The 144,179-nt window shown below is 36.3% G+C and overlaps 3 protein-coding genes and 1 long non-coding RNA gene across 9 annotated transcripts in view; 2 read left to right on the forward strand and 2 right to left on the reverse strand.

The window, feature by feature from the left end:
* Positions 1–5,428: 5,428 nt before the first annotated feature.
* Positions 5,429–7,282, reverse strand: LOC149780309 (uncharacterized). The gene is made up of 3 exons (XR_016415051.1): positions 7,205–7,282; positions 6,061–6,146; positions 5,429–5,815 (listed from the first exon to the last, which is right to left on the reverse strand). It is a non-coding gene; the product is annotated as an uncharacterized LOC149780309 (long non-coding RNA).
* LOC149780310 (5'-nucleotidase-like) lies at positions 7,056–90,705 on the forward strand. Of its 6 annotated transcripts, none has more exons than XM_089937148.1 (14): positions 7,071–7,126; positions 12,206–12,364; positions 12,859–13,084; positions 17,402–17,488; positions 29,990–30,255; positions 32,838–32,960; positions 47,228–47,396; positions 51,857–51,952; positions 53,030–53,197; positions 58,072–58,244; positions 59,539–59,616; positions 64,907–65,031; positions 76,725–76,872; positions 82,545–90,705. In XM_089937148.1, exons 3-14 carry the CDS (start codon positions 12,910–12,912, stop codon positions 82,689–82,691), a joined length of 1,755 nt encoding a protein of 584 aa, XP_089793274.1. In that variant the 5' UTR covers positions 7,071–7,126; positions 12,206–12,364; positions 12,859–12,909; the 3' UTR covers positions 82,692–90,705. The 6 variants fall into 6 exon arrangements, with proteins under 6 accessions (XP_089793273.1, XP_089793274.1, XP_089793277.1 ...); XM_089937151.1 differs by lacking the exons at positions 7,071–7,126; positions 82,545–90,705 and adding exons at positions 7,145–7,400; positions 75,458–75,538 and having other exon boundaries at positions 76,725–76,846; XM_089937146.1 differs by lacking the exon at positions 7,071–7,126 and adding an exon at positions 7,150–7,400.
* A 2,871-nt stretch (positions 90,706–93,576) lies between these two features.
* Positions 93,577–100,490, reverse strand: LOC149780311 (DNA-directed RNA polymerase III subunit RPC10-like). The gene is made up of 2 exons (XM_089937152.1): positions 100,280–100,490; positions 93,577–96,445 (listed from the first exon to the last, which is right to left on the reverse strand). Exons 1-2 carry the CDS (start codon positions 100,421–100,423, stop codon positions 96,263–96,265), a joined length of 327 nt encoding a protein of 108 aa, XP_089793278.1. The 5' UTR covers positions 100,424–100,490; the 3' UTR covers positions 93,577–96,262.
* Positions 100,491–102,417: 1,927 nt separating this feature from the next.
* Positions 102,418–144,179, forward strand: part of LOC149780312 (N-acetylglucosamine-1-phosphodiester alpha-N-acetylglucosaminidase-like) — a 42,657-nt gene continuing 895 nt past the window's right edge. Inside the window, exons 1-10 of the mRNA XM_089937154.1 lie at positions 102,418–102,551; positions 105,571–105,974; positions 111,086–111,179; positions 113,938–114,180; positions 117,529–117,657; positions 126,580–126,782; positions 130,812–130,988; positions 132,962–133,081; positions 136,039–136,108; positions 141,484–144,179. The exon at positions 141,484–144,179 is cut by the window's right edge and continues 895 nt beyond it. Coding sequence (XP_089793280.1) covers positions 102,493–102,551; positions 105,571–105,974; positions 111,086–111,179; positions 113,938–114,180; positions 117,529–117,657; positions 126,580–126,782; positions 130,812–130,988; positions 132,962–133,081; positions 136,039–136,108; positions 141,484–141,742 — 1,758 coding nt within the window. The 5' untranslated portion in view covers positions 102,418–102,492 and the 3' untranslated portion in view covers positions 141,743–144,179. The remainder of the gene's footprint in view (positions 102,552–105,570; positions 105,975–111,085; positions 111,180–113,937; positions 114,181–117,528; positions 117,658–126,579; positions 126,783–130,811; positions 130,989–132,961; positions 133,082–136,038; positions 136,109–141,483) is intronic.

The following is a 144,179-nucleotide window of genomic DNA, read 5'->3' on the forward strand; positions in this document are numbered from 1 at the left end:
AACAAACTGGTCAGTAGCAGCATGGATACTTACCCTTATCGTGCCTACCTGGAAAATCTCTTGACGTACGGAATAGATGCCAAGAACACTCATCTCAATGCCTGTGTGGTATGGGAAGCTGACGAACCTACCAAGTTTGAAATATTGGAAACTGATGAAAAGAAAGACAACAATGATGGATTTCTAGAACGAAGAAAGAGAATCACGGGAGCCGACACAAGTTTAGAACTGATGGATCGTTTGCATTTGGACATGTGGTTGCAAGAAAAGTATTTGCTGAACGGGGTGGATGTCCGCCTGAGACTGAATCGTAGCAGTGCCGCTTTCCATTTGATGGCTGATAGTGAGGGTTACAAAACCAAAATCTTAGAAGCCAGACTCTACGTACGCCGTGTGGAAGTGTTACCTAAAGTGGGAAACGACATCAGTCAGACGTTGAGCAGAACGACCGCCAAGTATCCCATACGACGCGTGGAAGTGAAAACCTTCACCATTCCCAAGGGACAGCGATCCATGATTGAAGATCATCTGTTCCAAGGACAGTTACCCAAACGTTTGATCGTTGGTATCGTCGAGAATACAGCCTTCAACGGAGCTGCCGAAAAAAATCCTTTCTACTTTCAACACTTTGGTGTGTCCAAAATCGAAGTCAGTCGCGATGGCAAGACCTTGTGTACCCGACCTTTCGAACCTGACTTTAAAAAGAAGAATTACTTGAGATCGTACTTGTCCTTGTACGAAGCCACCGGACAGTTAGGAACCAATACCAGTCACGGTATTACGTACGAGGATTATGCAGGAGGCTACGCTTTGTGGGCTTTCGATTTCACTCCAGACCAAGGCAGCGACGAGGGACATTTCCACCCTATAAAATCCGGCCAGATTCGTGTGGAAATTCAGTTTAAAGACCGAGACCCTGATGAAACGGTGAACGTCATCCTGTATGCAGAATTCGATAATACCATAGAAATCAACAGTTTGAGAGAAGTCATCCTAGATTACTAGAAACCATGGAAGACTGTTATCCCTCTTTACCTAGTGGAGAAACTTTTAGTGTTGCATTGTTGTTAAAAAATGTTAGAGTTGTTGTTGTTTAGTGTTAAGTGATTTTTGAATAAAAAATGTTGTGTTTTGAAAAAATTGTTTGATGTTATATTGTTGGATTATTGTTAAAAATGTTAGAGTTGTTGTTTAGTGTTAAGTGATTTTTGAATAAAAAATGTTGTGTTTTGAAAAAAATGCCTTTGTCTTTTGTTTAGCTATAAGAATGTTGGATTGATGCTCTTTCATTTCTTACTATCCCTCTCATGACACTCACTGAACGTTGCGACTCAAAAACCGTGTGGGGGATGTTTTCCTTCACGTCCGCGCTTTGACTTTAAGAACCGGGGCAGTTTCCAGTCTAACCATCAGACTCATCCTCCTAAGAAGATGTGCTCCAAACTAGCTAAACTCAACGAAGCCTACGTGAATTTGCATAGGGTCAGACACAGTCTGATACCGAAGCCAGAAGAAATAGAGAATGTGAGAATGTTAAAAATCACTGAAGACCTGATAGAAGAGCTCTTCAGAGAAGAAATGAACAGGGAAAAAGAAGAATGGACAGAGAAGTACAGACTTCAGAGACAGCAGCAACAACAACAACAAGAGCAGCAGCAGCAACCTGAAGCTGACAGAGGCTTTGTCGATTGTCGTATCGACACCAAAGAGTTCTTCTTCTCTTTCCGAAGAAGCAGACCTATCGCCAGAAAGTCTATCCTCAGAGGACATCGCATTCTTAGAAACTAAAAAGAATGCCATAGCAAACAAAAAAAACCCAGCCCTTTTCAGGGCTACCCAATACTCTAGAAAAGAAATAACAATCGATTTGCCAATGTGTGTAGGTAGAGTAGTGTGAAAATAAACACTAACTCTTTTTTAAAAAAATGTGAGGGTATGTGTTTGTGTGTTTGTGTTTGTAAGTGGTTAAGTAAGTTGGTATGGATAGTAGATTAAAATGATGTCTTTTTTTTTTGGTGTTTGAGGTGTAAATTTGGGGTTAGATTGGATTGCTTTGCATATGTGGATAGTCTATTGAAGTGATTTATAAAAAATTTTAAAATAGTGATGGGTAGCATAAAAAGTGAGTGAGTGTTTCTTTTAGGTCCGCGCGTTGTTTTATGGTCATGATGTAGGTAAGATCAATTTTATGTTTTTAGGGGATGTTTTCGTTCACGTCCGCGCTTTCACTATAAATTGAAACTCGTTCGGCAGTCTAGCTACCCTTGTTGATTGATCAACACCAAAAATGAACACGAGACTGGAGAAACTGTTGGAACTTCATGTGCATCTGGAATATGCCAGGCGCATATTAAATGAACTGGCCGCGGAAGCCATTGTGGAGGAGGGAAGGATAAGAAAGGAGGAGGAAAGAAGAAACAAAGAAGAGGAGGAGAGAAGATATAAAGAAGAGGAAAGAAGATACAAAGAGGAGGAGAGAAGATGCAAAGAAGAGGAGGAGGAGGAAAAGGAGAGAAGAAGAAGAAATTTCAGAATCCCAGAGAGCGAAAATTGGGATTCTGAAGCGACATATCCTGCCTCTGCTCTCTCCCTTCAAAAGGTAAAAAGTAATTGGGGGATAAGATGTGTATGCGGCGCCAGGCCTGGAAGGTGCCACCATTAACCAGGTGTCCATGAAGTTCCAAACAAAAAAAAACAGCCCTTTTCAGGGCTACCCAATACTCTAGAAAAGAAATAACGATCGATTTGCCAATGTGTGTAGGTAGAGTAGTGTGATTATAAACACTAACTCTTTTTTAAGATAGTGTGAGGGTATGTGTTTGTGTGTTGGTGCTTGTAAGAGCTCAGGTATGTTTGTGGGAATAGTAGATTATGGGTTTCTTTATTGTTTCTTAGCGTAGGTGAAGAGTATAGTTAGGGTTCTGTAAGCGCTCACGTACGATTGTGTGGATAGTAGATTATGGATTAGTTTATTGTTCTTAGCGTATGTGTTTGTGTGTTTGTGTTTGTGTGTTTGTGTTTGTGTTTGTACCCGCTCACGTACGATTGTGTGAATAGTAGATTATGGATTTGTTTATTGTTCTTAGCGTATGTGAAGAGTATAGTTTGGGTTTTGTAAGCGCTCACGTAAGATTGTGTGGATAGTAGATTATGGATTTTGTTTATTGTTTCTTAGCGTATGTGGAGAGTATAGTTTGGGTTTTTATTATATGAAATGAAAAAGTATAGTTTGGGTTTTATTATATGAAATGAAAAAGTAGGGGGATGTTTTCCTTCACGTTCGCGCGTTGTTTGGTCATGATCTAGGTAAGATCAATTTTACGTTTTAGGGGGATGTTTTCCTTCACGTACGCGCTTTAAGTATAAGAACCCATAGTATTCGTCGTTCAAACCATTCTGCAAAGAATAAAAAAAGAAGATGGCTTCTAACCAAATGGACAAAATACAAACATTACAAGACGTTTTAGACAACTTAGGAATGATGGAGCAGATGTTGATAAGACTGGTTGAAGACCATTATTCCTATAGTCCCCATCGTGTAAAGATGGAAATTAATAACTTAAAAAAGGTAAAGGACAAGATTAGTGGTGTCATGAAAGAGATAAAGGAGGAGAAGGAAGATGAAGAGGAAAGAATAAGAATAAGCAAATGGAACGAAAAGATTGAAAAAGAAGAAGAAAATGAGAAGAGGAAGAAAGAAGAGGAGGAAGAGAAGAAGAAGAAAGAAGAGCAGGAGAAAAAGAAAGAGAAGAAGAGAAAGAATGTTGGAGATAAAATAAGAACTTGGTGGAGAAAAAGAAGAAATTAGAAGCAGAAGAAGAAAACCCAAAGGCCCTTTTCAGGGCCAGCCATATTTCTCGAAAAGAGATAGCCTTTCCATTGCCTACCCCTTTTTTAAATTTAAATTTAAATTTAAATTTAAAAAAAAAAATCCCAAAAGCCCGAACTCTATTCCCCATGTTAATTTCCCCTTGTCGCTAGACAGACCCACACTATAGTTCCATGTTAAATTCCCCTTGTCGCTAGAGTGACCCACGATTTATTCCCATGTTAATTTCCCTTGTCGCTAATCTGACCCACGATTTTTCGCCATGTTAAATTTCCATTGTCGCTAATCTGACCCAGGGGTCTCTGTAATGCTAATTCCCATTGTCGCTAATCTATCCCCATTTACTACTTGCATCGGTTACCTGCTTCCTAATCCCTCCCTGAAATTCTCCTCGAACGGGAACAACGGGAACCTTGTGTCTAGTGTCAGTGCCAGTCACCACTCCAACAACAACCCCATTTTGGGCGGAGACACTCCTCTGACTTCCAGTAACACCTCGGACTGGCTAGGTCTGCATTTCTTGCTCCCGCTGCTGTTGCATATATTTCTTCCCTCCACACCGAGTTCTGGGCCTAATTCTTTTAATTTCGTTGTACCCGAACTTACATTATCCATATTATCACCAACAAATACAAAAAAAACCCTCACAGACCTAAAAGAAACACTCACTCACTTTTTACAGAACATTAGTAATTTTAAAATTTTGATAAGCGACGGAAACGAAGGACTTAGAGTCACACTTTCTAACCAAGATAAAGAAATCATGTACTTATAGACTCACTTCTGTATTTTTTCTTCTAACTGACTAACATATCATAGGCAATGGAATGTTATTTCTTTTCGAGAGTATGGGGTAGCCCTGAAATGTTTTCTTTTTGGAACTTGAAGCTATGGCGATCGCTTAGGTTATAAGATGGCGGCCTCCTCTGACGACAGGCTTTCTCACAGGATAAGGTCTGCTTCTTCGGAAAGAGAAGAAGACCTCTTTGGTGTCGATACAACTGTTGACAAAGCCTCTGTCAGGTTCATGCTGCTGCTGCTGTTGCTGCTCTCTCTGCTGTTTCTGAAGTCTGTACTTCTCCGTCCATTCTTCTTTCTCCTTCTTGAATTCCTCCTTGAAGAGCTCTTCCTTCAGGTCTTCAGTGACTTTCAACATTATGATATTGTCTATCTCTTCAGGTCTCGGTATCAGACTTGTCATGACCCTATGCAAATTCACATAGGCTTCATTCAACTTGGTTAATCTTCGTAGGAAGATGAGTCGACAATGGATGGGCAGACTGGAGACTGCCCCGTTTTTATGGTCAAAGCGCGGACGTGAAGGAAAACATTACTACACGGTTTTCAAGTCGAACCGTTCAAATAGTGTTATGGGAGGGATAGAGAGAAGTCAAAGAGCATGAATCAGGATACCTATAGTTAAACAAACCACAAAGGCATTTTTTCTTCAAAACACAACATTTTTTTATTCAAAATCACTTAACACTAACAAACAACTCTAAGATTTTTTAACAATAATCCAACAATATAACATCAAACATTTTGTTTCAAATGACAAACATTTTTTCAACCACCACATTATTTTGGACAGGGTTGACAACGTTGTGAATGAAATTGTGATTTCCACTGTTGGAAGACATTAGGCCATTGATGGACATTACGTTTCCTAGCTTGAGACAAAAGATAAGCATAATGGTCACAAAACCATTGATCTACTTTCACATCGTTTCTAGAAGAATGACGATCAAAATAAGTCACTAAATGTTCTAAAGAATAGCCCAGACTACGATTATCCCTAGCGTATCCCACTTCACTACTATCCTACTATTTTAACATTAAAGTCCCATTGTTGCTAGAGTATCCCACTATACTACTCCCATTCCTCGTATCGCCTTATGAAGTTTAAACACTTACACTGAACTCCAAAAAAGGCGGGTCTACTGGCTCGTCTTGGTCTTCATCTGATACAACCATGGTCACAGGAACCTGTTGTAAACGATTAAGGTATATTTATTAAATGCAAAATTTGCCTCGAATAGACGCTCATCTTGAACAAAGTAGTGTTACGACTTGTCAGCACCATTTCTAAATAACCGCCGTGAATGTTATGAGAAATTAATTTACTTGTTTAAATGCAGTAAAGTTGGGTTCACCGGCTCGTCTTTGTCTTCACCTCCATGGTCATACGTGGTAAAATAAATTTATTATACTTTAGTTGCTTTATATCATACCTGATTCAATTCTCTGCATGGCCTGCAGGTAAAATTGATTTCCCCTCTGTTATTTACAGCCTCCCTGTACGCCAGCAAGGATATTCCTAGAATAAATAATTTATTATATAATCTTCTTAGATATATGTTTTCGATTCATGCTCTGTTGGATGTACAATTAAAATATGCAAAGGCAAAAACATTCATACGAGATTTAATGGAACACACGAAGCTAAATGTCATCATTAGCAGAGAATTGTCTTAATTGTCTTAAATAAAGAGAATTTTCTTAAATAAAGAACTGTTTCCTTTTGTATGTCCTGTGTTGTAAAAGTCAACAATAGGCAAAAGTCTCGTTGATAATTTTATTTTCAGTGGCCTGCACCGCCATTGTTATATGTTTCATTGTAGTACTTGTGACTTCGAGAACATGTCTAGTACGTAAGAATAATAAATGTGTTTGCTCGTGCTCCCTGATTTCCAATTGAATGGTTATGCCAAATAGAAGTGAATAGGAAGCTTTTCACACATGTAACTTATATATATATATATATATATATATATATATATATATATATATATATATATATATATATATATATATATATATATATATATATATTGAGTTTGTGCATACGCGTGTGTTTTAAGCATTACGATTGTTTCAAATACTATGGCTGACTGTAACCAGTTCTAAGGGTAAAACGCATATATGTTATCAAATATGGTTGATGCTGGTGGCACTATTGTATATTACCTTCATAGCTTAAGCACAGTCTGATACATCCATCAATCATATACCAAAATAAAAGGAATTAAAAGTTCTCTTAACAATACCAAAAATAAACGGTGTCTTTTTTTAATTGCCAATACTACCAGTGAGGAAAACCATGGCAAGTTCTTGTTTTTTTACAAATCTAACCGTAAGTAAAATACGAAACTGTTTTGCGCCACCTTACCGATTCAGCAGTGAATCGTGGTGCTCCAGAGAGAAAGTGGAGATAATTTCTCCAAAACAACAACAGTAGCAGAAGATAATTTGTGCGGACTCAAATGGACGTTGCAAGAGCGACGAATTATTTACTGAGTAAGGTTTTCAGATGGAACAAAAGGCAGATTGTCACCGTACTACTTAATCTGATTTATTTTCATTGAATGTACTTACATTTCTTAAGGGCTATTGGTATAGCACAATTCAGCACATATGGGAGACGTTGCTCTGTGCGTGCGTTGGTGGTTTACGCCATTTTCAACACATAGCGACCAGGATATTTGGTGCAGAAAAAACACCAACCCACGGGAAGCTACTGGCAAGCTTTCTCCCATTGGTCGAACTGAGATTGGAACTGATGCAGATAGAGGTGAGATGTGTGAGTGATATGGTAGGCCTTCGTAGTCGTACCTAAATGCATCCTGGACTCGGGTTAGACTAGTCCGACATGTAAGACCTTGACGCTGATATTTATGTTGTGGGCGTCAAAGTCTTACAGCCTAACTAACGGCGCTGTGTAGCGTGTTTTGATGTCGACTAACATTGTTACGAAAGTCAAATTTTCAGGAATATTTCACACAACTGACAAGTAAAATAACGACGCTATTCTACAAAGTGAAGTCATAATGTTTTAGTCAGACGTTACTCACTCTGATGTTTTTTCTCTAATAAATTCAAATTCTCTCAAAAGAAATGAACTTGTTTTCAAGTTTTGAACTTTTAAAAGTTTTAATCAAAATAATGTGGGATGATACCCAAATATACCATCCAAAATATTGAAATATGTTTATATTGTGTTATTCGTGTATTTTAAAAAATTAGTTATAATTTGTGAATATTAATATTTATTAATAATCTGTTACTTGCAGTGTTTTACAAATAATGTGACAATGAGTATAGTTTTCAAATGAACTCAGGTTTAAGTTGAATATGTGTTGTAGTGTATGTCAGTGTACTCATTTAGACACTTTACATATTTTAAATATAAATTGTTGTTTGAAAATTTAATGCAAATATAGTTTATCAAAGTCTATTCAGTCCTGATTATTGAATGCTCTGCACCATAACTGTTCTCAAAATTCTCCAGACAGATCTTTGTTATCACTACAGAGCTCAAAAAAAAAAAATTGTTGGACACAGGCCTCAGGCTGGTGACTTAAATAAACTCAAAAGCCCAGACTGAAATTCCACAAGCCCAGACTCCAATTTCCACATACCCAAAAAATTTCCCTTTTTTTTTCTTGTTGTCACAGAGTGTTGATATAGCTACAATTCAAATATAAAGTAAATAGGGTTCAAAAGGGTTTGAAGGTAATGCAAGTATCATTAGTGTTCATCATTATGCTGGCTGCTTCACAAAGAGTTCTGAAATTTATTTTTGTTGGGCTTTGCTGATATCTAACTTAAATTGGCCTTAAAAATGAATTACAATTCGACACTGTTCTGACAACTGAAATGATAATGCTTTGCATTTTATATATGCTGTAAAATCCGACCTTAAAGAAACGTTGCCGCTGTTCACAAACTTGTCAAAAATATAATGTATATGGCTTAAACATTCTAATTAAGGGAAGTAATGTGTAGAAGCTTTCGATCTTGTACATGCCTTTAGCATCTCTTTGATTTACCTGTAATGGATTGTTCCACTTCCTGATCCTACCTATGCAACTTAGCACAATGGGCTCACCAACTGCAGCCTTCAAACACATGTCACTAGCTATTGTCAGTTAAGTAATATGTGAAATGGTAGTTTATACCTGACCACTTTGCCTTTAATTGCCACTGTATAAGATTCTCAAGGGATAGTTTTACATCAGCTCCAGTCATGACTGTTTACCATTTATACATGCTATATGTAATGGGCATATATTGAAAGTAGTGTTTGCTTTTTTTGTTTTTGGGGTATTATTTTAATTTTTTGAAGATTACTGAAAATTGCGTTTTCTCAAAAGATGACCGTGTTAATGGGTTTGGGAGTACAAAATCATAATTTTAGCATGTCATGCCCACAGGTACTTGATGTTGAAAAATTACCTCAGGTCTCTTTAATAGTATGGTAGACAGGGTCCTATGTCAGAAAAATCATCGGGGTAATCTGAGGTAATTCTGTCACTTTGATGATATTTTTCCTTCCAATTATTGCTATTTTCAACATCAAGCTTATTTTGAGCATCTGTGGACATGCCATGCTTCAGTTTGATTAAAATATGATCTCAATTTCACATAGGACAGTGGTGATCTGATTTAGATTGTGTCTTGTTATGGCAGGTATGTCAACATCTTGAAAATACATTTATATATTTCATCTGCGCGATCAAAGTTTCCTCAGGTAAATTAAAATTGCCTGACAGGCATCTCACTCAGAATACAGGACAGACCCAATCTAAAATTAGAGAGACCCAGGGCATCAGGCAATCAAATTTTTTTTTAGCACTGCACTATGGGCTTTTACAGTGGTGGTCAAGTACTAAACTGGGTCAAGAAATGATATTGTCAGGTCTAATCGTCATTTGAGGCAGACACTCTAACTGCTAGGCAACCCGAGTGGTGGGGATCCAAATAAAGCCAATAATTGCCATTTACAGGTATATGTAATCAAATTCTAAAAATCTACACCCATTACTGAAATATTACTGAACGTATACATAACCTGTATGACCTTTAATATAACTGATTTCACTACTGAGTATTTTTTATTTTATTTTTCTGCATGATAATAATGAATATATATATGTTTATCAATGTTAATTTAAGTACACATTGGCATTTTAGTATTTTTATTATGTGTATCTTTGTTCATCAACTACTTTTATAGCCATGCAGGGCTGAGCAAATCCCATAGCCCGACGTCCCTGACTAGTAATTTTTGAAGTCGGACAAGTAAAATTTTCAGAGTCGCTAGTCCAGGACAAGTGCTTTTTAAAAAAGTCAGGCTAGTCCTTATTTTCGTGCATTAATCACTATATCTGCCTTTATTTGGCCAATCATGCCCTCTGGGCGTACTGAATACTTGATTCTACCCCTCTTCGTGTATACATTTACATTCTTTTACCGTTTGACTGCATATTGGGCTAAGCAACCAAATTATCGGCAAATCAAAACACGTCAAACAAAAGAAAGCCAGTATGATCAATTTGCAGTGTTGTAAGCGGTTTTGTTGCAATGAGTTTACTCAATCTAGGTCATAATGAGCAGCTCACTGATTTTAATCCAGCGAGTCAGTGTAATTAAATTAAAGAAAGGTACTTTACCGACATCAGTGTTGGTGTCCTATATGAACTGATTAAATGACAGTAATGATTCTTTAATTAAAATTGATTATATAGATGATTAACTTCCACGTGCTATATTGTGTTTGAAGCGAAACAATTACGCTAATTAATGAGCTTTCAGTTCGTATTTAAAAGAGAAAACTGATGTTATGATCACTTTAAAAGTAGTTGTCAAGCAAGCTGATAGTTACTCTGTGGATAAAATGAGTTTGTTAAATTATTTTCGCAAGTAAGGTAATAATGGCGATTCGGCGAAGGTAAATTTGTTTGAAAATGGAGGGATTAAACGTAAGACGGATACTGAGTGTGCGGTAGCTATTTCTGAGTGTGAACGAGGATTTAGTTCAATCAGCTGTTGGCTTAGTACTGGTGCAGGTGGCAGACATATACATGGACATATTTTCAAATCCATCAGCTAAAACATATATACATGAACCTGAAGAAGCCAAATGTATAACAACCAATGTTTTTGAAAAATTAAATTCTTTTAAGAAATAATTATGTTGTATATCGTTTTGTTTGTTTTTTCTATGGATTAAGCACATACGTCTCATCAAATCTTGGCAAATGATTACCATTTTGGGACCAGTGAAAAATAAGGTGGGACTAGTGACGAGTAAGGTGGGACTAGTGAAGAGAAATGTGGGACTAGTGAATTTTCTGAAACCACTTGTCCTGGACTAGTGGTTAAAAAAAAAATTTGCTCAGCCCTGCCATGGTTTCTAAAGTGTATCAAGCTAATCTGGAGCTATAATTAAGTTTGTTTGTTGGCGCAGTTGAAATTAACAACAGCTATTTGATGGCTTGATGCCTACATTTTACCTTGAGCAAGGCCTTAAACATAACACACGAAATTATCAGCTAGGGCAGGGGAACATCTAAAAACATTAGTCATAAAAATGTACATCAAAAAAAATCACAGGGCGAAATTGTTTTCATTTTCCTAACAGAAGAGAGCAAAGTTTTTGTTTTTTAGGTAACTTAGTCACCATTTCGCCTTGTAGCGTGACCTATCGATGATTGGAGAATGTTGTCAAAGTCAAACTGAAAGCTTTGATTACTTTCATGATGTATATTCACATCACCTATTCAATATAAATACAGTTACAACAGAATTGGATATTATTATTTTTTTAACAATCACAGGTACTTACAGACATTGTTTCTTTGAAGTATGTCAGGGTACCATAAACTTCAGAGTTGCAGTCCTTGTCATAAGATAATTACAGTGGTAAGGATTAACTGTTAATTACTCATATTGGCTTTATGCCTGTTTACACAGGTCTAACTTTTAGCTGTTCTGCAGATTAGTTATGGCTGACCAAAATATGAACAGGGAAACATCCTGGGGAAAATGATGCACATCGTGGAGATGTGTTACAGGGAGAAACTGCACTTCCTTTGGGAATTTAATGCATATTTGACCCAGAAACTTAGGTCTCTGATATCCATGTTGTAATGGGTTCAAGGCAGAATGTATCAAATGTAAGAGTGGTCTGATAATTTCCAATTTCTTTTATAAAATAAAGTATATTTAAACCCATTGCCAAAAAAACAATGTATGCAATTAATGTGGTGTTATATTAACTGACACTTAAACATTTAAGGAAGAGAATAGAGACCTGGATTGTAAGGAGGTATGACATGTTTACAGTATACAGTAAGATGTTTCTGCTGTAGGTGCTTACAAGTTACTGTCAGACATTACAATTTTCTTTTAATGCTGCATTAGTATGTTTCAGGGTCTGCAATATTACTTTCATTAATTCCATCAGCCACGTTGTAAAAGTAGCTTTTATTGTTAATGAGGAGAGAGAGAGCGCAAAATATGCTTATGCTATTTGCTAATTTCTTTTTATCTTTTGTTCTATTTTATGTACTTTCCACGGTGACTTATATCAAGGAGGTGTCGCATAGCTACTGTAGTGTTTAAGAAATACATTAAACATACATAAGGAACAAGAGGCTTCATGATTGTTGATAACGAGCTGTCAGTTACTGTGAATATAGATTTCAATTTTCAATTCAACCCTGTGGGGACTTGCACCTTAAGCCACAATATGTAAGTACTTGAGGTGGCAGCTTAAAAAAGATGTATACAGATAGTGATCTTGACGGTATCAAGTTAAACATGTGACTAGCATTGACCCTTGCAGTTGCTTTGTATTCCAGCCCTTCCCCATATATGCAGAATGTAAATCTTGTTTGCTCTTAATTCAGTCACTAAATTCTGTCAAAGTACAGTGATCTGTTGAATGTAAAGTGCAATATCAAATTGCCTTTTTTAGGTTTTATACATATCTTTTCAAAAAACATTATTTGTGCACATTCCTGGGTTTTTTAAGTAAATAATCTTAACATTTTCCACTTATTATGTACTGTACACACTCACCCCTTTAAAGCATATGCACTTTACCACAAGCCCTTAATTACAGTTGTATATCCAGTTTCCCTTGATGTTTCATTATATTTTCAGGTCATTTAGGGATTGAAAATAAAAATAGTTATATTTTGATACAAGTATATGACATTTAATACCATTTTCTTTTCTTACAGGACTAAATTCTGAATGATGAATCTTTAATTTTCCATTACTGTTTGAGAGAGATGGGAGACAGTACTTTAACCATCATTCACTTCAATGATGTCTACAACATTGAACCACAGACAATTGAACCTGTGGGTGGAGCTGCCAGAATGGCGGGATACATCCAGTCCTGTCAAAATATCGGTCTTAATCCTCTTGTTCTCTTCAGTGGTGATGCCCTTAACCCTTCCATAAGTTAGTTGCTGACCTTTTTTATAGAGACATTAATCCATTTATTCAAATCAAATTCAAGAGAAGCCACACAACAATATTTTAAATAATTGAGAACTCCGAGACTGAAGATGCTTTTGCTGGGATCTAAATAGATGCAGCATTATCATTTATTTTCACTTGCAGGGGGGCATCTGTTCCTCAGAGTACAGGAGTAAATGTGTTTTTAAATCATTTAATTAAGTTTGATCATGACCAGGTTTTATCTGCTTATTTATATCCTGGGGTGTGGCTTTATAAACTGTGTATGCAACCTGCATGCTGGAGAAAGTTGTACATGCCTGATATAAGTTGACCACAATAACCAGGATATTTAACCTTTCAGGCATATATTCATTAAGACCTAGTCCACAAAAATTATTGTACATTCATTTGCTTTTGCGAGTAAACTTTCTCCCTCATGCAGAATGTGGTCCAAACACATAGACAACACTATAAGCTAGGGTGACTGTTACTGACGGACCAAAAAAAGAACGGGATGCCATCTTTGTGTGACATTGCCAAAAAATGGGGGAGGGTAATGATTCAGTTTAATGCCTAAATACTCGTTTTATAAATCGTATTGGGAATAGTTGTTGTCAGTAAAGAGCTTTTTTGTATAAATTACCTTTATTTCCAAGATCCCGAACTTCTGACAAATCATTAACAACATTCCAAGAGGTTTCAGCAATGAAAACATTGTGTATTACACCAATGCAATTTGCTGTTGTTGATTCACAATAAAACAAGATTCCTTTTTTCCAAACACTAGAGACATTTATCTCATGAAACTGCTGTCAACATTAAAAATCTATTTTTTTATTCTATTAGTAAAATATTTATGCAGTGGTTTTATTGTATGTTAAAGTGAAACTTCTTTACACCTTTGAGGAAATCTCAGGGAGTTTTAAGTTACTACAAACTCTGAAACTCGCTTCTCCATGATGAACCATATCAGTGAAATTAATTTATTTACTAAGGTCTCTTTGCTTGGTTGCCTTGCAATCTTTGATCACATTTATGAATGAGTAGGCTAATTTAAATTTATTAGTTATATTACTTACTAAATAATATAACAATGTTTGATTGATCATTTGAGATGTGTTGACCTGACAAATGCCTGTGACCACTAGTTCTTATACACCATTAGGATTTGCATGCCTTTTATCATTTTTAAAAAAATTGTACCCTCTTTATTTGGTTCGAGTCAAAAAACAAATTAACATGATAATACAAAGCAGGTCTGTTTTTAACTGAGTGTAACAATACCACAACAAATGTATGCAAATTGGAGATAAAACTCTAAGCCCTTAATTAGGTTTTCACAGATATAGCTGTGATGTTATAGTGCAATTTTTCACATTTGCATATTGCATTTTTGATGATTACATTGAAGGAGAATTAAAAGACACTTCTAAAACATGAATTTTATTTGACAAAACTCATTTAATTTGTATATATTGTTGCCACCAGTAGTCATTTATAATTTGTATTTTAATCGAAATTTTGTCATATTATTATTTACAATGTACTGAGAAAATGGTGTGGAAAGAAAAATTGAACAAAATACATGACTTAAAGTTTCAGAATTTCATGATCTTGATTTAAAATTCTTGGTACTAACATAATTTTTGAGGATAAAATGAGCAATATGTCAAGGTTTCATTCACGAATTTTGATCATGATTTTTTTCTTCCCCTACAAGAGATAGGGGTCAATTTTGGGGTTATATTTAAGTTTTTTTAATAAAAGGGATCTGTGCATGACCCTGATTATATGGAGGTTGTGAGTTATCTGGGTGCAAGTTATTGAAGGAGAGTTGTAAAAAAAAAAATAATATTTTGCTAAATATTACATTTTTCTTAATACTTAAATTTGTGAATTGGGCAACAGGTTGTGGCTACAGAAAGATGATATAAAGTTTGAGTCATCAAATTTGTGGCTTGCAGCTTCCATTTTAAGAAAAGATACCATGTGAAAAACAGCAAATTCCTTTTATGTTTCGCTCTGCTTGCATATAGCATGCATGGGTTTGAAAAGTTTTCTCAGGTCATGGGCACATAATGTGTGCCTACCACTATGCATGTTTATTGGATGGACTTTGTTCCACTTTTTGAAAAAAAAATGAAATTGCAAGGTTAATATGGTCAGGCTTACAAAAAAATAATACAGAGGGAATCCAGACCTCTTTCCAGGTAGTCAACATGGAAGTAGTTATTTAATTATTCATCTGTAAAAAAATATCCATTAAGCTTGTAGAGCACTGGAATATTATTTTGTAATTTTATATATATATATATATATATATATATATATATATATATATACACACAGTGTGACCCTGCTATAATACGGTAGTTGGGGTCCATAGAACCTGATGTGTTACTGACCGAACCATGTTATAAACAACCAGGTCAGTTAGCTGAAGAAAATGGTGCATGTTCCCCAAACAATTTGCATCGGGTTAGGTAATAAATGCGGGCAGTAAAATACATGCTTCATTGGCACATTTACCATTTTAAAGCGATACATATAAATGAGAAATACACCTGTAGTGAAAATAGGAAAATGTAAAAATCCATCAGATTCCATTACTTTTATTGAAGTTTGTAGTTGGCTTTCTTTGATGAAGGGTGCATGCGTTAATGACGTCAATGCTAAAGGACAGCTTTGGAGAACCAAACAAATGCCCATTTCTTAGTGTGGTGGCAACATCAAATAACTGTATTGCATGATTGAGACTGATTTGTTTCCATTTGCTGAGTATGTTTTCATAACAATCAGTGCTTCAGAGGTAATCTGTTTCCTTTGAAATTTCAGTGAACTATTTTATCAGGGTACATTTTTAGAAAAGAATTGGCCAACTTTTGGTCTATTCTACCTACTGTTCCTCCCTGCCTATTGAATAAACCAGTAAGATGTGGTTTTTTTAAATACATTTGTGGTAGAAGAATGATGCTGCCATCCACGCATGCATCAGAAATTTAACAAAGGGTTAACAGACATTAGAGAAGCAGGTGTTCTGGTCTGATGACAGGGATTATTACAGAAGATGTGAGTGTTCACATGCAATATATATTAATTACTAGCGAGAGGCCTAAAATCTGATGAAAGATAGATTAAGAGATAATCCCTCGTCCACTTGATCTCCGTTACCAGAAATGTCAACAACAAAAAAGTGGATGCGTGGAAGGCAGCATCTCGCTGCTACCACAACTGTTAAAAAAAATTACATCATACTTATTGGTTTATTCAATAGGCATGGAGGGACAGTAACTAGGATAGTCCAAACGATGGCCAATTCTTATTTAAAAATGTACCCAGACAAAATAGTTTGCTGAAATTTCAAAGGAAACAGATTACCTTTGAAGCACCAATTGTTATGAAAATTTACTCAGCAAATGGAAAGAAAAAAATCGGTGTCAGTCATGCAATACAATTATTTCATGTTGCCACCACAATAAGAAATGGGCATTTGTTTGGTTCTCCAAAGCTGTAATTTAGCAGTGACTTAAATAACACATGCACTCTTCATCAAAGGAAGTCACTACCAAATTTAAATGAAAGTGATGGAAGTTTCTTTTTGCAGGGAAAAAGTTTATGCTTACGAACGCTACCAATGGCGGCTTAAAACACAAACTATTACCGACTTGGGACATGAAAAGTAAATGTGCTTCATCATTCTTTACGTGATTGTGCTATATTTTTCCACTGAATTCAGACCAGTATGACCTGTGACAAAATTATTGAATATTTTAAAGCGTTGTGTGCATATTTTCGATGGAATCACTTGCATTGTTGATTCAATGTATATGATGAAGTTCGTGGGTCAGTACACGGTGTTGATACTATTCATGCTATACATTAGAAATGTATATATAAACAGTATTCACGTATATGTACCAATTTGTGGTTCTCTAAATAAAGTAAACTATTATATATGTCTTCTCTGTTTTCACTACAGGTGTATTTCTCATTTAATATGCATCAATTTAAGATGGTAACTGTGCCATTGAAGCACATATTTTACTGCCCGCATTTATTATCTACACCCCCTCCCCGCAATTTTGTTCGGGTACATGCATAATTTTCTTCAGCTAACTGACCTGGTTGCTTATAACACGGTTTGGTCTATAACACAGTTGGGTTTTATGGCTCCCAACTACCGTGTTATAGCAGGGTCACATTGTATGTGTATGTATATGTATGTATGTGTGTATATATATATATATATATATATACACACACACACACATTGTGGCCTCAGAATCCTTGATTACTTTCTAACTTGTTTTATTTCAGTGAGTATATTTCTAAAAGGAGAGCAGATGATTCCAATCTTAAACTTGCTTGGTGTGAGGTGTGCAGTACTGGGCAATCATGACTTTGGTGAGTCTAACACCTCCTGTTAATGCATTGATGATCCAACAGTTTTTGTTTGGTAATATTTATACTTTAAGTTTCATGCCTTTTTATTGAAATTATTTTTGTCCAGTACTAATTTTAATTTGTTTAAATTAGTCATGTTGGTTTGATAGGTAAATGTTACTCCTACCATATCGTTGCACCTTCACCCCATCCCAAAGCCATCTCATAATTTTGAGTAGTATGCATATTTTTAAAGAGAGTGATAATTTAATTATTGTATAATCAGATAATTAGTTCTACTGGTCATAGACCACAAGAGCTTATGGGAAGGTCTATTGACCATTGTCTGTATGTTAATACAGATTTGTTATTGCAACTCCTCCTTAACTACAGTGGGGATTGCCTTGAAACTTTACACTTGATCTTTAGTCCTAAATGGAAATGTTGCTGCTCGAATATACATTATGGTTGCTACAGTGAATATCTTGAAAATCTTGTTTTTGCTACTCCTCCAGAATGAATGATCTTAAATGAAAATGGTGCTGAGTTGGTGTCCAGTGACAGCCATCTTGAAAGTCTTGTTACTACTACTTCTAATTGGCTGGTCATCTCAACATAGCGTTTCACCTAAAGTCTTCTTATGGTGTCTAGTTGGTCCTAAATGAAAATGGTGTGATCTGAAGTTAAATAATAGCCACCACCACAGCCATCTTGAAAGTCTTTTGTTAAGCTGCTAGTAGCTATAGGTGATATCGTGGGACACATGAGGACATATAAGGAAAAACATGGTTGTACCATAGGGACAAGACTTTTCAGATCACCCTAGGAATGTATAGGGACAAGGGAATTTAACTTGGGGAATTTTAACATGGGTGGGACTATAGAGGGAAAAAGTATTGGGTCTGTACACTCAATAGGAATGGAACAGGTTGATGACATCACAGTACTTACTATTGGCAGCAGTGTATACGTGCTGTCTTAGGTAAACACATGTAAAACGCTATAAATAAATTTTAGGCATGAAAGCAAATCTTTTCGATTCAATGGAGTATCCCTGAAAAGGACCTTTAGTTTTTATGTTAACATCGTTCTGTTAACACAGAGTGCATTGCATAGATCTTCTCTTCCTCAGACTTCTTCTGACTCTGGACCGTAGATAAAGACTTGCTTCAGACAGCCTTGTCTCTCTACATAAATTATTCTTTTCCAAACGCTCTTATCGATGATCCGGATAATTGTCCATGATGGTTTCACATACATGGGTAAGTCTGTGCAGAACAGCGTCAACAATACAAAGGTAGATGATTCTACGTTAGTCCACATCTTGTGATGAGAACAGGTCAAGGGAATGAAATGAACTGCAGTTATTTATATTGGAAGAGCAAACTGAAATGGATTGAGTTTTCTCACCAATCCTAGCACGCATTACAAAATTCAGTCGCAGTGTGGAGTCTGTTTTCCAATCCAAAGAGAGCTACCTGTGACATCACATTCCCTATATAGGTGCACTAGCATCTATGCACAGTGAATCAATGTGACAAAGTTTTTAAATATGACGGAAACTAAGAAGACGATGAATTGGGGTGCACTGGCTGTGGAGATGAGAAGCGATGGCATAGCAGCGGCTACCAAAGTCAACACAGTCTTACTTCCAGAAGAGATCTATTTTAATTAAGATTGAGTGGGGTTTCTCTCTTCTTCGCAAGAATTTGTTCCAGTACCTTTGCCACCTTCTTCCTTACCACATGTTGAGGATTTTAAACAGAGACAGAAAGAACAATAAGAGAAATTTTTACAGCAGCAGAAAAAAGCAGAACAGGCTTTTCTCCTTGAAAAGCAACAGCGAAAAGAAGAAGAGGCAAGAAGAAGGAAATGACAGGAAGAAGAAGCAACAGAGAAGAAGCAAGGTCTAGGAGAGAAGGAGGACAGTGAAAGTCAACTGGTGATGGTACTCTTAGACATTTTGGCAGAATTAAGGAGTCTGAAACAAATGTATCAGACTTCTTTAATATGACCCAAGAGAAAATGACCTTCCCGAGCCAAACAGCCCAACCCTGTTACTATGCCTTAGATACCCACCCTTGTGATTTCTGCAAATCATCATCGACAGGAGCAAGTTCAGAAGTAGGCCTTGGCCATGGCAAAGGCTTAAGCCAGTTATAGCTGATTACATCCCGTTCCTGAGTAGTTTTTTAAAAAGAAAACAAACACCCATGGTCCTTTTCAGAGCCACTCACCTCTCTTTAAAAGAGATATAATTCATTTTGCCAAAATCAATTAAAACTCAAAATCCCGTTTTTGCTTATGATGTACGTGTGTGGATATGTGAGTGTAGGTCCTTATTCTAAAAAATCAAAAGCAAGAGACATTTTCTGTCTGTTCTATTCTGGTACAAATTTTACTGTCATATTCACAGCACAACACTTTAACAAGTTCATTGACTTCTTTGTCTTTTTGTTCACTGTCTATGTTTTGAATTTCTTCACTTTCACAGGTTTTTCAACCTCCTCTTCCTCACTTTCTCATCTTCTTTTCTCTTTTTTTTTTTTTTTACCAGAGACTTAAAAAATGGTACTAACAGCTGCCTCGCTTGGCGTTCAGCATTTAGAGGTTAGTGTTAGGACTGGTCGGCCTGGTGTCAGGTTAATGTGACTGGGTGGGACATCATGCTACATGTCTGTGGCATGATGCCCCAGTGCTAGACATCACTATAAACTGCCACATTGCAGACATCGTAGCGATATGACTGAAAAATTGTTAAAGCTACGTTAAAAATAAAAATCACATCACATCACATCACATCTTTTTTCTCTTTCTGCACGTGTCTGGGTTCTTCCTTTTTGGAAGTTACCTCTTCTTCCTGTTTTGGTCAGGGCATTCTGAAGACCAGTGTCCTTTCTCTTGACAATGATAACAGATATCTTGACTTTTGTTTCTTCTGACACCTGTCTTGCTTTTTTGACAGTCTGGACAATCTGTAGCCCAGTGCCATTTCTTTTGACAGATGTAGCAAGTATCTTGACTTTTATCTCAAAAGGAGGGGGAGTAGTCCATCAGCTTGTCTGAAGAAAACTTTTGTATGACACCTCTGATCAGAAGTTTGATCTGTGTGGGCTCTTCCATCATTCTGCTTGGTTTGAGAGTGAAATGAATACTGGGAGGGAAGACACTAACCCTTTATATAGGGAAGACACTAGACTGACATGGGTATAGGGAACCTTGGAGCTTAAAATGTAGTCATTTGACTTTTTGCAGTCAAGATGAAACAGTTGCATCATTTCACGGAGAAAGGACAAGAAAGTAAGAGGCGGAAACGTGTTTTATCGCCTTGCATTGTAGCTGAAGTCTTGGCTCAAATTCATGCCAGCGATTTTGAAGATGACGAGAGTGAGCCAGAATCCAGACCCACATAGTCTACACCCATCCAGAGTCTACAGCCACCACCAGTAAACCCATTCGAGAGATGGAAAAGTGGTCTTCTAGAAAAGTTTGAACCACGGCCTACACATACGCTGTGAAGATTAAAATAGCAATTTCAAGCTAAAGAAGACAATCACTTGAGACTTTCCATTCATCACAACAGTTGGAAATCCCCCGTTTGGATTGAGTTTAGCAGCCTAGCAGAATTGACATCATCCAAAGTCATCAGCAAGATTCAACACGTGCAACAGTCCAACAAGTTTCACCTCACCGATGGAAAAGCGATACTGTTCATGACCCACATTTCTCTTCCTCAAGGGACAGGACGCAAAAGGTGGTATTGGTGGATGAACTTCGTAGCATCAAGCGTAGCCTCATTCAAATTAACAACACTCATGACTAGATCTGTTTAACCCATGCCATCATTGTGTGATGAACATATGCTGACAAGAATGACACCCTCAAGAAGTGCGTGGACCTCTTTTGTTTCGAGGGCAAAATTTTTAAAGACGGAAAATACATTCAAGTCTATTATCGTGATGAACATTTCGATGCCATCACCAGTATCACCGCATTGCTGGGATACAGTTATTACTGTGAGAAATGTGACTATGGCTATAACAATCGAGAGCAACATGAGCATTGTGGATCGAAATGCTCAAGATGTTTGCCCTGTCAACCCTGTATTGATGAAGGACAAGAACAAGTGCATTGCCCTGCTTGTCAGTGCACTTTTGTCAGTCTAACTTGTTACCAACAACATATGAAGATGCCAAGTACACAGCTGAAAAGTGCTTGCCAACTCCTGAGATTGTGCCCTACTTGTGGACAAGGTATACGTACGAATAGTGCCAAGTTACACATTTGTAGAGGAAAGAAATGATGTCACATTTGTCACCAAATTGTGGACTTGGAATGGAACATGAATGCTACGTTCAAAAGTACCATTCCAAACAAGAGGAGGAAGATGACCAGAAGAAAGGCAATTTCATCTTTTTCGATTTTGATTGCATGCAAGAGATCGGTATTCACATTCCTAATTTCCGTTTGGCTCATCAAGCATGTGAGAAGTGCATCCAAGAGCCTATCTTTAGTCATTGCCCTCAATGCAGCAAGATTCCTGGAGGACTTGAGAAAATATTTCAGGGACCAAACATGCTGTCCAATTTCGCCCAATGGATCTTAAACCCCATCGATGAGACATGGAGTCAAGAGGACATCAAACATTACGGAGACTGTCATTGCCATGCCATGGTAATGGCTCACAATTTTTCGAGATGCAATGGACAGTTTCTTCTGAGATACTATATGGAACAAAGTACTGAACGTTCTAAAGTGACTTTTATTGGAGCCAAAATCATTAACATGCAAGTGGGACAAGTGCAGTTTAAAGATTTGATGAGTTACTTGGCCATGCCTTCGAGTCGAATGCCTAAAACATTTGGAATGACGGAAATGGCCAAAGGCTATTTTCTGCCATTTTTCAGTGCTGAAGCCAATCAACATGCCGTTCTACCCCATTTGCTTGAGGCTCAGTACTATAACACCAACAGCATGTGTAGTGAACAATGATACGCTTTCTACACTTGGTACCAGACTCATGCCTCGGAGTCCTTAGACTTTCAGGAACAAATGCTAAAGTATTGTCGTTCCATCATGGACATTTTATGGCGTTGCTGTGGAACATTTCTAGAATATTTTCAAACATCATTATTCCATCAAAGCCCTACACTGGCTACATTACTGGGGGTAATTGGATGGATTAAAAATATGATGGCCACCCCTTCTTCCACAGAAGATAAACTTAGGGTGAAGGCAGAAGTGAAACAAGAACCAATTACCCTTGTTCAGACATCCTCCTTCTCCTTGACAGCTATTGCTCGCCGGACACGTAAAGCTTACAATCCAAGACAATACCACACAAAAACAAAGTAGCATCAGTGAAGATTGGGTGACTCATTAACAAAAATGGAGGTGTTAGCCAGCATTTACTATGATCCATCCCATCCTGTGGGATATGGAGGAGTTCAGAAATTGTATTGTGCTGCCAAAACCTGTCTGAAAAGTCTCCGTTTACCTCAAGTGCAAGGATGGTTACAAGAACAAGTCATGTACACTTTACACAAACCCATTTGACAAAATTTTCCAGAAGTCGCACCTGAGTGGACGGCATCGATCATCAATGGCAAGCCAATTTAGCCAATGTTTCTCATTTGGCCACCTACAATCATGGCTACAAATAACTGTTTTGTGTCATCACTATATTTTCCAAATATGCCTGGGTCGTGCCATTGACTTCCAAATCGAGTAGTGAGTTAGTGTGAGCCTTAAAATTGTTGTTAAAACAAAGTGATCATCACCCTCATTGATGGCAAATCGACAAAGGCACCGAATTTCTGAACAAAGCTTTCCAAAAAGAATTGAAGAAATGTAACCTTCATTTTTTCACCTCTGAGAATCCCGAAACCAAAGCCAGTATTGTGGAGCGTTTTCATTGCACATTGAAAGAACGCATGTGGAAATATTGTACGCATCAATACACTCTCAAGTACATGGATGTCTTGCCACACTTGGTCCAAGCATACAGCCAATCTTACCATCAAAGCATTGGATATGCCCCCCAAGAAGTGACTCCTGACAACGAAGTGACTGTTTTTGAGTGCCTGTTTGGTATGTCCACCACAGTGACTGTCCCCAAGAAAGGTGGAGTGTTGGCAGTAGGAGATTGGGTGCGCATTGGCAAAACTAAATGTACTTTCAACAAAGGTTACTTACCCAGCTGGACCACCGAATTGTTTTGTGTCACTTAATGAGTGCGCAGCTGTCATCCTGCCATCTATAAATTGGAAGACATAAATGGGGAAGTGTTAAAAGGTATGTTTTACTTGCTGGAGTTACAATGTGGCAACCAAAAGAGAAGAAAAGTGTACAACATCGAAAGCATTCTTGAACAAACAACCCGAAAAGTGCAAAAACAATGTTTCAAAGTATGTTGGAAAGGATATCCACCCAGTTTTGATTCTTGGATCAACACTTCGCAAGTAATCGACTATAAAAAGAAGTGACCATCATGCCATTTAACACAGCCTCATCTGCCACTACCACTCGTTCACCCAGTTCTTCTCTGCAAGATCTACAAAAGCAACCTTGTAGAGGTGGTGTGGAAAATGTGTGCCTAAAATGCAAGTCTTTTTCTGCCAAATCTTTGTGCATTATTTTGTCATCGGTGCTGCTTTTGTCAATTTGAGTTTGCAACAAGGAGACAAACAATTGTGGACCATTTTATAAAGCAGTTGCATCAGTTACCTTCTTCCCAATCCTTCCCTGAAATACTCCTCAAATGGGAACAACAGGAGTCTTGAGTTTTACAGGGCTTTTGGATCCCCTGTAGAACTGAATGAAAGACTCAATTTGATCTTTGTGTACTCCGATGTGGTGGAGTAAAACGTGGTGAGACAAACCTCCATACCATGGTCACTGATGAGAAAGGTGGACACACCTATCACAATCACCATGAATTTGCACTATTTGCCCATCAATTAGTCATATTTCGACACTGCCAACATTGCTATAAATAGAGATCTGGGACAAAATATCCCATTCTCCAAAGGGAAAGTGACAGTGAATCTCATTTTTGAAAACAGTTCTCTAATGAGTTGTAAGTCATGTATCCAGTGTACCGAGGAGGCACTTGACAGCGAGGACAGTGTTTATCAGATATGTTAAAATCGGCTTTTCATGACACGAGGGCATGCCTTGATAGATGCTGCATTGACTCAATGGCAAAGAATTTCTGCAAAATGTCATCCTCAACAGACAAAACTCTAAAGGAGCTTTCTTGAGAGCAGGCAGAAATGTTTTGCTTCAAACGGGCAAAGAGATTTTGGGTCGGCGAGAAACTCGTGTAAATGCTCTGGACGATGCCGAGTCAGGCATAACTGCTTAACTGATGCCACAGCATGGACAAGGCTGAAAGAGACAAAGAAGACATCCTTCCAGAGGACTTCACACCCCCAGAGCTAGAAAGACTTAGAAAAGAAGAACTGTCCGAGACTTAGACGTTTTTGATTATTAAAAAAAATCACAGAGAAAGAAAGAAAATGATGCACCGAGAGTCTTGCGCCTGTTCCAAGTCAGAACTGGATATGTTTGCCATGCCACCCACCATGATGACGATGCAAGAAACCCATTGGGTTGAATTTCATCCCATCTCCTCTTTGACAGCCTCAGCTCCCAGCAAGTTTGAAATCAAAGGACAGCCCAAAGATTACTTAGATCTGAACAGCAGTTACTTGTACCTGAAAGTCGAAGTGAACAAAACAGATGGTAATGATCTAGATGCCGATGAGGCAGTAGCTCCCGTCAACAATTTCTTGCATTCCTCGTTCAGTAAGATGGATTTGTACTTTAACAAACTGGTCAGCAGCAGCATGTATACCTACCCTTATCGAACATAACTGGAAAATCTCTTGATGTACGGAAAAGAAGCCAAAAACACCCATCTGGATGCTTGCGTGGTATGGAAACCTGACCTAGCGGGCAAGTTCAATGAGGTGGCAGATAAAGATTGCACCAATAAGAGATTCGACGCACATCAAAAGAAAATTGCTGGAAGCTTGCATTTGGACAATTGGTTACAAGAAAAGTATTTGCTGAATGGTATGGATGTTTGCCTGACTGAGTCTCAATCGCAGCAAAGATCCATCACATCAGAGTTCTCTTGGCTCAGAGTACTTGTCAGATGTTTTCAAGCAAACAGTCAGGATTGAATTGATGTCTTATCATTACTTGTGAAAAAACAAGAAAAAAAAACACAAAACTAAAAATGGATATCTGGGAACTTTATTACCTTTTGAACAACAGTTTGTATAATGCTTCTTGGAATCCTGTGGTGTGTGCTAAAGATGAACTGCCTCATCGCAACTCTCAAGACCATCAAGCTTATGTCATTAGCATGGACGACAGTTATCTCCCAGGAACCCATTGGGTAGCCATCTACTCTCCCAGTGATGGTTGTGTTGAGTATTTTGATTTGTATGGATTACCACCTTTGGTAGATGACATCATCAACTTTATGAGAAGAAATGCCCAGATGACAGGATTCAATAATCTGAAATTACATGGCACAGATTGCATGGTGTGTGGACAATATTGTGTTTATTTTCTTCATCAACAGTCTTGCATATTCCTTAGAACATTTAGTGACTTATTTTGATTGTCACTATTCTAGAAATGATGACAAAGTAGATCAGTGGTTTTGTGACCATTATGGTTATCTTTTGTCTCTAGCTAGGAAACATAGTTTACATCAATTGCCCAATGACTTCCAACGTTGTCAACCTTGTCAAAAATAGTTTCTTATTTGAAATATTGTTTGTTTGTTTGAAGAAAAATAATGTTTTATTGTTAATTGTTGGTTGTTTGTTGTTTGAATAAAAAAATGTTGTTTTTTTTTAAATATCTGTCGTTTGTTTTCAGTTTTTATCATTATACATGCTCTTTGACTTCTCTCTATCCCTCTCCCTAAACTCAAACAAACATAGCATTCTGACCCAACAAAAAATCGTAGGGATGTTTTCTATCGCGTCCACACTTGAACCATAAAAAGTGAGACAGTCTTCAGTCTGACCATCCATTGTTGACTCATCCTCCTATGAAGATGTGTTCAAGACTAGCCAAATAGAACGAAGCTTACATGAATTTACACTGTGTTAGGCAAAGCCTGATATGGAAGCCTGAAGAGATAGAGAATGTCAGAATGTTGAAAGTGACCAAAGACCTGATAGAAGAGCTCTTCAGAGAGGAAATCAAGAAAGAGAGCAAGAAGAGTGGATGGAGAAGTACAGACTTAAGAAGCAGAGAGAGCAGAGATAACAGCAGGAGCCAGGCAGGATTTGTCGGCTGCCATGTGAACACGAAAGAGTTCTCCTCTTTCCTAAGAAGCAGGCCCGGTCCTATGGGAAAGCATGCGGCCAGACTGGGACGCAATCTTAGATGATAAAAGATTGCCATAACTCCTGTCTACAAAGCTACCCCTATACTCTACAAAAGACATACTAGTTTAATTGCCAAAAATTTGTGTATTTGTGTTTGTACGTTAAAAAAAATAGAAGTTTGTCAATAAGCACTCCATTTGTCAAATAGTCTGTATGTGTTTGTAGCTAGTCATTGTAAGTAAAAAATGTTAGTGTTTCTTTCAGGTCAGCGCATTCCATGTTTTTGGGGTGATATGGGTCTTGTGAATTTTGTTGTTATGGGGATGTCATCCTTCATGTCCATGCTTCACACATATAAAAAGGAAGCGTTCATCAGTCTGGCTTCCCATCGTCAACAAGACAACATAAGTAACAGAATTGCTAAATTGCTTGAACTCCAAATGCACCTGGAGTATGCCAGACATTTATTGGATGAGCTGGCTATGGAGGCCATAGCAGAAAGTGCTAGGATAGAGGATGAGGAAGAGGAAAAAAGAAGAAGAGGAAAAGAAGAGATGGATTCTGCCTCACCTTATGCTAAGACCCCTGTGTGAGGTCAAGCCTGAGGTAATGGTGCCTCCACAGACAGTACCAGCACCACAGCCTCTGCCACCAATACAAAGACCAGTGGTTCTTTGAACTGAAAACTAGGAAGAGGAAATAAGAAGGCCACAACATCCATGCATATGGCATAGGAGAAGACAGAAGGAAGTCTTCACTATCCCTGAAAGTGAAGACTGGGAGAGTGAAGCCATTCAATCCCACTCTGCATTACCAGCCACATGCATCAGTTGGGAGCAGGATTGGAGCTGGAGATGTGTCAGTGGTGCCATGCCTGGGAGATGTAACCATTAGCCAGGTGTATTTGGAGTTTTTAAAAAAACAGCCCTTCTCAGGGCTAACCACAAAGAGACTATTCAAGATGGCAATTGGCGTGAGTGTGGAGTAGTATGATTATAAACACTCACTCCTTTACTGATGTGATAGCGTGTGTGTGTGTTTGTTTATATGCATTCATGTACATTGTGTGGATAGTAGATTCAGGGTTTGTATGCATGTGCATGCATTTGTGTGGATAGTAGAGTATATTTGTATGCGTGCGCATACATTTGTGTGGATAATAGAGTGTGTGTGCTATACGTGTATGTTTGTGTGGATAGTAGATATTGGGGAGGTTATATTAGATATTGGGTTTCTTAACCTTCCCTTCTGTGTGGATAGTAGAGTGTGTGTTTGTATGTGTGCACATACGTTTGTATGGATAGTAGATAATGGTTTTCTTTAATAGTAGCTATTGGGTTTATTAACCTTCCCTTCTGTGTGGATAGTAAATAATATGTGAAGTGAGTGTAAGAGATGTTTTCTTTCATATCTGTGCTTGACACATATAAAGTCAAGAGCTCATCATTTGCGCCATTCAACATTGAATAATCTAGGAAGATGGCAAGTAATCACATGGACAAAATGAAGATGTTGCAAGAAGCAGTAGATGATTTGGGTATGGTGGAGGAGATGCCCCTCAAACTAAATAATGATTACTATTCTTATAGCCCACATAGAGTGAAAATGGAAATCAACAGTTTGAGAAAGACGAAGGAAAGACTAAAGGAGCTGATGAAACAAGAAAAGGAAAAGGAGGATGAAGAGGACAAAAAGAGGATGAGAGCCTGGAACTAAAAAAAAAGAAAAAGAAGGGAATAAAAAGACAAAAAAAGAGGAGAAGAAAAGGAAGAAGAATGTAGGACAGAAAATAAGAAGTTGGTGGAGGAAAAGAAGAAATCAGAAGGTTAAAAAGAAAACCAAAGGCCCATTTCAGGGCAACTCCATTGCCTTGAATAGATTTGCTTTCTTGCCGGAAACAATTTTTTTTTAGTGTTATACATGTGTTTACCTAAGATAGCACATATTCAGGTCAGCCACTTGCTACATTGTTGCCAGTAGTCAGTATCGTGCATCACCCTCCTGTTCCATTCCTATTGTCCCTATACAGTCCCAATATTTTTTGTCCCTCTATAGTCCCATCCATGTTAAAATTCCCCATGTTAAATTCCCCTTGTCCCTATACGTTCCCAGGGTGATCTGAAAAGTCTTGTCCCTATGGTACAACCCCCTACTTTTCCTTATTTGTCCTCATGTGTCCCACAGTATCCCCTATAACTACTGCTGCTGGATGGTCATGTCAACATGGGGTTTTCACTAAATGACTTCTTAAGATGTCAAAATGGCTATAAATAAAATTGATGCTGATCTGATGTCCAATATGGCTTCCATAATGACCATCTTGAAAATCTTATCACTACTTTTCCTTCATGGATGGACTTATCAACATAGGGTTTTCACTAAAAGACTTCTTATGATGTCTACTTGTTCCTAAATAAAAATGTTGCTGATCTGGTATCCAGTATGGCCACCACAGTGGCCATCTTTAAAATCTTGCTATTGCATTTGCTGCTGCTTCTAAATTGAAAGTCATATTTAGAAATATTGTTATATATATATATATATATATATATATATATATATATATATATATATATATATATATATATATATATATATTTACAAATTCATGACTATCATCATGTGGTTTGCAATAGTAGACTTCTCATTTTACCTTGGTTTGTCCTAAATGACAATGGTGCTAGTCATACATCCAGTGATGATGACTGTCTTAAAAATCTTGCTGTTACTTCCACCTCTGAATGGATGATCATCATGACATGGAGTTTTCACCAAAAGACTTCTAATGATGTCAACAGTACTTTGTCCTAAATTAAAATGGGACTAAGTGGACATCCAATATGTGTACAACAGCAGCTAATTTGAAAATCTTATAACTGAATATTATCAGAGATGGTTTGAACACTCAACGGTTAAATGGAAGAAATGGTCTTAAATTCCTGGAAATTCTTTCTTATACTCAGTAGAGTGTCAGTCCCTTGAAGGGACACTTCTTTGTAATATAACCTTTATTCATACCTGCTATGGTAAAAATGGCAGAGAAATAAATTTAAGATACAAATCTGTTGTGTATGTACTTCAGTATGTGTGTCATTGTGTTTTGACCAATGCAGACATATTTCATCTTAACTAAACACTCCTGTAACTGTTTTGTTTTATTTTGTAGATTTTGGAGTGGATCATTTAGAGGATGTAATGGCACAAACCAACTTCCCCTGGCTGATGAGCAATGTGTATGACAATTTAACAGGCTTGCCATTGGCAAGATGTGAAAACAAGTATATCATTGAATGGAATGGGATAAAGATTGGTCTGGTAGGTTTAGTGGAAGAGGAATGGATTGCAACTCTTGCTACATTAGATCCAGAGGACGTAACATTTAGAGACTTTGTAGATGAAGGGAGAACATTGGCCAAAGAATTAAAAGAAGATGTAAGTACTGATTCAATTTTCATTTTCACTCTTACTGTATTGGTGAATAAACCTCTGCATGATTAGGCACTGGATTGGTTGATTTTGTGCATTGATTGTTTTGTCAGTCTGACCTAGCCTATTACTTGTACAGATGAAACTGCCCATTTCAAAATCCATGGCCACACACAATGATTGACAGGTGAAGTTAAACGCTTAATTGACCACCTGTCAGTATTTATAGATGAATGTCACAATCACCAATAATCAGGGGAATGCTAGTTATTTGGCCTTTCTCACTGAGCTAAGCAAGGTTTAGGATGCATGCCTTGTTCATGTATGCTAAAGAAAATGGTGGACGACCATGGCCAAAGAGCCTGTTTAGCTCCGGTATTGGATACAAATCATCCTAAACTGAGATAACACTTTTAATGTTAATTGAAGACTAAAATAATTAAAAAAGTTTTGAGGATAAATACGTCTTAATGGCTTGATTATGTGCTCTTTTATCCCTTTTCTGATGTCGACAACTTGAGCAAGTGTGACATGTATCAACAAAAGTTGTGCAAGTCAAGTAGATTTGATAATATTGAATGACCTTTAATGACCATTAAAAGTACATAATTACACTTGATAAAGACCATATACTCAGTGTACCTTCCTTCAGCTGTTTAACATACAATTAGTGTGGACACGGGAATATATTATTTGGAGCAGCGGTCATGCTACCAGGCAAAGTGGGCAACAAAGTCACAGAAACAATGTAAACTTTCCTTCCATTAGTAAAACAAACTTGACATGCTCTGCGATATTTTTTAGATGTAAACTGAGTGACAGTAGTTTTTGACTTTTGAAAAGCTCCCTTGACTAAGCTGAGTAGGTACACATGTAAGCAACAGGAAAAATGTATTTTGGGCAAACTTTGCAGTTGTTGATATCAATTGTACCAACAAAACTTTTTCACATTCACAGACATGTGTTTAATAGCTGATTTCTCATTAACCTTTTACCCTGCAAGTTATCATTTGTTATAACTGCCTGATTTCCACAAATTATCGTTTGAGGATGAAAACATACCAGCTTGTGTTTCTGAACTTAAAAGATCAAAGAACACAATTGGTGGAAGCATCTATTATAAAAATTTGGATGATTTAAACTGCCATGCTGGCATTATTTTCGTCATAACATGAGTTTCATCTGCAACTGAACCTGTCGAGGGGTAATAATGGTGGTGTTATGACTATAAGGTCTTAAACTATGCAACAAAAAGAAGCAAACCCAACAAGTTTAGTAAAATTCAACAAATAAGTTTTTTCTCTAGAATACAAAATAAAACTTTAAGAGGAACTTAAATAAAAAATATTCTAAAATGTCCTATCATAAGTCCAAAAGTATAGAATGTTGCAAATGAATTCCGATAGTCTTCAATGTCATCACAGTGATATAATCTAAAATGTATTTGAATGAATCCTCAATAAATCGAAAGTAGTAGTTTAATCCAAAAAGTCAAAAAGCAGTTTCTAACTGCAATGAATAATTTAAATAAAAAACCCTCCCAAATTATAACTGAACACAACTCTACACACTGATCATAGATACCCTAAGATTGATATTAAGACTAGAATGAATGATTTGTTTACCACATCCTTTATAGACATTCATACTTGAAAAACTAAAGGAAAATTCTGCTTCCAGACAATTTGGAACTTGTAAACAAGGTTAGGCCTAGAATATAACTTTTGCACATGGAGTAAGGTCAAGCCCTTAACATTTTTTTATCAAAAGGTCAGTGGCCAAGATCATTTAATGAAATGTAAAAATGGTTTCCATGCAATAACTCAAGTTCTCCATCATGTACAGTTAATATATTTTGTGGATAGTTTGCACTGGGGATGAGGAAGAAACCTGTCAGTGTTAGGGTCTGCTATCAAGGTCACGGTGACTGATGAAAGCAAAATGGTTTCTGCACATTAACATTTGCTTTTTTTCTTCTTTTACTTGGATCAGACTTTGTGGTTGGCTAGTACTTGGTGTAAGGAAGAAGCTTATCTGTTTTGGGGTCTGAAGTTTAAAAGGTCATAGTCACTGTGATAGAAAGAAGATAATGGATTTTGCCTAATAACATAAGTTCTAGACCATGTAACTTGACCAAAGTTGGTGGAGGGCTTGCACTTAGCTATGGAAGAGGCCTAATGATTTTGGGGTCAAAGGTCAAGGTAAGTGTGCCTCAGAAAATGGATTTTGCAGCAAACTTTGCTCCTTAGTAAGTACATTGATTGGACTTTGTTAATGGCTTGCATTTAGAGTAATAAAGAAAACTCTTGATTCTGATTTGAAAAGGTCATAGGTTATGGTCATGGTAAGATTCATAAGAAAATGGTTTCTCCTTGTTAAATTTAGTGTGCTAGGTGACTACTTGGGGGACTAATAGATGCAGGATGGCCATATAATGTGGAATTTATGGTACTCTTGTTAAATGTCTAATGACCTCTTTATAAATGGACCTTCCAGGCTTTAACAGGTGTGATTGTATTTGTTTCATAAAATAGTCTCTTTTCTTCAATTTACTTTGTATGTTTATATATATTTTATATGTACATTAGGGGGCTGACCTGGTGATAGCCTTGACGCATATGAGGTGGCCCAATGACCGGAGACTGGCTGAATCAGTGGCAGAGATTGACATCATACTGGCAGGTCATGACCATGACTATAATGTAGAAATGGTATGTTTCAGAATTAATAAATTATTATTTCAGCCTTTTTTTTACTTGCCTGTGTAAGCATATAGCAAAAGTTAAGTATCACTTTTCCAGTGCTGAATACAGCAAAGTTTGATCAGCAGTCATGAGTTTTTGTGGTGCATATTAGCATTGTTTGAAGAGAAGACATAGCTTTCCACAGAACTTTCATTGCTTATTTATAGCATCAGATTAACGTGAATGAAATGAAATTATATTTAGTAGCATGTATGCAAATAAATCCATCTGATAGCAGTAATAAATTATTACTGTTGCCTTGCTTAACTCTTCTTGGTTGCATGTTCCCTTGTCCAGGTTCATAATTCCAACTAGTAAGAAAGTTCTAGTACAGAAAGACCACAGACCCAGACTGACTCCCATGTCATAGACCCTTGTGGATTACTCTTCCTCTTGAACACAATTCACAGTACACATAAAAATTCATTCCCTGAGAATCACCATCAGTTTGTATTAAAATTTATTATACCTTTCACTTCACTGGGAAATTGGAGTATAACACTTAACATCTCTGTAAGATTATAATAATTTTATAATAATTACCTTTTCACCATGAGACATCACAAAATTTGGGGCCTATGGAGTAATCAACCCACCTGTTTAATTTATACTAAATCTGTACACACAGACTATTTTGTTGTTTATGGTCCAAGGGAATTGCGGACCATGCCAAGAGTAGGCATATTTATTAGGAGAGGAAGAAAGGTCATCCTTCCTCCATGCCTCCTTGATCCAGCAAGAGTGTGGGATCTTTTTGCTAGAAGTCCTGCCCCAATGTTTTGCAATCCTTTGGGAATCGGAATAAGACTTCTTGATCCCAGGAGAATATGGGATCTTTAGCTGCTTGGTCCCAGGATGGTATGAGTCTTCTGTTAGGGAATGTAATTTCCTGTTGGGTCTGGCATGCTATGAATCCTTCGGGACTCAGAAAAAGGTCTAAGAATCCCCGATGTTTATTTGGATGCAGTCCCTGATAGGGATTGATCTTGGGTCCCTCTCAAGGGTTGAGAAACACCAGAAGAGAGTGAGTGTTGCACTCATGGCTAGGATGGAACAGCACCCTCTCATGGTTATTGACCTGTTGAAGGTGAAGTGCAGATTATGCCTCCATGATATCTAATCATGTGAGCTTTACAATTAGATCATTGTTGCCTGGCTAGTTTTTGATAGGTGGTCAGGTACTGGGCATCAGTCTTCCAGCACCAGTCACCAGTAAGTGAATTCACATCATTAGTATGGGAACAGGGATTAGGTCTATACCCCCACCATCTTTACTGCTGATCAATTTTGATGGGGATAGGGAGTCAGTTTGTACCTGTCCAAGTAAGGAAGGGAATCAGATTAGCAGAAAATAACCAGCTTGTGTTGCTGTGCCATAATATATCAAACCAAACCAAACCATCTTCTTGCAAAATGTGAGCATGTTAAAAATCCTACAGGTAGATTTACTTTCTGTTGAGACTTTAAACAGTGAGATTTCCTGCAGGAGCTTATGACTAGAAGGAATATTTGGAGTGAACTTGTACACTTTTATGCAAAAATATAATACTAATCTAACTAAGAAGTTACCACCTAGCAAAATAGTTGCCACCAGGTTACTCTGTTTTGTCTTTCTTCAGGTATGTGATCATAATATGTAAGGAGTACTTCTGTTACCTTGCATATCCAATCCTTCCAAGCTCAGAAATACATTCTTCATATCTTTTGGCTTGTTTAAGTAGCATAAGTGATAAATGGAAGTCAGATGAGAGTGGTCTTCTCATGGATTCATACTTCCACTCATGCCTGGTCAGCATGCATGTACAAGAGACCTTGTAAGTACTGCTCACTTTGTGCCCTATCACCAAAGATCCTTTAGTGTTTTTCATCTCAGGGAGGTATGTTCTATCAGTTTCATACTCAATTTTGTTTTTATATTATCCTAGATGAATATTTTGCATTTTGATTGCTTGACTTTATCATATGCTTAGCTAATTAGTGACATCTTTATTTCCTATACTGTGATCATTAATCCTAATAGTAAGTTCATTTCTGTTATTTTCTGTGGTATTTATTTTAATTTATTTAGTCAATTTCATGGTAAGCTCAGAAACCAATGAGGACAAGCAGCAGTTGCCTATGGCTAATAAGAGTGCCAAGAAATGCAAACAGAAGGATGTTGACACCATCAGTATTGCTGCTGTGCTGCCACATTCACCACCGATTCTGTGGCCTAGCTGTTAGAGTGTCTGCTTGGGATGTGGGAGGTCATGGGTTCGAACCCTGGCCAAGTCTTACCAAAGACTTATAAAAATTGTACTAACAGCTGCCTCACTAGGTGCTTGGCATCAAGAGGTTAGTGTTAGGACTGGCCAGGCTGGTATCAGGATAACGTGACTGGGTGGAACATCATGTTTCATGTCTGTGACATGATGCCCCAGTGCTAGTCTTCACTATAAACTATCACACTGCAGGTATCATAGTGTTATGACTGAAAAATTGTGAAATCTATGTTAAGAACCCAAAACACACACACACAGATACACAGTACCTCAATTCCCTTGTGACTGGGTCACTCAAGACAGAAAGATCACATTTCAGAAAAAGTTCTGACAGTTTCCATCATGAGTCTTCCACAGATTTACTGTCCTTCTGTCTGGTCACAGTGCCACGGTCAGAGTATACTGATGATGAACAGGGTTTCTGCAGTCATGGAAATCCTAGAAATGTTTGTAAATTGCAGAAAGGCTTTTCAGTGTCATGTTTTTTTTTTTAAATTTTCACGTCTTTCAGAGTTTTCAAATAGTCATCGAATTTGGTTATTTTGCATTATCAGGTTGCATTTTTGCTCACTGACACAAAAGTTTTAGCAGCCTACCTAACAGCGATAATGAATTTGTTAGAGTAGGTTTCCTGAAACTTCACAGTCAGAATACATCCATGGATCTTACCACCATTTGAAATCATCGTAATTGCAGCACTCGAAAGAAAAGTATCATAACCACAGTTGTCATTCATTGTATTCACTTTTGGATTTATCTTTCCAAAAATTGTTGATTATTGTGTTTTGGGATAGGTAAATTTACATATTAGGTACTTTTGAAATTGGTATTAAAAAAACTTGGAAAAGTCATGGAAGATTTCAGGAACCCGGTCTAATCCAGTACTGAGATGGACTATCCATCACTACATGCAGACCCTGATTCTGGCTATGGTAATCAAGCCCTCAGTAGCCAGTATCAGCTGCTTTGCCTTATCTGCACAGTCTAAATCTACAAAGTCTATAATTGGGACCATGTATCATGATCTGTCTTGTTGGTTTACCCAGTCCTGGTGTCATGATGCAGACATTAACCAACATCTAGTGATGTCAGTTCTAGAGGAGAAATGGATATGTCTGTCCTATGTATCAATACATAGTGCAATACACAGCCTATATGATATGATACTGATCGATATACATTAAATGAGTACTAATAATTAATCACAACTGTTATAGATTAAAATTAGTTTGATATCAAAATGGGAGAATTAATGAAGATTCGGTGATTTCCAGAGCTCAAAGAAAAGAATGTTTAGACACAGGCCCAGGTCTGTTGACTTAGAAAATATCACAAGCCCCAACTAAAATTCCAGAAGCCCAACTCCAATATGCTCAAACTTAAAACCATATCATATTAAATTGACTTGTGTGGTTATTTGGATCTCAGAATATTTAACACTATTTTTCTCCAGGTCCCGAGGTCAGCCATTGTCTGATTGCTTTAATAAGGTCCATCTTAATCAGTCTTGAACTTTTAATGACACTAAAAATAAATGCTTGGAGAGAGCAATTTCCAAACATGGACAGACTTCCAGCATCTTTCACCATCCACTTCCTTTGCCAGCTTAGTCACATTCTTTGCTGGAGACTTTTTTTTTGTCCTTCCTGTCCATGTCTTCTAACTACCTCAACAACATTTTAACAAAAACATCAGGTAAGCAGTAATTTGCATCAAGACATAACCTCCCCCTCTTTTGTTCATGCTTGGATTTCTTGTCAGCCAGGACTAACCCAATTTTATTCCAACCCAACATCTTATTCATCCAGGTATGGAGTTCATACACCCCCTCAAACCAAGTTTGTGCCCCAGAAGAACATACCTTGAATGTCATCATGGTAGTTTCTTCTTTTGGCTGAGAGGGTTGAATTTCATCTTGAGTATTTCTTCACCTCCTGAGTCTTCTCAATTTGGCGCTGGATCATCTTGGTATGACTGTTTGTTCATGAGACCCCTGCAAATGATCCATCTATTCCAGCTGCAGATGAAAGTTTGCAAAGTTTTTGAGCTTAAGGTCTCATCTCAGCAAGGCAGAACCTCTCTTGGATTACGGCAGGTATTTTGCTGCTGGATCATTGCTGATAATCACACTCTGCATTTATGCCAGTATGGCTTGGTGAGATCCAGTCCCATCAGGAGTGTTCAATGTACATCAGTGGCCCAGTTATTAAGGTAATGCTGAATGCCTTTTTTATTATTGCAAATGTTATTTGGGAAGGGGAACTCTGCTGAACTAGACAATTAAGATCCATTCATCCCTCAGTCTTCAGTCTTTGGCTGCTCTGCTTTTGTCATCCTCTTGTGAACATCTTTGTAATGAGATTGAACTCCTAGCTCCCAACCTCCATCTTGCATGTCCTGGATCTGAAACTCTGGACAGTCAATGCCTTTTCCTGAAATGAAATGATCTTGATGCATGTTCTTTCAGTCTCATCTGATTGGCAATGCCCAGATCTTGCAAAAAGTGAGGGAATAAGAGTGCCCACTAATAATAATTGTTTTCCATAATGACCTCCTGAATCTAGTGGCAAGCATTCCCAGAACAGAATTGCTTTCTCTGTGCCTGCTGAAACAAATATGCATGGAAGTTCCCCATCATAACCCAGAGATGTTGAACCTGCATGCCTGAATCAAAGCAAACAAGCCCTCAGAAAGAATCATTTCTCTGAACAAGTTGTGGACAGAATTGCTTAGGCAAGAAGGCCCATCACTTTAAAAACCTATGAGGGAAAATAGAGTTTTCTAGAACTGAGCAGAATTTACTTCCTCCTATGACACTTTAAGGAGAAAATTACTCTTGTCACAATCAGTGGCTATTGTTCCATATTTTCAGATGCATTTTGGGAGAATGTAGACCTCTCCAGCCTTCTAGGCAAGTTTTACTTATGTTAAGTAGTCTGGCCCCCATCACTATCAAAAGCTACCACTCTATGATATTGAACTTGCCTCTTCCTCTAATCAGATCTACCATACACTCTGACATGTCTTGAACCTCTGACTCACCTTTGTATACAGTTTGTTTTCTAGTCACTCCACCCACAGCTTCAGATACATTCCCCAATCACATTATATATAAATATTAGCCTGTAACATCATGAATCTAGCCCTACTTTTTAAAGATGAAAATCGTCTTATCCTGTTTATTGCAATTAGACAAAAGGCAATAACACTTGCCATTACCTCCCCTTGGTACCACCAGGTGTTGCAGGTTTTTTTAGCTTAGGTGGCGCTATACAGTTTCGCATTTTGCATAGAGTTAGGAATTTAAAGAAAAAGAATGTCCCCAGCTTTCCTCACTGGTTATACTGGCTATTTAAAAAAGACCTTGTATATCTTAGGTATAATGCAAAGAACCTTTAATTCCCTTTATTTTGGTGTATAATTGATGGGTGTACTATGGGTTATAGAGTATACAGCTTGGCCTTACTTCAAATGTGCACCTTTCAAAAAAGTGCTAGCTCTACTTGGTCATTTTCACTTCCTGAACTTCAGAGGTCAATTGTATAAAAAAGAGCCGATAACTTTTTTTACATTTTATATATTTGGTAATTCATTCATTGCACTTTCAGAAGCTGGTATTGTCTAGTCTGGCAAAATTCATTTTCCCTATTTTAATAGCTGCTATGTATAGTGTACTTTAGACTAATTCAGACTGATTTTTTAACACAAGGGAGCAGTCATTTTAGTTAGCAGTGTGCTTAAATCGTGTACAATTTCCAAAAGTACAATATCCAAAAGAAATATCATCCACATTACATTAATGTAGCATAGAGGTATGCAAACATTCTCTCCACTGTGCATGTTTTAAATGTGAACTACTTCACCTTACATACGTCACTCTCTCAAAAGTACATATTATCTGGTGAGCGCCACCATAAAGAAGATGTAGGTATTATTTTTTTATGATTTAATTATGTTTATATGGCTGAAACATTTAAGTCACAAGCATCAAAACAATCCTTATGAATAATTCTCCTGCCTTTTTCCCCACAGAACAGTATTTATGAGTGTCAGAGTCTCTAACAAGTCCAGCCTACCCCCACCCCCATGATAAAAGTGAGCTATTTTAAGAATGCACATTACATTTTGTAAACATAGCAACCAATGTTATGCTGAATGATAGGAACATGAAACTAGCCAGAATTATTTCTGAGATATCAACAATGAATTTTACAATTAGAAAAGGGAGGTAACTCATCAGCTTCATAAAGGTCAAAGGTCAAAGTGTAAAATATTTGCCTATTGTTTAATATGGAAGAAGCGAATTCACTTTCTCATCATTTATTTTTTTATTTCATTGCAAATAAATGAAAAGAAACATTTTCACCATATATTTCTGTCACTTATTGCAACAGTTTTAAATTTAAGTTGACTCTATTCCTATATTCTAAGTCTTCTAATTTCCCCATAATTAAGGTCACTACTCACACAAACATACCTCATGGCAAATTATGTAAGCAAGAGAAAAATGATCATAATTAGCTTATTTTCATGCTTAAATGCAATATGAATGTACCATTTTATTCAGAACATCATACATAATTATATGAAAATAAAAAAAAATAATTGCAAATTTTTTTATTTTCTTTAAGGTGGCACTATACAGTTTCGCATTTTGCATAGGGTTAGGAATATAAAGAAAAAGAATGTCCCCGGCTTTCCTCACTGGTTATACTGGCTATTTAAAAAAGACCTTGTATATCTTAGGTATAATGCAAAGAACCTTTAATTCCCTTTATTTTGGTGTATAATTGATGGGTGTACTATGGGTTATAGAGTATACAGCTTGGCCTTACTTCAAATGTGCACCTTTCAAAAAAGTGCTAGCTCTACTTGGTCATTCTCACTTCCTGAACTTCAGAGGTCAATTGTATAAAAAAGAGCCGATAACTTTTTTTACATTTTATATATTTGGTAATTCATTCATTGCACTTTCAGAAGCTGGTATTGTCTAGTCTGGCAAAATTCATTTTCCCTATTTTAATAGCTGTTATGTATAGTGTACTTTAGACTAATTCAGACTGACTTTTTAACACAAGGGAGCAGTCATTTTAGTTAGCAGTGTGCTTAAATCATGTAAAATTTCCAAAAGTACAATATCCAAAAGAAATATCATCCACATTACATTAATGTAGCATAGAGGTATGCAAACATTCTCTCCACTGTGCATGTTTTAAATGTGAACTACTTCACCTTACATACGTCACTCTCTCAAAAGTACATATTATCTGGTGAGCGCCACCTTAGCTATTGTACAGAGTACATGTCATACAGTTCATCCTCTGACAATCAGGCTGTTTTTGTGTTCCTGTAGGCCTATCCAATGTTCCTTTTTAGATTTATTGTGTGGATTTATCAATCTGCTGCAGGTTGTATGCATTATTTTGCAATTTCTGCCAATTTTGAGAGATTTCGTCACCTTTTGGGGCTTCATTCTTTAAGACCCCCCCATCCCACCATACTATTGTTGCCCTTATGCAAGCCTGCCTTTGAATTTGTTTGCTTACTCTGTCCGTTATAGAGCTCTTATTAGCAAAATTCTAAAGTGATGCTTGATATTTATGCTTAGTTTATTCATATTTCATGCTGTTTTGATAGAAATGAAGTTTAATTATTCACTAAGCATTCGCTTATCTGTTCATTATAACATTGTTTTAGCAACTTAGTAATTTCAGATACATTACTAGTTTCTGCCTTAAATGATATATATGCAACTTTATGGAGTCTGGTTCCAGACTAATAACATCATCCCTTTGAGTGCCTCATTTCCTCAACCGAGCATTTGTTTTCTTTCTCTGGCTCTTTCTGGAGAAATAGCTGGCCCCATCACTATCAAAGGCTACCACTCTGTGATATGAGAAGTATTCCAGAGGGGGCTAAGTGGTCTAAAGCGCTCACCATTACAGATCACTGCCATTTCACCTGTGTGCATGTGTTCGAGTCTCGGGCTCAGCCAGTGTGGGTACGCGAGAAAGCTTGCCAGTAGTTTCTCGTGGGTCAGTGGTTCTTTCCGCTGTTTTCCCGGGTTCTTCCTCCACCATTTATGATTGCCACCATATATAGCCTGTCTTGTGCTGAAAACTGGCATTAAACCCTATAACAACAACAACAACATTCTGGCATCATAACAGATATGACATTAGTCATGATAAAGACCTTTCTGATCTTTTCACTAATTTTGTTCTCAATTGACCAAAATCACTCACATTGTTTCCTAACTGGAGCATGACCTGGGTTTTAACATGGCTCAGTTCATACAAGACATGTTTCCTGATGACTTCAGTAACCAAAGAGCTGTTGTTCACTCCCTTTCTTCCATAGACAGGTCAAGACCAGCAGCCATGCAAGATCCTTTTCAAGGACTACTAGAAATGCACTGAGACAAGTAATGGCATGCACAAACTCCTCTTCCTCCCAGTGCAAGCTAAGGAACTGGATATCACGCTGCAAGTCCTTGCTTTATGACTGAAGTGGGTTGTGCACTTAGCATACTCTGAGGTCTCACAAGACCAGAGCCGCCTCATGAAGATTACAGCTCATGAGATTTAAGCCATCTCAGTGAGCCTCGCATTCAAACATATTTCAGTCTGAGATATAGTGAAAGCTCTTGGCTGGCATGCAGATTCGGCCTTCTCGAATTTCTGTCAGAGACATAGTGCTGCAGAGGCAAACCTTGCATCTGGCCATACCAGTGGCAGCAGCACAGAAAACCACCAGACCCAGTTAAATCAATCAAAACAGCCAGTTAGCTTTGCTGGTAAGAACATTTCATCATCTTCCTAACCATAGACAAGAGTCACAGGTTAAGGGACACCAGGCTGTGTTGCTTATGCAGTTAAGAGAACAGGTTATTGTTCACATGGGGAATCAAGATATTCTTCCCCAGAAGGATACCCGAGGTAGAGGTCAGATGCTCAACATCCTCTCCTCCTATTACTTATTCTCCTAATGTAATGTGACTGGGGACATATTTGAAGGAGAAAGCAAATTTTTAAGTAAATTTTGTTTCTCTAAGAATACTTACCCATTCACATTGCTTAAAAACCCTTCCAAACACACCACCATGCAAGCATCCTTATTAGCATCTTGGTCAGCTAAAAACCAAATACACGCGACAGTGCCAAAGGGAGGTAATGGGCAAGAGTTATTGCCCTTTGTCTATTGAAATATTCTGAAAAAGATGATTTTCGTCTTTCAGTAGGGCTGGATTTGCAAGGTAGCATACTAATATTCCTAAAGTAATATGATTGGGTAAGTATTCTTGGAGAACTATAATGTACTTAAAAATTTGCTTCCTCCACCCCAAGCCTTCTGGCTCCTGCTACCGATTTAACACCCCAATGCCCCCAATCTACTGGGGGGCACCAGACTTCTGCAACTACAGTCACATTAGATCAGCCTATATCCACAAAATGAATGGGTGATTTTAGGATAGGCTTAAGATTTTGTTTATCCACCCGCTCCTCATTTTCCCTCTCCCCTTCTTCCAATTATTGTTGTCGATTCAGGATAAGGACAGTATTCTTCAGTGGAAGATGTAGCCATTCATCAACAAATGGTCAGTGGAGATTGTACAAAAGTCACATTCTGTGAGGTTCTATTCATGGTTGTTCCTTTCCAAAAGGAATGAGTGACAAGTTGAGGCAGATCATGGACTTGAGTTGCCACAATAGATTATTTCCTTTGCCACGGTTCAAGATAGATATGTCAAGATTTATACAAATCTCTAGACAAAGGGACAAGCATACAGCCAGTATATGTCTTACATAACTTCCATGTCACTGTTCAACCAATATCACAAAAGCTTCTTCAGTTTGCTTACTGCTACAAAATTTAAAAATTTTGTATCCTTATTCTCAGTCTAATTATCAACCCCGCTTCTTACGGCCGGAATCCCTTGGCACCGACGAGTTTGTATTCAAAAGTACCCCTCAAGAACGGCCACCCTTCTAACGCGACCAGCAGCCAGCATATTAATACAGAAATGTAAAATGTTCCCCTCACGAGTGGCCACTTAGTATTTCAAGTGTATACAGAACCTATTATTAATTCATATCGTAATGTAAGGTAAGTAATCAGATTATCTCTACCATCGATACATGTTTCCCAATGTCAAGTTTCAGTTACTGAAAGAAGTATTGACTAAAGTACATGTAACAGTAAGATTAATATTGTATCATTGTCTGTAAAAGCCAACGTTTGCAGGAAATGGGCTTAGCGATGTTATGATATAGTTTTGGGTTTCACACATCAGTTGAATTCTTCTCTTTGATGATTACAACCAGACATAATTGTCATCATAACAGGGTCAGCATAGGCTAAAAATAGATTTTGTGCATTAACACACACACACACAGAAATTAAGCTTCAACAAAACAGAGTACCAGACAAAGACCAAAAATCACATGACAACACATTTATGGCTTCCTTTACAAAGAATGCATTTCATCCAATTTACAAACGTTTCATCTGCATAATTAAATCGTATACAGTCAGCAACATCCGAATAATTCATTACCAAACATTAACTTGTCATCACATAATCGGAGACAGTTATTTTTTAAGAAAGTCAGTTACTCTACTCGATGACGTCGGCGGAGTTGGGAGTTGGGACTTGCCGAACAGTTGTACGTAGAACAGACTTGCATAAAATAATTTTATGTTGAAGATACTTGAATAATCAACTTCATAACAAATAAGGAGGTTATTCAGCAGCAGCGGGAAAATGGAGCAAATGGAACAAAAATTATGTATGTAGTACACCAAGATTTAAATGACGTTTTTGAATGGTTTTGCAATGTGCATGACAACAATACCCACTCAGATATCACGCTTATATCAGGAATAAGAACTATTAATGTATATTCAGTTTAAATAAGTCTATTATAACAAGGAGAACCTTTTAATAATTAATGTTACTTTTAAACGACGATATTAAATGAAGATATTAAATGCTTTTAAGTATGTAGCTTTCTTACTATGTACATTACGTATACTTCTCACAAAAAAATTTACTCCCCTCTCTGGAAAGGCCACCCATCTTAAAAGGCCACTTTCCTAGTGCTGAAGGGTTGGCCTTATAAGAGTGGGACCAGTGTATTGCATCATCACCCTGTTCTGGTCAGCTTCCTTTACAGCTATGGTGATGTATCTGAACGATCTCTTCCAAAAACCTATACTAAGCTCTGTTCTCGAGGGCAGCAAGAATCTATCCATTTTGAATCATTTTGGTTTTCCTGTTTTGGGGAAGATCTGACCTTAACCCATCCCAGTGTTTGTCATCAGGGCATGGAGTTCATAACCAATCTTGATCTTGTACATCACCCACATGTCTGCATCATACGGATTGTCGATCTTGTAGAGTCCATTACCAACAGTACAGGGATTTCTGCAAGACGGCTGTTGCAACTCCTCAGGTTATTCAATGCAGCAGCAGATTTGATCTTACTGGTATGCATATGTGCACCGATTACAAATAACTTTGCTGGCTCAGTGGCACCATATTTCCAGTCCACTGGACCAAAAGGTCAATATCATAAATGGGGTAAGATTATTCCTGTCAGTGGCCCAGTCTTGGTTATATCACAGAAAGGGGATTCCTTTGGGGAAGGCTCAGCTGGAAGTAACAGTATGTACAGAAGCCAGCACATATAGGTGGTAAGTCTGCTTGTTTCCAGACTTTAATAGGGACAGTGGCAAATGGGTATCAAGGTTAAGTGCCTCTTCACATCAGCCTCAAAATGAAAGCCTTTGAGTTCTAGTAGGAATGACTCTGGAGGAAGTCAGTCCTAATTATATCGGACATTTCTGTTGTGGTGACCTACCTTCTCAAGCAGAGGGGAGAGGGGCACCAAATCACCTGACCTGTACAGCATGTGGGTTTGGTAATCTTTTCATTGGGTCTGCCAACTACAGATCAACATACAAATCAGACAGATTCCAGACTAAATGTCTTGGCCAACCTTTGTCTCAGCGATTCTGGATTTAGAAGCTTGGGCTGTGGGTGCACTGTCATTTGGGGTTGGCCCCCCCCACACACACACACACACATACTGAAAATAATACAGAAAATATGCAGTCAGAATTGCAAGATAATTCTGACAGGCCTTCTACTTTATTTAGTGACAGACTACGACGAAAGATTATGGCTAAACTGAACCTTCTCAAAGCACCATGGTTGGAGGTGTTGCACAGCTGCCTTGACCATCCTCTCCTTTATGCCTTGCTCTTGTCTTAGGTTATCCTTACAAGAGAAAGAATTTAGACCTCCACTCTAAAGGCTAGTGAGGGAAAGTGTTTTCAGGGACTGGTGTCAAGTAAATAACCTTGACTTGATCCTTCATCTAGCTGACTTTTTTCTCTGGCACTGCAAGAAGAAAAGTTGACACCATTTACCATCAAAGGCTACTGCTCAGTGATATCTGACATATTCAGGCATCACGTCAGAAGAGATACTGGTCATGATAAAGATCTATCGAACTAACTAGCCAATTCTGATTTGAATAGACCACAGTCTCTCATTCAGTTTCCAAAATGGAATATGTCCTGGGACTTAAATTGTCTCATTTCAGATAAATCTGACCTGTTGGCCTTCAACTCACTGCAGCTGTTTCTTGATGGCTTTAGCTTCAACATGCAGGGTGAGCAAGTTACCTGCCCTTTCAGTCAGTCCAAACTGTGTTCAGTTCAGGTCAGATAGTTTGGTGATCCCATGACACAACCAGACTTTGTAGCCATGAGCCTATTTTTGTTGGTGAGCAATCAGAGAGTCATTATATGCTTCCTCTTGCCTATAAATAAGAACAGTGACCATGCAAGTTCCTGCTCATGCCATCAAGCGCTGCTTAAAGTGCACAGAGACCAATCATGGCATCCACAAAGGACTTTCTCCCCATGAAGGTGGGAAAGTAGGATATCACTTCCCAAGTCAATCTTCATGGCTTAAGTGGGTTATAGGCTCTGCATACTCTGCGAGCTCTAAAGATCAGACGTGCCCCAAGTGGATTTCAGCTGATGAAACTTGAACAAACCTCATGTTCACACACAGCATTTTGATCTGAGACATCATAGAAGCTGTTGGCTGGCATGCAGAGTCAACCTTCTCAATTTTTTTATGTCAGGGATTTAGCTCAGCAGTTATAAAACCTGAATCTGGTGGTCATGTACCTGTGGCCTACATGACCATCAGACTTAATTAACCAACACAACCTCTTAGCTTCACTGGATTCACCAGTGAATTTTGACAGATTTCAATAAATCATCATCCTAACCTGATAGAACAGTCACAGTTCACGTGACCATAGGCAGTGTTGCTTTAAGTAGGAGATCAGGTTATCATTCACACAGGGAGTCAATTCTATCTTCCCCAGAAGGATACCCAGTGTATAGATAGGAAACTGAGTATTCTTCCTCCTATTACCTTTTCTCCTAATGTTAATGTTATCATGGAATGTATTCAAAATGAGACAGCAAATTTTCTAGTAATTATGTAGTATTAGAATAATTAACCAATCACATTACTGAATGAACCTCCCATCCACTCTACTATGTGAGCATCCACGTTGATAGTTCAGCTCACTCAGATTAAAAACTGTGACATGTAGTGGTGGCTGGAGAAGGTAACTTTATCTTTACGATAAAGATAGAAAAGATGAATTTTTGTCCTTTAGTAGGGCTGGATTTGGGAGGTAGCAGGCTTATATCCTTAATGTTAATTAGATTGGGTAACTATTGTAATTCATAATTTTACAGGATTTATGATGTCTTAAAGTTTTCAAATTGATTACACACAATGCATGAATGTTTTGCTTTGCTATAGCCATTCATGCAGTGTGAAGCTAATTTTCAAACATAATGACTTCATCATTCCTGTAAAGTATAAAGTTCAAATCTCAATTACTACAGAAAATAGCATTGTTTTACCAAATTTCACAGGTGAATGGGAAGTACATCATCAAAAGTGGCACAGACTTCCGTAACCTGAGTAAGATTTCCATCACTCTGAACCATTCTGGCTTGGCAACAGTAGATGTACAGAGAGTGGACCTTGATTCCAGTATAGATGAGGATCCAGATGTCAAAGAATCTGTAAATCACATCAGAGGCAAGTCGATCATTGTTGAACTGTCTCCCCGTTATGTTTTTTTACCATTTATTTGAGCAGTTGAAAATCGACCATGTTTGTATTTGTTGGTGGGTAGATAGAAAAGTCTTATTTAAGATGATAAAAGCCTCTTACACGTAGTTAGAAAGCTAGAAAAATATATCAGTTTATTTATTCATGTGTTCAAATCTGTGTATAGCCAAAACAAACAAGCAAACATTCTAATAAATATTTTTCTGTAAATATTCTAATAGAAAGTCAGTACTCATTTGTTTACCTAGTGAGTACCTAATGACACAGGGAAGGCACTTTCGGTGTGGTATATTCCCAGATAGATGCAATTTAGTATTTTGTATTCTGTTTTCATTTGAACTCACTGAGTAATTACAGCGAATTGCATACATTTTGGAAAACTTCCCTCCCAGGGTTCCATATATGTTTATGTAGAACAGTCCTTAGTGTCACCTAAAACCAGACATAGACACTTAGTAGCTCTCTTTGGTTGTACATGTATTTTTGCAGAAAAAACAAATGCGGCAAAATGTAAACTCTTCAACATTAATTAGTTCACAAGATGGCAACATCAAACCTGCTAAATCACCTGAAATTGAAACACACACTCACAGGGTAATCACAATATCAGAATTCTAAATGGTCAAAATGCTCACAACTTGACGTTTTCTTTTCATTGTTGTTCAGGTGCTTTTTGAAAGATAACTTGTTGTAAGTTGATAAAACATCATATAGAACAGGGATTTATCAAAGTAAATAAGCCTTTCAGCCAAGTTGACTACTAGAGAATTTGAGTACTGTGGATACTTGCAGTGCTTTAATTCAGTGTAAATTTAAATTCAATGTTAAAACTAAGAAGTAAATAAGAAATAGATTGTGTGCATGGATTGTCCTCAATTTTTGATGCTCCATTTATATTAATTGTAGAATGATGTGATTGTCATTGCTACATAAATCACTTTCATGATAATTTTGTGAGATAGTTCATATATTTAGAGGTATTTAGAGGTAAGTAAATGAGAGTTATCTATCCTACTGTAACTATAGTGCATCTTCATCACTAAAGGGATGTTTTTGGTCATGCTTTGTTTGAAGATAGGGAAAATAACAAATATCTTCATTCATTGGACTATTAGTCAGAATCCAAACAGAAATTTACTCAAGAATTTTCAAGTGTAATTTAATTAGGTTTAGATGACAGTTCATCCTGTTTTCACTGGCTTGGCTGATAGGGTGTTGGTCAGTGGGTGGGTAAAAAAATACCAAGACAGACAAAAAAAAGAAAAGAAAAAATGTAGATTTGATAGACATAGTACATGAAAAAAATTGCTATAATTTTGTGTCCCAATATTTACAGGTCATAAAAAAATTACTTTTGAATCATTTAGTGTGTCCCAAGACTTATAGTGTTCCACAGACATTACATTATGCATGGAACGTTCATTTGGAATTTAAATATTCACCACCGTTAATATAAGTCTTGGTACCGTCAACATTTTTTTCTTCAAATTGATCAGTGTATTTTCTCGATCGTAACAACATTTTTTTAAAAAGGGACTTTTGTTGTTATCATCATGAATTATTACATGGGAATGTTATAAATTAATTTAATTTATGAAAAGTCATAAATTTATTTAATTTTTCTGATTGATGACTAGAGTTGAGCATTATCATGTTGCTGTAAGCATTTGCAATAGTAATCTATCCCTTCAGTCTTCAGTTTACTATTGTTTGTCTAAGTATTATTGCATTAGAATATTGTATCAGTGTACTGTTAATTATGTTTTTATTTTGTCTTGAAAATGTAAATACCTAACTCATTAATAATGTGATCTCAGTATGACAAGAGTGAACAAGAATAGCATTTTGTTCAGTGCTCACATTTAGTTAGCATATTTACATCATGGCGTCACCACATGTACATTGAAGATTTTGACTTGTACTAAATGAAGTACATCCCTTGTTTTCGAATTCAAGGCACATTTGTGCAAAACATAAATGATACCTCCAAAATACAGTAAAGAAGGTTTAGAAATAACGCTTTGAAAATAATTGTAGTACCTTAAACACTCAGGCATAGTTTGCATTGATGTAAGTGACCATAAATAAGTACCTATTTACTTGGCAATGGTAATTGTGCTACTCAGCTGAGCAAGCCGTTCATACCTTAATTGATTGACAATGATAGTCAATGGTGTAGTCAGTCCAGTATAATTTTGAATGGCCAAATAATTAAGTACTGCTATTATGCTGAGCATCTCACCCTGCTCAACCCATTTTAGATTTTACAACAGTTAATTTGTGTGGATTAATGTTGTATAACAAACAGTTAATGTCATTGCTGCCTGATAAAAATCTCGCTTTTTCAAAGCCATTTTCATGATTCAAACAATTACGTGGTCTCCTGTCAGAAAACAAAAGACATATCTGCCAATTATAAACAAAAGGAAACACTGAAACAACCAGCAGTCCAAAATCAAATGTGGAATGAATGCTGTGTTGAAAGTTATGAATTTGTGTTACGGTAAGCCGAAACACCAAACTGAAATGTATCATTGATGCTGGTTATGCAACTTATATAATTAAATATGTGTATCATTTCATATTATTTACATCACTTTGTTGGATCGCTTATGTCTCTGAAAAATGTTAACTCTTGAGCACATGGATCAAAATAAATAAAATAGCAGTTGACATCTTTTCTTAAGTGTGATTTGGAAGAATGAGATATGGTTTACCATGAATAAACAATGAACAAAGCAAAATCTGCATCTAGTATTTTTGAGAAGAAACTATGATATAACATTTGCACTGTGTAAATACTGTTCTGTACACTACATATAGTACCGCTTGCCCAGTAAACTTTAAGTGCCTTGTGAATTATTGAAGTTTTTATTTACGTTTATTTTATTTCATGTTGGAAAAATTGGAAATTATGCACATTCAAAATAATAATATAAACATAATCATTGTAGTTTATAACAGTTTATTGAGTGATGTAGTAAATGAACAAGAGCTGGTCACTGCTATGTGCAGTATGGCGATTTAGTCAGTTTTGTCTGACTTTTTCATCTATAAGTGTTGGAACATTGAAAATGTTAAAACTTTTAAATGCATATAAATCTTGGGACAGGAAAATAAAATTATTATTTTTTCCTGTCCAAAGTCTTAAAGTCACACAGTTTTCAAATAGGAAAAATTGGTATTCATTTCAGCATGAAAATCTTGTGTGTTTATATATGTGTGTGTGTGTGTGTGAGAGATTTGGATTTTTAACGTAGCTTTAATAATTTTTCAGTCATATCGCTACAAAGTCTGCAGTGTGGCAGTTTATAGTGATGTCTAACACTGGGACTGCCGCAGACATGAAGCATGATGTCCCACCCAGTCACATTATCCTGACACTGGGCCGACCAGTCCTAACACTAACCTCTTAATGCTGAGCACCAAGCGAGGCAGCTGTTAGTACCATTTTTATAAGTGTTTGGTATGATCAAACTTTCAACCTCCCGCATCTTAGGCGGTTGCTCTAACCACTTGGCCACCGGAGCGAGCGATATGTGTGTGTGTGTGGTGTGTATACACACACACACACAGACACATGCATATACATACATTGACATACGTATGCGTAGTCATACAGAAATATCTCATACACTTGACCACCTATAACGACGCTTTTCTGCAAATGTTTTAGAGGGGCCCCGAGTGGCTCTTCGTTACGGATCATTGCCATCTGCGTGGGTTCGAGTCTCGGATTCGGCTAATGTGGGTATGTGAGAAAGCTTGCCAGTAGCTTCTCTTGGGTTGGTGGTTCTTTCTGGGGTTTTCCCGGGTTCTTCCTCCACCATTAATACTGGCCGCCATGTATAGCCTATCGTGTGCTGAAAAATGGCATTAAACCCCACAACAACAACATACATTAACCTAATTATGCATGTGGTCCTTACATGCAGGTGATTGCTATAGCAAGTTTAACTATAGCTTGATTAATTGATTTATTTAGATTTATTTAGAATGCCAAGTTTCTTGCAGAATTGCTTCCCTGAACATTAATTCTCAAAACTGTAGTAGGGCCCCAGGTGGCAATGTGGTTGAAAGTGCATGCCTTTATAGATCACCTACATCTCACCTTTGTCTGCATGACTCAGGTTTCTCAGCTCAACTAGTGTCGGTATGTGAGAAAGCTTGCCAGTAGTTTCCTGTGTGTTGGTGGTTATTCATGGGATCTTCCCAGGTTCTTTCACCACCAAAAATACCAGTCTGCATTTACTAAAATTGGCATTGAACCCCCACAAAACCACAAAAGTAATCCTCTCAGAAATGAAATACAGACTTTCTTCCACAGAATTCTATTTTTTGCGTTCTCCTTATTAGAACTTCTGTGTCTTTTTCACTTTTCTGATGTTTAATGAGGGTTTTTTAAACATTTATGTTGACATTTCTAGGTGATATTGACTTAAAAATGGATGAAGAACTTGGAACCATGGCAGTGGAAATGGATGGCAGATTTAGATCCATAAGGACCCAAGAAACAAATTTAGGTATGATGAGTGCATGAAACTGAGTATTTTGGGTAATTTGAATTGAAGTCTACTTGGTTTTCATTCATATAATTATACGAAGGTAGTTGATATAATAGCCATAAATAGTATCAGTGCATAAAAGATCAAGAAAGTCTCAAGCAGGCCAAGGGCAAGTAGCAATTGAAGAAGCAGGTATTCCATGTAAAAATCTTCTTTTCTCCTGAAGAGTTTTATATATACATTCTCTTTTTAAAAATCCAGTTGGGCCTGATTAGGTAAGTGACTTGCAGAGATGTGGCCCATTTAAGATTTAGACAGGCCCTTGGCATAGGGCTATCCTGTTTTTGGACCACTGTAATATGGGAAATATTATAATTGAGCTACAGATGTAATATTAAAAGTAGCAATTCACTATGATCCTGTTATGACTGTTCCAGTAAAATATACATGGGACCCAAGGAAGGCACTTTTAATAAAGATAGCCACCCATAGATGTATTTAGAATTTTCTATTGTTTTCTTATGAACCCTTCTGGTAATCTGAGTATCCTAGCTTATATTTTCAAAAAAAGTACCTTCCCAGGGTACCATGTATGTTTAAATGGATTAGCCCTTACTGTCACCACTGATGTTATGTAATTTTTGCTTACCCAATATTTTAAGAATTTTCTATTTGTTACTTTTATTATTTTATATAATGTGTTTACTTTTTATATTTTATCTTTATCTTTGTAATAACATATGTTATGTCTATTTGGAAAGGTTCATCTTTGTAAAGTTTTTTGCTTTTACAACTATTTATATTTATATTGTTAGAACTTTTGTCTCATTTAGCACCACATGGCCAGTATTATGTTGGTATGTCATTACACACACACACACACAGCAGCATGAAGACGTACTTAAATACATTTTGAGTCCAAATATGTGAACAGAAATATTACAGATCCTATCTCAATCATTATAGATCTGGCTACTGCTAAGATCAGTTTTGGATGAATAAGTTGTAGTTTCATTGGTGGCAAATTGGCAGTTGTGTTTTCATCCACTGTGTTAAAATTCAAATTAATTGTATGTTTTGTGTGTATTTTGATAGGAAATTTTGTGACTGATATCATTCTGGAAGCGTGCCCAGCTGACTGCTGCATATTGAATTCAGGCACTTTTCGCTCTGACAGAATTCACCCAAAGGGAGTATTCAGGCTCAGGGATCTTCTTACAATTCTGCCCCTTGTGGACCCTCTCTGTGTTATCAGTGTGTCAGGTATGTAATATGATTGCAGCACTAATTTAATTTACTGCTGATTGTTAAACTACATGTGTCTCCTTTGAGTTCACACATGTAGAATAGGTCTAATGCACTCTTCTGGACATTTTAAAAGAATGCAGTATATATCAGAAATTTTACTTTGTATTTAAGAATTTTACCCTTTGTTTTTTTTTTCTCCTTCCATTATTGTTTTATCTTTGAATTTTGGGAGTAGAAGGGGCAATATCTAAATGTAATCATTATATAGCTTGGATTTTGCTGAGATGCCTGTAAACTGTATGCATATATATGTATGCACATGCTTAACTACATTTAGTGATTGAACATTTCATACCTGCTACTATATATGAGGTCATATTGCTTTTTTTTTGTGCTTAAAATATTATCAGTTTGGTAAATTTCACATGTTTAAAACTTATGAAAATAGGGACTCTGAGATGAAGTGATTAGTAGAAGATATACACATGCAAAGGGGATTTTTAAATCATCTTCACAGTAAGTAGTGTGTATTCTCATTTCCATATAAATAAAAATATGCTTCATAATCTGAGTAATTTCAAATAATTAAGAGCCAGAAACCTGGTAGTTGCTTATTTTTCCAAAATGACAGACATTATACTGAATGATTCACTAAAGCGGGTTATTTCCACTTATATCTTATAAGCTGGCTCTTTTCAGGATGCTCATTTATTTTATACGGGGTTCATATGCTACCTGGAAATTAGGCTTTGTGTTGAATTTAAATAATTAAAAACACAAAATATGTGTATCATTTATTTCCAGTATATATTGTCAGCTATAAAAGCAGCTATTAACAAGAAATTACAATTAACTAAGGAACACATACCTAACCATTGCTGTGAAAATGGAGTAGCTGTCTTCTTGTCAGCTTTATGACAATGCACATATATTGGAGATTCTGAATACTTGCAGGGTCCACACTAGGATGTGATTCAGATGAAACAGTCACTTTATTGTCACTCATTTCACCTAAATGGTCCCCAAAAGTACAGTTCACTTTGCCTTATATTGATCTGAAGACATTTTCCCCACATTGTTTGCTCCAAATTGTCTGTCTGCATTAATAATCAAAGTAAAACAGCAACTTTTTGTGAATTTTAACTGTAAGGAAGCAGGTGGAAAAACTGTTATGTTCTGTTGTCAGTTTTCTTGCTGATTTGATGATTATACATATCAGAAATTACATTTCTTTCTGTGAAATTCCTGCTAAAAATGCACACATGATCCCTAAAAAAGAAATGAAATGTTGAATTTGTGTAGCCCAAGCTGAAGTAAATTAATATACAGTGGATGTATCCAGGTTCATTACTAATAAGAAATAATAATAATACCCAATATTTTTTTGTGAATTTTAACTGTAAGGAAGCAGGTGGAAAAACTATTATGTTCTGTTGTCAGTTTTCTTGCTGATGTGATGATTATACATATCAGAAATTACATTGCTTTCTGTGAAATTCCTGCTAAAAATGCACACGTGATCCCTAAAAAAGAAATGAAATGAATTTGGGGAGCCCAAGCTGAAGTAAATTAATACCCAGTGGATGTATCCAGGTTCATTACTAATAAGAAATAATGATAATACCCAATATTTTATCGTGCAGATAAGAAAGAACCTGTTATGGAAACATTTGCAGATTTTCAACTGTACTTATTTCCAACATTGCCATTTTGTTATATAACAGCTATAGTGAAGCAACATATGCAATATGTTACAATTTGTATAAACTTACAATAGAATTTCATCAGCATTTTAACCATCTGACATGAAAATATTCAGTAACAGTAGTTTCATGTGACTATAATTATGAACTTTATACGACCACATCTTTACCCTATTTTGGCTTTAGATGGGTAATTTCACCCAGATGGGGCCCCGAGTGACCGAGTGGTCTAAAGCACTCACCATTCCGGATCACTGCCACCTCACCTCTGTCTGCGTGGGTTCAAGTCCAAGGCTCGGCTAGCATGGGTACGTGGAAAAGCCTGCCAGTAGCTTCTCGTGGGTCAGTGGTTCTTCCCTGGGTTTTCCAGGGTTCTTCCTCCACCAGTTATACTGACCACCATGTATAGCCTATCTTGTGCTGAAAAATGGCGTTAAACCCTAGAACAACAACAACAAGAACAATTTCACCCAAATATTGGATTCCTGCTTATTATGATTAAATGCACTTAGAAGCATTGCCAAGCTGAATAGAATGAACACTTCTGGCAAGCAAGATTTACTGACAGTCACTTTAGGATATTTAAAATAAAAGTTTGTAGTCCTCAGGCAGCCTCAATAATATAGCAGAATTATCCCTTCACTTAAAAATCTGCTGCTACTGGGTCAATTTTAAATGCAGAATCCCATCTCTTGATGTCCTAAACAATGACTGTATTAAATACACAGTAGTCAGATTATATTGAAAGTAGATATTAGGGCATGAACTAGGCGTAAGTTGAATTTAATTTAGAAAAATCAGTCCTTTCTGTAATCTCAAGATATAAAATTCTTAAGGCTTTTCTCCAAATTTTGAACAACCTAAAAGTATTTCTAAATGCCAGCATATACAATTAAGCAGAGTAAATTTTACATTTTTATTCTGTAAATTAAAATGAGTTACATGAATTAGTAATTTATATGAATTTCAGTATTTATACTTGTTTCTAGTAATACATCCTGTGTTTTGGTGCATGGTCACATGACAAATTTACTTGTGATTTTTTGAAAAAATGCATGTATTCTGAACGATTAGGGTCATAAGCAGTCCTTGAAAAGCCAATTTCACCCAGAATAAAACCTGGAAAGACCTGGAAGTTTTGTATTAAAAAGCACAGGGAATATATTTACAATTGCTCATCTGGAATGTGCACAGCACGCCAGAAAAGGATTAAGTAGAGGCAACATACTGGGACTGGCACCTCCTCTGGGGAATCTTCATATTTAATTTGAAAATTATAAAGTCTTTGTGGGTGATATAAAAGAAAAAGTGATCATACATGGTTTTTCTGGTTTCATCATTTGCCAAATCCCACAGCTGTGTTGAAATACTTGCTTTTCATTCTCAGTCTTCAAAGATTCCTGTCAGGATTCAGCAAATGTTTATACCAGATAAATTATGTATGATCCTTATATTACCATCGTGTATACATGCTTTAATAAGACTATAACATTTCAGAGTTTCTGCACTACATTCTGAAATTTGTTCCGGATTTAATATCCAAAGGCATCAAGTGATTGCGGCAGACAATCTTCCAAGGCAAATAAAATTCAGTAGTCATGTTCCTATTCACATATGGATGATATGATCCCGAGATCATATGTTGTGATGAAGTAGTGTAAACCTTCTTAGTTTGATTGTGCAGAAGCTATTTTACCTTGACTAATGTACAGATCCTAAAATGGGTAATTTTACCAAATCAGCATTTCATATGTATTGTTTGCATTCTATTTGCATTCCATTCAGATTTTGCATGCATCACTTCCGCTGTTTCCTTGTTTTCATATGTTTGGAACAAAACGGAAATACATTTACTGAAGTTGGGTTTTCTGTTTTGGGGGAATGCTAAAGGGAGAGAAGTGTAGCTTTTCATATCTTATTAAAAAGGAATTTTAGCAGAATGATTATCAAAATCCATATCTGAAATACATTCCCTTTCAGATGCATTAATCATTTTGTTTGCATTCATTCTGCATTCCATTTGGGTTATGTTTACATTCTTTCTGCATTGTTTTTGTTTTACTTGTAAAACTACTTGTGAGCATGTTTAGATGTATTATATGGATGACCAGATTTTGGTCATTGTAAACATGATCTGTTCTCTTTTGTGAAGACATGCATTTTAAAACAAATCTAGTTTGCTTTTAAAAGATATCCCAGTGTCATTTACACCTTTTGGAAGCTTCAAGTACAGATAGAGTTTTAGCAAAAGCAGCTGGGTTTAAATGAAGATAGCCACCAAAATGAAAATAGACATTTTTAATGTAATTGACCAGACTTGACAATATAAGCCATTCAGAAAATTATAGTTCTGACATACATATTCACATAGTCAGAAAATGTTGTATTCCATTTGTTGTCTTAAACAGCATTTGTCCAAGTGTTTACTGTATGGTATTATTTTGGGCTCAGCTTAATTTTTATTTATTTTCCTTTTCAAAATGTTACTGTAGATATGGGTTGTTATTAAAACAGGGGCAAAATGTTATGTTGATTTTGATTGGTTAAGCATCAATATCAATGATATTAAAGTCTGCAAGAAACTGTCACAAACTTTGATGTGGGCAAAATTGCTATTACTCTCTAGCTTTTTGATGTAGTGCAGTGGATAAACGTTTCACGATATCTAGACACAATTTTCTCAGATATTTTGAACTTATTATAATGCTTTCTGTCAGAAAATGTATTTAAATTTTGTTAACTGGTAAAGAGAATTATTTGTAGAAAAGATCTTAAAAATTTTTCATGTGATTGTAGACAGTATTATTCATATACCTTCAGAGGTCTTCATCTCAGTAGGCTTTATAGATCAACCAGCTTGTGTTTTGAATTTGAGGACATTAAGATGGTTTTACTCTTACAAATATTGAAATTTATTTTAACTGCCATGTTGATATTTTCCTTATAAAACTCAGGTTGTGACAGTAAATCCATTATTTGCATCCTCAGATCAATATACAAAAGACTGACAGATTTTTCAGGTGGATGATTTTGCAAAGATGGACTCATATTCCAGGTCAGAAATAAAATTGGGTGTTGCAATTAAAATCATTCTATGAAGCTGCAATCACTAGTTTTGCTCTATACAAAATTTGTGTTGCTGATTTTTAACAGACATTATTGTATGTTATGGTATCCTTATTTTAGGTGCAGGCATATTAAAAGCCCTTGAGAATGGAGTTTCCCAGTATCCTTCGCTGGAAGGAAGGTTTCCTCAGGTTGCAGGGATCGAGTTTGGGTTTGACCCTAGCAAACCTCGTGGGCAGCGAGTGGAGAAGGAACTGGTCAAGATTCAAGATGAATATCTTCAGTTAAACAGGGTATGTTGCAAACCTAGAGGCCTCCCAAAAAGCAGACATGAATTGCATTACTACTGGAAAAATCAGGTTAGGTTTTAAAAGTGTCAGTGGCTGGTGGAAAAAGAAACATAAAATTTAAGGATATGGTATACTGTAATGCAGTTCCTTGAGAATCTGGAAATTTGATACAACCAATCAGATTTCAGAATAGAAAAACTGACACACTAAGGATTATCTGCACTTGGTCAAGTTATTTTAGAAAGGAAGCTATGAGACTGTTCATTGTGGAAATCTTGGAGGGTAAGATTGAAAATCTAATGATTTTTCAGAACTTATATAAACAATTACTAAGAAATTTTTTCTGCATGTCTGTAGAGTTAAATCTCATCACATAAATTTGAATAACAAACTGTCCCGGAACTCACCAGTTTAACATAATTTATCCATATGAAATAGTCTTCCATGATATAAACCTATATAAGGACTGCCTGTAAAGCAGATCAGCTAATCAAGTAATGACTTGTTCAGCAAATACAAGTTTTAATGATATCTGCACTTTGGCAGCTGTCTTGAGGTCAGTTTATGTCTCATTGCATCTGTCATTTCTCCGGTTTGCCTTTTTGTACCCTAAACTGTCTCAACACCATTTCAGAGAGAGCAAAAGGTAAGTCGATGGAACATTTTGCATAACAGTTGGGGGTGACGGGTAGACATGTTAGCTTTTAAGTGAAACTAGTGAAAGAATCTGGTCATATTATGTATTATGCTTCATGAGGATTAGTACATGACAAAAATGATACTTAGGATGGTTTCCTTCTTGAGTGTTTTCTTTGTAATCAGATCATCTCCTGAACAGAGTAATGATGGTAACCTGTCAAACTAAAAATGAAGTTTAGATTACAAGACAAGTCAGCTCTAGGTACTACATATAATTTGACTTTACAGTTTGATTTGTCTCTTTTTGGAACAATGCTTGAGTGTGTTTAATGACTAATTTACTTGTGGATACTACAAAATGATCTCTGGTTCAATTCCTGTAAGCTTTATAATCTAAATATTATCTTCATCTTTGTGACAGTAATATATGCATAAACTTAACTATATACTCCATAAACTTACTATGTGCCATCTCTTTGGTAAACAGCAAGCAAAAAAAAAAACAACAGAATAATATTAACAAAAATGAAACCTACCTATATTCATTTTCTCTTTTTGTGTGCCTTTTTAATGTTTATGTTTTTCTTACCCCAAGGTTTTCTCATGGGAAAACAATACATTCATGACGGGTTTTTACTATTTTGTCTTTTTGTTTTAGGAATATAGGTTATGCACAAAGGAATACATTGCTTCAGGAAAAGATGGTTATGATGCCTTCAAAGATTGTGAAATTTTGGTAAGTAAACAACAAAGAAAGACATGAGTTTACAGTACATTTAGATTTATTGCCATTTGTCCTACCTCACAATTTTGGTAAGTAAACGACAACAAAGAAAGACATGAGTTTACATTATGTTTAGATTTATTGCTATTTGTCCTACCTCACTATTTTGGTAAGTAAACGACAACAAAGAAAGACGTGAGTTTACATTATGTTTAGATTTATTGCCAGTTATCCTACCTCACTACTGAGGGTAATTACAGACCTGCCAAACCTTACAATTTTGCTGTAAGTTTTATGAAAGTTACTCTTAAAATACAGACTTACAAAATAAAAGCAAAAACTATGGGGAAATGATTGTTGCCGAAAAATCTTGATAATTGGTTCATCTGAATTTAATTTGGATCCTGGTTTCATACTAGAATTAGTGGAATTAGTCAGGGAACCAGACTAACTTTACAGTAGTACCTGAGACACTTTAAACTGCACATATTTTTTCTTGTGAAGCATCTGTATGATCAGACTGTTGATTATAGAATTTTTATAAATGGCATCCAGCATGCAGTGCATGTTTGAGAAGAAACGGAAATTAAGCCTCTTAAAAAGTATTAATAATCAGTACAGAAAAATAAAAAAGGAATATTCAGATTCTTGCAAATAAAAGCTGGAAGGGACACAATTACATTTATTGGATCATCATGTGTCAGTTTGAATATGTCTCATGGTGGGAGATATGACGAAAAAAATCTCAAGATTTACATCAAGTTGAGAAATAGCAACAAGCCATAGAGCTGCATAAGGTTTGGAACTGAAGTTTGTGCAACTGTACTAGTGGTAAATAGAGTCTATATGTACTTTACAAACTTTTCAGTTGAATATAATGTTTACCATCGCTGCCTGTTTCAAATACTGAACTTTTAAAGATGTTTTCCAGTTTTACAATAGCAGTTTAGGGGCCCAAAGTGGCCAAGTGGTCACTGCCATCTCACCTCTGTCTGCGTGGGTTCGAGTCTCGGATTCAGCCAACGTGGGTATATGAGAAAGCTTGCCAGTAGCTTCTCGTGGGTTGATGGTTCTTTCTGGGGTTTTCCTGGGTTCTTCCTCCACCATTTATACTGGCCATCATGTATAGCCTATCTTGTGCTGAAAAATGACATTAAACTCTACAACAACAACAACAATAGCAGTTTATATTTTGTTACACCTTACTGAAAACTGGTCAAACTTATGGAATAAAATCAACTGCCTTACTGAGACGGTCATCATGGTTTGCCTGTCTGTAATTACTAAATCTTGGTTAAGTTGGTGAGCTGTTTTATGCGTCAGCAACAGAGGTTGGTTATTTAATACTAAAGTTGTTGAAGTAAAGTACCATGTTGACTGACACCATGGCAGCCAACCCAATCTGATATGATGGTAGGATCTGAACCAACAGCCTTTCACTAGCAAATTTGGCATGCCAAGCACTGAGCCACTATGATGCCTTTACCACATGTTGACAAGAATAATGGGAGCAGTATAAGATATTCCCACCCAATGTTAAATAGTCCTCCATATATGCACATGTAGGGCATTGTCAACTCTGGAGATTAAGGACCTATGACTTGGACTTTTGGTCAGGGTATGTCAGTTTTTAATTAAACTTGATGTACCATGAACTTGATGTCTGACCTTTTGATCCCAAAATGGCTCGGTTTCTTTCTTACTGCAAGTAACCATCAACAATGTTTCATCGAGGAACTTACTCTAAAACAAAAGTTGACATGTTTTTCTTTGAACCACAATAACCTGAATGACCTTTTGACCTTATAACATGAAGATCACAAAACCGGTTTCTCACCTTACATGCAAACTCTGAACAAACTTTGCTTAAGTCACATAGTATACAACTAAAGATGCTTTGCAAAAACATGTTTTTCTTCTTTCTGTCACAGACCTTGACATTTGACTTTTGACTTAAGAATCAATAGACTTTGCAACTTTTTTCATGAAAGTAAATAGTTGAGAACTGAAGATTTTTCATCCATGATGACTTTGACCATTACTTATTGACACCCAAGTCAATGTAATCATTCATGCCAGGAGACACTGTCTGAAAGGGTGTCTTCATGCTTTCCAACATCTCCATTGTGGTGAATGACCTCAGAAGGCAGACCTTTACTTTCTGGAGTTGATTTTTTTCTTGGGTGGTGTCATCAGCTACAAGTCTACATTAAAAACCTGTCATGTTCTGGGCAGTCTCATTATATTGGTGGACTTAGCCTGATGGTGTCAGCTAATCCAAGCTAATGAGTGAAGCATCCAATGGTAATCAGTCAAATCTGTGCCAACATGGACTCACCGCTTGTGGATATATTGGCAACTAGGTGAAATGCAAAGCTCCCAGCATTTGTCTTACCAATCCCAGATTCAAAAGCCTTGGCAGTCAATGTTCTTCCTTAGACTGGAATGGTCCTGATGCATATGCATACCATCCAAACCCTCTGATCCCAGATTTTGTGCACAGATTGAGGGAAACAGAGTGCTGTGCTATTCTGATTGCTTCCTTCAAATGGAAAAAATCATGCATAAACAACTAATTAAATTTGACAAAAAAAATTCCAAGAAAAATCATGATTTTTCCAAAACCTGCTTAAAAAAACAACAGCATCTGTGAGTGTTTCATCTGAACCCAGACCTGTTGAACCTGCATGTCTCAACTATATCAAACAAGCCCTCAGGAGCAAGCATTTCTCTGAACAAGTGGTTGACAAAATTGCTTATGCAAGAAGGAAAAGTGGAGGATTTTGTTACAGTGGTATGAGGATAAATACCTCAATTGCTTGATACATTGATACTCCAGATAGCTAGCTTTCTCCTGGCTTTTTCAGTTGAAGAAGTTAGTACCTGTTACTATAAAAGGTTACTGTTCTGCAACCTCAGACACATTTCATAATCATGGGACAAAACAAAGACCTTGCTGACCTTCTGGCAAACTTAGTCCTGTTATGACTGAAGGCTCTGGTCCGATGCCCATAATGGAATCTACTATAGATTCTGATACATTTGAATAAGGCATTCTTTGAATTTCTATTTATATCATCATCTCTGTTTTTTAAACCCACTTCCTAGTCATTACATGCCTTGTCAGTCATTCCAAACAATTTACAGTTTCATTGTGAGATTCAGTTTCACTCATAATAGCCCCTACTTTTATTTCTAAAACCAAGCGCATGGACAATCAGTCCTTTGTTGTGAAATCTCATTCCTTCATGGACCCTTTGCTTCAGGATCTTGTTCAGGAACTAATTTAGGGCTTTAAAGTTGCACCTGAAATAAATTAGCCAGTACAAAGAGGGAGAGCTCTTTATTTTTTCTATTAAAGAAGGAGAGCTCAATATCTCAAACTCTGACATCCTAGATACAGTGGGTTATTCACTCTGCATATGGTGAATTAACACAGACCTAAATGAATTTATTGCATATTTTGGCTCATGAGGTATGGGCAGTCGCAACAAGATCAGCATATAATTGCAGCTATTACTTAGCCGTTTTTATACAAGCCATGTAATTGAGGACAGAGATGACTTTCTCTAGCTTTTACATCTGAGATCTTTCTTCCCAAACAACTCAGTTTGACCTGGTGAGACCTATAGTTGCAACATGACAGGCTGCCTTCCAGGTCATTGTAGGTTTGCAACGCTGATTTGTCCTTGACTAAGCACTTTGCTCCATCTGCCTTAGTAAGAAATATCGCACTTGTGTTGTGTGTGCCATAAAAGATCAAAAACCAAACCGCTCATGTTATGAAAATACAGCCAAACCTGTGTACAGCAGCCACACATGGGAAAAGGTCAAAATGGGTTTTGTAGACAGATGACCCTTGAAGGCAGGTTCACCTCTTGACTTGGTTCATCACAAATGCATGTACTATGCACTGAATAGAATTATCAGAATTAGTATTAGTGGTATCATTATTATTATTTTGCATGTATTATTATTAGCAGTAGTAGTATCCTATCAAGATATATGTATTTAGTGTTGCTATTTAGCAAAAGCAAAATATAACTATAAAATAAAAAGTTCCATACAAGATTACTGTATCCTCACTCTAATCCCTCATTTACATTGTATCAGAACTGATCATCATCACATGTGTTAAAATTTTGATCAATATTTAGCATTTCCTTTAATTCACATCCAAAGTTTACCTATGATTGGGAAACACAGGACTGACTTTGTTAGGCCAGATGGTGTAATTAGGCATGAAAATAGGGGTTCAACCTTCAAACAAATAATGGATTAATCAGTTGCTCATACTCACTGAGATCAAAAAACAGTCAGCTTTTAAGAGAGACCTTTGATGGTTAGGAAATGAAAAGAAGCTTCCTGCGGCTATCAGTTCAAATAATATATCTATATGTGCCATGCCTTGCTCATCAAACAAAAGAAATTTAATTTTCATACTTTGAGTGGTCACTGTTGATATGCTTCAGTGAGTGCAAAAGGCAGGATGAAACTGTTTCTTGGTTAAGAAACACATGGCTGAAAACCACAGAATCAAAATATAATGTATAAGAGATGGTGCAACGGTAGTGTACTCACTTTATACATCAGCAGCACATGAACTGATTCAGTATAGGTAAGGCCAGGTTCTTGCTTATTTAAGGTGGTTGTTTCCTTCAGGTTCCCTTGTTCATTTAGATCAGTAAGCACTTGTTTTAGCACTGTAAAGCATACATTGTATATGTTGTCAGAACTTGTCATAAATTAATATCAAATTAACTAGAGCAAACTGTAATAGTTTGTCGTCACAAATCCTCATGCTTTCTATTGCATACTCTTCCCTTCACCTCCACCCCAGTACTCATCCCTATCACCCTCAACTCAACCCCACCTACTTGTCCCATCACCCTCTACCTGACACTACACTAAAACTCATCCCATTGCACTGTAATAACCCCCACAGCAATACATCACCCTGTATGAACTCCCACCCCCAAACAGTGACTCAAGGGTTTTAATGTAAAATGTGTCACAAGTATTATTTCTTCCAGCTACAACTGCAAATAAAAGGTTGATCCTAATATATTCAAAAATATCTTTGTAATTGAAATTTATATGCATCGTTCTTTTAACCCAAATTCACAAATCCCAGGGGTTAATGCCAAGGATGGCTTCCATCTTGGAGATGGTTTTGCCAAAATGGTTTAGAAGGAGATGTAGTAAAGGACCAATGGACATACTGATCATAGCACAATATCCCCTACTAAAGTATCAGGATTGTGATGTGTAATTTACAATCTTTCAGTGTTGTTCATTGTAGGTGACATCAGAGCAATGCCCTACTATAAGCACAGCTGTCAGGAATCACTTTGAATCTGTTCAGATGTGCCAGGGAGTGAAACCTTGCCGATCAGGACACAGGCAGAGTCTTGTAAGCCTGGTTAGGTAGGTAGATGAATGTATGAATGAAGGATGTGCAGGATGAAAATAATATGTAATATTCTAATGCACAGGGTAGGAATAAAGGTTTCCAAAGCCAGTCTGTGGTTCCCGAATGGATTAAGAGAAAGAAGAATTTCCCATCACAGGATGTCGATTAATTACAACTTGGTTTTCTGGAGCCATCAAGGTAAAGCACCACATTTGGACCTTTTAAGCCATTACTACTTCAAAGGCTCAATTTCACAACATATTGAACTTAATTCCACATTGCCAACTACTGTGTGACCCTGCCATAACATGATAGTTCAGGTCCATAAAGCGAGACCAGTTTATGTACTGAACCATACTGTAATCATCCAAGTCAGTTAGCTGAAAATGCACCAATAAAAATGCACCTGGGGTAATAAAAGCATGCTTAGAAATAGTGCTTCCATGGCACAGTTACCATCTTAAATCAATGCATATTAAATATCAGCATGTTTGCTTCCAGGTAGATCGAGCCCTGAATCGTTTCGGACTTGGTCGTTTTTGGCCTTCTGTTCATACAGGGTCATTTCGGACTGGATTGTTACAGCCTTCTGTATTGAAAAATGCTATTATAGGTTAACAGTTTTACACCTGTTTGAAAGACTACAGCAAGAATAATTGTCAATCAACAATGGGTCATTTTTCAGGAATGGATGACATTATTCACTGGTCAACCGAGTGTGTCAAACAACACGGCCAAGCCACGTGCACATGTTTACAGCTTTTGTTTTGTTTATAAATTGTTTGTCCATAACGTTGTTTTGTGATTGACTTTGAGGATTAGTACTGTACTTAAATTAATTGATTTGTAAATTCAGGTGAGAATCTTTTATCAACCACCTCATAGTTTGGTGCATGTTTGTGTATGCAGTTTAACGAACAAACATGTTGGCTATTGTTGGTGCACCTATGGTACACAGAATGCATCGAAGACAAACACAGGGAAGACTCACTAGCTTTATTGTTCATGGATCATTAATATTGAGATTAACACTTATGAGCACAGATCTGTCAACAAGAAACTAAGATCAAAGTTCTCAGAAGACCCAGTTCAGATACTCGTATTTCCTAAATAAACGATAAGATCTTGTGATCACTGATTCAGTTGCTTCTGGATTTGTTTGCTACAGCTTATTAAAAATAAATAAGACAAAGCAGTTTGTATAATGGCAGATTTTCAGTGTATTCATTGTAATTGGGATGTTAGACCACAACAGTGTAATTGTTTGTGATGTGTGTGGTTTTTGGCAACATCGCACATGCATCACTGGTAAGTACACTTTTAAATATATTCATAAAGTTTGCTTTTGCTAAAATCAACATACTGAACTATTTTATTTTCAATGGATTCGTTTCATTGAGTTTTGATAGTTCTTGTCTTTAATTTATTGTATGTATGACTGCATATTTAATACATTGCTGTCTTTATCAAAGTATATGTGTATATAAATTTTATTTCATTATGTGTAAAGATCATCATTGTCAGTTTTATGTTGTATAACCGTTCAACTGGGAATTGTGGAGAATAAGCAAACACATCTCTTAATCTTAACTACTTAAAATATTTTTGAATTCATTGTATTGCAATGAAATGTATGAAGACATTATCTACAATACTTTTACCCAATAATAACTTCAGAACCACAGGACACAAATTATGAAAGAGTTATAAAACAATTTTCTGATAAATATTTGATGTTAATATTTAGCTTCATTTGTTTGTTTAAATATGAATCCATTTTGTATAAGCGTTTCGGCCTTTGCTCGCATAATGGCACAGCTTGGACAAAATGAAATAATATATTTACATCAGATAAAAATAATATATATAAATATATAGGTTTTTCCTTCTAAGAATTTGTTGGAATACATAGAGAGAATAAACAACAAAATATTTGTGTCATTTCTTCTTTTATGGTGTATTAAACTCTGAATTACAGTGAGGCCGAAACAACCATGCGAAAACAGTTCCGTGCCGAATTGACCTCGTAAGAATAGTAGGACAAAACAACTCTGTCTGAAACAACCTGGTCCAAAACAACTCAGGGCCGAATCGACTCAAGTCTGAAATGGTTCTGGGCCAAATTAACCCATTCCCATCTTGTTCGATATTAAATAAGTACTTAAAAGAGTTGTTACATGTTTAATATATATTTTATATAAATGAAGTAGTTTCTATGTGTGCTCACTGGTCAGATCTCTTTGTGTGTGTGTGTATTTTGTATTTTTAACATAACTTTAACAATTCTTCAGTCATATCGCTATGATGCCAGGCCAGTCAGTCCTAACACTAACCTCTTAATGCTGAGCACCAAGCAAGGCAGCTGCTGGTACCATTTTTACAAGTCTTTGGTATGACTTGGACAGGGTTTTAACCTGCAAAATCCTGTGTCCGAGGTGGACCCTCTAACCACTAGGCCACCGGAGTGGTCCAAATCTGTTTTTATCCCTAATAGTAATCCCATAAAAAAATGTACATCAAGTAGCATAATTTCTATAATAAAGAACATTTATTAGGTCCATTTGAATCCAGTTAATTTCCTTCTAATACATTCACACAAATTTATGAAATGGGTATATATTTTTTTTTTGCATTACTATTTGATGGTCAGGACGTGTCAAAATTGTCTGATTTTAGACCAACAGTAAAATGCATAATTCAGACAGAGTTTCTAAAAAGAAACATGTATTTAGGCTTGAATAGTACATGTACTTCAACTGGAAAAAGGTCAAAGGTATTGACCTAGTAATGCTCTTGCAACAAAATTTCAACATGGGTGTGTACATGTAAACTGCCAGAAACCAGTTTGGGAGTAAACCATTAAACTGTGTGGGTTCAGAGCAAGTTCTTTAAAAAATCCTGAGTCATTCTCTAAAGTACAGGGGAAAAAAATTAAATGAACCCAGTATTCAATGACATTTGTTTTTATAACTGTGACTTTACTTCACAGAAATGGAGTAGAATGTTTGATTATATTACCAGTCTCTCCACCCCTATAACATAAATGGCTTTGTTCCACCCAGTGTTAATACTAAAAGGACAGTTTTCTGTATATATATAAATGATTTTAAGCCAGAAAATAAAAAGGGTTACGATGATAGGGGCTCGGGGTTGTTTTACATGTGTGTCACAATGACAATAACTGCTGACAGTTTGGTCCATAAACTTGTTTCAGTAGGTATTTATGAGGAATGATTGTTTTCCTGTAAAATGGTAGTCAAATTAATTAATTTATTAATTCAGTTAAGAAGCTTTTTTAGACCTGCACATTTGTTTGTTTGACTTGACTTTAATTGCATTCGCTTAACTCTGGACTTACCTGCCAGAGGCTTCAGGCTTCTCATTTCTGTATCCAGTTATCCATTGTAAATACACACCAGTTAATGCTTTGACTCCTATTTTGTTTGAACAACTACAACAAGAATAATTGCTGAGGAACAACAGGTTCCTTTTTTTAAGAAAAGCAGAACTATTGATAATGCCACAAAGCCACATACATGTGTTGGTTTCTCTGATTGGGCAGGGGGTGGGTGGGCGTTTTAGGTATCATTGCCCCATAAATGTAATGACCTTTATTAGTGAGATTAACACTGATGATTAGCAATTACTGAGATTAATTGATTATAAATTCATATGAGAATCTTTTATTTTCTTTGAGGGAAAATTTTACACAGAACATATTGAAGTAATATGGTAAATACTTACTTGCTTTTATTCTTCATAGTTCAGTAATAATAAGATTAACACTAGCTGGCTTTTTAATGAGCTGAATTCTTTGAAAAATAAGCTAAGTTGAAAAGGAAGTGTTCATGTACATGATGGAAACCAGATTTTAGCACAAACACTTTAGGTTTTGATATAACTTTTACCAGTTTGACATTTTTATCCATTAGGTACTAGTAACTGGTGTGTTTTTATTTTTTTGAGGACATATTTTCTATCACAGACCGATTTCTGATATTCATTCACTGTGACAGTGGATCTTCATTTGTTTATTATGAGTAATTTCTGCAAGATTAAATATGGTATAAACACTTTAAGAGAAAATAAGTCTTCCCTTTCTTATTTATACTTCTTGGTTCAAATAATGGACTTGAAAAAAGCCTTTTTGACTAATGAGAACTGTAAAGTTTCTTTTCTTCACTAACAAGAGATCAGAAGAGCACAAGATCTCAACGATTGTTTGTTGCTTGCCACATTTCACCTCCATACACAGAGTGTGTCATGAAGAAGTAGTGCTTCCATATTGTACCATTGCTTAATGTGCTGGCAGATCAGGGTCTATGCATGGGTGAAAGTTCTCCATCATATAACAGAAATTCTGTCTTTAGAATGTACCCACAGGTCAATCTTCCATATCTTGCAAATCGGTTGAGTTTTTTGTGGGGTAGGGGGTTAAAGTGGTTGGAAAGCATTTATGAGGGGAAGAAATCAATGCTTATAGATACTAAATTTTTAACATGCGATTTACCGTTGAGCGAGTGGATAGAGGATGCTGAATTATTAGAGCGAGACACCTTGACCAATTCTATATCTCTGTGTATATCGTTCTACCATTGTTTTCACTACTTCCCCCATTGCTTCATAGACTTTTTAAAAGAAATAAATAATTTATTGCATTATCTTGGCTTTGTAGTCATCGGTCAGGATGATTGAAATTTTGCCCACGCTAGATTCACAGACAGTAACTACATTTTTTCCTCTCTCCAATTCAGTACAGTTACAAATGTACAAATGGCTAAAGGAACAGCACACTTCATTTTCCTGAGTTGAAATCTCAGAACATAAGTCTGCTTCTTCTGAATGCTGGTCCTGTATGGAGGAAAATGCATTGTCTATTTCAGCAGCTTTATACAGTTTATTTGCTGACCAACTTTCATGGTGAGAATAGGAGAATGACCGAAACAAAAAGCAGTCAGCATACAAAAGCAGTGTATGTTAACGGATTTAAGACTGAGAAAATATTTGTCATTGACTAAGTGAATGAAAATGAAGTTGTTTAATATCAGTCTTTTTGAATAAGCAGTTTTGGTAATTATTTGTTAACTGAAAGTGACTTGACGATTTATGCAACAAACTAAATGTTTCATAAAACTGTTGTCATGTTTGTGTTTTACATTCAGTTTTGGTTTTAGTATATGTACATGTTGTTGAAGTAAGTCCTGTTTATAATATATCAAAAATTTCCATTTTAATTTTATGTTCAGCTCCAGAATTTTCACATTTACTTAATAATAATGGAAAATTCTGTTGAGATAAAAGGACAGTTTGTTTTCAAAACTTACATAGAGACATTTATGTTGTAATGTTTCTGTGGATATATGCATCATATTAAAGAATAAAAATTTTGGAAAAATTTTCAAATACAATTTTCATGCAAAAATAAGCTTCATGGGGACTTCCCCCCCCCCCCCCCCCCCCCCCGGCTTTGCCATGGATCTAGAAGGGGGCCTGGGCAGCCCCCTTGACTCCTGTCCCACTTTTGAATAATGTAGTTTTTCCCAACTTTCACCCATGTCTGTGTTGTTTGTTCTGCTGATTATTCCAAACTGCATAAACCTAGATCTCATGGCACATTATGTGATGGCAGATCTAGATCTATGCCATTTAGAGGTGGACTTGACTTAATACATGAGTACATATAGTACATGTTTTCATACTAGTTCTGAAATTACCTCTATAAGGTAAGTGTTTCCTCTTAACATTTAAAAGATGTATGTGTGCCTATGGTAATGTTACTGCTTTTCTTGCTACAAATAGATGAAGCTCTGGGTGAGCATCCTGATGCCAAAAATACACATTTTATTTGGCTTGAAATTATGGATTAAGTGTTAAACTGCCAAAGTGATAATCAACATTTGCATTGTCATAGAAGAAATTACATAATAACAAAAAGTACAAAATCATGTATCCTTGGTATTGAACTACATTATGCTTTAAGCTTTTTCTGCAAGCAACCAAATGCTTCCTTGAAGTATTTGCATGTCTTTTAATGCTACTGACTTTGCTTGATATTTGGATCCTGGAACTCCATCAATTATCAATCTAGTTCTAATGAAAAATAACCAGTTTTTAATAATTCAGCAGCAAGTACGAGAAGTCATGTAGGAAATATAACTTAAAGAAGCCTTAGATTAGCCTATACAGTGCACACATAATTCTACATTGTGTTACTTGATCCATTTTTTTTAATGTACATGTATATTACATCACAAAAGCTCAGTTTTAGCTTTAAAACCCATACAATTTTTTTTTTAGTAATTTCAAGTGTAGTGTCATGTTCCCAGATGGTAAAATAGTCATGGATGGACAGTTGCCATCTTTGTTTGTCTTTGGGTGAATCATCAGACATTTCTCAGATACATAGTGTTTTCCCTGCCATTTTTCCAGAATAGGTTCCAGCTAGTGTAATCCATTTTGCTACTTCATACTTAAAATTTTTACAGTTCTCCATATTGTTGTTGTTGTTGTTGTAGGGTTTAACACCATTTTTCAGCACACGATAGGCTATACATGGCAGCCAGTATTAATGGTGGAGGAAGAACTCGGAAAGAACCACTGACCCTCGAGAATCTACTGGCAAACTTTCTCATATATCCACATTGGCCGAATCCGAGACTCGAACCTACGCAGACAGAGGTGAGATGGCAGTGATCTGTAACGGAGAGCGCTTTAGACCACTCGGCCACTCTCCATATTGTGTGTTTTAAGATACCATTGTGAATTTTAACATGTTTGCCAAGAAAAACAATGCATCTTTCATACACCCTGGAAAAATCCTTGAATTTGAGAGGTTGCTTTGAAAACTCCTTCAGTTTTGGAGAAGTTGGCTTTTATCATAGAAAAGTACTTGAATTGGTTGAAAACTTTATTTTCCCCCAAATTCCTTAATTTATTAGAGGGAATACAAAACATTAAAAGTAAATAAAACATACCAGATCTCAAATACTGAACTTTTATATTTTCAAACAATGATGAATAAATAAATAAAATGGAATAAAATTGTGTGGATCAAATTCGCATTTGATTATATTACAATGGAATAAACAATTTTTGTGGACATTTTTTGAAAGAATTCTTGCAGTTATTATCTTAAGTCAGGCTTCTTTCATCAAGAGTAAATAAAACATAGGTGTAAACTTAATATAAATGGTCACTGTGATGTAATAAAATGTATTCATTAACATCAGTTGCCTTTTTGTATCAGCTCAGTACCTGTATTATCTGAATAACCAAATGCTCTGATTTCATTGATTTTCATAGGATACCAATTTCATATGGTTTTCATTGTTGCCTAGTCTGAGTTTCCTCTGACCCTTGTCACCCCATTTTTTATATTTGGACATTTATGTTGGGGTGTAGGGTCAGAGTCCATTCCCTATCGAAAAGTTGGAATTTGCTGACACCATTTGGTGTCGGCATGGGGTAGCCACTTGCTAGCTGGCCCAGCAAACTTGAATGACCTTTCATCGAGATATACCTGCATGAAATCAATAGGAACATGATTTATTTTCTACAAAATTGTGAGCATAGCATTTGTCATGTCTTTAACCTGCTAATAGATGAGACAAAAGTACATTTTGCTGAAATTTGACCTGTATTTGGCCATTCGCATTCCGAGTTACATGACTATACAAATCTCACAACCTATGTATTAATGACATCAGAGGTCGTATAGTCACGTGAAATCGACAATAAACAAATTTCCAAAGCTGTTGTACATAGAATTTGGACATATTATGTAAAAGTCACTTAATGTTTGTAAATAAATATAATGCACACTTAATTCTCAACATATTTATTCTGAGAACAATGATCAAAAACATGTCTGTATCACAGCAGGGTGGAGAAAATCGTTTTCAGGAAGTACTGAGCACATGTCAGCAATGTGTTTGTTGGTATCATGTGACTACCACATTGACATGTGCTCTCTGTGTAGTGAATCTGGTTTTCTTCAAATTGCTGCAACATTTACAGATTTTTTGGTCATTGTTTTCAGAATGAATATTCTGAGAAGTTTTGGGGTTTTTTTTCATCATTTTTCTGTAAAAATTATGTGACTTTGATTTATATGTTTGATTTGTTTTCCTATAGCAACACTAGAAATAGTGTATTGTTGATATCACGTGATTGTATGCCCCCAGATGTCATTGACATGTAGGTTGAGAGAGTTGTGTAGTCATGTGACTAGGAATGCAAATGGCCAGAACCAGGTCAAATTTCAGCAGCGATGTACTTTTGTCTGTCATCAGATTAAAGATGTAACGAATGCTATGATCACAGTTTCTGAGAAAATAAATCATATTCCTATCGATTTCATGCAGGTATATTTTGATTAAAGGTCATTCAAGTTTGCTGGGCCGGCTAGTAAGGGGCTACCCTATGCCAACACCAAATGGTATCAACAAATTACAACATTTTTCAATAGCGAATGGACTCTGACCCTACTCCCCAACATAAATGTCCAAATATCAAAAATGGGGTGGCAAGGGTCAGAGGAAACTTGGACTAATTGTTGCCCTGAACCACAAATTGAAAGACCCAACAAAAAAAGTGCCACCTCTGTTGCGGAGATCTTTCAACCCATTTTCCTTCTGAAACATTCCTAGAGATCAGCAAAGGAGTTTGATTAATCAGTTTTATTACTGTATTCTGGTATTAAAATATTAGCTTTTATTTTGTTTGTTTTATTTTAGCTTTTAAAAAAAGAATTATGTTTAAATCATTTTATATTTTTTCATTAGTCATGTATTAAACAGCATTCAGTAGCAGTTATTTTCACACTTCACTTATTCCTCTCTCTGCCAGTCAGTGCTTGAGGCAGTAATGAAGGAGCACAACTACTGCTAGCCAGCTGCCACCCTTAGTGCTGCTTCCCATGCCAGGCCACTGCTTTTGAGATCTTTTTATGTTATCTGTCACCATGTTTCCTTTGGCCTTCCTATATTTCTCTTGCCCTGCTCTGTCCATCATAGCGTTACCATGGGTAGTGCAGTAGGTGACATTCTGCACACATGCCCCAGGTATTTCTATTGCCTTGATATCAGCTGCAATGCAATAGTTTCCACTCTAGCTATTCTTTGGAGTTCTTCATTCCTGGTTGTGTTGGGCAAGACATTTCTTCTGACTCTGCAGAGGTACTTGGTTTGAAATGCTTCTAGTCTGTTTTCGATGAAAGTTGCTGTTTTCCAACACTCAGAACCATATAACAGCACACTGATGATGTTTGTTTTGAAGATTATTCAACATCCAGGTTTATACCTGTTTAAAAGTTTTCTATAATTGTTTTATCCACATTTTGCCGATTCCCAGCTACAAGACAATGATATCATTCAAAACACAGATGCTGCGGTTATAGGTTTCATCAATACAACTGTCACATAAACTAACATATACCAATGCCGGCTGCACATGAGACATCAGTGACAAAGGGGTATATAAACCTCTCACTGACAAGATAAAGTGATTAGTTGAACAAATGTATCAACCATATCAATTCCCTCTAATGAGTTACTATAGTAATGAAACCAGTCAGGGATGGTGGGGGGGGGTGACTAGATCCCCCTCCACATCCTTTCAGTCATCACTTTCTAACAATTAATATTTATTCAGAAGTGAAGGCGATCCTCTGTGGGATATCAATCTGACAGATCCCAAAACCAACAATAGTCCAGTGAATCTCTTCAGATGTGCATCAGCACTTCTATCCAATTCCTCCACAACTACAGTGATTAGAAGAGATGTGAACATTAACAAAAAGATAAAACTACACATTCTGGTTTCAAAATGCTATCAAGCCAAGCATTTGCTACTACCTAAGTGTCTATACACTTTAACCTATCTGAACACAGTAAACACTTTTCTTTGTCAGATGATATAAACCTTCAAATTTGATACAAAGCTCTCTAGTAGCAGTATTAATCAGAAGGATAGAGATTTTTATTGGATTTACCAATTACATATTCTGCAGCTGGTAGGGATCAACATCTCTGTTTAAATGGGAGTCCAGGCATTTTTAACTTTTTCTGTCATTGGTGTCAGCATCCACTGTATGCCATGTGTTCTGTTTTTTGTCACTTGTTTCAACAGCCAAGTCATTGCAAGGACAAAGTGGAATGGTAATGGAATGTAGCCTTGATTCACTCCAGTCCCTGCCTTTAAATTTTCTGTAAGATGGCTATTGTGTACAATTCTGCATTGGAAACCCTTGTGCACTGCCCTGATGTTGATCATTTTCTGCAGTATGCCATAATGCATTCCAATCTTCTGCAATGACATCCAGTGTTAAGCTGCTGTATGTTTTCTCATTGAGTCGACAAACACCACATACAGGGGCTTCTTCCATTCTTTGCAATCAGTCTCAGTACAAAGATCTGGTATACACTTGACTTGCCATTTCAGAATCCAGCTTTATTCTGGCAGGTGTGGTCCTCGATGGTGGCTGTGATACTTCTTGAGATGATGTGGCAGAAGATTTTACTGGTGAGATTAGGGTGATCCCTCTCCAGTTATTGTAGTTTCTATAATTTTCACTCACTGCCTTAAATTGACATGTGTGAACAGTAAGGATAGAGAGAATGAGAAAAAGCAAGTTATTCAGACACTTACAGAAAATGAAAGAATTGAGAAAGAATAATAAATGACACTTGTATTTGAGAATTATAGTGTATGTGTGTGTTTGTGTGTTGGATTTTAAACTTAGCTTTAAAAAAATTCAGTCATATTGCTACGATGTCTGCAGTGTGACAGTTTATAGTGATGTCTAGCACTGGGGCATCATGCTGCAGATAAGTAGCATCATGTCCCACCCAGTCACATTATCCTGACACTAGGCCAGCCAGTACTAACTTCTTAATGCTGAGCACCAAGCTACGCAACTGCTAGTACCATTTTTATAAGTCTTTGGAATGACTTGGTCAGTGTTCAAACCCTCGACCTTCCGCATCCGAGGCAGATGCTCTAACCACTTAGGCCACCGTAGCAGTCATTAGATTTAGTGCCTTTTCAAATGGATCCTTCAGTAAGAATACTGTAAAATACTAAAGCTATTGCTTGAAGCACAATAACTAGTAAACACTAGGTATATACACTAATTACAACAAAGTATTGAAGCTCAAACTGCTTTGATTTTCTGACAAAATCACTGAGTCAACATTGTGTCAATCAAGTCTCTTGGTACACAAATCTGTGTCAGGTAAATTATCATGAAATTGTTGAAATAAACAAGCTTTCACAAGCCATGTATAATTAGGTCAACTCTTTCACGTCTTTGCAATGGGTGATTTGTGTTCACACAGGTGGTAAACGTATTATTGTTATAGTTAGTCAAGCGACTACATTTTATTGCATAGTTTTGTTCTTTTGTATTCTTTATTTTAATTATTTGTTGAGGTTATTTAATGAAATTACATACCTACAAAAATGCAGACTTTGACAGGTAAGTCCATGAAATTAGGTACCCTCAAAAATTTCTCCCTTTTATTTTTTAAAAAAACCTATGAAAATTGAGACCTGTTAGACTAATCATGCTAGCCCAAATGTCAGCTAATAGTTCTTAAGGAAATATGAATGCACCTAGTAACAGATTCATTAGAATTTGACTCGCTAGAATCTTTAGAAATGAGCAACACCATTTGATAAGTACAGTTTTTTCACTCATAATTTTCAGACGTGAGAGCTTGGTGAGACAGGCCAGTGTGGATCATCTAAATTTGTCCCATGCATTGGTCCGACAAATGAGTGTTCACAATGTAGAGGAAGAGCAGTGTTACTTGGCTCCAACTATTCAGGGCAGAATCTTCCTACTGGATGACGAAGTGAGTATTGCCAAGTTCAGTTGTAAAAAAAAAAATCTGTAAGCACCAAATTGTATGACACCATCCTCCATATTCTGTGATCTTGTGAATACAAAACACAAACTCGTCCTTTGAGTTCATCTGCAGCATTGAAATTTGGTATGCTTGGTGAGATAGCAAAGTTAAGAAGATCCAGAAAGTATGAAATTTAAATTACAACTTTATAAAAATTAAAATTCTTTTAAAAGTATTGGCTGAACTTAAAATTATGAAGCAACAAGAATTAATCCAGGACCAGTTTAAATGAGAGAAAAAATTAAATTATGCACAAATACATCAGTCGTAGTATATGTAGAAGATCTTCACTGGCATTCATTTCATATCAGATTTATGAGTGAGCTGAATAATATACTGTAAGTCACAAGCTAATTGCAGACTGGCATTCATTTCATATCAGATTTATGAGTGAGCTGAATAATATACTGTAAGTCACAAGCTAATTGCAGAAAGTGGCATATTGTATTATTTAATGAGGTTTATAAATTTCATGTCAAATAAAAAATAGTTTTAGAGTCTGTTGCTCTAATAACAGTAAGGTTGTTGCATTCGTCTGTAATGTTTGCCATGGCATTGTTAAATGTTATACCACAGTCTGGTGAATGAGTTTTATATCCTTGCCATAAGGTGGGGTATGTTACGCTATAATGTTGTCTGTCTGACTTTCCATCTGTCTAATAACAATTTCATTTCTGCACAATTACTTATGTTAGCTACCATGTACAGCAGTGCTGTCCAACCTGTTTGACACCATGGGCCACTGAAGCCGAGGGCCAAAGCAGAAAACTGAAAAGCAACGACTATATAGCTGCTAGAGCTCTGGCAGGTCATTTAAAATCAACCCGTGGGCCGGACAGTACTGATGTACAGGAACCAAACTTTGTTGATGACTTGCACTTGTGGTTGGGACAAACTCTTTCAATTTTGGGGTTGAAAGTTAAAACATCAAGATCACTGCACAGTAACTTGAGTTCTTCACCATTTACAGTCACCAAACTTTGTAGATGGCATGCACTTGGGGTGAGGAAGAACTCAGTTTCAACATTAAAAAAAATTAAATGTCATAGTGACTATGATTGAAATAAAAATGGTTTAAACACAATAACTTCAGTTCTGTACTGTTTACGGTTACCAGACTTTGTGGATAGCTTGCAGTTTGGATAAGGTAAAACACAGCCAACTTTGGGGTCCAAAGGTATATGGTCAGGGTCAGTATAACTGAAACAAGAATGGTTGCTGCCCAATAACTTGAATTCTCCACTGTCTTTACTCACCAATCTTCATGGATTATTTGCTTTTGGGGTTAGTGAAAAGTCTTGCTTTCAGGATCAGAAGTTAAGGTCACTTACTGAAAGAAGAAAAATGGTTTCCATACAATTTAAGTTCTTCACAATCTACATTTCCCAAACTTTGTGGATGACTTGTCCTTGGCAAGGAAGAAGCCTATCCATTTTCAGCATCAGAAAGTCAATGGTCACACAATGACAGAAGTATAACAATGGTTTCAACACAGTCAAATTAGTTCTACCTCACATACATGAAGAAACTTTGTGAATGGCTTGAAATTGGTATAAGAAAGAAGCCTATTACATTTAGGATCAAAAGATGAAAGATAAGGTCACCCCCCACAAACAAAAAAAATTGTTTGTTTTTTTAACAATAATATTGAACCAAGACAGACTGGAACCAAACTTTATGGGTGGCATTCATATGAAATACAGAGAAACACAATCAGTTTTGGAGTCAAAAGGTAAGATCACTTAGACTTTTTTTAAAAATGGTTTCTGCACAAAAATTTCAGTTGTTGACCACTACTTACCTCAGCCAAAGGGGGCCTCAAGTGGCCGAGTGGTCTAAAGCGCTCATCGTTCCGGATCACTGCCATCTCACCTCTGTCTGCGTGGGTTCAAGTCCAAGGCTCGGCTAGCGTGGGTACGTGGGAAAGCCTGCCAGTAGCTTCTCGTGGGTCGGTGGTTCTTCTCTGGGTTTTCCAGGGTTCTTCCTCCGCCAGTTATACTGGCCGCCATGTATAGCCTATCTTGTGCTGAAAAATGGCGTTAAACCCTAGAACAACAACAACAACAACAACCTCAGCCAAAGTTTCTGGCAGGCTTGATACACTTATGGTTTGGAAGAGTCCCATTGATTTTAGTGTCCAAAGGTCAGTGTCATTGTGGTTCAAAGAAAAAATTGATATAGCAAAAGAACTTTTGTTTTAAAGTAAATTCCTTGACCAAATTTTGTTATTGGTTTGCACTTAGGGTTATTAATTAATCCAATAGATTATGGGATCAGAAGTCACTGTTTTGGTAAGTTGAATAAGAAAATAATAGTTTCTGCACATTGAGTTTAGTTCAAGATGCATACCTTGACCAAAAGCAGGGGTCATTGAGACCCATTGGTGAATAATATCATTCATACCCTTATAGTACCTACATAAGGGACTATTAGGCACAGGGCAAGCATTTAATGTGCCTTTCACAATATTGCATTTATGATATGATGCCATGATGCCACTAAAGAAAGGTGTTATGTAATAAAGAGTTCAGTGCAAAAGAATGAGGTACATTTCAATGAAACTTATGATAGAGACATGTGCAATCCTCAGATAGCCAGTTGAGGTTTATAAGTTTTATTTTCAGCCATCACAAGTACACAGAAAATTAAGGTATTTTGCTCTGAAACACTTTACATTTTTAGAGTTCCAATTTTTATGCTTTTGTAAGTGAGCTAGACCATGATTTTCAAGTTGGAATGAAATATCTGCCAAAACAACATTCACCTCCACTCCCCATTATATGCAGTGAAAAGGCATCACCAGCTTCTTACTTGATTTTAATCCCATAGCAATCAATAGTGCTGAGAATGTGAAATATACATTAGGATAAGTACATGAATGAGGACGAACACTCGAACTAATTGATTACAATTTAATTTGAATCCAAACTTTCATGAGCATGAAAACTCGTATATAGGTTGTAATTCTACCTGGTGTATAGTAATAAATGCAGATTTTCTTACCATCTGTATCATTCTTTATTTCTCAAACCATATATCATTCTCATTTATGTATACATTCTTGTACATATCAATTAACTGTTAAATAAGCAATCAGAAGATTAATCCCACTTTCTCCACACCCATTTCAACCAGGTCTTTATACTGCTACCTTGTTATGTGTGCAGGCAAGCCACCCTGTATGAATTAGCTCAAGGGTCAATGTTTTCAGTTCAGCTCTCAGTCTCCACTATCTGTATCTTTGCAATGTATGTTTGACATATTTTGTAACAATTCCTTCCACAACAGTCTTGACAATATATTTACATTAATAACACCGGCATTTATTGTAACTTTATGGATTCAATTTTGGGCCACATGGCAGACTTGTTTTCAGTAAAAGAGGTTTGCAATCATTGGCATGGTTCATGGTTGGTGAGGGCCATTTTAAATTCCTTATTTCTGTTCATTACTATAGGGACTAGTTGAAAGTTCTTGTGATTTTTGACAAATGGTATGCTCTAATTGTGAGAAAAAAAAGATGATTGGCTGGCATGGGGGTGATAAAGAGCAATTACTTTGATGTTCCAGTGTTCTGTTCACCATTTCACAAAACAACATATGCCCAAGATTTTCTTAGGTCTATACTTGCAGCTTTCATACATGATTACAGGTTTCTCACTAACAAGAAGTATGTTTGTTTTTTCTTAAGTTTCCCTTAAATTTTTAAGTATTTTTATTGCAAATCCCATCAGGCATAAGTGCAAAGTTTTTTAAAGTATGTTTTTGAAGAGCGAGAGTCAGAGAGGGTTATTTTGGGATATGCGATGACATTCCAATATGTACCATATAGCAAGTCTATCTCTAACAAAGCTGTTTTAAAACATATTTTTAAAGGTTTTCTGTATGTAAAAAAATAACATGTAAAACTAAATGTGTTTGATACATTTTACTTTATTGATTAGCCTGGATATTATTAAAGAAGTGAGAAAGTAAGTCACAAATCTAATGAAATTCCATCAAAATTAACAGAAAATTTGCCCCATTATAAATATTTTATCAGGATCAATCAGTTAATGTTTTTTTTTCCACAGAACTTGTATGCCTCAAGATCTGTAATGCAGGAAGAGCATGTGCTACTTCACTTTATTTATTTATATATTGTCTCAGCTTCATGCAGATAAAAATGCAAAAAAGCAAGACATTTATTTTCCTTTGCCAACCTCAAGTGGTTTTTGCCAAATTTTTCAGACAAGGAATTCAGAAAAGTTCAAACAATAATTTACTAAACAAATTCATGAAATTTTCATAAAATTGAATCAGGTCATCTGTATACAAAAGAAATATTAAAATTTAATTTCTCTGCCTCAAGCTGTAGCAAAAAATTTGTATACATTGATTAGTTCTTGCCCACTGCTGCTAAAAAAATTCTTTACTGACAGAGACTTACAGCAGCATGTACTTACATATGGGGTTGACCAAAATCAATACGTCCTCACTAAATGATGTAGGCAAGTGAAGATGGGTTGACTTGTTTATATACATATGGACATGATTCATTCAGACTTGCCATTTAGTTCTTTTTGTTACTTTCATCAGTGAAAGGCATGTATTTTTTGCAAACAAAAATAAAATTTCTAAGCTTAATGTTTTAAACTTTTAAGAACTTTCAGAACATAGTAGATACAGTAGACAAGAAGATAATGATTCAATGTTTATTTGGATATAAATGTAATAACTGGAGACATGAACCTCATTGTTTATAGAAGTTTATTTCTTTGCATTAATGTAACCAGGTATAGTGATTTAACTTATCCTGTGTTGATAAAATTATTGAAGAGGATGTATATATGTGTGTGTGTGTATAAGAGGAAGTTCATTTTAAATAATCCCTGTTCTAAAGAAATGGTTATAAATTACATTCCACTAAAATAGGATGTAATTTTACTAACAGGTCTGACAAGCCTATAAAAACAGGGAGGGGTGTTGAAGTACAAATAAATGGTGCATTCTGGCTATGTTAAAAAATGTATTATGTAAGGGAATTTTAAAAAGCTATAATTATGCTATTATATTAATTAAAGTCATAAAGATTTTGAAGGCTCTGGTTTAAAGCTTTGTTTTAAGCAGGGGTGAAGGGTGTGGTAACTGATAGTGCCTAGTAACAGCATAATCGTAAATCCACACACTGAGGCACCCTGTCTTTTATTAGAAATAATACCATCTTTCATGGCTGATAGGTCAAGACATTTTTGACTAATATTTTGTGGTCATTGTTTTGTTATTGTTGTCATCATCTTTGTCACCATCCTTTGTAAGTATCTTTCAAGTGCCCATTTACACTTTGCCAGGTTATTACCTACCCCTCATACAAAAGAATAGCTAATACAAATGTTTTTCTTAGACGTACAAAATTTTTCTTACGATGTCCTTGTGAAACACACTTTTGAAAAAGCATATTATCTTACGCTTAAAACTTAAAACAATTATGTGCATAAATTACTTTGCTTCATGAAACAGAGTCCAGACATTTGATGAAAGAAAATGTCCCCAATCTAAATGTAAGTAATTAAAGGCAACAAGCAATTTTAGCATCGTCACAACATGTATTCATCAGTCTGCCTTGATGTTTCTTTCAGAAAAGGCAGATCCGGCTAAAATCAAAGATTCCATCTTCTCATAATATTATAGATGAAATTATACGGGAGAATTCGAAGGAGCATGAAAGCATGGATTCTACTGAAGGTGTTCAGCTGATGGAAGCAACTATGTCAGATTCCACATAGAGACCAGTTAGAGATTTACAACACCCACATTTGAACAGGTCAAGGAAAATATCACTAGATCACTATAAATCAATAAGTTTTTGCATGCAATTGACTTTTGAAATCAAAGCAACTATGATAATATCACATGTAATAATTTGTGCATTGACAGGATTGTTGATGACTGCTGCAATAGTTTTGATTTAATTCTGCTTGAAGTTTGCCCTTATTTTTCTTGGCCAACTATATAAAAGTAGATGAGATATTTGCTACATGTTCATGAAGTATCATCGCTTCCTTTTTTTTTTTTAGCTCTACTTGATCAGTCCAGCATCCATTAGCACATCTTTGTTATCACTACTTATCCTCAACTGCTGCAAGAATTGCCACAGAATTTTACACATTCATCCCAAAATCTGTTTGGTTCTAAATGAATCATGGCAGCAATCTTGAAAAGGTTGTTCTTGCTACTACTCTTGAATTGATAGTCATAGCCTAAAGACTCCTCATGATATCTGATTGGTCCTAAATGAAAATCGTGCTGATCAGACATCCAATATGGCTGCCACTTTGGCCATCTTGAAAATCTTGTTATCGCTACTCATCCTGAACAGATGGTCATATTGACATGGAATTTTCACTAAAAGATATTTATTCGGGTGGTCATTAATGCAGTTAATGCTGATTGACATCCAATATGACCACTATGCTGGCCACCTTAAAAATCTTGTTATCACTATTATACCTGAATGAATGGCCATAATGAGGTTTTTCAGTTAAAGACTTCTGTTGATGTCTAGGTGTCTTTAGTGAAAATGGTCCTAATCCACTACTACTTTTGAATGGTTGGTCTTAATGATATCGGGCTTTCACTAAAACACTTCTAATAATGTGTTGTTTGTCCTGACTGAAAATAGCATCTCTTGACTTCAGATGTGGCCACCATGGTGGCCATCTGCAGAATCATATCACAACTCCTGAATAGATGATTACATCTTTGGGTTTTCTCTAAAAGATATATGATGTCTGTTTGGTACTGAATGAAAAAAATGGTGACAAATCTGCCTCCAAATCTTGTTATTGCTATTTTGTTGCTTCTCATTTTTTTGTTTTGGACCCAATAGAGATGACATAACATTTGGCCCATCCTTCTGTGCTCAATAAATATTTCATTTGATGTGCATACTGTAAGTGTTGTTCAGATATAACTGTGTAGCTAGATTTTGTCAGAAAATTTAGAATGCAATTTTTTTCCTCATTTGTTGAACCACTTGTGTTCACAATGCACCTGTACTGTGATAAATCTATTTTCCATAGCACATTAAAAATATATTTGTTGATTATAGTTAGCATATCATTTAGTACAGTGGTGCCTCACAAAGACTCCACTGTCCTGCTTAAACATGAATATAGTTATTGATCCTTGATGCTTCGTTCATTTAACATACTTTTAGTTCTTGACTAAAGTGAATGATTTATAATTTGACTTTGCATCATAACATGTACTATTTTGTGCTTCTGTGCGCACTTAGGACATGGTTGTGTTGGATTGTACCTCAGTTCAATGTAATGTCATTTATAATGGAGGTAACTTTGATGGTTCCTATGGATAGTGTTATAAAGAGAGAGCTCATGATGTTAATTTGAATCGTTTGCAGCTTTGTTTTAAACTGTGTCTAATGTGCATTTTTTAACTGTCATAAAAAATATTTTTACTTTTTTAAATATTAATACTTAAGTTTTAAATTAATTTATGTATTTTAATTATACATGTCAAGTGTCATTTCATGTATATGCAAATTGTACAGTCTACACTGATATTTGACAGATCTGCTGCATTCAAGGTTCCAATGATACTTTTAAATATGAAAAGAACCTTTTTATTTTATTTCATCAAACTTAAAACTAGGTCTGATAAGGTCCAAGATGTCCTGAATTGCTTTTGTAGCTTGCTGGTAAATCTTACCAGGACTCTTATTAACTTATTATTGAAAATCTTGATATTATATTGTTCAGATTTCAATGTATTTCTAAATATCATGATATACAGCAAAGAATGTCCAACTGCAAGTTTGTTGTTTTTGTTCCGATATCTACCTTACCTGAATTGGCATTCCATTATATAGTTATTTTTTAATATAGTCAAACCTGTCAGTAGTGGCCACTCGTGGGAAAAAGGCAAAACTGACAGTTACATACAGGTGACTGGTGTACACAGGTTCATCTTTTAAAATTGAATTTTGACACATACCATGCACAGAACATCATTGTCATTATTATTACGTTATCAAGATTTATTTTCACTCTACAACAAAATCATAATTACAGGTGTATGTCATTCTCTCCCAAATGTATGTGACCTGCAAGATTACTGTTTCCTGCTCACTTTAATCCATCCTAGAAATGAAATCATCACCAACTTAAAAATATACACTGATCTGTACAAAAGACGTTTTGGTCAGTTGCTCAACTCTCCAAGAGCAAAAGACGGTTTATGTGAGAAACTGGTGATGAACAGAAAATAGAAGCCATATATGAGGGATTAGAATGGCTGTTGTAAACAGGTGAAACAAGGACAGGTTTGACTGTATATGTATATTTTACCTGGTAGTTGGTATTTGTTTTTAGATCACCTAGCTGTGAGCTCAAAGTATGACCCTGTGTCTGTGTCATGCATTCAACAACAGTGCCATTTTAAAAATTCTTATCAAAAAGCGCGGGGCCAATTTTGACCAAAAATTTGCACAGCATCCTAGCATGGTGGCTTCCAAAGATTTGTACAACTGATGGACAAGCACCATCAAATACAGCTGCCATTTTTTAAAAAAAATTGTCTTCTTTTTAAAAAACTACTGAACAGAATTTTACAGGATCCTGGCATGGAAGGGGTACAAGTTTACACAAGTTAATGGCTATCTTTGTCAGATATGGCCACAAGTACTAAAATAAGAAGAAAACGCCTTTAAATCATTCCTCTCAAAAACTGCTTAACAGAATTTCACAGAAAACGTCCTGGCATGAAGATCTGTAATAGCTTTGCTGTCACATATGGCTGTTGTTACTAAAAAAATAGAAAAATCTTCAAATGACTTTACCAAAACAGTTGAATAGAATCTAACCAAACAGCAGAATGCATCCTGGCATAAAGACCTTTCAGATATATATTTTTAAAAAATATGCCAATCTGCCATTGAATATGACCAATGTTACTAAACATTTGATCTAAAAAAATCCTCAGAAAAGATTTTAATCACATTGAATAAAATGTATCCAGGCATAGAGGCCTTTTGATATGGGACAAATTATGCTAATGTGCTATCAGAAATGGATAATTATAGCAAACTGAAGAAATCTTTCAACAACCATAGCATTGAAAGAAATTTCAACAGAAAGCAATCTGCTGACCTAGATTTCTTGGCCAACTACTGTTGTATTTGGTTATTAGGCCGATGTCAGTTAGGTGATTAATCTCAGGTTTTTTTTGGAGCGTCTTGTTTCTATTTTTAGTTGTCTACATTTTGTAATGTATGTATTATGTATTAACCACTGCCTTACAGGCTATATTGGAATATATATTGTCACACCCTTGTCCAATATTTTTATATTTATTTTATAACGACAATATTTTATCATAGATGCTTAATTTGTAACCCCTAACTAGTTAATTAAAATAGTTATATTTGTCTGAGAACTTAGATTTAAAAATGTTTAAAATATAATAACGGACAGCTTCTAGTTACATGATCACCATAAAATTGAGTATAGGATATTAGTTTGTCTATTTTATACTAATGTTAGTTATGCACACTGACAAGTTCTTCACTGTCCTACAGTTACCAGACTTTGTGGATGGCTTGCAAAAAAGGTTAGGAAGCAGCGTGTCAGTTTTGGGATTAAAGGGGAAGGTCATTAACTGAAGGAGGACAAATCATTTCTGCACAGTAACATTTACTTCTACATCACATACCCATACCAAACTTTGTGGATGGCTGTACTTGGGGTAAGGAAATGACCATTAATTTGGAGGTCAAAAGGTCACAGGTCACTGGGACTGAAAGAAGGAAAATGGTTTCGGTACAAATACCCTTGCTTGTATATCTCAGCACAATAACCTTAGTTCTCTATCACATACCTGGACCAAACTGTAGGGATGACTTGCACTTGGGATAAAGAAAAAGCATTGATTTGGGGTACAAAAGGTCAACAGTTACAGTCACTGTAACTGAAAAAGAAAAGTCGATTTTTGCATAATAACTAGACCATGCACCTTGGCCATATTTTGGAGAGCTTGCACATAAGTTATGGAAGAGACATATTTTGCCCACAAAAAGACTTGAGGCTTGAAGAAAATGAGTTTTTCAAAATCAATTTTGTTCTCAACTATGTTCATTTATCAAATTTTGAGCATAGCTCACTGTTAGGGTAAAAAAAGAAATCAATAGATTCTGAAGTCTTGAGGTTGAGGTAACAAATAAAGGTTCCTGAACAACATGTATAGTTCAAGACTGCATACCTTGAGCAAAGGACCTAGTCAGTGAGACCTGTTAGTCAATAATCTCCAAAGTCAACCATGCCTCACTTCAGCCTGTTGTGTTTCTTTTGTTATGCAACCAGGAAAAAGTGATCTGAATTGAGACAAAATATGATTGAAATATGTCTGTTGAACTAGATCAGCCAATGATCAGGATTAGTCCTGTGTGTCCCATTGAGACAATGCCATACAGCAAGAATTTAATCCCAAGAAAGTGCATTTTTTTCTTACAAAAATTAAAATCAGACATCTGCTATTTAGAAGTAATAAATTTACTCATTATTAAGAATGCTTTTTTATATATACTTCACATTGAGAACAATGGAGAAATTTGCCAAGGATCATGTTGAGTACATCCTTTATGTGCAGCCGTCAAGGGCTAATTTACACCCTGACTGCTTACAGCAGCAAGAATAATAACATTGACTTGTTACCTGGTGTTCTTTTCTAAGCAGATGTGGTTTTGAGACAATTTATGCAATCATTCAAAATATGGAGTATCATACAGTGAGCTTGAGTGGTTTAAAGTGCCCTCCGCTACAGATCACTGCCATCTCACCTCTGTCGTGTGGGTTCAAGTCTAGGATTCAGCCAATGTGGGTATGTGAGAAAGCTTGCCAGTAGCTTCTCATGGGTCAGTGGTTCTTCCCGGGGGTTTCTCGGGTTCTTCCTCCACCATTAATACTGGCCACTATGCATAGTCTATCTTGTGCTGACAAATGGCGTTAAACCCCACAGCAACAACAACAACAGTGAGCTTGATCACTGAAACACGTTGTCTCAGATTATCATAGTCATCCATTTGGACAATTCTCCTGCAGCAAAGTTTGCTAAGTTGATGGTTAAAGCATCAAAAGTCAGGTGTGCCAACTGAATGCCCTCAACATGTCTAGTGACGACCTGTCCTATTTGTGATATTGTAGCCTCAATTGATTTTTTTTGTGGTTAATGTGGGAGGCAGGGATACTAATATTATTACTGATGTCTGTAAAGTTGGAAGAATATCAAAGGAGGACAACATGTACATGGTCACAAGTTGTAAAGTGAAATTCATTGGAAAATTCACAGATTAAAAACACATGAGAAGTATTCATATTTTAAATAATTATTAAGGTTTAAACTATTTAGATATAAACTGTCTGAAAATAGGAACATTTTGTGTAATACACAGACTTTGCCTAGGCCATTGTCAGCTGCTGCTCAGTTGTCTTTTCAGGGTAGTTGATAAATAACAAAACTTGTTATTGTTGTTCAGCTATCATTATTATTTTGCAGTTATGTTTTTTACAATTAAATTTGCAATAACAGGACAGAGTTGGTGTCCTGGAGTGATCTCAGATTGGAGAAACTCATGGTACTATTTACATCAGACAATAATGGTACTTTTTAACAGCTCAGAATAAAAAAGTGAAGAAAATACTTGTATTACCCAGTTATATTGCTTATTTGCTACATTATAAATGAAAATGACTAAATGTTTGTTATTGGGGTGTTTTCATTTCAGTTTTACTCTATGTTTACTGTGCATTCACTGCTATTTGAATTTTGTGGTTGCTTTATACCACAAATTTTATGACCCAACAAAAAGTGTTAACCATTTAATAAAAACTATCCACTAATCTTCCAGAAATCTCCAGATCAACTGAAAATTTTATATCACTGACCTTTCAATAAGGGTGGTCTCTCTGTTAAGAATTGTTTTTTTTTGTCCAAGTTCTTATCCTCACTGGGGCCCCGAGTGGCCGAGTGGTCTAAAGCGCTCTTCGTCACGGATCACTGCCATCTCACCTCTGTCTGCGGCGGTTCGAGTCTAAGATTTAGCCAATGTGGACATGTGAGAAAGCTTGCCAGTAGCTTCTTGTGGGTCAGTGGTTCTTTCCGGGGTTTTCCAGGTTCTTCCTACACCATTAATACTGGCCGCCATGTATAGCCTATCATGTGCTGAAAAATGGCGTTAAACCCCACAACAACAACAACAACTTATCCTCACTAAATATATATATGCATTTATAATAGATATTATGGTCGGAAGCTAATACCTCTATTTGTTTACTCGTCATCAATTAACTGTTTCCTGAATCCACAACTTTAAGTAGCAGAAATATTATGTATTTTTTCTTTAAACTGCAGAAATTGATACCTATGAAAATAAATGAATTCATAGTATATTATTGTTCTATTTATGTTTGCAATTATGTTACCTCTGTACACAGATGTCATATTTTTTATCACTTTGTTATTCGTAATGTTTAGATATGATATTGTTAAACTGTGTGAAACTACTGTAATCCTATGCATGTATTTGTAACTGAGGCATGAGACTTTTAAATTTGGGGTGGATTTGTTGGGGTTTTTAAATTCTGATCGGGAGATATTCTTGAGTTTTTGTAAATTTGCTGCGAAAATTGTATTTTTGTAGGAGTAGGGTGGTGAGCTCTGCCAAGTTGCCAGTAGAGTGCAGCCAGTAAATGGCTGAATATATAAGCCAGATGATGTAGAACCAATCTCTGCCCACAATAGTTGGAATTAGTTTTCATCCCATTCTTTACAACAAGAAATAGCATGCATAACTATGTTGGCAAACTGTATAGTAAAGGAGTGGAGAAAGGACAAAATGCTGTGCCTGTAGGGACTAATGTGTCCACTGTTCTTAAGAGATGGACTTCGTTTCTTTCTTTTTTTTCTCCTTGGTTGGCATTGAAGACAAAAAGGAACCAAGTATTACCAACTGGTAAATTAAATTAATTGTAAGAACAATAAAAGAAGTGCAAGGGGAACCAATTTAAATAGTTTCTTTATCCAGATAATAATTTTTGCTGGGTCATCCCAATATAGTAGTACTGCCCCTTAGATGCCTGCTAGGAGACTCCTTCCAATTTTCAGATCTTTTTTTTTTTGGTTATAACTGCTCCAGTCGCATGCCTATAACATTTACATGTAAATCTAATTTTAGATATGTTCTTACATAATCTTGAGTCGTACTAATGAATCAGATCTTGAAGTGAACAAGTTCATACCCAATTCCATGTATCTGACAGCAGGATACTTTTAATTTAAAAGTTCAGTTGGCCATTATTGTGGCTGTAAAATATTTTCATTCCTCCAGTACAGGCAGTTTTCATTGCCTCAGATGTGAAATTAAGCATTCCTTCCACCTGAAGTTCCCAAGTAATACAGTTCACCAGTAGTTCCTAGGTACTATTCACATACTGAATGCAAAACAGGCATTGCATCAAAATGTTTCTTGGCTTTACATAGTTCACCCTGTGTAATGATGTGTGTTACTATATCTTGCTAATAATCAAGTCTGATGACAATGTGATATTGTTGTACAGAAGTTGTTTTTGTATTTCTAGTTTCCATTTAACTGGTTAAGTAGAAAAGCATGTCTTCCACTTTGTTGCAATGCATTAAATTTAAGCTAATGATGTTACTTCACAGATTTATTAGTTTGTTACACAAAAATTTCTATGTTCTTTATACAAATAAACTTTAATAATCTGAGTTGTTGTTTGTTTTTACATGAATTAAGGAATGAACAATAAAGCAACTAAAAACATTATCGAAAGAGTTCGGTACTTAAGTCAAAAGAGCATTGGCTGGCTGCCCATTTGTGTCTTTGGGAAAAGCACTCAGTTCCCATCTCCTCAGCATAATATAGTCAGTAATGTGTTTAAGTAGTATTAAAACCATGTTGAGTAACTAATAACATTCTGACTCATTTTAAAGACTGCATAAATAAAACCAAAAAGTACATTTTAACCAGCAGTAACTAGAAAATATCAATAGAAACATAAAATACTAATGATTGGTTGATTTCTTAATTGATCTTAAACACAGGTACCATTGCTGAAGATTAATATAACTACTCCATGCTCGGAAGTGTTTTCAAGTCTTCTAAAAAAAAACATTATGTTCAATTCTTTTCTATCTGAGAAGTAGATTCAGAGGTAAACAAATATCCATTGCTCATCAACTGAGACAACTAAAAATTTGACTGGCAACCAAGTTACTCCAAGTCAAAAAAGACTACTAGCTTTTGATGCAAAGGGCTTATAATAATTATGTTTGACATAATGCAAAGTAAACAAAACAGGCTATCTATATAAAATGAAACAAGAAAATCAGAACTTCACTTACATGTAATTTACAAGAAAATACATTTTTTAAATCTGCATAATGACTTTTGTAATCAACAACCAGCTGTTTTTCCAGGACATCCATATTTTCAAGCTTGGTTGTCCAATAGCCAGATGGGCTTTCAAAATTTTCCTACCTCTATTTAAGACTTGGCAAACTGCATCCAATGCAATCCAGAATGAGAATCATCTCCTATGGTATAAAATGGTCAATGATCTCTTGGAATATTTTTTTCTCACTATCATAAACACCCTGCCAATTTGCCACTCTCCTAAAAGAAGTTAAAAAGAAGTTAACATTGAAATTATCAATTATCATCACGTATAATCTGACCATACAATTACACCACTCCTTGCACCCTGATAACTTGCGAACCCACTTATAATGTGGGGTCAGGCATGGATCCAATTTTTTAAACCAGAAAATACCCAAAAATTGATCCCTATTTGTTGAACCTGAAGAAAATCGCTATCAAAATTGTTAACATAAACTTTGATACATAGCTCATTTTATCGCCGAAAACGGTGGATAGGACCTGGAAATTTTAATCAACATCATGAAATATCAAATTTAAAATCAAGTCATATGATTTTTTACTTTTTCCAAACCAAATGTCATTCCTAGTACACCACAATTAACAATATGCAAGGAATTTAAGGTTAATGAAAATGTCATGCCGAGTGGAGGCAATACTTTAATGAATACAAATTAAATTATTTTTATCAATTGAAATTTGTATTCTAGTTCTATCTTTTAGTTTCTTTTAAGTGTAATCATCATAAAAGCAACGTGTCCTCTTGTAATTAAATGTAAAATGTGTCAATCTACCGTAACTGCAATGTCTGCGATTATTTCTCTGAGAACCTAATTAGGTGCCAACCATGTTTTGATAACTGACTTGTGGAAGTATTTGTTGTATCGTTGCAGTGAATTAAAAGCTGGCCTCCTTTTTATTATCATGTTAAATATGTCTTTTGAATCAAATAATGGAAGTGGAATAAAAGAAATGTTAAAAGGCATGAAAATCCTTCAAACTTAAAATCTAGCAGCCCTGATCATATTGTCAGGTGAACTCACTTCATTTGATCAATCAAACTCTTATATTGTTATTGTGTATGCAACATAAATTACCTTAAATTAATGGACTCATTGGTAACTGCGAAATGAATACTTCGTAAAATAAAGAGCTCGATGTCTAAGCAAATCTTTTCAGTTAACCGACTCCTTGGTAACAGTGATCAAAGCAGGGATCATCCTGGGCTTCATCCATGTCGCAAATTGCGATTTTTTTTTTCCTTATTGGTGACAAATAAATGTTTAATTTGCACATAGTCACAGAGGTTTGGAGTGGAGACATTCAAAGGGACCTCGAAAGGAAGCCACAAACTTTGATACACAATGCACTGGAATCGATCTGTTACATAAAAAAAATCATTTGTTCGTATTGACAAACCCATCTTTACAGTGCATTGTTACATCATAATCTGCTTATGTTGACATCTGGCCTGAGTACTGTATGCTGTGATACACTCAGTCATGCCACCGGACTATACCTACAATCGACCGACCGCTGAAGACACGAACAGAAACAGCTACAATTAATTGGACAGCTAATCCTTCTGTTTTTTTTTTTTATGTACCAATAAAATAGTTTTGCTGAAACTTCAGAGAAGACTGATTATTTCTGAAGTACCGATTGCTGTGTATAAATACAATGCAGATGGAAAAAATCGCAATCAGAATTATATACTGTCGTCAATGCAACTTTATTATGGATAAACAAAAGTTTAATGTTGCATATTCATCATCGCATTCTAAGCATAAGGTAACAAAATTACCAGCATTTGGATTTAGTGCAAATTAATCAGACAACACATTCCCTGAACCTGACATTATACCTAACAGTCCAACATGATCTACATGTAGTGATGGTAGTAATGCTTCAGTGAAACACCACATCATGATGAACAGTCAACAGCTGGAAACTTGGGCGTCTGTGGCTGCGATATGATACAAAGTTAAAGCAGATGTTCTGTGATATATGTATCAAGGCACAAGTCGTCAATTCATTTATTACTGGCTGTGATATTTTGAAGGAGTGTCACCAAACATGAACCCAGGCAGGGTAAGTAATATATATTTATTTTGCTCATTGATCTTTCATTTTTGCCATCAATCCCGTCTTACGACTCCAGGGACTTAAACTACGCAACATAAAATAGCAAAACAAACAAGTTTTGCATAATTAAAAATAATTTACTTCTCAAAATACAGGAGTGAAAGAATAAAATTAACCTACAGCATGGTGAATGAATTCCAATTTCCTAAAAGTCCTTTAAATTCCAATAAGTAGTTCCAATACGAATTCGTTCCAACGAAAAATGCCCCTTCTGTGTTGAAGTTTCAAATGTACAGAAAGCTTTCCAAAGAATTCAAATAGTCACTGAATATATTTAGCTAATACTGTACAGATATTCTAGCGTGTCATGCAAAAAACAAATCTTTAGCGTGTCATAAAAAACCAAGTTGGTAAATTTACTCCAAAAACATTCAGATTGTGACCTACCATCAGGAAGTTTTCTGCAGCAACTTTAAACATCATTTTCACGAAATATTCACAGACATTTTTGGTCCATTACGCGTAAAATTCTCGCCGTTTCTCCCTGTGGAGTGCATTATTTATTCCCCCCACCAGCCAATGAGCCCCCATTTCATATTCTGGACAGCTGTGCCCAAACTGCGCAACAGCTAAAGCTTAGACTCAAGCCTCTCTGACATATGTCAAAGAAACCACCTATTCTACAGTGAGTGACAGCACTAGCAAATGACTGACAAATAAACAATACCCTGTTTTGTTATAACTAACAAAGCCTTAAATGGGTGTGAATTTATGTTAACAGTTCAAATGTGGTCTCTTAACTGTTACCAGTTCAAATGTGGTCTTGTGGCCCCGAGTGATCGAGTGGTCTAAAGTGCTTACCGTTACGGATCACTGCCATCTCACCTTCTGCGTGGGTTCGAGTCTTGGGCTCGGCCAATTTGGGTATGCGAGAAAGCTTGCCGGTAGCTACTCGTGGGTCGGTGGTTCTTTCCGGGGTTTTCCTGGATTCTTCCTCCACCATTCATACTGGCCGCCATGTATAGCCTATCTTGTGCTCAAAAATGGTGTTAAACGCTATAACAACAACAAATGTGGCCTGAAGCTACCATACATGTGATAACTATTTCCCTCATTTTAGATCCCTCATTTCCTTATTGTTAAATCATATATGCATATAACACTGCTTACTAAATAACATTTATTTCGAATCACTTTGCTCTGTGATATGTTTCTTCATTCCTTCCTATAATTTAATGGTAATTTATGCTTATATATACAGTACATTAATGCCAGGTGTTGACTCATGTAAGGTTCATTGGTGGAAATGTAGATCTTGTTTGCTTGTCGAGAAAAAATCAAAAGCATTCAGTGGTCATTCTTGGGATTTAGGAAGCAATTCACTACAGGCAAAGCATGTAAGGGGACAGCCATTTAGTATGTACACAAAAATCTGACAAAGCTTGACCCCTTCACCCCTTCCTGAGACCGCCTATATGCAAGCGTATGCATTTGGGTTACCCCCCTCCATGTATACATACTAAATGGATGGACCCTAAAAAAAAGATGGCGAGAAAAAATAAATTTCTGAACTCCGGGTTGACGGAGATGTACTTTGTGACGCTAGCCATAAGGGGGGGGGGGGGGGCATTTAATTCCGGAATGCATGAAATCGACGGTCGCATTATACGTCACTTATCTCACATTGCAAAGTACAATCATAGGGTTTTAGTATTAAAATGTTATTAACTAAAGTTCCCTACAAAACTTTTGTTTGGAAAATAATATACATAATATAGATTTGCTTAATACCTGATGTTTCTATTAAAAAAACAAGAGAGAGAGAGAGAGAGAGAGAGACTGTAGATGTCAGGAAAGTAGATATTTTATATTTGATAATGCATTTATTTCAGGTGACAACAGTCACACCTATGCACTAACTGTGATGCAGGATGCAAAGACGATGGAAGTAGTGCAAAAGTCATGTAATGATTGATTTTGTAATATTATGGCTGTATTGCTTGTTGTCAATAAAGTAATAATAATCCCATCTTTTTCAATTTTCATTGCCTATTACATTATTAGACCTGGAAAAATATTCAATACTTGTTCTGGTGACAAAATATTGAGGGTGGTGATTTTTTTTGCAACAACTTTTTAAAAGCCAGGACCATCCCTTTCAAATATAGCAAGGCAACCAATTGAAATGAATACTTCGTAAAATAAAGAGCTTGGTTTCACAGATACAGACCACTGTGGGCAAGCGAGTTTCTGAGAATTCGTGAACTGGCACTTAAGAGATATCCTCAAGGATGATAAAAAGTTTAATTATTACTTCCAATGAACTCATGACATCAATTCTGTACTAACTGAACAATACAAAAATTGAGATTTCTCTATGTCTAAGCAAATGTTTTCAATTTCTGGAGGTCCCTCAATAACTCGTGCCCTCGCTTATAGTGCAGTCTATGTTTGTGGATCCTGCTGTGCGTGAGTTATCGAGGGAGATGTGTATTATGTAAATAACATAATGGGGGCAGGGCTATTGGTAAATCTGTTGCATCTCTGGTTATTGTCATTTTTTAGGAATTAAGCAGTTACTAAAGTGAGCATGGTTGTCACTTATATTATTTTGTTAGGTTGTTCAGCTGATATGGGCATTATAATTATCCTCCAGAATAGCATGCTCAAATTTGCACGTGCATGGCAGAATCAATACATAACAAACAAATGTGACTCTGTTGCAGAAGTAAATGGATTTTCTCCAGCTGCCAACTTCTAAGAATAACACTGCAAAAATGATGGATTGCAAAAGATGCTCTTTCATTCCCTCCATCTGTGACCACAGTCTGCATTGCAACACTTATAGAAAGTTGTCATGGGCTCGTCAGCTGACCGTGTCTGAATCTGCATGAAGTAGGCTCGGTTGTGCTCACATTTGGGACAGGTCACATCTGTTGAGTCGACATTTTCCCATGCTGCTGTACCTCCTAATACATCATCTACCTGCAAATGTATTGGAAAAAATGGAACATTACATCACATGTATTTTATATGTTACTTTCATACAGCTATATTAAAATGTTGCATAGTTTGAAGCTACACTAACAATTAATTGACCAAAATGCATAAAATGCCAGTATAGCACAGTGGTAACATAATCAGCTTGGACCTTGGAGGTTATGGGCTTGATTACTAGAACTGGTTCATAAAGAATTGAAACAGTGAATGCCCATCCAAAATTAATAGTTTTCCACAGGTTTTCCAGTTTGTTTCAAGGATTTTTAATACATCCAACTTGGCTGTAAGTTGGCAGAACATGTTTAACAATCTAAGTAAAATGAAAAAAGTATTCCACTGAACAACACCCTTTAGTAGGGCAGGGGAAGAAAAAAACTTTTTGCCCTGAATTAAGATTTCTCAACATCAGCAACATTTCCGGGAAAGTGATAGCTAAATTTTCAATTTGTGTCCTACTGCCAGACAAGCAATTTCCACCCTATGGTGTTCATCACCATTTACCTATTCTCTAAGCATTATCTGCACTATGCTTCAAAGTAAAAGATGATTGGTACCATATATATGGTAATCACAAGCTGAATCAAACTGCATTTCAAATCTGCTGTCACATAATGTGCCAGCATATCTGGTCTGTCCAATTTTCTAGGAATAATCAGTAGAACAAACAACACAGACCCTAATCTGCCATGTATTATGTGATGGTAGATCAGGGTCCCTGTTTGCAACTTACAATTGAGTATATATGGTAAAAGGAATGAAACAAGTAATTTAAATGACAAAACATAAACATGCTTTCAAGATTTTGACAACAGTTAGGAAAGTACACACACAAAAATGTTCAGACCCAAGGATTTAGTATTACTGTAAAAGTGCATTACATATATACTAAACTGAAAATTCAGCACAAAAAGGACAATTTACTTGAAGCTGAAAATCAAACAATATCGTAACAATTTAACTGAACAATTATAGTTTTATTTGTCATTCATCAACTGTTTATGCAATTTACACTTTTAAGCATAGCATGAAAAGCTAAGGATTCAGGACATTGGAGTCAAGGAAGGTAAGAATATTACACCAGCAACAGTAAGGGGCTCCAAGTGGCCGAGTGGTCTAAAGCGCTCACCATTACGGATCACTGCCATCTCACCTCTGTCTGCATGAGTTCGTGTCTCAGGCTCAGCTAACGTTGGTACGTGAGAAAGCCTGCCAGTAGCTTCTTGTGGGTTGGTGGTTCTTCCCAGGGTTTTCCAGGGTTCTTCCTCCACCAATTATACTGGCCATCATGTATGGCCTATCTTGTACTGAAAAATGGCATTAAACCCTATAACAACAACAACAACAACCACCAGCAACAGTAATTGCTTTGCTAATAAAAAAATATTTGACATATTTTATCCATAAAAGCTGTTTTTCCCGATCACCAATTTCAAAATTTCATATTAACCTAAGTGCAATCAATGACTGCATAACTCGAATCTATTTTTACTACTCTCCAGTAGGCATTTCAATATTACCATGCAGAGAGTAAATTCAGACTAAAATAATCTTGGCCACTTTTCTAACCAAATATTTTTCTGCAATCTTTTATTGTTACATCTGAACTTTTAATCATTTTAAAATTTAAAATGAAACTTTTACTCTGAACTACTGAAAAGTAACTAGTATTGTGCAGACAAATGATGAAACCACCTTCCTACCAACATATATATATATATCTACCGTGCCAGTGCATACAAGAGATAAAACAACAAAAAAGAATATTTTTTCTATGATGTCAAAAAAGTACCATAAAGAGTTGGTGGGGGGAGACAACAAATTCATGCTGTTTATGTATTTCTGCTAAAAACCATTGTTCTTAAAATCTACCTGATTATGCTATTATCACCAAACACCGATAGAAGCTGGATTGTGAAAGTGACAGGTTCTGAGTAACCTTGGATTACCAGTTAGAAGTACACTATAAAAATAGTTCAGTTATCAATAATTACCTTAATTACCAACTACAGGTGAGGCCTCGCATATTAATGCATGCAGTCCAATAATATAATTCTTATAATCACTGACATTCATATCATGTACAATTAATCTGCTGTGGATAATACATCATGATATAATATGGTCCAAATCAGCCCAACTTTGATCCGCTTCAGCCTGTACCCTTGTATGATGGATGCAGGTTGATGAGGACTGTGACAGATATGAACCAACCTAATTGGGACCAAATTGCGAGCCAATTCAGATCATATTCTGGGCTGATTCTGACAATCATTTTTACTTTTTAGTCTCAGATTTATGTGACATTTACAGCTGTTTAAAATATATTTCTCAATATTTCCTATTTACACTGAGCAGTTAAAAACTGCATTTTAGGATACTAAGCCCCAAATTTCCACAAGTTAATGGCATTGTTCTCTGTAAAATCAAATGAAATAACGACAGATTATCATGAATTGGCAAATTAATAGTTAAGTATTTCAAAACTGCTCATTTGCCTTTGAGCTAAATTTTGAAAGTTTACTTTTTTTATTGAGAAATAATACAGTTCCTAAAAACAAATCTTGTAAACAAGGTCCATGCAATAAAAGTTGTTTGCATGTGTGTGTACAAATAGATGCTTAGTAGATGCTTCTGCAAATCACAATATTGTCTGTTTGTTAGAATTATCTGCATTTCTATTTAATAATAATAAGTGCATGACTTGACTATTCCATCATCCGGCATAAAGCAGGGAATTTCCACTTTTATCTTTTCATGCAATAGGGGCACTTAATTTCAACTATAATCTATTTAACATTTCAATGGCAGCACAATGTGGATGTGTTTTGCATTGTGGTATTAACATACACAAATGCGATGTCTGTAAAATAGCCATTAAAAAACACATGAGGTTAAGTCCTTATCAAAGAGTACTACTGTTCTTTCTGAATTATTGTAGTGAAAGGAATGAAAATTCATTTTAGTTGTAACAATCAATTAGAACTCAAAGTACTGGTAAGAGAAATGTTTACATATACATATTTTGCTAAAATGTCTACAGGCACATATTGGTGTTATTTTGTACAATAAGAATCATACTGGTTCTGTATACATTCAGTACCAACTATTTCAGAAATGGGCGTCAGTTTGGCTACACATACTTTGAAATAGTGATTATTCACTTTATTTGGATCCTATTACATCCATATTCATTTACAAGGTCATTATTTACACGCCTGAATAAACACATACAGCAAAACTCAATGTTAAAATTCGTGGACATATTTGGACAAGGTCAACCTACAGGTGTGATCCAAATGGATTGAATGTCATAATAAAAGCTACGCATGTTGAAAATAAAATTCGTACTATCCTATAACGTGACGATTAGACCCGATGTGCTCTTTTCTTCACCCAGTTTAGAACCTGGCCACCACAGATCCATGTCGATCTAAATTTTTCGTAAGGAAGTTTATTGATGACAGTTATGGTAATAAACATTTAATAATCAGGATGGAATAGATAGTTTCTATTTATATTAGTATTATATTTGAGAACAACAAATAATATTTGATTTATGATCAGTAAGTGCGACCAAATGACCACATTGACATACGCCACAGTTGTAGACCGTCACTAATACATTTGAGAAGAATGTGCACATATACAAATTTTAGTTACTTTGCATTGTAAATCTGTTGGCCACTATCGGTCATCGTATATTTAGCATAGTGGGGTGACTGAAATTAACTGTTCACCCAAAATGATAACGTTTTGGGATACAGAATTTATGTTGCAATACTGTACTGACACTGTGACCCATTTTCATGTCAACATTACCTCTTTCAGTTTGGGGTATCTTCTGTTCGAAACTTTACGCGTCACATTCTGTATATATGGACATGTGTTGCAGGCAAATCTGTAACAACTGGTTCCCTCCTCAACTACAAGAACATTCGCACACGTCGGACAAAACATTAACATTTTTGTAAGCTTATCACGTTCGCTGGTTAGTTTTGCCGCAACACATGTTTAACGGTGCGTAAGTACATATTTTCCCTTTATATCCTCGTAACCAATGGACATAGAACACAATTAATTTTACTGTATGTTCTCTACATTTGTTTCTCAATACTGACCTTTCCACTGTGTGACAATCAATATAAGTCATATGTTAATCTAAAATACCTTGAAAGATGACTTCACTGTGAAGTTCTTGTCAAAGGTTGACCGGCATTTTTTTGAGAGGTTAGACTGTAAACAGAGCAGCATGTAAACAGAGCAGCATGTAAACAGAACACAGATTTCACTTTCGGATCATCACCAAGGCCTTATTACTCACTGTGCACTGTCGCCGAAATACCAACGGAAAACCACACCCTGATCTCATATTCTCAAGAAGAAGAAAAAACAATTACCTTTAAATCCCTACCAAAAATGCATAAATATAACTCTTCTATCACCACCAAAAATGAGAGAGGAAATTTTTTCTAAAAATACACTAGAGCTACATTCTTCCGCATTGATTCAGTCCATGTGAAATATTAAGTTTCGTCTTATATGTAAATGTTACATTTACATTGGTTCAAAAAAAGATATTTCTCATTATTTCCCGGGTAATTTGAGCAGTTCAAAACTGCCTTTTTGGGAAATAAAACATTGATTATATATTAAATAGCGGCATGGTTCCGTATTGAAATACAATACAATAATGTAAAATTATTCGTTTTCCTTCGGCAGTTCAGTAGTGAAATTTTTCTAAAGCAGCTCATTCGCCTTTCGTGCAAAATTTAAAGATTTTATTTTATGGAGAAATAATCAATAATACAATGGCTAACATCTCTACCTCCCCCCCCCCCTCTCTCTCTCTCTCTCTCTCTCTCTCTCTCTCATAGTCCGAGTTTCCTCTGACCCTTGCCACCCCATTTTTTTATATTTGGACATTTATGTTGGTGTGTAGGGTCAGAGTCCATTCCCTGTTGAAAAGTTGGAATTCGCCAACACCATTTTGGTGTCGGCATGGGGTAGGCGCTTACTAGCCAGCCCAGCAAACTTGAGATATAAAAAAATATATATAAAAAATCTTGACTAGAAAGAATGTCCGCCCGACCACGATTAAATGGATAATCCTTAATAGTAGATCAGTTTGCTAGATATAGATCAATTGTTGTGTAACTTATCATCTAAAAACTGTCGATTATCTTTTTTTATTTTTAAATCTTATACAATTCTACCGTGGATCCATCATATCCCTAGCTTTTTTCTTTAGGCATATTTTTAGAATATGTGTTGCTTCTATATATTATATGGGACCATTTAAGGAATGTGTCTGTAAATCGTGCAGTCTAGTTATGTCTGGGTAATTAAGTAGCATTTCAATATCGACAGAATCATCTTCATGTGATGTCGGGGTAATTAAGTAGCATTCAAAATCAACGTCAGCTTCAAGCTTATTATATAAATTCATTCAAAATAGTTTTGCTTCATCCAAACTTTGTTGCTGATTGTCTGTTAAAGAACCATTGTTTTTAACAAGAACTGGCATTATTTTACTGATTTAGTTGCTATTTTCTAAATTACAGAAATATTTGGTCATCTTCTCTCCTTAAGTGTATATAGCTCTTGACCTAACCCTCATTCCATCTATCTTTTCTTCCTAATGTCTTATAACTCTTTTTTTCCCCGTTCAAGGTTTATTACTTCAATGACATAGTTTTTATTTTCTAAATTGCATATCTGCTTTAGTCAATCGTATTGGAAATGTTTCTTTCATTATTTTTTCTTGTACATTGTACCAAGAGTTTCCAGTCAGTAATACTGAGTATTGATTAATAGGCCACCTATTTAAGGAGTTTGCATGTCTCTAATGTACAGGGCGACTTCACTTTCTAAATTAGGAATGTTTGGAAATAGGATATAAATTTGATATAAACTAAACTTTATCAACACCGATTAAATACTTTTCGTACTTCCAGCTTGAAGAGGACAAGAGAGCGGAGTGGAAGTTGAAAGAAGATGAGTAGGAGGCGACGTCACTTTATTTTGTCTTTGACATGAAAATAATTACTCTCATGTCTTTACTGCTAATAGTGTCAAGTTTTGTCATAATTCAGTACGTATGTTTAGTTTTCTTTTTGTAATGTGCACTGATTTATGAATGTACATATACTTTACTGAGTAGACCAGTGTCGATCGCACAAAATGATTATTAAATAAAGGCACTCACAGCTCTAAGCTGTACGCACAGGGTGCCAAGCTTACTGTATTTATGTATCCTATGTAAGATTCCGTTTTAAATTAAGATAACATCATCAGGTGCATATGAGCTTCTACATCTCACAAAATTGTGACGTGGCCTAGTGGTTAGAGCGTCCGCCTCGGATGCGGGAGGTCGTGGGTTCTATCCCCGGCCGAGTCATACCAAAGACTTACAAAAATGGTACTAACCAGCATTAAGAGGTCAGTGTTAGGACTGGTGTCAGGGTAGTCCTACAGCGTAAGACACGTCACCCGATATTTTTTTTCTGGGGGTGATGGGTCTTACTACCTAAATAACGACGCTGTGTAGCGTGTTTTGATGTCGACTAACAGTATAACGAAAGTCAAATTTCCAGAAATGTCACACACAACTGGCAACCAATAATGATGCTTTCCTACAAAATAAAGTTATAATATTTTTATCAGACTTTACTTACCCTGATGTCTTTTATTTAATAAATTCAAATTCTCTCAGAAGAAATGGAACTGTTTTCACGTTTTGTTGGCCTACATTTCAGTTGGCTGGAAAGCCAGGAATGTCAAAATCAGGTTAAGTTGAAATATTATTCCTTAACGAAACGAAAAAAAATATATTATGTCTATTGGAACTGTAAAGCAACATTTCGTTCGTTCAAGAAACATGTCCGCCATATGAACATACTTAAACATACTTCAGCATCCCTCAGCTACCATCGCATTGCAACAAATTCAAATGTATGTCAATGAAACATGGAAATGCATCCATTTGATAGTGTCATATTTTCATTCCACCAGGATAAAGACAGCACAGTACGTATATTAATTACACATATATTAGTGGAAGAGTGTCGATATATGCTGCCAAATGTGTGAGATATTCCTGAAACTTTGACTACAAATTCTGATGTCAGAATGCGCTATATAAGCCCATTATTTGGATAGTAAGACATAGCACATGAACAAAAGCAACATGTAATATGTCTTACATTGTAGGACTAGTGTCAGGATAATGTGACTGGGTGGGACATCATGCTACATATCTGCAGCATTATGCCTCAGTGCTAGACATCACTGTAAACTGTCACACTGCAGACATCGTAGCAGTATGACTGAAAAACTGTTAAAGCTACATTAAAAATCCAATTCACACACACACACATGTGGCTAGTGCAGATTCAGACTTGTCTGAGTATACTACCCAGTTTGTTTGTAATCCTCTACTGATTTCAATAACGGAAATCTTTAATAGGTTAAAAAAAAATGCACAGAACTTAGTCAATTCATTGACTGATTTATAATTTCTTACCTGACTGTGACCAGAGTGGCATTAACACAGGTATCATTGGCGTCTTTCATGCTTAGTGGACTTTTTATACTAACATGGTGCCATATTGCATACACCATGGGCGAGTCTATTTTCCACAGACAGCAGAGTGGTGTGGTTCATCCTATTCGGTAACTGTTGTTAATTCTGTAACTACCTTGATGCTGAGAGTTTATAGTTATATCCCTTTACACACATGAGCAAAGAAATTAGACTGCTTATTAAATCAATGTGAAAGGCATAATTTTAGTTGTTATTCTTTTCCTTTGCTTGATTCAACATTGTAAATATCGGAAACAGACATCATAGTATTTTCTTTAATGTACATATATGTGTAGCTATTCGTTGAAAATGGACTTGTCCAGGAACTGGAAATGACTAGCGAGCAGCGTCATCTTTTACACTGTAAACTTCTGTTTGTAATTAAACATGTGCAGATGATAATGGTGCTAGAGCCCCCCTTGGCATAATCAGGTTTGAAAATAAAATTCAATAAATGAACTATGGTCTGTGCATCTTTTATATTGTTTGTGCTTTTTGCTATTTAAATTGGTAGTTGGGTACAAATAAACAGGGAGATAAATTCAGACTATGCGATAAAACCTGCCTAGAAAGAAAACTAGGTAATTATTCCCAATGTGATTTTAAAACGAGTATTCATCCATTAAACAGACCAGTTCACTAACACACACCCACACCCCCCAGCAGTTTTATTTATGTCTAGTGAGGATGGCAGCATTTCATATTGTGAAGGAGGCCCATTGGTAACTTGTGCACTCGCTTATAGTGCAGTCTATGTTTTTGGACCCTATTATGCGTGAGTTATTGAGGGAGAGGTGTATTGTTACTCCTGAACAAAAAGTCATATCAGTGTGGGTTGGGTTTTTTTTCATCAGAAAACCTTTCATAATGTCCTGTTGGTCCTTCATTAATAGATGATGTTCAATATGGCTGCCTTGGTGACCTTCATGAAAATCTTGTTATTGCTAAGCCTTTTAAAATGGAAAGATATTTGGACATTGGATATTCAGAAGAAGACTTCTTATGGTGTCTTATTGGTCCTGAGTGAAAATGGTGCCAATCATACCTCCAGTATGGCTGCCGTGACAGCCATCCTGAAAGTATTGATATTTTGTTACTCACCCTTAACGGACAGTCATATTGGCATTGGGTTTTCACCAAAAGTCTATTATTTTGCCCCACATCCAGTATGGCTTCCACATCAACTAATTTGAAAATCTTAACACTCAAGAATATCAGAGAGTCAAAAATAAGAAATAGTCTTGTCTTTAAAACCCTAGAAATTCTTTTTAGAAATTTGAGAGTACCTTGAAGGGATTCTTGTTTATTAATAAATCCAGCAGGTCATGAATATACATGCATACTTATCAGACACATATTGTTTTCATTAGTTTTTTTTTAATTAAATGACAGATTCAGTATATATATATATATATATATATATATATATATATATATATATACACACACACACACATAAATACATACACAACCTGGTTTCTGCATGCAAAGCAGTCAAGGTAATAAAGTAATTTTCCTTTTATGATAGGTCAGTCTCCAGTCAAGCAGATGATGATTTGAAACCCTACAGGTACAAGCATGGGCCTCATAGGACAAATCGTGATGTCCAATCATGCCAGCATTATAAATATGGCAACAGGACTCACAGTAAATATCTAGCACATCGAGGGAACTCAAATGACAGTTTCATTTTAAATGCAAGACATGCAGTTATTATGCCAGGAGAATACATGAACCAGGATATTGCTCAGATGCACATCACTTACATCAATGATCCTTTACACACTGTCTCAGTGTATGAACCTGGACATAACGGGGCTTGTCGTAAAGGGGAAGGAGACAGAGCTACAGTATTAGAGAGTGCGAAAAACCGGGGATGTCTTATGGCTGTTAATGCTGGATTCTTCAGTACAACCTCAGGAGCTTGTTATGGTTTGCACACATATAATTAATGACTGGATTTCACTTATAGTCTTATTTACAGGTGTACAAAAGAATTCCTGGACTAGTTTTCCCGAGTCACCAGGCTTTGCTCGTGAGCAAAATTTATGGAAAAGGAAACTAAGTTTGGATTTCTCCAACATAACACATTTTGATTTAGATTTAAGTCTTCAATCTGGCATTGTAATTGAATTAAATTTAAATCTGGCTTAAATTTAAACAATCATATATTTTAGGTTTACACTTAAAATTTAAGATGTTGTTTGAATTTATGCCTGAAGACTCACAGTACATCAACAAGTATCTCATTACCAGGCAAAATGGGTGACTAGGTCACATAGCAAATGTAACTTCGCCTTCTGTTAGAAATGTGAAAACAAATTGGCCCTTTGCTTTTTTCTAGAGGTATATTGAGTAACAGTAGGTTTTTAGATGCTAACTCACTATAACCAGGTTAGTTCAGTGCTGTGTTAACGCTAAAAGTAAAATGTAAGCATCAGGCCATAAAAACACCAATAAACAAACTCTCACACATTCACAGGGATGTGTTTTGATAGCTGATTGAACATTAATCCTTTCCCGAATAAGTTAGCAGCTATCACTGCCCAATTTCCACCAGTGATCCTTCGGTGATAAAAACATACAGACTTGTGTTTTGAAACTTGAATAATAGTATGTGAAAGCAATTTGTGTTTTAAGAATTGGTATATCTGAATATTTTAACCAGCACCTGTACGTTATTTTCTTCATAAAATCAGTTTAAAACTGTAAGTGAACCTGTCTTGGGAAAATGATGGACATCGCTGTGTCTCTGAAGTATCACTATATTAGATTGTGTTTTCATAAACATATTTTAGAAAACTATAGAATCCATAGAAAGCAAAGTGTAAATCTTATGTTATTGACGATTTAGCTTTAAAATGCAATTATATTGATCAGAAACGTATGGGACAATGCTACATTGTGGAATCCATGAGAAGCGATGTAAGGTCAAAGTTGTTTTCTGCTTCACTCATTTTTATGAAAATATGAAGAAAAAAGCAGAGAAGCAAATACTATTTAACCAGTGCTTACCATTATTACAAGTACATAGACAAATGATAAAGCCTTACATTTGCAATCTTATCAATGGACTGTTGTAACAAAGATATGAAGTGAGTGGTTGCATTAAGAAATCCCCTCTTCCCTAAACATAGATCCACTCACCTGTTATTTCTTTTGATTCAGTTGGAAAAAGGGTCTTTTAGAACTTTCAGAAAGTAAAAACAATTCTAGATTAAGGGTAGTTGATTAAGTAGTTTTACTAACATGCAATTATAACAGTGATCTTGTTATTCAGTTTTTTAAAATAATACGGCCAAAATAGACCAAATATTAATATGATAATTTATACATGTATCAAATGCAGTTTTTTCCCAGAAGGGTGCTAGATTGAGAATCAAAAATCTCCTTGGTGTCCAGAATGGGGTCAGGTTGAGTGGAAATCAAGCTTTGGTAGCAGCACTGAAGGTCAAATGAAAACTTTTGTGGTCTCTGACACACAAATGAGGGTCAAGGGAAACACTGCAAATGTGTTTATAATATACATCAGAGGTCTCGCTAGGATTTTAAAACTAGGAGTCCAAGACTCCCATTTTGGTAAAAATAGGAGTCCCACCATCAAAAGTTGCAGTCCCTTCTTTCCTACAGAATCAACACAGACGTGAGTGCATCTGTTTTTAGATAGAGAGGTTTTCATAATGTAATCACTCACTTTAATATAGCTTCATTACAACTGTCCACTGACAGGATTGCAAACTTATGGTTTATTTATTTGTCTGCATCCTTGTAGTAATTTTAGGCAATGGTTAAATAGCGTCTGATTTGCTGTTTTTTCCCCCGTATTTTCGCAAATACCTGTCAGGTCGGAAAACATCTTAGAGCGTAGCGCATCTCGCGAATTCCACAACATAGCATTGTCTCATACATTTCTAACCTACATAAGTTGCATTTTAAAGTTAAATCTTTAATAAAATAATAACTTGGCTTTGCTTTCAATGATCTGTATATGTTTCTGAAAATATTTGCCCGATGATTTACAAAAACAGACAGTCTAATAAACTGGTACATCCCAGACTTGGCGAAGTCCGCCATTATTTCCTGTTAGGCCTACTGGTTCACTTACAGTTTCAAACTCATTTTATGATGAAATAGTGTACAAGAGGCAGTTAATATATATCCAGATCACCGATTCTGATCTTAAAACGCATGTTTGTATGTTTTATCATCAAAGAATATCATGCAGGAAATCAATAGTTGCTACCTTACTCGGAAAAGGGTTAATGGTCAAGCAGCTATCAAAACATATGCTTGTGAATGGGCAAGAGTTTGTCAACATAATTGATATCAAAACTAGGCCTAGCTACTGATGTCTTGATGAATACATTTCGCTACAACACTAGAACTAACCGGGCTAAGGCGAGGGGTATTTAAAAAAGTATGGTCAGTCATTGTACCTCTTAAATAGCTCTTGTTCGTCCATCAGAGTGATACTGAATTTTGTCAATCCAAGTAAGGACTTATTCCAAACACTAAGCTAGGCATCACACACATTCTTACACTTAGCTACTGTCCTATCCGAACTTTCAATTCTAGCAGCTTTAGCACTCTTCTTAATCTCATTACAAACTTCGTAAGTTTGCCGTTTAACCCCAAAATACTTATCCAGATTTATGAATGGCATTTTGTCTAAGTCTCAACATGTCTTGATTCTTGTGCACTGCATATTCCGATACATTTGGAAATGAACACAATAACGAAAGCTAAAGTTGTTTATTTGATGTACTTTTATAAATGACCACATGTACATCTCTGGGTCTTTATGACTCTGAATTCAATCACTGTAAATATCAGTACATTTTCGCATCCGGCCGCCAGTCAAAGCCTTTGAAGTTGCTGCCCAGCTATTGCATCATGTTCTTTTTATGTACTCTTAAAATGGCAACATGTATGTACATCAATGGGTCTTTCAGTCACTGAATTCTGTCATTGTAAATATCAGCACAGCTAACTGATCAACACATTTTCCCACAAAGCAGGTGGCTGAAGCAGGACTGGCAAGCCTTTGAATTTTGCCACACACCTATTACATGCATACGGAGGACTCCCGCCTCAGTGATTTTCTGCATCCCAGATAAAAAAATTGGCGTTCAAATACGTGTAATTAAGTGTTTCCAAGTTCTCTGTACATACAACTCTGAAAATTTTTTTGACAATAAGGTATTGCTTAAATCCAATGTTAAATACAGATATGCATAAAGGGAACTTGAGGGCATAATTCAAATAAGAGAACCAACACACACACATCATTTCTTGCTTTGCTTCCATTTCTCCCTGTTCAGCTCTCAATTTTCCCTATCCTGTTCACAAGGAGAAGTCACTTCTAAAATTTAAGTCTAGCTTGACCTCAGCATCCAAAACTCCATATAGACTGGATGTCCGTTTCATCAAATGTGGTTTGTGACAGCTTGCACTGTATTTAATTTACCCATACAGGGTTCATGATCAAGTAAAACAAAACTTTGCTTTGAACCAGACTGCTCTGTTCTATTTCCTGGAGTGAAGAAATGGTAGATCACTTTTTTTCAACTGACTTGGAGGAAGCAAATTCTGCATGACTAATTTTAATGTCTTTTTTAGAGACTTGTGTGGTGGACACAAATAACTTGGCTTTATTTACTGAGAAAATTATTTTATAATATTATTGGTCTAGTTTAGTTTTTTGCATTTAATACCATTTTTCAGCACATGATAACTTGTACATGATGACCAGTATATTTAGTGGAGAAAGAAACAGTGACCCTTTGGAAGCTACTGGCAAGCTTTCTCGTGTAGCCATGTTCATGAGATGAGATTCGAAACCATACATTCAGAAATGAGATGTCATTGATTTGCAGAGGTGAGTGCCTTAGACCACTCAGCCCACCTGTACCCCACCACCTTTATAATAGGTCTAATAATGGATTTATATAATGATTTAATTATGATGAAATAAATAGCATGTGAAATTTTGAACAAATGAAATATGAATGTTTGTCTTTGATAAGGAAATTGCCATGGACCATGGAAATGCATACTGTTTTGGTGCCATCTGTATGGATATTATAATTTGGTATGTGATTTGGATTTTTAATGTAGCTTTAACAATTTTTCAGTCATTATTGCTACATTGTCTGCAGTGTGGCAGTTTAAAGTGATGTCTAGCACTGGGGGCATCATGCCGCAGACATGTAGCATGATGTCCCACCTTGTCACATTATCCTGTCACCAGGCCGACCAGTCCTAACACTAACCTCTTAATGCTGAGCGCCAATCGAGGCAGATGTTAGTACCATTTTTAGAAGTCTTTGGTATAACTTGGCCGGATATTGAACCCACAAACTCCTGCATCTAAGGTGGATGCTTTAGCCTCGTAGGCCACAGGAGTGGTTTATAATTCGGGAGTGCAGCTTCCTGCATTTTCAGTTATAGTGGGAATTTATATAAAAAAAATTAATTTAAACTGTCGAGATATATCTAACACATTGGTTAGGTGTTTTGTCTTCACCTCATCTGGACAGAGCCACAGAGGTTTCTATAAATTTGGACAGTGAAAAACCAAAAATTTGTTTTTAAAAAAGAATTTAATCAGAATAACTGTATATGGCATATTCAGGATGATATGGGATTTAGGCATTGCTTGTTATGTAAAAAAAAACTACACTGACATGATAAACAATTGAATATTCAAGCCCAACATACTGAATATTTATTTATCCAGTTAGTTATAAACAATTAACATGCACACATCTTTTAGGAAATTATTTGCTGACCCAAAGCACATTTTCTCCCTACACACACACACACACACACACACACACTTTTTAGGAAATTATTTGCTGACCTAAAGCAAAAATTCACCCTAAAACTTCAACTAGCTTGAACCCTGTCCAAAACATCACATACAGAAGCATCATACACTTGCTTTTCCTTTACATTCTTTTATCCCTTGCTTTTGTCATTGAACCTTGTATGCAGTTAACATGTCAAAAATCAACATTCACATATTTCTATTTTCTCCACAGGTAATATCGTTAGTAATGGTCGACTTGTTCATGATTCAGAAGGAGTGCAGAATGCTCATTTTGGAATAACAGCAGACGGATACCTTTTCTTTGGGTATATTTGTTGTTTTACTTCTGTTGATGCCTCCATCTAATGTTGTATTATCAAATTTCTTCTCATCACTAATGCCTTTTTTAAGAGTTGTTATCCTCATAGGTATATATGCCAGGAGTAATCTATTGCATTTACCATTTTTTGTACACTTTTGCTTGTACAGTTGTAAAAGTTGCGAGGTTCATTTGTCTTGGGGTACTTGTCACCACTAGTATAGTAGCTTATAGTGACCTATTTTTTATGCATCATTGGCTATTTTTAGGTTTTTCATTTAGCTCGGTTTGCCAGAAACTTGCATGTGCAGTCATGAAACTTGATGGATGCAGTTGTTGTGGCAGATACTCATACAAATTGGTTATATCAACAGATTATTATATATGTACTGTATGTAGTCACTTACAAGGGGAATCTAACTGCACGCAGCATAGACCCTAAGCTGACATCACATAATGTACCAACAGATCAGGGTTTATGTTTGCTCTGCTGATTACTCCTAACATACTGCATGGATCCAGATCTTAGTTTTAGTGCTGAAAGCCGAAGTTCAAAACCTGACCCAAAGATTATATCATATCCTTACTCTGAAACTTGGACTCTGCTCAAAATCCTGATGTCTGTTTGGTCAAAGGTGAACCAAACATCACAGTTTTGTTTGCATCTGAGTTTGAGAATTTTATAATGAGGGAGGACATGTATTTTAGGTTGCATGATTGTTAATTTACACTTATTTATCAGTAATTGCACAAAAAATCAACCAAATGAATGAACAAATCATGCATAATATTTGCAACCCCTAACTTTGTTTTCTTCTTTAAATCTGCTATATATTTAGAACAGTATTCCAATTTTTCGAAGCCTCCATGGGTTTGGGTATGCAGAATAAACTATGTACTCTCTTATATGTCATAAGAAGTGATTCATGGAGGCTGAAGCCTGGTGGCTCATGGTTAGCATGCTGGATTTGTGACCAAAGCGGTGCAGGTTCAAATTGTATCATCTGATCGGTCCAAGTTGGGGATGTCCTTGGACAACACAATTTTCTCCACTTGCCTTGGCATTAAATCCTTTTTATTATTCTGGTCTGTAAAACACCGAACCAGCAACCAAAAAATTCATTTTACAGAGCAGTCTCAAAGTTCTCAGTAGATTTCAAAATTTAAGTGTCATTTGGCCTTTGACACCAAAGTCTGGAAAGTTATAATGAAAATTTTATGGTTTATTTTGAGTCATGAGCTCATAGCTGGGGTTGCTCATTATGCATGGAGAAAACTGAAACATAAGATTTGTTCCAAATTAAATTCTCCACTTCATGCTAACTTTCTGTTTCTTGGAGTCTGAGGGTCATAATGGTTAATACCGGCAGGTCATTTATGAGTCTGAGACAAAAAGGTAATACACTTTCTTTGAGCGATTGTAATTTATTAATATGAGCCAGTCTATGAGACTTAAGTCTTTTAATATGAGCCAGTCTAAGAGACTTAAGTCTTTTAATATGAGCCAAAGACTTAAGTCTTTTAATATGAGCCAGTCTAAGAGACTTTAAGTGAAATGAAAGAGGTGTATTCAGTGTAAAGATTTTTTTTTAATAGAAGCTAGAAGCATTTTGGTGTCCTTCACAGGATTACAGGCTGGTGACCACTGATGACATTAATTGTGATTATTATGTGTAACACTTAGCTGGCTCTTCATAGATTTCTCCTTGAATCAGTTTATTTTGCAAAGAGTGGAGAATGTCTTTGTATTATTAGAATGTGACAATGATGAAACAACCACGCAAGAAAGTTCACACTACAGATTTCCTATGGATGTGTGTGTAAGTTTGCTGATTGCTCTTGTTTACTCCTCCAGTCTAAGGTTATTTTGACTAGAAAGTTTCTGAGTTGGACATTAGCCAGAGGTTTTTATTTTATTTTTTTCTTATCATTCTAACAAAGCTTATGTTTTGATATTTTGACCCAAGTTGAACTATAACATATATCATCTGCCATAAAATATTCCTTGAAAAACATCTTTAACAATGCAATAACAAACGATTTTAAAAAAATCAAAATACCAACTCCAGTGTTTCTGCTGAAATAAATATTTGATTGATATCTCATTTTTATCTCACCCCTGCCAAAAGTCAGCCAATTTTTTTATAAGGACTTGAAAGCCATTACCAGCTTAGATCCCTTTTTGACTTATAATACCCTTGTAAAACATCTCATAGTCAGCCTTAAGCTCTAAAGATTACAACAGAAAGGTAATCGATAAGCAGTTTACTGTGTACACAGGTTAACCTTAAGCTGATTACTCAGCCACACATTATTTCACCTGTATAAGATTTCCAGTCCTCACAGGTTTCTGTAATGTGGGGATATAATGCACAGATATCTTAATTTTTTTACTTAAAATAATAATAATAATGAGAAGAAGAATGTTTTACTTTTCAAAAGTAGTAAGGTAGATGCAGCTTTAAACAATATGCTTAGTAGACAAATTTTGATATGATATTTTTATTTTACTGCCAGTAGAGTCACATGTAATTGTGAGGGGGAGGGAGATAAGTGAATAATACTGCAGAAGGATTTAGTTTTAGAATAAAGCCTGATTTATGGTGAAATTTGCTTTAAATTAAATTTACAGTGTCAAGATAATTTAACTTTTTGATTTTTCACAAAATCATAATATTGTGAGAATTTTATGACAAATATTTCACTTAATTTTAAATGTAATTTTAATTTTGCATAAAATCTCAACATTTGTATGTCTTTCACAGGTACCTATCAGAGATTGACCTGGTGGCTCAGGATTTTCTCCAGCTGGTGGGTGGAGTTATATGGATACTCCGAGATGGAGAAGTCTACATTGATGAGAGTTTAAAAATTGAATGCTCTGAGACTGAGGAAACAGGAACCTTGGAGAACTTTGCCTCTGTTTTATCAGCCCGTACCATTGTTGGCCATGACAGCGCCGGGCGTTTAATCATTGCTCAGGTGGATGGAAAAACTTTTAAACTTGGGTTGGTATTTAATATGCTGAAAAAATGCAACGAGAGAAATCACTGAATTATTATTTTTTTTCCCAGTGTTGTTAAGTTCCACCTGAAGGCCAGATTTTGCTCAGTTTTCTTTGGCATAAAGTGGCTGATATTACAGTGATCCCTTATTAAAACTGCTGTTCCCTATTACAGTATTTAAGATCATTATTTGTGTTTGTGAGCTGCTTGACAAATTTTGGTGAGATTTCAGAACTATATGCCTGGCTGTAAATTAAGGTTGGAATTCCTGAAAATTTGCATAAAAAATCTCGGGAAATGTTTGTTTTTAATTCAGTAACCCTGCATGCTACATTTATGCATCATGAGATTGTACCCTACTTCCATGCTCTGTACCCACAATATCATGTACGATACACCAGATGGGTGGCATTGCAGAAATGTAGAGTTTTTTACTCGCATTACAAGATATAGTGGGCAAAATGTAATTTTTATGAAGAAAATTTTTTTTTAGGCCAAAACTTACCAGTTGCCAGAACTGTAGTTTGGGTCTGGATTTTAGACTATTTGGCTTGAGATCTAAAGCAGACTGATCTGAACTGCACACAGACAGGTGAACCTATGCAAAGGGTTGGAGAAGTTTCATTAAAAATGGTCCAGGACAAAAATTTCAACTTTTCTGCACATGTGTGAACAAAATAGCCAATCCAAAATAGCATCCTTTATAAAACTAGGCATCAAGCTAAACAAAAATCTATCAGAAGCAGATGCATTTGGATGTATTCAGAAGAATCCAACACACACACATACTCCTAATTAACAGTGATGAAGATCTGCCATCCACTATGACTACCGTGGTGGCCATCTTGAAAATCTTATCTTGACTTTTCCAATAATTAAAAGTTATATTCTTATGGGGTTTTCAACAGAAGACTTCTTTTGATGTCTAGTTGGTCCTGTGTGGGTTTCCAATCTGATGTCTAATATGGCCTTCCTGAAAATCATGCGGTCACTATACCTGTCATATCAGCATTGGGTTTTCACACACAGCCTATCTGGTGTCCAGCATGGCCACCATGACCGTTATCTTGAAAATCTTGGTATTGCTACTCCTTCTGAACAGAACGTTATATTGATATTGGGTTTTCACCCAAAGATTTCATATGATGTCCAGTTGGTCCTGTATAAAAATGGTGCTGATCTGATGGCTAGTTTGACTGCCACAGTGACCATCTTGAACCTGCCTTTTAACCATTTCACTTCATTATATTATGTGTTAAATAGATACTTGATTGACATTTGATCATTGAACCACATGCGTCTCATTCTGTCTCAGAAATAACGGAATATCATAGTCTTAGTCATAAAAATGCATTATTTGTAAATGATTACAATACAGGCATCTAGATGACCAAGATTGTCCAGATCCATAACCTCTGTTTGTTATTAAAATATGTTGTAATGTTTGGCTGAACCAGTAAATTATTAAGAATAGATGAAAATGTCATGAGTGAAAGGGAGGATTCTGTGCTGTACAAGGAGGGCATCTGATCATAAAAGCATGTGTGCCAAATGAAATAAATAATGTAGCAAATGAAGATAAAAGATCACTATATCTGATTTTAGACTTACTACATAAAGATGGCTTCCTGAATAGAGTGCACTTATTGCCAAAGAATTATCAGACAGTTTAATTGGATGATTGGCTTTGGCATTAATCAAAAGCACATCAGTGGAAAAGATAAGAAGACAAGATGAAACTGAAGTAAAACCTCTTCTGCATCTCTTTTCACAGCAGTGTAGCCTCATCAGTATAGTTAGATGATTGCTGACTCAAACTACATTCCTGGTACATTGCAGTAGATGCTAACAATTAAATGTGTTTTTATTTCCTTGCATAAACAAAAAAAGTTTGTATAATTGTGCAGTAGGATGAAATGATTAATCAATGCAGCATATGTATCAGAAATTCTGCTCTATTGATATGTTTATTACATATATTAATACAAGATGTAAAGACTCGATACAAAATGATACTTATTCTAGACAAGTTATTTTAATGTTCAGCAATCATGGCACTCAATTCTGTAAGTAAAAAGCAAAATATTGACAGTCTAGTTTTGCTTGCAGTCTGCATACTGGAAATATGACGAGTACATCAATACATCTGAAATGGCCCAACTGCACCATCAACGGTCCTTATAATGACCCCATCACACCATTGGCAGTCCTTATAATGGTCCCATTGAACCATTGGTGTTCCTTATAATGGTCCCATTGCACCATTAATGGTCCTTTTAATGGCCTCATTGCACCATTAATGGTCCTTTTAATGGCCCCATCATGCCATTGATGGTCCTTTTAATGGCCTCATTGCACCATTAATGGTCCTTTTAATGGCCTCATTGCACTATTAATGGTCCTTTTAATGGCCCCATCATGCCATTGATGGTCCTTATAAAGATGACAAGAGCTTCAGGTTGATACACGTATTGCTGATGGTACACATTATGGGTTGTGTATTGTAATACATCTTGATGCATGACGCAGGCTTGAGATTTCACCTCTATTTGTGACTCTTTTGTTGTTGGGTTAGTTTTGATGGGGGGGGGGGCAAATGAGCCCTTTTTTGATATGGTGTGAGCCCACTTTTTGATCTGGAAGGGACCTTGGGTTTCACACTTTCTATTTTTGGAACAAAAACTACTGTAAGGATAGTCCTGTGGAACAGCTGTCAGTATAAAGCTTTCTCACCTTTAATGCAGTTTGCTCTGAGATTTATAAAGTGGATGAACTGTACTGTATGTGTAACCAACATTACCATGTCCCAAGCAGTAGCTGGTATCCATTTTTCAGGGTTTTTTTTGTTTTTATTGTTTTCTTCAATTTATCTGCTTAAGCATGGATAAACATAGGTTTCACTTTTTTCCTGATAGCAATGATTGCAGCATTGACAACAGTAATGGTATCACAGTGATTTTTTATTAGAATTTTGTGTACAATGCACATGTGTTTATTTAGCAGTTATGAGTATTACAAATAATTTTAAATATGAAGTCAAGTGCAATAATCAAATACAGTTGTGTCAAGTCCATTCTTTTCTTATTTAACAAGTGCAGTGCTGGAAAAATTCCATGTGTAGCAAGGCAGGCCAAGTCCAAAATTTCACTGGGCAGGTAGTTTTCTGATATTGGCCCAAAATTCAATAACAGTATGAGATACTATTTATGAGATACTATTTAGGATTTTGTGCATTGCCATGAAAATCTCAGTTTTACAGGCAAAGTTTAGTTTCTATTTATCTAGATTTGCAGTAGATAATGCATCTAGTTCAAAAGTCATCTCATTTTCTTCTCTCTTTGTTCCTTTTAGAGCTACTCTTTATTCTGCTGCCAAAATTCTTAAGGACTATGGGGTGGTAAATGCTATAAACCTGGATGGAGGTGGATCAGCAACGTACATTATCAATGATACTCTAGTTAATTACCCGTCTGATACATGGTAAGTTACTCTTGTTGAATAATGTCTTTCTGATATATGGCAAGTCACTCTTGTTGAATAATGTCAGTCTGATATAGTTTAAGTTATTCTCATTGAAATACATGGTTAGCTACTCTCATTAAATAATGTCAGTTTGATACATGTCAAGTCACTCTTGTTGAATAATGTCAGTCTGATATATTGCAAGTTATTCTCATTAAAATATATGGCAAGTCACTCTTGTTAAATAATGTCAATCTGATACATGTGCAGTCAGTTTTATTGAATAATGTCAGACTGATATACATCAAGTCACTCTTGTTGAATAATGTCAGACTGATACATGTCAGGTCACTTTTGTTGAATAATGATTGACTGAGACATATCAAGTCACTCTTGTTGAATAATATCAGTCTGATACATGACAAGTCATGCTTATTGAATAATGTGTCTGATACATGTCAGGTCACTCTTGTTGAATGTCGGACTGATACATGACAAGTCACTCTTGTTGAATAATGTGTCTGATACATGTCAGGTTGCTCTTGCTGAATAAAGTCAGTCTGATGCATGTCAGGTCACTCTTCTTGAATAATATCAGACTGATACATGCCAGGCCACTCTTGTTGAATAATGTCAGTCTGATACATATCAGGTCATTCTTGTTGAATAATGTCAGTCTGATACATGTCAAGTTGCTCTTGTTGAATAATGTCAGTCTGATAATGTCAAGTCACTCTTGTTGAATAATGTGTCTGATACATGTCACGTCACTCTTCTTGAATAATGTCAGACTGATACATGCCAGGTCACTTGTTGAGTAATGTCAGTCTGATATATGTCAAGTCACTCTTGTTGAATAATGTCAGTCTGATACATATGAGGTCACTCTTGTTGAATAATGTCAGACTGATATATGGCAAGTCACTCTTGTTAAATAATGTCAGTCTGATATATTGTAAGTTACTCATTAAAATATGTAAGCTACTCTCGTTAAATAATGTCAGTTTGATACATGGTAAGTCACTCTTGTTAAATAACATCAGTTTGATACACGTCAAGTCACTCTTGTTGAATAATGTCAGTCTGATACATGGTAAGTCAGTCTTGTTGAATAATGTCAGTTGATTTTGTGTTAAGCCACTCTTTTCAGTCCAGTGTGGTATGTCACTCTTGCCAAATAATGTCAGTCTGATATGTGATAAGTCACTCTTGTTAAATAATGTCAGTTTGATATATGATAAGTTACTATAGTTAATGTCAGTCTGATACATGATGATTCACTCATAATGCCAGTCACAAAATGTTTGTTAGCATTTAATTGTTACAATTTTCTCAAGTGTGTGTGTGTGTGTGTGTGTTTGATTATGATTTTTAAGGTAGCTTTAACAGTTTTTCAGTCATATCGCTATGATGTCTGCATTGTAGCAGTTTATAGTGATGTCTAGCACTGGGGCATCATGCCACAGACATGTAGCATGATATCCTACCCAGTCACATTATCCTGACACCAGGCTGACCAGTCCTAACTCTAACCTCTTAATGCTGAGCGTCTAGCAAGGCAGCTGTTGGTACCATTTTTGTAAATCTTTTGTATGACTTAGCCAGGGATCAAACCCACGACCTTCCACTTCCAGGGCAGATGCTCTAACCACTAGGCAACTGGAGCGGCCCATCATTTTTCTCAAGGAAATGACTTTGCCAAAACATGTTTAACAGTAAAGACTGTAAAACATAAGTGTAAACATAAATGTTTATATGCATTTAATTTTCTGAGATTATCAAGGAAAATGAGTTTGCCAGAATCTTTTTTTCAGTAAAGTTTTTAAAGTTTGATAGCATATTCATCTAACTGAACAAGATTTACATCAAGAATATGAACCAATCACTTGAGTAACAGAAATTTAATAACTAAAAAATAGTATGATATACTGTACCATATTTTATATAAGCACAAGCCAGACTGAAAAGGATTGATCCAATTTGTTTTTATACAGTACATCAGCCAGGTCTAAGGTGCTTTCATTTTGTTGCTTGTTATCTACCAGCAATTCCAGCAGACTGTTTATCAAATGCTTGTATGACAGGAAACCTGGATTCAGCCCATTCTGACTTGTACCCCATCTTCTTTCTCCTTTGAATAGTTCCCTAGTCACATTACATTAGGATTATTAGCCTGCACCCACACAAATCCAGCCCTACTAAAAGACAAAAATTGTCTTTTCTGATCTGTTTCAAATAGACAAATGGCAATAACTGTTGTCCATATCGTCCCCTTGGCATCACCAGTTTTTAGCTTTACTGATCACATTGTACAGTTTATCCTCTGATTATCCAAGCCATTTTTGTGTTCTAATTGAGTTGTACAATGTTCGTCTTGGATGTATTGTGTGGATTAATCATTTTGCTGCAGGTTTCATACTTTCTTTATATAATTTCTGCCAGATTTGAATGATTTTGTTACCTTTAGGGACTTTGTCCTTTCAAGACCTCAACACACCACACTGTCATTGACCTCTGCAAGGTAATTACAAGCTAATTACAAGTTAGCATGATTTTGACTTTTTACACTGGCTTCATTTGTAAAGGAGTTAGTTTAAGTGAGTTATAAACATGCTGCATTGTTAATTTATGCTTTGTTTTTTCCTTTTTGTGTAATTTCAGTTGAACAGTCAACTAAATACTTGAAATGCATAAGTTCAAGGCAGTTTCGAATATGACACTGATTTTTTTATTTTCTTCATTAGTAATTGGGAATATATTTATATTAGTCAGTTAGTAACCTGATGAATTACTCATTTTTACTGTGCTTTCTGTTCCTGTTTCATTTCAACAGAATGTAATTTAAATGCCATCTATGCAACTTCAGCGCATGGAAGTCTACGATGACTCTTGTTTTGTTTATACAAAGTATACAACTTCTGTGATATGCAGCATTTGTAATACGTGGTCAGAAGAAATCTGGGCTAACGTATTAGCTAGTTAGTCACATGCTGATTTGCTAATCTATGCTTTGTTTTCTCTTCTTGTGTTGTTTCAGGAGATATGTTTACTAAATGCATGAAATGCATGTTCAGAGCAATAGTCCATCTGACATTAAAGTTCAGGAAAGATAGAATAAGTCAAGGATGACAACCAGTGATTTGTTTTTGTGTGATTCTGACTCATTGGGGGACATTTCCCCAATTTTAGGCAGCCCAGTGGGCATAAGTCCTCTCAAATGTCCGAGCATGGCCTTTGGGTTCGTAAGTCAGGGCACATGAGGATCATGATGGATCAATTGCACTGACTATCCAGCCAGCCATCTGTCATCGACCATACAGCTGTCACTGACTGTCTAGCACAGGAGACCTTTTGAGAAGACAGTCCAGCCAACTAGTTTGTTGCTTGCATTTCTGAATCTATATGGGTGTTTCCCAATTTTAGGCATCCCAGAGAGAGTAAGTCACCTTGCATGTCCGAGCATGGTGTCCAGGCCTTTAAGTCAGGGTACATGGAGTTTGTACCAGATCCATTGGATCCAGTGCATAATAAAACGACACTGGCTGGCTGTTCCAACATGGGGACCTTTCTCTGAATCATCAAGCCAGCTGTGATTTACAGGGATCTGTGTGTCTAACCGTTCCATCGGCAACATGCTTTTTCTGTGACGGAGATTTCAGTGAGAAATCTGTCTTTCCAGCCAGGCCCTTGGAGTGGCCAGAACTGGTGATAGCCGGACCGTCTTCTGTACCACCAGCTTCCAGTCCAACCACTTGCTGCACAAACCAGCTGGCAGTCCCAGCAGTGCTGGACTTCCATGTTCACTGCTTGTCCACAAGAGCTATTTACATTTTCATAGGGATGGAGTTGAGTTTTCATGCCACCTGGTATGTCTTCTCAAGAGCTGCAAGTAGACCCTGATTGGGCCTCAACACAGAGTGAGTGCAGCAAAACTTTAAAATCCACCGTCTTTAAAATTTTGCTCAAATCTGACCATGGAACAGACTGAACATTAGCTTTCAAGCTGTTGGCTTCTTCAGAATGGCTTCTAGCCCATACCACTACTCTAAAGAATCAGTAGATCTCAGCAAGGAGGAAGATATGCCATTCTTCTGGTTTCTTCCCCAGTATGATAGATTTAAGGTGACATACACCTTCAGTACTGATCTCCCGGCACTTGAGAAGAATATAGCAGAATATAGTCCACTCATCTGTTTTATAAAGCAGAAAAATGTGCTCCATGCAACATCAGAGCTGGTTCGGGATATCATTGCACATTCTTTAACTTTGGATTTGGCCTCCTTGGTACTTTTAAACTCAACAGAGACACCCAGCAATAGCCACACTTGGGAGATGACAGCAAGGGCTGCTCATCATTCCATGTTACAACATGTCTTTAATCCACATCACTCAAACCTTGTCATACCCACCTTTTCTGGACAACCCTGTTTGGGTTACCATTTCTTTGGAGGAAGACTAGAGGAAGTTTGGAAGCAGACAGCTCAGGAGCTGACCCTCCACCTCTCTGCTGAACACAAATGGGTAAGTGGAACCAATCAACCCCCACCAGTGTGAAGAGATGTTAAGCAGCCTCAGGACAGGGGATCTTCTCAGGCACATTTGCACTATTATTGATCCATAGGAAGAAGTCATACATAGGGAGTAAGAAACCAGATTTTGAGCTTACTGAATCTCTCTTTCCTCAGAATGGGGAGGGGGTGATCCAGGTCATTCAGAGGGGCTTTGGGTTCATTCATCAGCAAAACCCTCCCCTCTCTTCTTTTCCTCTTCACGAACGCACCCTCAGATCAGGAGAATGCCTTTCTACAACAGAAGTTATTGTTGCTCATTTTTTTTAAAAAACAGGCGGTGGAGCTTGTGCAAAGTCCACAATCCTCTGGGATTTATTCAAGGCTGTTTCTTTATTGGAAAGCAAACAGCAAGTTGAGACCCATCATTGGCTTGAGGTGCTTGATTGATTGATTGATATTATTTTAACGGTGCACCAGCACTGTTAGGCTATTTAGCACCATGCAAAATGTTATATATACAATCTTTTAAAAATTATTAAAAGTCTCATATCAACCAGCGATATCAAAACCAAATAGGTGAAATTAAAACTATAAGATGGTAATGGTGAAAGGCTTGAGGTGCCTCACCAAGTTCATTGTGCTCGAATATTAAAGATGGTGACACCAAGTTCAATCCGCCTCTCCATTCAATGGGACAAGTATGCCGTTAGTCTCAATCTTACCAACACATTTTCACATCCCTTTCCACCCATATCATGAACATTTTCTCCATTTTGCTTACTGCAACACAGTTTATCAATTCAGAATTCTCCATTTGGCCCCAACATCAGCCATTGGGCTTCTACAAAGATTATGGATTACATCATCACCCTGTTCCAATTGACGTCATCTACAATGACAGCAGTAATACCTGGACGTCATCCTCCAGAAACTTATGGTAAGTTCTGTTCAGCCCCAAGGTAGGAACAATCTCCTCTCTCATTTAGATCATCCAGGCTTTCTAGTGAATTGGGAAAGTCAGACTTACTTCCATCCCAAAATTTTGTCCATCTGGACATGGAATTTTTAACCAACTGGAATCTGATACAACTTCCTTCTGTTCACATAATCATTATCATCAAACTCGTCGAGTGAGTTTCCAACAGGACATGGATTTGAGCAAGAGAGTTTTTGCAACTCCTTGGTTAATCCTGCTCTGCCTCTTTTTTATGCAGACATTGTAAGCAGTCATTATGACACCCAACATTCGATCATTCCTGCATCGGTGGTGCAACCCAGGTTAGCTGACCATGGGAATCCCACTGGAGAAGCCCCAAGCAGAAATAAATAGATTGTACCTATGCTAGTGCACACAGTTGTCGACTTTCACTACCATCAGTGGCATGTGGGGGCCAGGGAAATGGTCTCTACACTTCAAAATCCTGGAAGTGAAGGCTGTCATCAACACCTTTAGCTTCCGAAAAGATTGACTCTGAGGCAAAAACGGTCCTCATTAGGTCTGACAGCTCTTTGCTGGTGACCTATCTCTAAAACTGGGGCACCAAATCACCCAACCTGTGTGTTCTAATTTGGCATTTTGTATGATGGTGTGACAGTCTCCATATAAATATACAAATCAGACACATTCCCAGCAGACTCAATGCCTTGGCTGACACACTATCCAAGAGACGTCAAGTGGCATGTGTTTAGGGAATCGTGTCAGATCCATCACATCCCTTTGAGTGCCTCACTCCCTCAACTGGCTAACTTTTCTCTGGCTCTTGGAGGAGAAACAATTGGCCCTGATCAATATCAGAGACTGCTGATCTATGATATTGGACACATTCTGACTGTTATGACATTGGGCATGATAAACACCTTTCCAATCTCTCAGCCATCAACCAAAATCCATAATTCTGTTTCCCAAAGATGGAACTTGTCTTGGGTTCTACCATGGTTCAACTCAAGCAAGTTTGAACGCCTATAGTCCACACTTCACTCAACTTTCTCTCATACAAGACGTGTTTCCTGTTTACTTTAGCTTCCACATGCAGGGTAAGTGAGCAACATGCCTTTTGGTCAACCCAAAGTATCTTGAGTTCAGATCAGATGGTTCAGTAGTCCTTTTTAGCCAAAAACCAGTAACCAAAGAGTCATCATTTGCTCCCTCTCTTCCATCGACAAGTTGACAGCAGCAGCCGTGCAAGATCATATCCATGCTCTCAACTACGTGGCATGCACAAAGCACCCCTTCCTCCTGGGGAAGACTGGAAAACAAGACATCGGGGTAATGGCTGAAGTGGGTAATGCACTCTTCGTACTCTGAGATCTCTTAAAATCAGAGATGCCTCATGAAGATTAGAGCTCATGTGATTAGAACCATCTCTGCAAGCCTTATGTTCAAACATAACGTTTTGATCCAAGAATTTATAGAAGCTGTTGGCTGGCTTGCAGAGTCAACCTTCTCGAATTTTTACCTCATAGATTTAACATCGCAGAGGCAAACTTAGAATCTGGTAGGGCTGATGGCAGCAAAGACAGCCGCCAGACCCAAATAGATCAATCAACACAGCCTGTTAGCTTTGCTGGATTTGCCAGTGAAAAACCTTTGTAGTTAAGATCTCAACTTCATCTTGTCAGCCATAGATAAGAGTTCCAGGTCCAGAGTTGCTTGTGTAATTAGGAGAATGGGTCATCTTTCACATGAGGAATCCAGCTGTTCATCCCCAGAAGGATATCCAAGGCAGAGGTTGGATCCTCAGCATCATCTCCTCCTCTTACTCATTCTCCTAATGTAATGTGATTGAGGAATGTATTCAAAAGGAAAAAGCAAATTTTTAAGTAAATTATGTTTCTTCGAGAACATTTACCCATTTACATTATTTAAAAGCCATCCCAACCACTTGCCATACAAGCATCCTCATTAGTATCTTCCTCAAATAAAAACTGGCGACACCTGGTGGTATCAAGGGAGGTAATAGGCAGTTATTGCCCTTTGTCTACTTGAAATAAACAGGATAAGATGATTTTTGTCTTTAAGTTGGGCTGGATTCACGAGGTAGCAGGCTGATATTCCTAATGTAATGTGATTGGGTAAGTATTCTTGGAGAAACATAATTTACTTCAAAATGTGCTTTCTTAAGAAATTATAGCCATGTGATGTCAAATCTTACATAACTGAGAAATAAAAGTTACACAGTAAAGCTTTATTGACCTTGTTACTTTAAGTATATGTGGCTTTACTTCTTAATTTACATCTCTATAATATTTGTTTTGTTTTCCCTGACTATACCATTTTTCTTCTGAATCTATTTTTACCTGGACTGACATTTCTTTTTTTTTTGGCAAGCTCAGCTTGTTCTTTGCTTGGATTTTATGTTTTACTTCTTGGTCTGCTATTCTTTGGGCATGATGTATGTGAATGTGGAATGATTACCAGGTGAGGATAAACCTGCCAATAGAAATCTAAATAGCATTTGTTTTATGTGGAAAGGACCAAGGTTAGTTTCAGGGCAGCATTTGAAGAGCTCTTTAGAATCTTGTCTTGTCTCCTGCCAGATACCCTGCCACACTGACATAGACAGGCATACTCTGCCAGGACATCACTGGATGTAGAAGATGAAAATGGCTTACCAATCTTCTATTTACTATCTCAGTTCCTCAAGACTTAGGAGATTGCCATCCATTTGTCATAAATATTTGGAATTCCAAATGCTTTCTTCCCACAGAAATCCAGGTACTAGTGTTGTTCCCCACCTGCTGGTGTTTGGATGCTTTTAATGTGGAAATCCCAAACCTAGAATGGGATATAGTGGCAGTAAAAATGACTCAACCTCTGTCCATGGGTCTTCAGTAAGACAGCCAACTTCTTCTTCACCTGCTTCAGATTGATCTCCAGTGGCAATGACAGCATACTGGGCATCATAGTACATAAGTACATGGTAGGATAAATCTTAATTCAAGACTAGTTGCTCTCTTATCTCTCCTAGCTGAGTTTCTCTTCTGAACAGGGAGAAGTAGATATATTTCCCTCCCATGACCAATCCGGTGGCTTAAGTGGTTAGATCAGCGGGTTCCAGTCATACCAAGGTACTAACAGCTGCCTCGCTGGGCACTCAGCATTAAGAGGTTAGTGTAAGGACTGGTGGGCCTGGTGTCAGGATAATGTGACTGGGTTGACATGATACGACATGTCCACAGCATGATGCCCCAATGCTAGACATCACTATACACTGCCACACTGCGGACATCATAGCAATTTTTTAAAACTACATTAAAAATTCAAATCAAAGACACACATTTCCATCCCAACATTCATACATTTAGACATTAAAACCAACAATCTCACTTTGTCACATGAAACTTCCATGGTATTTCAGTTTGAAACATCTCAAGGCTTAAGTTTTCTTAAATCTTACTGAATATCAATTTGTTTTATTTTTAATTTCAGTAAAGATGATGAGAAGTTCAACTGTGCCAGAAAAGTGTCAACTATTCTTTGTGTTCATGAACGCTTATGTGACCCAGAGAACTGCTCAGGGCATGGAGATTGTGTTCGAGGTCATTGTCGTTGCCATGACAACTGGTCAGGAGCAAGGTGTGATGATTTATCTTGCTCAGCTGAGTGTTCCTCCAATGGCATTTGTACAGCCAGTAAGTTTTGAAATTCAGTTTATCACTTTGAAAGTGTTCTAGCCAGAGAGAGGGGAGCAAAGGAAGTAGTATTTACTGGAGAAACAATTTTATTTTGCAAAGAGGTGGGAGAAGGGCAAATAAGGATGTTCTGCTGCTGACAAATTTTTAGAAGCTAATTTCAGTCTTTAAATCATATGGAACATGTGTGCTTTGCATCATAAACCCTAAAACATGAAAGGTGAATGAAACTTCAACAATCCAGAGACTGAACCAAACAAACTGTTATATAGAGGTGGCTGTTATAAAGAAGCTAGCTAAGTATTTGAATACCAAAATGTACAAAACGTCTGGGGAGGAAAATAGATCATAGAGGTAAAGAGTTAGAGAATTTGCACAGTACAAAGAATTGACAGAAAATGGTGGTTTTAGTGAGGTACTTGAGTGCTATGGAGAAAGAGGTGAAGGTGAGAGTTTAGAGGCTGTGAGAAAGTGTGCCTCACTATTTCTTTTCCTTGAGCACTTTACAAAAATAACTCATTTTTAATAAAATTCCATATTAGATGCATTCATTTATGCCTAATCTATATAATGGCTATTCCAGTAAAACATACTTGAGACGCAGGGAAGTGACTTTCATTATGGAGGAGTCACCCATAAATGCAGTTTAGAATTTTATATCATTTTCAGATGAACTCTGGGTACCATATATATTTCAATGGAATAGGCCAAAGCCAGGTGATATATAGTAATCTCCTTGTAACTGATGAATAGTGTAAAATAGCAATATAACAAGTAACACTATATTACAAGAGTAGTATATAAAACACCAATGAATTATCATGTAAATGAAGGACATTTACTAAGAAAAATAGCTGTGGGAATTTACAAACACTGTCCTCAAAGCAAACCAACTAAAAGTGAGTTTAACCAAAATAATTATCATTGTTTGTGTCTGATGCACGCTAGTAACTTCATCAGTGTGTCTGAAATTCTTTACATATTTGAACTCTGTCACGTATTTCTGTCTGTCATGTGCTCAATTCTGATTGGTTAATAAGAAAGGTCAGAAGAACATGTTTGATACAGAGGCTGGCTTGGCCAGACAGCATGTTAAATGGCAAAATCAGTTAAAACTCGGACACGTTTTCATTATTTTAGCAGTAACACTTCTAATAAGTCAGGGTGCAGAAATTTGTGTCAGTAGGCACAATGGTAGCAAACAAACACTTCTCAGGCTAATTTCTTATTAGATTAGGGGCCCTGAGTGGCCAAGTGGTCTAAAGCACTGTCCGTTACGGATCACTGCCATCTCACCTCAGTCTGCGTGGGTTCGAGTCTCGGATTCGGCCAAATATGGGTATGTGAGAAAGCTTGCCAGTAGCTTCTTGTGGGTCGGTGGTTCTTTCCGGGGTTTTCTCGGGTTCTTCCTCCACCATTAATACTGGCCGCCATGTATAGCCTATCGTGTGCTGAAAAATGGCGTAAAACCCTACAACAGCAACAACAACAACTTATCAGATTATGCTAGTGATGATGTGCTTAAAGATGGCAGTGACAAAACTAAGAGTCCATCTAACACCAAGAAAAAAAAAGTACTCTTTCAATTCAGACTGGAAACAAAATCGACCAATGGATGGAATGAATGACAAAATGAGATGCTTTGCAGATGGTGTGTAACAACTGGCCAAAAAAATTCTTTCACACTTTGAAATGCTAATTTCAGGACATCAACCCTTGACAGACATGTTGAATTGCCAGCTCACAAACAGGCGATTCAGGATTTGAAACTAAGTGAAAATCTTAAAACTACATGCATGGTACCTATCAACAAGAAATGTGAATCAATTATTCATGCTATGTCAGTTGCCTATTATTTGGCAAAGGATAATATTGCTTCTCTAAAATATAGCTCGCTGTTGGATTTTGTTGACTTTCTGGGTGTTGGTGTTTTCAACATTAGAGTAGGAGGAAATGCAACATATTTGTCAAGGGCTTCTGTATTGAATTTCAGGTAAGTTCTTTTATTTTATTTACTTTTTTTCTATTGAAAGTTAGATGGAAAAATGTTATACACTAACAAGCAACCAAAACATGATCAGTTAGGTTCTGATCAGTGCATATCTTGAGGAATCCCTGTGTTAATAAAAATAGCATCAAGCATCATGATCGGCCAATGACATTGCATTCAGTAGCTCGTCATAACTTCCTGTCAACATTTAACGGTGGATAAAGTTTTTCTTTTTTAATCAGTCTGGATTATCGGTACCTGTTTCTTTTGCCATGAAATTCTTTCCTGTCTAGACAGGTCACATTTCAGTATCTCTGTAACGGGTTTTCGTGTGTTCAGTTAGCATCAGTGGCCATGGTTATGCCATACCAATCCGCTGACTGTGAGAGAGGATTCAGTAGTCAAAATCATACCAAAACTGCAGGAAGAAGCCATCTAGAAGAAAGGGTTCCCAACAGACTAATGATGATTTCAATTGAAGGACTTCCTCTGAGAGACTTCAACTTTAACAAGGCATTGGTAGAGTGGAGAATGAGGAAGGCCAGGAGGCTATTTAGGAAATAGTGATCATATTTGCAGAATAATGCAGTCACAGTTACAGTCAGTCTGGATGCAGATGTATATATGTTCCAGTTAAGAATTAAATTGAAACTGTATATACATACATTCCCTAATTCATTTTGAGCTTAGGATTTTGCCTTAAAAATTATTTTTTCTCATCTATAAAAGGAAAATATGTGCTCTTCTGATCTTTTTTAGTATGAATTTGGTTACAATCAGGAAGTACATGACACTGTTTTTTTAGATTGGCCAGAGGAGAGACACCATTTGCAGTCTGTGGTTTGATTCTTTAATGGTTAGTGTGCAGATAGAATGTTATTATAAAACATAAGACTTTGATTTCAGTTTTAAGTGTTATACTGTGCACTTATTATACTTGCTATGGCTCTTTTTGAATACATTACATTTTTTTTACACCATACTAGAAAGCCCCCCTTATGACTACATAGCCCTCTCCCTTTTTTTTCAGATTCAGTGGGGGCAAGTACCCACATTTATCAAATCCTAGATGCAACCCTGGTATGGCAGTTGAGATTGCTGGCCTAAAGGGTGCTAGCAAAAGTTGCATAGCAAATGAGATTGCTGGACCATAGGGTTCTAGCATAAGTAGTATGGCAATTGAGATTGCTGGATCATAGGTTTCTAGCATAAGTAGTATAGCAGTTGAGATTGCTGGCCTGAAGTTTGCCTGCATATGTGGTATAGCAAATGAGATTGCTGGATCACAGTGTACTAGCATAAGTAGTATAGCAAATTGAGATTGCTGGATCATAGGATTCTAGCATAAGTAGTATAGCAAATGAGATTGCTGGCCTGAAGTCTGCCTGCATATGTGGTATAGCAATTGAGATTGCTGGATCATAGGATTCTAGCATAAGTAGTATAGCAGTTGAGATTGCTGGCCTGATGTTTGCCAGCATACATGGTAAAGCAATTGAGATTGCTGGATCATAGGCTTCTAACATAAGTAGTATAGCAATTGAGATTGTTGGACCACAGTTTGCTAGCATAAGTAGTATAGCAATTGAGATTGCTGGATCATAGGATTCTAGCATAAGTACTATAGCAATTGAGATTACTGGTCCTAAGGAGGCTAGCATAAGTAGTATAGCCATTGAGATTGCTGGATCATAGGGTTCTAAGATAGTAGTATGGCAGTTGAGATTGTTGGCCTAAAGGGTGCTAGCATAAGTAGTATAGCAGTTGAGATTGTTGGACCACTGTGTGATAGCATGAGAAGTATAGTAATTGAGATTGCTATACCAAAGAGTACTAGAATAAGTATAGAAATTAAGAGTGCAGAATCATATAGTACTAGCATAAGGAGTATACAGATTAAGAATTATGGACCATAGGGTACTGTCAGCATTAGTGAGTATAATATTAAGATTGCTGGACTATCAAGTACTTTCACAAGGAGTGTAGTTAGATAATCAGGGTACAGACAATCAAAATCATATTGTTCTTTTGTTCTCCAGATGGATGTGACTGTTTTCCTGGTTACAAGGGAGGTGACTGCAGTAATGCTTGTGAGGAGGGATGGTATGGAGAAAATTGCCAGTACAGATGTCAGTGTGAGCATAATGCTACATGTGATATGATTACTGGAACTTGTTTGTGCCCCCCTGGCCTAACTGGATACTTGTGTCAGTCAGGTAATGAAACCAAAGTGTTCCAGAATAAACAGCATCATCACATACACTCTTAGGGAAGATGTAAACCTCAAAAATGTTTGCATTTATTCAGATATGTGTAATGTTTAATTCTTTATTGACCGCTCCGGTGGCCTAGTGGTTAGAGTATCCGCCTTGGATGCTGGAGGTCGTGGTTTAAATCCCTGGCCGAGTCATACCAAAGACTTATAAAAATGGCACTAATGTCTGCCTCGCTTGGCATTCAGCATTAAGAGGCTATTGTTAGGACTGGTCAGCCTGGTGGCAGGATAAAGTGACTGGGTGGGACATCATGCTACATGTCTGTGGCATGATGCCTCATTGCTAAACATCACTATAAACTGCAACACTGCAGACATCATAGCCATATGACTGAAAAATTGTTAACGCTACATTAGAAATTCAAATCACACAAATCAAATAATTCTTTATTATTCAGACAAACAAATCTGTCACCTGCATTATTTTATATTTTCAGAATTAACATTTTTTGAGTATCCTCAAAATTACCAATGATATTTTTCTCCAAAACAAATTTTTAAATATAAAATTGAAGAAATTCACAATAAGTTATACATGCATTAGATTATTTGGATGTTTTACTTATTTAGTATTGATATGCCGATATATTTTGGGAATAACTACCCATGACACGATAGATGGTATACGAATCCATTGCAGGTTAAGCCCAAATGAGAACTGATATGCATTCACAGACTGATTTACTGTATTAATATGGTAGTCAGTATTTTAAGTTAACAGTAGTCAAAAGCAAGATGTGGGTTTGATGTCTTTCTATTCTTTGGCCTAGCTATATATGAACTTAAAAAGTGTTCATACAGCATTGATGACCCTTTTAATATGATTAAGTTGAAATGCAGTCAAACAGGGGCCATAACTTCCTTAAATTTGTTAGATAATGGTGAAAATGAAGCTTGGATCACTGTAATGCAATGCAATAATTTGGAGATCACTGTAATGTAATGCAGTGCAATGACTTTGATCTCTGTAATGCAATGCAGTGATTTAGATCACTAATGCAGTGCACTGAGTTGGATCACTGTAATGCAATGCAGTGATTTGGATCACTAATGCAGTGCACTGAGTTGGATCACTGTAATGCAATGCAATGAGACCACTCTGGTGGCCTAGTGGTTAGAGCATCTGCCTCGGAAGCAGGAGGTCATGGGTTTGAACCCTGGCCAAGTCATACCAAAGACTCACAAAAATGGTACTAACAGCTGCCTTGCTAGGCACTCAGCATTAAGAGGTTAGTGTTAGGACTGGTCGGCCTGGTGTCAGGATAATGTGACTGGGTGGGACAACATGCTACATATCTGTGGCATGATGCCACAGTGCTAGATATCACTGTAAACTGCCACACTGCAGACAACATAGCAGTATGACTGGAAAATTGTTAAAGCTGTGTTAAAAATCCTAATCACACACATGCAATGCAATGATTTGGATCACTGTAATGTAATGCAATGACTTAGCTCGCTAATGCAATGATTTGGATCACTGTAATGCAATGCAGTGACTTGGATCAGTGTAATGCGATGACTTGGATCACTAATGAAATGCAGTGACTTGGATCACTGTAATGCAATGCAATGATTTGGGTCACTGTAATGTAATGCAGTGACTTGGATCACTGTAATGCAATGCAATCACTTGGATCACTCTAATGAAATGCAATGATTTGGATCACTCAGATACAATACATGAAGTCCTGCAAAATTAGCAGCAATAAATTGGGCATCTGAAGTAGTGCAGTAGGTTGGAATGGAATGGGAGCTGGTATGATTTACAGTCATGAATAATACTAGATTTCCTTTCCATTATAATTATACAAGTTTAAAAAGCTTTGGCAAATATCAGAATTGCATTATGTGAGTACATTTTCTCACTTTCTTTAAAAATGTCTGATTAATTAACCATTTTGTTTTTTTCAGAATGTCCATTAGGTTACTATGGCAATGCATGTGCTGTGGAATGTATGTGCGACGATGGTTGCCCATGTGATCCTGTAACAGGAAGTTGTAATTACACCATAAGTGAGGAACTTCTTCAAGGTAATTTTGTCTTTAAATCCATGATGAGCAATTTTTTTTGTTATGTATGAAAGAGGCTAAAATGTCGGAGTCCTGTTGAGTGAATGCATATATTGTACACATCAATGACCTGATGTCAGAGTCCTGTTGAGTGAATGCATATATGGTACACATCAGTGACCTGATCTTGGAGTTCTGTCGAGAGAAGGCATATATGGTACATGTCAATGACCTGATGTCGAAGTCCTGTTCAGTGAATGCATATATGGTACACATCAGTGACCTGATGAGTGAATGCATGTATGGTACACATCTGTGACCTGAAATGTCAGACTCCTATTGAGTGAATGCATATATGGTACACATCAATGACCTGAAATGTCAGACTCCTATTGAGTGAATGCATATATGATACACATCAGTGACCTGAAATGTCGGAGTCCTGTTGAGTGAATGCATATATGATACACATCAGTGACCTGATGTACAGATTATAAAAAATTTATCTGAAACTTAATTTGTCAAGATCACCAAGGAAGCAAATATAAATACAGTAAAACCTGCCTATAAAGGGTGTACAAGGAACAATGTTCTTTGTGGACATTCAACCTTTTTTTATAGAGGTTTGATATCAAAAGTGAAATTACTGTTATTTATGAGATGATAGGTTCATGCTTGACTATAAGCCACCCCCACCCCCAATATTTCTGAAACCAAATTGTTCCCAATATTTACTAAGGATGCTTTTCTTTGAAAATAAGCCTGTTCCCTCCTTTTTGACATTTGTTTCAGGCTAGAATATGGATTTCGTAAGTGTTGTCCTTAGGAGCAGGTGTTGTTTACTTTAATCTGTTCATCAGTTTGGCTAAGCTTGTTACCATTCCACAGAGTTATTAGTGGTCAGATTGTATTATTGAGCTGATCTTGCTTCTGTTTGGCTGAGCTTGTGTGCGATTGCATCTTGCTTCTGATTGGCTGAGCTTATGAGCACTTTATGGACTCCATTTTGATCCAATTTACAAATATTCTTATATCATCAAGATACCTAATGAATTTTATTGTGAATGAGATCTACACCTAATAATGAGATGATCTTGCGTCTGATTGACAACTTCATACCACTCATAAGATAGTAATTGATCTGAGTAAGCCGACTTATATCATCAAGATGATGGATGGGTTTTATTATGAGTAAGACCTGTGCATGTTTGAGGTGATTTGGCCTCTAATTGGCTTAGTTTTTCCACTTAGGATATTATTTCTGTTAGATTTCTTATCAGACTTGGTAAATACATTTATATCATCAAGATCTCCCTTGAATGTGATTTTGATCAGCAGCCATGAATATTAATGATGTAATCTTGCATCAGAATGACTGAGCACCTGTATTTCTTACCAGATTTTGATGAAACTTGTTCAATAGTCTAATATCAAGATGTTGGACAAGTTAAATTTTGAGCAAGATCTGCATCTAATTATGAGGTAATAAGGAGATCTACACATAATTATGAGGTAATCAGGTACATAATTAATGGAGTTTGTTACCATATGAAAGACTGAGTTTTAATCTTATTTTTCTCTAGCTTGGTAAATAAGATTATAAGGTTCCAAGTGATATCATCACATGTTAAGTAGATGATGTTGCTGAGCTGTTACTTTTTTAGATTTAGAGACTATATTTCTCGTCCAGTTTTGATAAAATTTGGTAAATGGGTTTACATCAAGATCTTGGATGAGTTTGTTGTTGTTGTTGTAGGGTTTAATGCTGTTTTTCAGCACACAATAGGCTATACATGGCAGCCAGTATTAATGGTGGAGGAAGAGCTCAGAAAGAACCACCGACCCTCAAGAAGCTGCTGGCAAGCTTTCTCACATAACCACATTGGCCGATTCCTATTGTTTGCTGAAAAATGGCATTCAACCCAACAACAACAACAACAAAATTTACAAATGGCAGGCCCATCCGATTAATGACTTAAAGTACACAACAAATACTTATGACCATTTATAAAACTTTTGTTGTGAACAACTGTTGATATATTGCACTACAGATACATTTCTTAATGGTTGTCAGCTGGTTTTTAAGATCATGTCAAGGAAATGGAATTAAGTGAATTTATAAATGGCACAGTGAGGCAACTGACATGCGGTGGGTTAGGATCAAACCTGCAGCCATTGGATTACAAGTCCAGCACTCTACCCAATGGACTAATGCAGCTCCCTGAAGTTCCTAAATAGATATTGGCTTGTTTAAAAAAGATCTGTTACTGAGGGATTGTTAAGACTATGGCTTAAGTACAAGGTTGTCAAAACTTATTTACATCATTACTACCGCTCCAGTGGCCTATTGGTAAGAGCAGATGTGGGAGGTCGTGGGTTTGATCCCCGGCCGAGTCATGCCAAAGACTTACAAAAATGGTACTAACATCTGCCTTGCTTGGAGCTCAGCATTAAGAGGTTAGCATTAGGACTGGTTGGCCTGGTGTCAGGATAATGTGACTGGGTGGGACATCATGCTGCATGTCTGTAGCATGATGCCTCAGTGCTAGACATCATGATAAACTGCCACACTGCAGACATCGTAGCGATATGACTGAATTTTTTTTAAAGCTACGTTCAAAAATCCAAATCACACACATACATCATTACTACTGCTGTTGCCAGCACATTATGTTTTCTGAAAAAAGGATCCATGAAGCCCATTCCCCCAAAGCAACATTATCATCAGACATTATGGTATATCAGTGTATGATTTGGATCTAGAGGTGATGCTGCAATAGCATAATGCAACTAATTAATTAATTATAATAGATCTGAAAACAAAAACTCTTTAAGTACTGTGGGTCTGAATTTTTTTATTGTTTTGATTTTTTTTTAGGTCACTGGATAGAGGATTTACTCCAGAAATAAGTATGTCTTCTGATTGATTGATTTTGGAGTTCGTAAAGTCACACTGTACATTTTTTTTATCATTTCAGTTGGTACATGCATTGCAAGAAAAATTATTCATGAAGAGGAAAGTTTCCTTCATATTGAAGAGAAATACAGGTGATAGGATTGTTTGTTTCACTCTTTTAATATATCGTAATTAAGTTTTATGCTCGCAAATCTGTTACAGGGAGATAACTTACTTTTCCCTTTATGTTTGTCCATCTTTCTTATTATTATGTAAGGTCTAATCTAGAATGGAACATTGGGGGAGAGGGTGGGGATTCAACCCTTGTTTTACAAAAAGGGGGATTTTTCCAAATATCGGGTTAAAGAAAGGTATGACCTAGAAAATTTGGCCCAATTTTCATGCATTTGGTTGAATATTTAATATGAATTTTTAGCTGTTCTAGTGATGAATTATGAAAGCTTTAGGGATTTCTTGTTGTTTATTGTCCCTGTATCCATTAGCACAAGTTTGTTATATCTACGCCTCATTCATTTCTTGGAGGATTGCCATGAGACTATACACACATATTCTTCCCATGCTGTAGTTCAGGGGTCGGCAACCTACATCACACATGCCACAAGGCGGCACGTCAAGAGGTTTTGTGTGGCACATGAAGGCAGCCAAAAATCTTGATTTTAACAGTGTTACTCTCTTACTGGTGGCACATGCTTATTCATTTTATAATTAATCTGGAAAAAAGAGGCAGGCTATGTAAAATAGTTTGCCAACCCCTGGTCTAGATGGTCCTGAATGAAAATTGTGCTGCTTTGAGACCCATTTTGAAAATCTTGTTTCACTATTCTTGCAGAATGGATAATGAGAGAGTTTGTTTTACTAAAAGACTTCTTATGATGTCTAGTTGGTCCTTAATGAAAATGGTTGCTGGTCTGATGTCTATTATTGCAGCCATCCTAAAAATATTGATATCACTTCTCCTCCTGAACAGAAAACCATTTAAATTGGTCCTAAATGAAAATGATACCAGTCTGATGCCCAATATGATGAATACTTTCTGAATGGATGCTGATATGAACAAGGGGTTTTCACTGAATGACTTAGTATGATGCCTGATTGTTCCTAAATGATATCCAGTGTGGCTGCTACAGCAACCATCTTGAAAATCATGCTATCACTACTCCTCCAGTATGAAAGAAAATATTGGCATGGAGTTTTCACAAGAAGACTTCTTATGATGTCTGCTTGATCCTATATGAAAATGGTCCAGCTTGCACATCCAAGATGACCACCACAGATGCTATTTTGAAAATCTTATCGCGACACCTCCATACTGGATTGTCTGATATTAGCAAGGGTTTTACTAAAAGACTTCTTATGATGTTGGTTCTAAACAAAAATGGTACTGCTCAGACATTGAAAATGCCACCACAGTGGCCATCTTGAAATCATGTTATCACTACTTGTTTTGAATGAATGATCATATCAGCATGGGGTTTCATTGAAAGATTTCATATGATGTCTTATTGGATCTATTTAAAACTAGTGTCAGTCTCACTGCAGCAATGGTCATTTTGAAATTCTTATTACCATTTCTTCTCCTAGATGACTGGTCAAATCAGAATTGTACTCTAACAAAAAAAAACTAGTTGGTCCTAAATGGAAATGGTGCCAGTCTGATATACAGTATAGCCACCATGGCAGTCAACTTGGATATCTTGTTATCATTAATCCTCCAAAACATATAGTCATACCAACATGGAGTTTTCACCAGAATAATTCTCAACTTGTCTTTGAAAATATTGCTGTTGCTGAAAAATATCGGAGATGATTTCATCATTCAGCAGCTAAAAGGAAGCAATGGTTTTATCTTGAATTCCATGAAATTCTTTTTGGCGAGTAATGCATCAGTGCCATGAAGGGACTATTGTTTAGTCATAGATCATGCTTGTGCATGTATGTGAGGTACATTACAAAATCATTACAATCTTATTGATTTTTGGGGGCCCAGAGTGACCAAGTGGTCTAAAGTGCTCACCTTTACCAATCACTGCCGACTCACCTCTGTCTGTGTGGGTTTGAGTCTCAATCTCAGCTAATATGGGTGTGTGAGAAAGCTTGCCAGTACCTTCCTGTGGGTCATACTTCTTCCCGGGGTTTTCCTGGGTTCTTCTTCCACTAGTTATACTGGCTACCATGTATAGCATATCCTGCGCTGAAAAAATGCTGTTAACCCCAAAACAGCAACATTATTGAATTTTACTTAATTGTGCCACTTCTAGCTTTATGAAGTGTCTTTTTTTATGACCTGTTCTGGTTTTGAATATTGAAATTTATATTGCCAATTCAGCACACTTTTTATCACATGACATATTACCTTTTCCAGCAATGGTGACAACACTGTCATCGTAACAATTATATTACTGTGACAACACTATCTTTGTAACTATACTATCATTGTGACAGTACTGTCATTATGACACCAATATCAGTGTGACAACTCATCTTTATAACACTTTTTTGTAAGAACACTGTCATTGTTACAACACTTTCTGTGACATTGCTGTCATTGTTACAACACTTTTTGTGACATTGCTATCATTGTTACAACACTTTTTGCAACATTGCTATCATTGCTACAACACTTTTTGTGACATTGCTATCATTGTTACAACACCTTTTTTAACATTGCCATCATTGTTACAACACTTTGTGTGTCAAACTACTTAAACACTATTACAATTTATAATGTATAATATTTTGGCCATATGTTTGTCATAATTAAACTATAATATTGTACTAATTGTATTCAGTCAAAATGTAAATATATTCATTATTCATCTCATGAGAACAAATATAAATCAATCTCAGAATAAAATCATTCTCAAATATAAATGAATTTCAAAATACATTCAGATATGTGGATTAAAATACATTTATGTAAATTTATTATTATTATTATTATTATTATTATTATTACTATTATTATTATTATTGACTGCTCCAGTGGCCTAGTAGTTAGAGCATCTGCCTCGAATGTGGGCGGTCGCAGGTTCAAACCCTGGCTGAGTCATACCAAAGACTTATTAAAATGGTACTTGCAACTGCCTCACTTGGCACTCAGCAGTAAGAGGTTAGTATTAGGACTGGTCGGCCTGATGTCAGGATAATGTGACTGAGTGGAACATGATGCTACTTGTCTGTGGCATGATGCCCCAGTGCTAGACATCAGTATAAACTACCATGCTGCAGACATCGGGACAATATGACTGAAAAATTGTTAAAGCTACTTTAAAAATCCAAATCATACACACACACACACACATTATTATTATTGTTATTATTATTATTATTACTATCATTATTATTATTATTATTATTTTTTGACATTTGACAGTTTAAGCCCACTGATGTAAATATACTCAATCCTAATTGATAAATGCAAATAGTAATTGATATGCAAATACATTTAATGCTATTGCTCAAAAACTTTTTTTTTAACAATATTTTTAGTGTTTGAATGGAATTGAGCAATTAAATAATACTGTAAAGTATCTAAGTGACCCTTAAAGTGTGATAAGAATTGAAACATGACCTTGATTTGGGTGGGTTTCATAAAATATTGAAATATGACCTTGATTTGGGTGGGTTTCATAAAATGTTAAATAACCATGGTGAAGACTGCAAACCAAGTGAAGCAGGCAAAAAGATTGAAAAATTTAATAGCAAGATTTGTTTCGTTGTGATGTCACATATTCTACCAATAAAATATTATAAGAAAAAGTGTAAAGATAATCTTTCTGGTCAATAATTTCCATCACTGGTTTAAAACATTAATGAATCATTAATGAATCATGTTTTCTGTGTGCATCGGGTAATTATTTTTAAAAAATGTACGCTAACTTTCATCCTTTAGAGCTCAGTTGCAGGTGAGATTAAGTTATACTGAACCTTTATTTGCATTTAGGAAAGATTGTTTTTGTTAGATAGTTGCAGACATGATTTTTCTCAGTTTTAAAGTGGAATTCTTCTTTTTTTTCTGACTTGAATCAGATTTTTCTTGATATAGTCCGTTTTTTATATCATCTACAATCTGGTTTTTTAAAAACAGTCTTTCCAGTCCCATTCTGCAATGACCATTGTAAATTATTCATTCCATATATTAGTTAGCACATGACTCTCATAAAGAGTGTTCTGATTGATCAATGGTTTAGATTCATCCAATGAATCTTCGTGTAATGGAAACTGATGGCAATGGAAAGAAGAAGCATGCTTGCAAAACATGGCGTCCCGAGCTGTTGAGAGACACCGTGACACGAAAAGTTTAAAGGTTTAAAAAACATGGAAATGGGAAGGCTGGAGTGAAAAGTTGACAAAAAGTTTATTGGTCAGTTTATAAGAAAACTGAATGCTAGAGGACTGGCATTTTGTGACATCTGCAAGAAGATCTCAATTATGGTAATCATGGTTGAAAAAGTTTGGAACAGCACCTACAAAAGAAGCTGCATATGGACAAATTTAAGCTCAGAAAGCATCAGGAAAAAGTGCATTTAATTACTATAAGAAGAGAGATTTCTTGCATGAGAGAACAGATGTAGCCTTCTGTCAGAATATGAGCACTGCATGTCGCCAATACAAGCACCAGCTTGAAAGAAAAAAGGCTGCCATTGAGAAGGAAAAGAAACGATTGCACATTGACCCAAAAAGTCAGTGGTGACAAAAAGGAAGGCTAAAGAAATCTTTGCCAAAGCCACAAAAAGAGCTCAACTGGCATAACAACAGGTTTTGTATCCATTGGAGAAAAAGATAAGTGAATGTATGGGATTATTTGTATATAGTTGATGTACTTGGGTGTTTATTTTACAGATTTATTATGAAAAGAGAGAAGTACAATATATTTGCTGCAAAAATTGACAAATTATTGTGACTTAGTTATTCTGTGAACACTGACATGCACATGAAATAACTTCAGCATCAATATTAATGGGGAACAAATTCATGTGACAATAAATATTATGAAAATTATTGAAGTCAAGTTGAACATTTTTGGTAAGTTTTTTAGTTTTTCAAATCATTATTTTGGTTTATTTTATGATCATAAGTTGCACCAGGAGCAGCTTTTTATGTGTAAAATGCATTTTTGGCTGCGGTCTTTGGCCCCCTGTCCCCCTGGATTTGGGGCAGTGCCCCTCAAGACCCTGTTGGGGGAGGACCCCCAAACCCCCCTTAAATTTTGGGGGGCTTTTTTTATGGAACACTAAAATCATGTCAGTAGTTGTAAATAAATGTTGTGATTGATTATATTCAAATAACAATAATTGCAGTTTGAATTCAAATCATTACCAAATGACTAGGCAAACTAGTAACCCTCACATGTAATCCTCATATTTCTCATCCAGCATTTGAACTTTGCAAAGCAACTATAATCACCAGATATAATACAGTTAACATGGAGAGCATGTTAAGAAGTACAAGGCTTAAAAAAAATTTAGAACCTTTACTGATAGTTTTCCTTTTATTTTCCTTTCAGCATGTACTTGGAAGCAGTAATCTGCCTTGGCATTCTGTCTGCATTGAGCGTTATGATGAACTTGGGAATGTTATTCTTATACCTAACAAAATGGAGAAAGCCATCTAGAAGAGAAAAAATCAAGAAACTGAAAAAAACATTTGCCTTTCATGGTGTGCCTAGTTCAGCCATTTCTGCCTCCTCAGAAGAGCTTGAGACTTCCTTTGTGTCTGAGAAAAATAGACAAAAGCAACATTTGCTATCAGAATCAGAATCCTGACAGGAAGAGGGGGATATTGCCAAAAAAATAGTTTCTCCTATTATCTGGTCTGGCTGATTGCAGATAATCAGTGTTGTTGAAAGATTGAACTGATTTAGATGGACAGCATCCTATGAAGGATCATTGCAAAAGTAACATTCCTACCTCCTGAATGAAGAGCTGATGCTATCATTCTGGCATCATCAACTTCTTAGCACTGGGGGATGTAGACAGTTTGTGTTTATGGTTTGATTATGGCTCATTTGAAGGAACTATGCATTTTACTTTCATCAATATATTTTTTAGCATAGGTCATGTCTTAGTTTTTTAAAAATCTGGTTTTATTAGGTGTTTTTAACAAATTATGATGAAAAAGTTTGAGGTTTATGTTTGTATTTTAGGTTTGCTTTATGATTTTACCCATAAGGTCTGAAAAAAGTATGGAATTTTCTGTTACTGTGCTTTATTTTTTCTTGCTGTTTGAACACGTGTTGCAGGAATGTTTATCTCAGAGGGTTGGATGAGTCATCAGCCACTGCATACCAGTTCAGTGCAGTTAACGAGACATGTATACCAATCACCTGCTCATAATTGGTGGATACTATTTTAGATCATGCAGATACATGTATCATTTATGGTGACTCACACTTAGAATGCATGTGCCAGATGGATTTGGAAAAAATTGTAAATCAGTCTGGAAATGGTCAGGAATCTTTTTTACCAACAGTTGTGTGAACCCTGAATTTGCAGAGGACTGGGCATTAAGCTGAAATTTATTATGGGTACTCTCCTCATCTACAATAATTTTTTCTTTGATAATCTGACTGACATGAGGAGTTAAAAACAATTTTAAAAAATGTAAAATCCTATACTGGCTAGTGAAATATTCAATGTAAAATTGTATACTGGCTAGTGAAATATTCAGTGTAAAATCCTATGCTGGCTAGTTAAATATTCAATGTTAAATCGTATACTGGCTAGTTAAATATTCAGTGTAAAATCATATACTGGCTAGTGATATATTCAATGTAAATCATATACTGGCTAGTGAAATATTTAATGTAAAATCGTGTACTGGCTAGTGAAATATTCAATGAAAAATGTTCAAACAGCAGTGTAGTAATATCAGTTATGAATGAACAAATATTGAAAATATAAACATGTTGTTACATACTAATTGACAAAATAAGAAAAAGTTGGTGCTGATGGAATGAAGTTTAACTTCAACTTGGATGTTGTATGTGGGTCACATAAATATACAAAAATGAGGTCAAACTAGGAAATATGTTGACACAAAAAAATACTGAATAACTGTGATGATGCCAAATATATCCTCGTTTACTCATTAATCGCAAGAAGTTGCCTGTTGGTAATGAAGAGATGTCTATATTTTTTGACAGTTAATCTATTATACAATTGTTGGTTCCAATATATGTTGTTCATCAGTCTTTCTTTTTCACCAAATGAGCAGTTGTTATTTAATGACGAATTGTTTTTAATATGTAATCATTTAATGAACCTAGTCAAAGTGATTAATGTAAAATTTGTGTTAATCTCGTATCATGATATAATGAAGGGAGAAGATTCTATTTAACAATAGACTTTTCTTAAAATACATATTGGTATTAATCGTGGCAAAAGGTATTTGGAGATCTATCATGATGATGTCTGTTAGTTCTTCGCTGGACACTTGGTGGAACCAAGGCTCATATATTTGCTTCATTTTAAAATGCTTTATATTGTTTTGTTGAAAGTTTTTCCCATTTTGTTACTTATAAAATTCTAGCATATGACATTATATCTGACGACACTTCTTGTTCCCATTGGATGTTCTTGTAGTCTTGAATATGATCTGTTTTATAGCGTTGTTTATCGTTAAAAATTCAAGTACGTGACATTACGTCTATCTCATAGTTCTTGTTCTGATTAGATTCTTTTGTAGTCTTGAATTGTTAGACACCTGCTTGTAATGAAATATTAAGTCCTTTAGGTTTCCATTTTAAAAAAAAGAGAACTTTCACTATATATCAGAACACAGTTTGCATATGAGACATTCTGTAATTTTTCCACAGAAATCTTAATTTTAGCTTTTCTTGAATTGCGCAATTATGTAAAAGTACATTCCATCATGTAGATATTCTCAGCTGGATTCATGCCACTAAAATGTGATTGCTTGCTATTTCAGAAGGTGGTCTTTCATACTTACAGTACAAACTGTCTTGAGCGACCACCTGTTTTAAAAGACCCAGATAGTCAATGGATGAACTATTGTTATATAGAAAAATGGCCACCATTAAGAGACCATCTGTCTCAAGAGACCTTGTTTTTTGACAAATGGTGTGGTCTTCCAAAACAGGCTGTACTGTATTATTTAATATATTTTATAATTTTAAAATATTAAAATGCTATTAAAAATGTTATATCTTAGATTTTTTCCACCAGACTATTCAGAACCTAC

The sequence above is a fragment of the Sinohyriopsis cumingii genome, chromosome 16, assembly GCF_028554795.1.
Source record: "Sinohyriopsis cumingii isolate HCF-2022 chromosome 16, ASM2855479v2, whole genome shotgun sequence".
Classification (NCBI taxonomy): Eukaryota; Metazoa; Mollusca; class Bivalvia; order Unionida; family Unionidae; genus Sinohyriopsis; species Sinohyriopsis cumingii.

Bases quoted from the DNA above. Each gene is read 5' to 3' on its own strand.
- LOC149780311 (XM_089937152.1), bottom strand. From the start codon at position 100,423: ATGTTAATGTTTTGTCCGACGTGTGCGAATGTTCTTGTAGTTGAGGAG. The intron at 96,446-100,279 runs GTAATGTTGACA...ATACATTTGCAG, and splicing joins GATACCCCAAACTGAAAGAG to GTAGATGATGTATTAGGAGG.
- LOC149780310 (XM_089937147.1), top strand. From the start codon at position 12,910: ATGGGAGACAGTACTTTAACCATCATTCACTTCAATGATGTCTACAAC. The intron at 32,961-47,227 runs GTATGTTTCAGA...CAAATTTCACAG, and splicing joins ATGACTATAATGTAGAAATG to GTGAATGGGAAGTACATCAT. The intron at 58,245-59,538 runs GTATGTTGCAAA...TTTTTGTTTTAG, and splicing joins AATATCTTCAGTTAAACAGG to GAATATAGGTTATGCACAAA.